A 144,179-nucleotide genomic window follows, 5' to 3' on the forward strand; every position below is an offset into this window, starting at 1 on the left:
GAAGATTGGCAACAGATGTTACCTCAGAGTGAATCTTCCTCACCAAAAAAAAAAAAAAAAAGGAAAAGTATGAACATATGTTTCCCATATCTGACATAAAAATCTAACCAATTTAGAGTTTTAATTTTTGGCATAAGGCACTGAAGACTCTATTAAAAATTAAGATAAGATCATTGGACAAGACAATATGAGACATTTCCTTTTAAAATGGGGTAGCTATCAGGGGGAACCAGGGAAGGTTTGGCTTGGAATATCTTTATGAAAAGTTCTTTTTTTGAATCACAGTTGTGATGCACAAATAAAATTTTCCAATATTTTGGTGGCCTATGGTCTCTGATTTAACCAGCGAAAGTGATCATAACTACTAAAACTGCAGGAATGGATTCTATAAGCTCTAATAGTAAGCCATGAAAAATATTTGTTGTATAAATGAATAGTTAAAAAGGTTACAGCCATACAAAAAACACATAAGTACAATAGGACTACATAGCTTTCAAGGAGACACACATGTCTAAGGATGTACTTAAACATTGGACAATGGGTGTTCTTGGGGTGAAGGGAAAAATAAATAGCAACAGAACCTTGCTAAGTTTAGTAATGATGAGAATGTGCCATGAACTGGGAAGTTTAACAGCTAAACCTTAGTACCATGCTTTTCTGAGAGAGAAGAGAGGAAACAAGAGGAGAGAGTGAGAGACTGTGTTTGGGGATGTTGTGTCATAAAATAGTTAAGAGCATGGGCTCAGAGTTGGAATAAGCATAGCATCAGCTCTCACTAGCTGCACAAATCAGGTAAACCATTTAACTCTTCAGTACCTTACTTCCCTCATCTGTTAATAGGGATTCATAAAGCCATTTATTTCTTCAACAAATAGTAATCGATTGCCTATTATGCACTAGGCCCTGTTTCAGGAACTGGGAGTACAGACAAAGACCCTGCTTTCCTGAAGCTTATTATTCAGGGAGAAGGCAAGTAATGAACAAATAAAGAAATGTATAATATATCAGGTGACCAAAAAAAAAAACACCAAAAACAAAACTAAAGCAGGTTAGTGCATAGAAAGGCATAGTGATGGTGGTAGGTGTGTGTGAGTGTTATATGTCACGTGGGTGGTAAGGGAAGACTTTTCCATGAAGATTACTTTAGGTGCCTAGATCTGGAGGGAGGGAAGAGACACACTGAGCAGCTATGTGAGGAAGAATATTTCAGGGCTGTCATGAATACACAGTGTTCTGCAGCTTGCTTTTTTGCTTATTAATATACCATGGACATCTTTCTATGTTGATAGATATAGATCAATACCATTCTTGGTAAGAAATGAGAGATTTTTAGTGTTTTCCATTGCATAAATAGTACATTGAGCGACTCATTGATGGCATTTGGTTATTTTCAGTGTTTGGCTGGTACAACTAATGCAATGGACATATTCTACATATAAACTTGTTATGATTTGTGTGCTGCTTTGGCATTAATTTCTGGAAGTAGGCTTGCTAGTTGAATGGGTTTGTGCACTTTAAATTTTGATATACATTACTAAATTACCCCTTGAGCCATTGGCTTCTTGATAATAGACCTTCAGTTTTCCTGTCTTTCTCCAAAATACTGAATTGCTTTCCTGATGTTTCAGGAATATCTGATTTCAATTTTTACTTGAATCACAGCCTTTCCAATTTAATTTCTTATTAATTCTCTTACTCATTTTTTCCTTTATTAAAGAATTCATTTTCTTTCTCCCTGCTGTCAGAGATTACATAGTTAGAACTTAGATTAGTTTTAAAGGAGAAGGGAATATCGATTAAACATCATTAACAGGGAACTAACTTCTGGGGTAGATTAAATTGTTCTGGATACTGATCATTAGACATAAAGTAGAATTTTCCACCAGAACATTACAGTTTCAAATTTAGTATGAATTTGGTTGTAGCCTTTATGGAATGAACTGGCCTTATCAGAATTTATAAAAGAGCATGGTTTTAATCATTGAAAAGTAGAAAACTATGTAAAAAAATAACAGTAGATTTTGACTCTTTCTGTTGTAACTCTCTAAGATCAAGCTTAACGTTACATGGTTAGACTAAATCTAGAAATATATTTTTTTTAAAAAACTTGTAAAGAATTTTTGGTATAACAGATCTTTTTTCTTAGTCACTGTGCATGTAAACATGACTCCAAACACAATGACAAGCCTCTCATTGCCAGTACCCACATAGTGTACAGATAGGCATTAAATTCATGTTAGTTTTTGTTTTTCTCCATTTATGCCTCTTAAAGTATGATATCATTTGGGGAATAATTGTGGACCAGGCTTCCATTTTCAATATCTCTTCTTATCCTTTGTACTTGAAAGGTAGATTTGGGTAGTCATAAAGAAATGCCAGAACTTATGGTTTTACTTGTTTTTTAACTTCTTTTCTTGTTCTATTATTCTGATAACTTTTTCTTTTTAGCATAACTCAGGAATTTATTGGTCAGATCATTGGATGAACCCTTAAATTTGCCAGTTGAATTTTTTTTTAACTAGAAGTATTTAGTCACAATTTCTATGGGTCAGGAATCCCTGTGTGGCTTAGTTGGATGCCTCTGACTGAAAGTTTGTCACAAGGCTGAAATCAAGGTGTCCATTGAGGCTGTAGTCATCTCAAGGCTCGAATGGATGAATGTCCATTTCTAAGTTCGTTTATGTAACTGTTTGCAGGCCTTAGGTCCTTGATTGCTGTTGAGTGGAGACATCACTTCCTTGAAACATAGGCCTCTCCACAGGGATATTCACAATATGGCAGCTTGTGTCCCCAGAGCGAGAGCTCTAGGGATAGGGGTCAGCAAGATGGAAGTCAGTGTTTTTGTAACCTAATCTTGGAAGTGGCACCCAGTATTTTTTTGTTTTTACATAGCCTTTTTATTTTGGAATAACTTTAGATTTTAGAAAAGTTATGAGGAAAATTCTGAGTTCTCCCATACCTCTCTTCTATTTTCTCCTAATGTTAGCATTTTATATTACCATGGTATGTTCTTCAAAACTAAGAAAACAATATTGGTACAATTATTAATTAAACTCGAGGCTTTATTCAAATTTTGCCAGTTTTTCCACTAATCTCCTTTTCCTTTTCCAGGATCCCATCCAGGACGTTATATTACATTTAGTTCTCAAGTCTCCCCAACCTCTTCTGGTCTGTGACAGTTTCTCAGTCTGTCTTTTTCACAACCTTGAGAGTTTCATGGAGTACTTGTCAGTACTCCTTCATTTGGGTTTGTCTGGTATTTTTCTCATGATTGGACTGGGATTATGGGTTGTAGGGAAGAATACTACAGAACTCACCTGCCCTCTGTGTCCTATTATAGCAGAGGTATAGGATATCACCTGACGGGTCACTGGTGATGTTAGTCTTGATAACTTTTCAAACAGAGGAAATTAAAAAAAATTCACCTACTTTTCTGCTTTTCAAGTATAAGATTTTTACACTATTTCACCAAGGCTTTCTTACGTTAGGATTTTCTACAAAAGGAATGAGAAGAATATTACTAAGAAAATATTCAGTTTCTGACATATTAAATAGGATATTGGAAAAAAGTTTTTCTAAACTTATATACCCCAAATTAAAACATTAATTATTGAGTTTAGATAACTCTTATCATACAAGACTCCAATACTTACAAGAAATTATTCTTGTATACTTTAAGGCTTGGCTGGAGTCAGAGGAAGGTATTATTCAGGGGAAGTCAACAAAACTATGGTCTTTTCTATTCCTGGAGAATGGCAGGGAAAAAAACAAAAGAAGGAGAAAGGAAAATTAAAGATCTATCTCCCAATATCCTCTTCTTGCCTTCAGCCCAGAATGGCGTGTGAGTATGTGTGTGTGTGTGTACATGTGTGTGCTTGTGCGTATGCATGCGAGATGAGCTGAGATGAATGATGACAGCAGGGACCTCTTATTTGGGACTCCAGCCGGAGGCCACCTTGAAGGTGTAGTTACAGCCGTATCAAGGTAAACTAAGTTATGCAGTATGGTCAGACAGAAAGAGACCTGGAGGTTGAATTTTCACATGCTGCCCTCAGTTTCCGCATAGCATGAATGGTGAATGAAGCCCTAGCAGATATGTCATGGTGGCAGCAGGTCTGTCATGGAGGCAGCAGAGGACAGGGTGGGCTGTTAGGCCAGAGGGCTGAATGAAGGATATTGCAGACTACAGAGGGGCTCCCGCCAGGAGGAGGGAAGGTCAGGATGGATTAGCCAGAGAACACTATCAGGCTATGACTGAGCCAGAGAGTTATCCCCCCACCTGCCAATTTAAACCAAAATTGCTAGCAAAGCTGGTCACCGTGGACACAAGGGCTTGCCAACCAGCATGTGGCACAAGACCAGCACAAGGTCAGGAAAATTCTCACCCCAAACTTCAGAAGGACATTTGGACCAATGACCCCATACTTCCCCTATACATCTGGGAATCATTTGAGGAGTTAATCAGAGGTAAGAGGTGGCCATGAGAGACAGAGCATTTCATGTGGGGATACTGTTTAAGGTATCCGTGTGGCCTTTAATTATATTATACAAACAGTTTTAAACAAAATAAAGAATGTACAATTTCTCTGCTCATCTGAACTGAAGTTTGGGCTCAGTGTTGGGATTCTGATGCAGCTTTATCATAAGCCTCTGGCAATTGATTAGGCCACCACCAATTCGCTTTGGTTTGAAAAGCCATTTGGCTTCCTCTTCTCAGTTTAACTCTTTCTGACTGTTAGTTTTGCTCTTCTCACTTCTTGAGGATTCTGAACTATTATCCTTCCTAATTCCACTTTGTCCTCTGAAACACAATTCCCTAGATATTGTCCTGGCTTAATTTTTTGGGTTGGGAAGGAGTAGGAAAGAGGGCAGGGTAGCTTCATGGTCAAGATCCCCACATTCCTTTAGAAAATATAACTCTCATTTTTCCAGAATTGAGACCATGATTTTACAGGGATGTAGGAAAGTGTGGTAGGCCAAATAATGGTCCTCCAAGGATGTTTATATTCTAATCTCTGGAACCTGTGGATGTGTTACCTTTGGGACTTTGCAGGTGTGATTAAGGATCTTGAGATGGGAGGATTATCCTGGACTATCTAGATGGGCCCAATGTAATCACAAGAGTTCTTCTAAGGGGGATGCAGGAGGATCAGAATTAGACAAAATATGAGGATGGAAACAGCAGAGGTCAGAGAGGATAGAAGATGCTGCCTGGATGGCTTTGAAGATGGAGGAAAGAGTCATGAGCCAAGGAATGCAGGCAGCCTCTACAAACGGGAAAAGGCAGGGAAATAGATCTTTCCCTAGAGCCTCCAGAACGAAGGAGCCCTGCTGACACCTTGACTTAACCCAGTGAAACTGATTTGGGGCTTTTGATCTCCAGAACTGTAAGATAATGAATCTCTGTTGCTTGAAGCCACTGTTTGTGGTTTGTTACAGCAGCAATAGGAAACTAATACAGAAAGTATGAAGGATATGTTTCTTTTTTAAGGAGATACAGCATCTATAAGGAATGATAAATGTTAGACTCCTACTGTTCAACTCCTACACCTTTCAGAGCCAACTGTAATACAAGTGAGAAGAAACTAAGCTCTCCACTTATGGCTTTGGGCTTTCGGGATCAAGAAGGGAATCTTTTCCAGGCCTTTCTGGGACGTGTTCCTATGAATCTTGGCTGTGGGAAGGTAGATTCAACTTATTCACTCAAGAGCTAAGAATTCTGCTTTCTTTCCAAGGTCATAAATATTTTTTTAATCTAGAAACCTTGATAATTACCTTGGAGTTATTGGGACATATTTGAAAGTAATTGCAAACAAATGAGCCAATATCTGGCTATATTTTATGAATTTCTTAGTTATCACCATTAAAGGTAAATAAAGACCAGAAATAAAGGTTGGAAATTAAATGCTAGCCATGTTTCTGCTAATAAAAATGACAATATTTGCTAATAAAAATTATTCAACTTAGGCAAAGAAGATGAACTTAGACCTTTAGAATCGAAATTTTTGTGTGAGGTAATCAAGTCACCTCTTCTCTTTAATCTTCCTTAGCCTCATCTTATCTTCTACAAGGAGTGGAATAAAATAACCTCTGAGGTTCTTGAGAGCTCTGAAAATTGTTGATTTATGCTGATAGTCATTGCTCAATCTGTTAAAGGAAAATGCTATCAAGAAAGTAAGAAAAATTGGAATGAAAAAGCCCTTCCGCTCTAATGAAGTCAGGTGGCACTATTAAGACATTGATAGAAGCTTAGAAGAGATATTTAATGACTCAAAATATCCTATCCACCCTTGTATAGTTCAATTTCAATTATTTGCATATTCATGCAGTGACAGTTCCTCCTAACCATCCACAGGGCTCCGTGCCAAGGTAGTCAACAGTCTGGTTGACTGTTTTTGTCTTTTTAAAATTGATCCAACAAATTTATTCTGAGTCATTTTCACCATCTGCTGTATAATTGTGGGTTGAGGGAAGGACAGTAGACAGCTCACAGTTTTAGCATAGAAATTGCACTTAGAGGTGTGACTATGGTCATATTGGCAAAAGCCATGGAAACAAACGATGCAGTTGTCAGAGCGCTAAGGTACGCACAATTAAAACGATAGCATTCTAGAATATTGGTCACTCATTCACCTTTTCTCTCAGTTCTTCATACTTAGTAAAATTTTTAAACCTAGCTGTAATGACAATAATGTAGCAGATTTGCATAGTCCTTTTACAGTTCTCTAAATACTACTATATATAATATCAAATTTGATCCAATAAAAACTGCTGTGCAATAAATTAAGACAGAAACACATATAACTCCAGAAACTACTACTTTATTCCACACTGAGGAACCTAAGTGGTTTTAGTGAAAACCAAAGGAAGTGATATTGTAGCAATCAGTAGCCATAAAAATCATATGTTAATGTTAATGGATACCTGGGGACCTACATGGGTTAGCAAGGCAAAGTGGTCAGAAGTCTAAAGATTAATGTCTGTTTAAAATATTTTACAGCTTCTGTAAAACTGACAGCCACATCGAAAGGGTTCTCTGAGCAGAGCTTTTTACTGAGGAAAGAAAAATACTCTTAGGCAGGGTGATTAAGGTGCAGAGAACAATTCACAATTAGTGTAAAGCATTGGAGATTTACTTGGATATAGATGTCTATGAGGGAAACAACCCATGAAGACTTGCTCAGACCAAAGTTAAGGATGGGGGCTTATAAAGGCAACAGCTACCAATTTTCACAAGGAAAAGTGATGGGCTTGTCAGTTCAGAATTAGTTTGCTGAAGTAGAGTGCAGCATGGCCCACTGTTGAGTCTCAAGTCTGTATAATGAGTCTAGATAGTCAGCCACAAGTTCACGATCAGGCTGTTTTTTGATGCTGATTCCAACCAATTTTAAAAGAAGCCGTCACTCCGGTTCCCTAAAAGAAGCCGTCACTCCGGTTCCCTGACTGCTTCTTCTCCTCCCCCCTCCAGGCTTGATGTTGTGTGGGGGGCAAATTTGTGTGCATAGGATCAGGCTTAGAGAAAATTTCCCTCGTTGTTCCATCAATGACCGTGATAAAAACGTGTGTGCATTTCCTATCCATTCAATACCTTCTTTATGAGCTCATTAGCTCCATATTGGATATTTTCTACTTAGCTGTTGTTCTCTAAAAGGTTGGAGAGTGGGCAGGTAGTCACTGATCAACAATGTCTGGAGATAACCCTTTCTATGATATGCTTGGTGGTGTTTCTAAGGGAGTCTCACTGTAAAGATAGAAGATCTGTTTTCAGTTTGAACTCCAAGACCAAGACCTTTGTTCCTGCAAGAGTTCTTTCAAACCTGCCAGATAACAATCAGAAATAAATCCAGCCAACAGAGCAGGAGACTTTCTATTCCTGAGGAAATCACGTAGACCAAGCACAGAACCAGCGTGGTACCCAATATGCACGGTAAAAGCACAGAGTATTCAAAAACTGCACTTTTGAGTGACTACTAAGCAAACTGAGACCTAATGGTAGTCCTAGAGCAGGAGTGGACATTCCTGTATAGCATCAGATGGGTTGGGAACAAGAGCAATGCAGGACGCGTGGAAGAGATTTCAAGCGGAGCAGCACAGGCCTATCCTAGCCGTGTGGACTAAGCATTACTACTAGTTCCTAAAGCGAGGAGGAAATGCGGAGTGATATCAGAGCTTGTGGTGTATCTTTTATTAAGCATGTAAGCAACCTACTTTTGTGTGAGTTTATTGCTGTGTAAATACATATAATCAAAATAGAATTATCATTGCAGAATATGGGTTTAGTTATTCCCTGCAAATCTTTTTGACATTTTCAAAAAAAAGAAAAATCCAGAGTTAATGACTTCCTTCCACTCACAGTTTGAGGTTTGAGAGACATACGTACTTGGTTTTGGAGGTTTCTCAATGATTACCAAAATCAAAATTCTGAGTCTCAGTTTTGACAAAACCAGGTTGTACTTTTAGGGATTTTTTTCAATAAAGTATATTTTTCTCTAGATGTGCTTCAGTTTTCAGTCCATCACCTTCCATCTTCTGTAGCTTGAAATTATCTTTACTATATAAACTGACTCATCACTCGCCCCTGCCCCTTCCAGCCACTACACTGTTTTAGTCAATGTACCATTTTCTCAATCAGCCATTAAAGTCTTTTTAGTGTCTATTTAAAATTCCTTGTTTTTGGTTCCTTCTTCTTTATCTGACATCTCTTCCTAAATAAATAGGACACTCAGGCTTAGTTTAGGCTGGTTTTCAGAAATTGTGGATAGGCATTTAATGTGGAGGTGGAGGTGGGCTAACCTGCAGAGGCTAGTTTAATGCAAACTGGGACTTATGTCTGTATCCCAAGCAGCAGCAGCCTGGCCTACAAGTGAAAGTATCAAATTTCAAGTTCATAGAAGGGTTGTTGTGTGATGAAGCCAGACAAGGGTGTGCCATTTCACAAAACCTCTGACTTCATCTTGATTGTTCTCTGTTGCTGACTCTTTGCTTTGAAAACTCCTTCCACGAACTTGACATTTGATGAAGTGTCATCTTTCATCTATATTAGTCTAATTTTAATATGAGATGTATCCATTATTACTTATGAAATTAAAAATAAGTATAAAGGGGCCGGCCCCGTGGCTTAGCGGTTAAGTGCGCGCGCTCCGCTGCTGGCGGCCCAGGTTCGGATCCTGGGCGCCCGTCGACCCACTGCTGTTCCAGCCATGCTGGGGCCGCGTCCCACGTACAGCAACTGGAAGGCTGTGCAACTATGACATACAACTATCTGCTGGGGCTTTGGGGGAAAAAAATAAATAAAAAAAATTAAAAAAAGTATAAAGGAATAAATATAAAATAAAAAAAGATGAAGAAATAGGAAATGGACTGTCGTGGAACAAGTCTGGAGAAAACTTTAATCTTATTGTGAGATAACACTGCCCTAAACTTGGGTCATGAAAATGGAAAGGTAAAGATAGGAACATATATAGGGAGAATTATGAGGCAGTACTTGGTGGAATGTGGTAACTGTGAGGGAGAGAGAGGTGGCAAGGATGACGCAAAAGCTTCTTAGCTTGGGCTGGTCAGGACCACAAGAGGAGAGGCAAGTCTTGGGAAGAAAGATGATGACTTTGTTTTTTGAATATATTGAATTAGAGATGTCTGGGGGTCCTCCAAGTGAAGACGACTAACAGGAATTTGGATATATAGGTATGGTATTCACAAGAGTCTTGAGCAATGACATAATCCACTAACAACAGCAATAATTATATCATTCACTGATTTGCTTACTGTATTCCAAGCTCTATACCATGTACTTTTTGTTCTGTTCTTCTGCCTCTCTCTCTATACTTATGCCTGTTTCTGATGTGTTAGTCTGTGCTTTCTCCAACTGTTTCCTTAATTCTTTTCATTAGTGAAATTTCTGGTCTGCAGTGGCAACCTTTTTCGTTTTTCATTGCCGTTCTACTTTTCTCCCCTATCAGTTTTCAGTAATTTTAGTGGAATCTTAGGTGGGAGGAGAGAGAGATGTGTGTCATTAGATTGCCATCTTGGCCTTGAAGACAGAAACTCTGAATTGAGGTATTATTCTGCTTGACAGAAAGTTTAATCATATTTTTGGAATGTGTTAAACTTTTTCAGGCAAGGCATCATCATTTCATTCTACCAAGTTATACTCTGTTGTAGCCTCAAAGAGATAAAGCATGACTTTAATGAAATGTTGATTTCTTAGTTTTAGTGGAAAAAAGGGCTCCAAACAAAATTTAAGGTCAATCTTTCTGCTTATCTTTTCTTCTTCCTTTTCTTGCCATCAAGAGACCTGGCAATAAAGGATTCTTTTAAAAATTTTTTAAATATATAAAAACAACAAACATTTATAGGAAATTTAGAAAATGTGGAAAAGTACAAAGAAGAAAATTAAAAACCACCCATAATTCTACCACTCAAATACAATCACTGTACACACCTGGACATATTTAATTCTAGTCTTTTTTTCCTACACAAACATATGCATGTATGTATATGTGTACATGTATATACATATATATTTATAAAGGCACATATGATATTAATCCCTCTTTTTCTACTTAGTACTATAACATAAGAATTTCTCCCATGTATTTATCTTTAAGAATGTTTTTGTGGTGGCATGTATTCCATTATATTTATGTTTCATAACTTAATTAAGCTACTATTGTTGGACAAAAAGGTTGTTTTTAGTTTTTTATGTTCATAAATAAATCTACAGCAAACATGCTTATAAGTAAAATCTCCACACACATTTCAGTAAATGAAACACACCACACCTTCCCTGATGGGTGTGAGGCCAAGCTGGTTGTGATATGTAACGCCCATTGATTCCCAGGGTATTTCAGTTTCTCTAACTGGCTAAATGTAAGTGCCACCTGAAGCTACCTGCTTCATATGACGTTTGGAGATAAAGAGAGATTGTTCTTTGGCTATGGCCTTATGCATAGCTTATGAGGTTGGTAACTAGTCTCCAAACTAGCTTCCTAATGGACTCCACCTCCAGATATTCATAGTCTAGTGTAGTCCCCCCTCCACCCTGAATTTGAGCTGTCTCTGTGCAACTAATAGAAAGTAGCAGAAGAGAAGCTGCATAACTTCCAAAGTCAGGCAAGCTTCTCCTTGGACTCTTGGAATGTGTACTCTTGGGGAAAGTCAGTCAAAATATTTAAAAAATCCAACTATATTGATGCTGTCATATCGTAAGGAAGCCCAGTAGCCACAGGGAGCATGAGAAAGATGCTATTGGTGTTGCTTTGTTTTCTTCTATATTTGGAACCACATATAAACTGGACTAAAATTTTTTCATTTTGGCTTTTGGCGGAAGAAACACATAAAAATTCTGTCAATGGTGGACAGACTGTTGGGATTATATTTAGCCCCAGCATGAAACAGATGAACAAAATCTTCTTAAAAAAATTATAAACCACGATATTTATCAGGCTCATCATAGTAACTGGCATTCCTTTACTAACATTTATTTAAATGATTGGACAAAGCCATACTTCAGGTGTTAGGCACTAATATTAAGGGGTAATTTCTTAATCAAGTAGGGTCTGAACCTAGCTGTCTTTTCTATAGTGACAGTGGAATCTTGGTATTTGATAAAGATAAACATCATTATCAATTCTGCTGCAATTATGAGCTGGGTACTATCTCTGCTTCTAGAACTGGGGGAACATTTTGTAAAGACAAAATGCAATTAGTGTCCATGAACAAAACAGTGCAGGTAAGACAAAATACCAAATAAGATCTTTAACAACACTGAAATTCTTTCAAGTCCGAAGCAATGGCCAAATAAAACATACATGGTCAGGCCTTGAATAGCATAATGAGCAGCAGAAGGGCAATTTAAAGAGACTCTGAAGCCCAAAACTTTGAAAGGCAAGAGGCAGGAAAACGAGACATCAAATAAAGAAAATAAGTTTTCTGGGAGCAGTGAATGTGATAGGGAGATCCAGGAAGATGACCATGAAGGAGCATTTAGATTTGACAAGAGGAAGTTAATGGAGTTCTTAGAAAGATTCTGTAGGTATACTGAGGTTGAAAAAAGAATAAAGATACTGTTGTCCAAAAAGCGTGTGAGAATACATTTCATAGTATACCTTAGGAAACACATAATCATTTTTCCTTCTTTTTGCCCACGAGGGGAACATGCTGTGTTTTCCTTTAGCTTCTATAATTGCTGTGGTTCTGGCGTATTCCCATCATTTACTGGCCCTTCTACTCCTGCTCACAGACCTTTTTTCGTGGAGCTGCCCTACCCTGCAGCTGAAAATAATAGTTTCTTCATGGAATTATTATGACAGAAACATACTTTTCAATAACATATTTTTGCTGCCTTCTTAAAGAAACCAGTTTCAAAGAAGCAGACTAATGGGGTATGCAAATCAAAATTAGTCATAATAAGTTAAAGAATAGATTTTGTAATTCTAATAATTTTATTAGTTGCAGATGCTGAGCACAGCCTCTCAGAAGCAGCAAAGAAAAGGAGGAGGGGACAAGAACCCCATGAAAAGTGGCACTGTGACTGAGAAACACCTGCCACCAGAATTCGGTTGGATCACTTAATGAATATTTCTCGTATATCCCTGTTTTTAGTTACCTTTCTTGATTTTTCATAGGTTCTAACACATGATGATTATTCTCACCTATAAATCTGCCATATTTTCAACTTGGACTTATGACATGCACTTAGAGACATGAGCTTTATTCTGCCTCCTCCATGACTGAACCTTTTGGATTACTGACTCCGTCCCTTTCTGCTCACTGATTCTCAGTACAGATTTTACGCGTATAGAAAACACAAGCCCTTGGACCTGGTTTTACGAAACCCTGACTTATGCTGGCATATGTTTGATGTGGCGTATAAGCTGCTCTGCATAATGTAGGTCAAGGCTGATGAATATACGGCACAAGAGCTGCCTCTTTCCCCTCCTTCCTTGCACTGCCAACATTTTTAACAACTACAAGCATTTTTCTCAGTGATTTAAGATACAGTTTCAGAATCCTTCTCAACACAACATCTCATGGAGCCATTGCCAATTAAAAGAAACTGATAAATACATTAAAACTTAACTTTCATTCATGGCTCTAAGGGACAGGAAAATTGGGCAATTTTTTTCTAATCCATCAAAGTCACTTCAGGTAATTTACGTTTTTCCTTCCTTAAATAGTAGAGTTTTGACCTAAACTGTCCCTTTGCTTTTCTTGTGTCCTTATGTAGGGGCTGGTCAGCCATAAGTAAATGTTTAGATATAACCTTCCGAGTTCAGACAAAACTTAAATCAAGACTAAAGAAAAAAAAATCAATAAATTTAATTAACACTATTATTGAGTGGTTAGTAATTGTTTTTAACTCTCCTTTTTTCAAAATAATAAAAGCAGCTTAAAATTCCTTATTCTGAAAGCTTTAAGACAAACTTGATTTATACCTAGATGGTAACACCTGTCATTTTTCAGATGTGCTATTATCTACAGATAGAACTTAACACACGCGTGGCTTTAGATGTCTATCAAGGATATTTTTAAATTTCTATCACAACACAGAAAGTCAGAGATCATGAAGAATAGCATTAAGGAAATTCAACAAAGATGGTTTTGCTTTTAGTCTTTGCTTGCATGTCATCTTCTAAATGAGGCCTCTCTTGACATTCTTTTTAAAATTGCCATACCCCCTCAGCACACCTGATTTCCTCGTGTGCTCCACTGCCAACCTCGGTGGCATAGTCTCTCCTACACTCCCTGTTTTTATTCTAGTGTACCCCATATATTTCACTCACTTATTATGTTTATTTTCTGATGAGTCCCTGGCACTTAGATCTATACCTGGCTCATAGTAGGCGCTCAATAAATATTTGGTGAATAAATTGATGTATCATCTTTAAAAAGGCAATTAGATAATTCTGAAGAAGACGGAAGCGGTAGGCATCCAGATATTTGTAAATTGCACATTCATAACTGCAAGGGCGCCTGCATATCTATACAAGGTGCATTTATTCATTCATTCATTCCGCAAACATTTATTGAGTTCCTCTTGGGTATCTGCCCCCAGAGCAATATGGTTCTTGATCTCAAGGACTTTGAAGATTAGTAGAAGAAGCTGTAATACAGTTTGATGTATACTACGATAGAAACAAACTTAAGGTGGTAGAATATACCTAGATATCTTCAGGAAGAGCTTTTAGTAGAGGTTCTATGACAGACCTTGGTTTAATTTTCAATTTTTGTTTGCCATGTGGCACTTTACATGAAGTAAATATATCTGTGTATGTATTTATATACATATTATTTATATATGTGGAACTTTACATGAACTAGGTGTGTACTTATACATATACATAATACACATATGCATATGTATATTTAAGTAAATTTGTTCAAAGAGGATGGAAAGACAATTACTACAAGAGTTATTAAAAGACAACTTAGAGAGTGAGTTATCTACTTTGATAAACTGTTTGGAATTATGTTTTAACAGAACATTATTTTAAAATTATTTCTTCAGTTAAATAATTTTATTTCCATTCCTTCTTGTTCATGTGAGTGTACATGATACTTGAAAGTACAAAAATCAGAAGATAGTTACAGGTGATGCGTAAAGAAGTTAAGACATTTGTCATAAAATTAGAGCTAAAAGTTGCCTTAATAATTGTATTTGTGATTGGAAGTAACTTTTCATTGTTTTCTCTTTTTTATATTTTTTATTGTTCTTTTTTTGTTTGCTGGGAAAGATTTGCTCTGAGCTAACATCTGTTGCCAATCTTCCTCTTTTATTCCCCTCCCCAAAGCCCCGGTACATAGTCGTATATTCTAGTTGTAAGTCTCTCTAGTTCTTCTATGTGAGCTGCCGCTACAGCATGGCTACTGACAGATAAGTGGTGTGATTCAATGCCCAGGAACCGAACCTGGGCTGCTGAAGCAGAGTGCACCGAGCTTTAATCAGTAGGCCATCAGGGCTGGCCCACTTTTCACTATTTTTAGTACAGCTTCTGAACTGAAAAGCCTATCTAATTTAAAAGTATGGAATTCAGGGGTCAGCCTGGTGGTGTAGTGGTTAAGTTTGTGCTCTCTGCTTTGGTGGCCCGTGGTTTGCTGGCTTGGATCCTGGGCACAAACGTACGCACCACTCATTAAGCCATGCTGAGGCAGCATCCCACATACAAAATAGAGGAGGATGGGCACAAGTGTTAGCTCAGAGCTAATCTTCCTCAGCAAAAAGAGGAGATTGGTGATGGAATTCAGAGCTGGGAGAAACTTTAGAAAGTATCTGAGGTTTTATTTTACAGATAAGAGAATTGAGGTCCAGAGAGCGTAATTAACTTGATGAAAGTCTTACGATGTCAACACTAAGGGAAAAACAAAAACACCAAAACCCAGCATTCTGATTGGCAGTCTGGGGCTTTCTAGTAGACCCTCCTATAATTGATTTACTACTTCCTTTACTGTGTCTGAGGCTCTGTAAGGGATTTCCATATTAGGTGTCTTGTTTTTATGGGATATATGCAAACAGAGAATAGCAGTTGTTGAACATGACATTGAGCATACAATTATCTCAGGTAGCTTTTCCTACAAAATATTTTTCTAATGGGATTAAATTCTTTTTACATTTTATTCTAAATCCATTAAGAAATTTTAAGTCAGCAAACTACATATTCTTGGGTGAATTTGTTTTTAGAAAGAGCTGAAATGCATGAAAATACTGATTTCATCCCAAATTCATTTGAGATCCTTTTCTCAGAAAAATCAATTGAATCATTAGTTAGATTTTGCAGGGTTTTGAGATGTTCCTTTTATACAGATTATAAAAAGGAAGCAGTGGAATACCTATTGGATTCATAAACAAATAGGATGGAAAGGCTGAAGCCAGGGGGTGGGGACTGTTGACCACTTTTGTTACAGGATAATTAACGTAACACACAGCATTGAAGTAAGTCCAAAGATGCTTCATTCATTTTATCTGGTGATTATAATAGTGATGAATAAGATTCTTATTATCTTTTGGAAAGGTAGTCGATCACGCTCCAAAATGTGAAAAGGGAAGAGAAATGTTCCTATTACCTGGTGTTTAGAATTGCTTTAAAATGTAGCAGAGACCCAACCTGACCTTCAAGTTAGTTTGAAACGTGCCTGCTGCTGCGTTTGCTTCCCGTGTGTCAAGTGCCGTTGAGTATAAAGAGATGTGGTGCAATTACTCATTTGTTGTCACTGGCTTATTTTTAGCACTTTAAGCTTGGAGGGATCCCTGCCTTCAGACACTCTTCCTGTTTGTCTCTTTTCCATATTGTAAAGAGTCTGACAATTGCTCGCCGGTGCATTATTAGACTGTGTTTTTCTTCTGGAAGATAATAAAGGTCAAATATCTCTCTAGACTAGCGAAGTATTTTGAAATCAATAAAGTTGAATTCAAATAGCTCAGAAGGTAGGATTTGTTAGAAAAATGTTCAGTGTTTCCTCTGCCAAAAGCTTGTGAACACCAGAAGGTTTTTTTTCATTAAACACCATTGGCTCACAAAAGGCAATTTATTTACCTTTTGAAGTTCTCTAATAAAATAAGAGAAGAAATAATATAGTAACTGATATCTTTGAGGCACAAAGCTTGGATCATATTGAAAGTCCAGGGGTCAATTGGAAAGAAAGCTCTGATTCAGTTTATTGTATTTTATTTTAGTTATGGAAAATGTGAACCTTAAAGGTAAGCACTCATTAGGTGAGAGTTTATGAAATGAGTTTACTGATGGTTGGCAATCATCCATAAATAATTAGAATATGGAAAATTTTATATTGTTTGTCAGCTAAAAAATCAAGTTTTACTTAAGGTATGAAGTATAGCATTTTTAGGTTTTTGTTTTTCTTTTTGGTAAATTGTTGGCTGTAAAAAAGACCAGTATTTCTTTTATAAGTCCCTTAGCCATTTTTAGTGGCATTTATTGTAAAAAGAAGAGTGACAACTATTGGATTCTATTTCTGTAACTGTGGGCCCTCCAGGACCCATTCAACTGACCCCATCTCTTATCAACAGAGTGATTAGGAATTGCCTTTCAGAAAATGTGCAAATTCATGTAGCCAAATGGAGAGCAGAAGAAGAAATCTTGACCTGAAATGACCCTGGAACCAAAGATCCTCCTCCCCATGGAACCAAAGGATGGAGACATGAGTGGAATTTGAAAATTGGACTCTTACCAGAAGCAAGGGGTCTCTCATTCAGGAAGATCCAGTGTTAAAATTCCTTCCCCACCTCATCATAAATATTTAGAACCCTATCACAAATGTTTAGAACCTCATCATAAATGTTTAGAATCCTGTCATAAATGTTTAAAAGCTTACCAGAAATGCTTGAAGCCCACCAATCAAAACCTGTCTTGCCAGCGTTTCTGCATGCCAGCCAGTTCTCCCTAACCTCTTAAATTTTGCCCCAAATCCTGAACCGGGGAGACAGATCTGAGGGTACACATCCCCTGTCTCCCTACAGATGATCTTGCAGAATAAAACTGATGCCATAATTAATTGGCTGTTTATGTGCATTGGGCAAGAGAACCCCAATTTTGTGAAGTAACGTTCCTTTTTTTTTTTTTTGGAAGATCAGCCCTGAGCTAACATCTGCCAATCCTCCTCTTTTTCTTTGCTGAAGAACACTGGCCCTGGGCTAACATCCATGCCCATCTTCCTCCACTTTATATGGGACACCACCACAGTGTGGCTTGACAAGCAGTGTGTCGGTGCGTGCCCGGGATCTGAACTGGCGAACCCCGGTCCGCAGCAGCGGAGTGCCCGCACTTAACCGCTTGCGCCACCAGGCCGGCCCCTACTTATTTTTTTTATAATAGCCAATAATGAAATTATATCTCATTGAGGTTTTGATATGCCTTTCTCTAATGATTAGTGATGTTGAGCATCACATGTGCTTACTGGCATTTATATGTCTTCTTTTGAGAAACGTCTGTTCAAGCCCTTTGCCTATCTTTTAATTGGATTGTTTGTTTTTTTGTTGTTGAGTTGTTAGGTGTTCTTTACAAATTTGGATATTAATCTCTTATCAGATATACAATTTGCAAATATTTTCTCCCATTTGGTGGGCTTCCTTTTCACTTTGATTGTGTCCTGTGCATACAAGTTTTAAATTTTAATGAAGTCCAATTTATCTTTTTTTGTTGTCTTATCCAAGAAATCATTGCCAAATCCAATATCATAAAGATTTCTTCCTATTTTTTTCTTAGATTTTTATAGTTTTAGCTCTTTTGTATAGGTCTTTGATCCATTTCAGTTAATTTTTATATACAGTGTAAGGTAAGCTATTGGCATCTTATTGACAAAAAAGTTAAGACTCTGAGACTTAAAATAATGTGCCCCAAATTGGTAAAATTTCTTATCAGATAAGTGATGGAACTATGACATCTGAGTAAGGTTTCTTTCTCTTTCTCTCTCACTCTTTCTTTCTCTCTCTGTCTCTGTCTTTCTCCCTCCCTCCCTTTCTTCTTTTCTTCCCAGTGCTCTCCCCATAAGACCAAAGTTTGAGTTAAGATTTAAGGACTTGGAATATATAAACTCTTACTTTCTTTCCACCTGTAGTATTCTGAGCTTTATTTTCCTTATATAATAACTCTCCTCGAGCCCCATTATAATAATTCTCTTTTGGAATTTTCTATAAGAAAACTTTTTACTATAAAAATGTAAATCTACTATTTCCCATCTGCTAATGCTCTTGGATAGTTTTCTTCCTTATGTTGCTGATAATCTGCATTGCAACAATTCCTTTCTAGTTACAAGTTTATCTGAAAAGTCTTGCCAAATATTAGTAAATAACCTGTAGAAAGACTGTAGGGAAACTTCCAGTATAAAGTTGTTTAAGTAGGAGATAAAGAAAATTACCTTAAGAAGAAAGGCAGGGATGCAGCTCTTTGCAAGGAAGGAAAACTTAAGAAGATAAGGGAAAAGGCCCTATGTATGAAAGGATCTTTTCATTAAACCGCTGGTTCTCAGAAAGGTAGATTTCTAAGTGGTAACTCGTGGTAGTTCTGAGTCAGAGATAATGAGGAATCAGGTCACAGGATTTTGGCTTTTACCCTGAGGGAACTGGGAAACCACTACAGGGTTTTGAGCTGAAGTGTGACATATCAGACTTCAGTTTAAGTTGCTGCTGTGTTGACAAGAGCAGAGAGAAGAGCTGGAAGTACTGAAACTTGTTAGAGGTTTAGAGCAGTAATCTGGATAAGATGATGGTGGCTTAGCTATCTAGGAGGTAGAAGTGATTGACAATTTCAAATGTTGTTGAGAGGGAAAATACGATGTGGACTAAGAGCTGATCATTGGGTTTAACAATGAGGAGGTAATTGATGACCTTGGTAAGAGAAGCTTCTCTTTAGTGGTGGATGTTAAATCCAGAATGCAGGGAGAAGAGGAATTGAAAACAACAAGTATAGACAACTCTTTTAAAGTATTTTGTTGCAAAGAAGAACAAAGAAAAAAAGAAAAAAATGGATAGGAGTCTAGATTGGGAAACGGAGCCAAGAGAATACTTTAAAGATTAAAAAAATAACAGCATATTTGCATGTTGATGGGAAAGATTCAATAAGGAAGGGGAAATTGATGCAGGAAATAGAGGGCCAATCACTTGAGAGATGTCTTTAAGTAGACAAGAAGGTCTTTGAGAAGTCAAGAGATTGGTTTTATACATGAACAGAGAATTCACCTACATTAACAAGAAGGAAGGAAGGTCAGGGTATGGAGGTGCAGTTGCTGGTGAAGGGGAGGAAGATCTGGGTCTTTTCTGGCTGGGCTACAAATTAAATTGACATGAGACAATAGCAGGAGAAAATCAAACAAAGTTTAATAACATGTATACATGGGAGAAACCAGGGAAACTGAGTTTTTCTACAAATGGTGGAGGTTTTCACCTTAAATAGCATATTCAGGTAGACAAAGGAGGATGTTGGGGGTGGGGAGGGAGACAGCTGTGGAGATTACCAGAAATCACATAAACAAGAGTATGCAGATTTAAGAGTTTCTAGAGATAAGGTCATCCCCCCTTCTTCCTGGTACAGAGAGGGAGATACCTTCACAAATGTAAGTGTTTGGTAAACAGAACTTTGATAAGAATGGGCTTAGGAAGGACCCTCCCAGTCTATCGCTTTTAGGTATAAGTTTGGGGGAAGGTCAAAGTTTCTTTCAGAGAAAATAATCAAGGTAAAGAGACATATTTTGAGGTGGCCAATTTTGATTTCCTACACTGGTATGTGGGTAGCTGTGAAAGTGGAGCTCTATTTTTTTTGGTGAGGAAGATTGGTCCTCAGCTAGCATCTGTTGCCAGTCTTCCTCTTTTTTTCGCTGAGGAAGAGTAGCCCTGAGCTAACATCTGTGCCAATCTTCCTCTATATTTTGTATGTGGGATGCTGCCACAGTGTGACTTGATGAGTGGTGTGTGGGTCCACGCCTGGGATCCAACCTGCGAAACCCGGGCCGCTGAAGTGGAGTGTGCAAACTTAACGGCTACGCCACTGGGCCGGCGCCCTGAAAGTGGAGCTCTATGGCAGTTCTCTGTGGATTATTGAATTTTCTCAAAGAATTAGGAAGCAGGGACATAAGCTTACAGTCAGAGCAGAAGGGGAGGGGTTGGATGCCTGAGAAGAAAGTAGAAGGTGTATGATAATCATTTAGGAGAGTAAATGAACTAGCGAAATATAGCATAATGGCAAGATGCTTCAGGGGTCTCCAAGACCACCCCTAGATTCCATGATTCGCTAGGAACACTGACAGGACTCAGCATATAGTTGTACTCACCATATGATTTACTTCAGCAAAAAGGTACAAAGCAAAATTAGTGAAGGGAAAAGGCACATGAGGCAAAGTCCGCTGGAAACCAGGTACAATCTTCCAAGAGTACATTCCCAGTGGGGTCACACAGGATGCACTCAATTTCTTCAGCAACCATTTGTGACAATGCATGTGAAATGCTGTTTACCAAGGAAGCTCCTTAGAGACTCATTGCCTAGGGTTTTATTGGGGGCTGGTCATATAGGCATCCTCTGCTTAGCACATATTAAAATTTTAGACTTCCAGAAGGAAAGCAGGTGTTCAGCATAAACCATATTGTTTGCACAAACACTTGAGGCTCAGAGAGCCATTCTTACCAGGGAATGTTTGGAACTCTCCTGAAATTCAAGTTCTCAGGTGCTAGCCAAGGGCCAACTTTGCAAGCAGGCCTGTCTAAGCATAGCAGTCTCAGGCCTGCTATATTAACTCTTTTCTGTACATCAGGATATATTAAGGGCCCACTCGAGGGTATTTTTAAAGTGAGATGATAGCTCAAAGATCAGCATAGTGGTGGTTTTCTGCAGCTACTGTCAGGCATAGAAAATGGAGTGTTGGATTTAACCTCAGTAGCAGTGTTGCAAGTGAGTACAACGAATCAACAGAAATGTTAGGAAGTGGAGAGTGTATGAAAGGGAGCGGTCATAGATCTGCTATGATATTTAAGCTCAGCAGGGAGGAGAAAGAGGACATTGGCAAGTTGAACAGTGGGGGATAGAAAAATTGAGAATGGGGTCAAAGGATTGTTAGAAAACTGGAGCAGTGAGAAGGAAGAATGTGTGGTGTTCAGAAAGTCGGGGCATGACACTGAGACCGTGGAGGAGGTGTAGCTATGGATTAAGACAAGGTCTAGGGTCTACCCATGGGAGTAGTGACTGAAGTAAGGTGAAGGGCAGGATCACTGGAGGAGAGGAGTTCAGGGTACTGCAAAGCTCTTTTGTGTGGATATTAAATCACCAAAAATTAAGACAGGAGTAGTGTTGGAAAGAATGACAATGAGCTGGAAGCTGACATTGGAAAGTGAGGCAGAATGAGGTGGAAATTGGTTGATGACAGAATAATAAAATATAGGGAGTGATGTGTCTGATAACATGAAGTTTGTCTCATGATGTGATATGTCTGATGAGCTAGAGATTTAGGGAGGCGAGAGGGAGAATGAACCAATGGGAAGAGAAGTAAGAAGGACACATGCCCCACCTCTAAGCCCAGCCCATGGGAGAAAGACAGCCACCATTTTAGAGGGGCGGATGGGAAGCAGAGTCCTCAGGGAAAGCTAGGCTTCTGCCGTATGTAGCCAGAAAGTGAACTGAATGCTAAGAGAAAGATATTGAGTATAAATTTTGCTAATAGTGGACTTTAATTCCAGAAGGCACAATGGAAAAGTTTTGGAGATAGGTATGTGTGTATGGGGGCTGTAGGAGCAGGTGAGAAAGACGGATCATGTTAGAGCCTTATGAGAATTAAAGTATGGGAAATGAGGAGTAATCTAAGAGCCTGAGGGCTCTTGTATTGACTGATGTCGACAGGGATAAATGGCATAATGAGATTGGTCCTGGTGGATTCAAGGAAGTTAGTGGCTGTGAGGCTGTGAGTGTTAGAGGTTAGTGAAGGGTTGCTAGCTGGGCTTTTCTTGATGCCTTTCAATAGAGCTGAGGAAATCTGGGAGAGCTGGGTCTTATTCTTGAACTGATGACCTGGTTGATGATGGAGGCAGAAGACCCGGAGTAGGAGTGATTATTGTCTTGGGAGAGGAGTTCGGTCAGTTCACTCTTGACCTGTGTTGGGTAAAGGCGACCTTATATGAGTAAGCTGATCTTTGATGAATGTCTCAGTCCTGAGGCTAAGGGGTAACTTGGATCTTTATCTATCCTTTGTTCCTTAAATTTTTTTTTTAAATGATAATACTTGATTTATTCAATTGTGACACTGCAGGTCTGGGTCTAAATAATTTCATGGCTGACTTTGAAAGCCTGAAATACAGAAAGAGAACAGCATCCATTTTTCTGTTTTCAGTTCCTTGATTTGCTTGGAGAGACAACGTCATCAAAGAGATGAAAAAGCTTGAAAGGAAAAGGCAAAAAACCTGCTTTCTTTACAGTAACTTGGTAGTGAGATTTTATGTTCAAGTGTAAATTGTTCGTATATAATTGAAAGACAATATAATAAAATGTTATAACCAGACCAGGTAAAATAATTTTATAAGAGTTATATACAATTAAAGCAATATAAATGGGAGTTTGAATTTTTCTTTGTGCAGTCTTCTATATTTTCCCTCAGAGAAAATGGAAGTTTACGTGTTTTAGAGATTGAGATTTTTTTATGTTTTAAATTAATCTCAGCCATAAATACATAATATCCTTCTAATGAAAAGGATGGTTTACACATCATATCTACGTATAGTGTTTGTCATAAAGTTTAGTGTAACTGTAGCATCCCTCATCCCATTTTCCATCCCATGAGGGAGCAAAATTTGGATCTAAAAACAACTTCTAGATTGGACGGAGCAAAGCTTTTATTTATTTCACATAATTCAAATTATGCATATTACTCCTCTATCTTAATAGTTTTACATTATACCCAATCACAGAAGTACTACAAAAATACTTTCTCAGAACCAAAAAATATTATTGACTTTGCTCATTTGGTCTGTCTCTAAATATTCTATTTTCTTCCCACTAGAAACTTATCCCTGAGTAACTTTTAGTATTTTCTAGTGAGCGTTGCATTGCTTTGCAGTTTGTCAGCACTATCTGAGGGTGTAGACTGGCTTCCTAATCAAAATGCAAGACAGCTGGTGGTGTGGTGTTTAGGGCTGTGGTTTCCTCTCACCATCAATTATCTCATGGTTACTTTTGAGAATTTCCCAGCCTGGGACTTCAGAAGAAAATATTGCACTAGGGTCTGAGGTTCACAGGTGTGGATGGAGAACTAAATTTTTCCTAACAAAATATAGGTTGTTTGTGGGAAGGGGAATGCTGGGCTGAGAGGGTGAACATTGGGGTTGGATATGACATTAGATGGATTTGGATTTAAATTCTGGATCTGCCACTTACTGGCTGTGTGACCTTGGACATATTATTTAACTATTCTGAGCCTCAGTTTATCTGATAAATATGCATGCTGTAGATACTTTTTGTAAACTTCTAGCTGTATGGTAAGTACCCAGTATTCTATTGCAAAGATCTATATTAGTATATGACAACGTACTGAGTTTCTTCTCAAGTTGAAATTTTCCTGCTCCATTTTCCTTTTGTTCCTTAAGGAAAAAAAGTCATTTCTGTTTCCTCTCTTTTCTGTTTATACTGTGAGCATACACAGTTATATCCTCTAGAGTGTACCTCGTTCATGGCTTGTCTGCCTTTGGATTAAAGCAGCTGGTTTTGATGCCTCTGAGCTTCTTTTCTGTGTGTTGAGTATGAGCCACAGGGTTAGTCAATGTGGCTGCCCTAATGTGATGTAACAACCTATCTTCTTTAAGCCAACAACGTCATTCAATGTCAGTGCCACATTTACGAGCATTCCCGTTTGCTTCTCTGGTGAAGACACGGGACAGCTGATTCCATGTTTATTCATCTTCGAGAATCATTTTTAATTTGTGACAAAGTGACCTTTATGCTCTATCTCAAGTGAAAACCGGACACTGTTGGTTTTGAGATTTGTTCTGTTTGAAGTTTCATAGGTAAAAAATCAGCAATGTAGTGTTTTTTTTAAACCATAAAAGTACAGTAATTTTATTGTCCTTTTGTGAGAAATGAAGAGAATGGTTGCCAGGAGACTAAAATGAATCTTAGAGTACCAGATAAAAAAAAAAAAAAAAACTCCCGCTAGCTACAAAAGCAAAACCTGCAAATAGAAAATATTCACAGCGGCATTCCCCAATGGCTGCGGCTTTTCATTTGGCTGGACACACCAATAAAACCTGTCAAGAAGAGCAAGCCAGGTATTTTATGCCTACATGTATTTTGCGGAAAAAAGACAGTGAAGCTCCCTCTTTCAAATTCATTTTAAACCCACGAAAGGAAAACCTTCAAATTATTTCAGCCCCTACCTTGACTATATTGGTCATTCAGCATCGGGAGGTTTTTATTTTGCCCCTGCCTATCATTATTTTTTATTGTTTCTATTTTCTTCATTTTCTGTGCGACCACTGATGCTTTTTGATGACAGTTTCTGGGGCTGTCTTACACGATCCTGTCCATCGCCTGCAGCCTTCATTCTGCTGCGACATATGATTTCCTATTATTCTTAGTTTCCCTTGGTCTATAGGTGAGCTATAGTATGGTAGCTGCCACTGCATCCATCCTGTCTTTTTCTTTTTTTTTTTCACTGCACAGATCTTATCAAGTTCTGAGGAATGCTTCAGGGCTTTCTCTGTATATGAAACAAATTAATCCTTTGCAAAATATATACTGGCTTTCAAAGAACTTTTACCTCAGCGTTCACTGGCGGAAACTAATATGTATTGACTATTTCTAAGGGATCAAACTTAAATGACTTCATGGCTCAGACAGGTAACAAATATGTGAAATGGGAAGGCAGGAACATGGAGGGAAAAAAAGGAAGAGTGGAATCTGGGATAATAGAATAGTATATGATATAAACATATGCAAGTTAATTTTTTTTTTTTTTTAACACTGTGCCTAATCAAACTAACCACTGCTTTCTCCATCTGGTCAAATTGGTGATAACATATATTGTATCAATTTAATTCTTACAGTATTTGACTGGAGAAAGATTTTATTATTCTCTTCTTACAGACTAGAAATTTGAGACTCAGAGAATTTAGATAACCTGTCAAAGACCATAGTGACATTTAGGAGGCAGAGATTTAAAATCATATCCTCTGGCTCCAAATCTTGTGTTGATTCCCTCTGTATGGTGCTGCTTCAACAGCCTTGAATACACCCAGAAGTTGATAAAACAACTCATTCATCCAAAAGTTACTTACTATTTGCTAGGTGATATTCTAAGCACTGGAGAGGAAGTGGAGAATCAACCAAAAAAAATTCTCCCTTCATAGAGCCTATATTCCAGCAAGGGGAAAGTCAACAAACAGAATGTCAGCATGCGATGTAATTTTTTATTATTAAATGATAGAAAATGAAAGTTAGAAAAATAAAACCAGGAAAGAGAATAGAGAGTGTTGGAGGAATCAGCTTTAGAAAGGCTGGATGGGGAGGGTGACATTTGAGTCAAGGCCTGAAGCAAGTGAGGCAATGAGTCCTGTGAATATCTGCGGTTGGTGTGTGCCAGGCTGAGGGAACAAGTGCCAAAGGCTTGAGGTGACAATATGCCAGCCACATGCTTGAATCCTGGAAATGAAGAGAAATAGGAGGATAATAAATACCCTGTTGAGTACGAGGAACATCAAAGAGACCAATGGGGCTGGAGTGGAGTAGTGAGGAGGAGAGCTGTAAGATATGGGGGCAGAACGGTAATGGGCAGATGCGCCAGGGCCAGGTTAGTCACTGTGAAGACTTTGGTTTTCACTCTGAATGAGATGGGAAGCCACTGGAGGATTTTGAGCAGAGAAGGGGCATAATCTGACTTATGTTTTATAAGGATCTCTCTGGTTGCCGTGTTAAGAGTATACTCATGAAAATAAGAGTTTAGAGACAATGGTGGCTTGGATCCCGGTGACAATAATGAAATAAGTGAGAAGTGACAGGAATCTGTCCGTGTTTTGAAGGTAGAACTGGAATGATTTGTTGGTGTATTAAATAAGGGCTGTGAGAGCCAGAGGTGAGTCAACCGCAACTCTAAGATTTTTGGCTTGAGCACCTGGAAGAATAGCCTTGCCATTGACAGTGGTATGGAAAGTTGGTGGGAAGCAGGTTTGGAAGGACCATCAGAAGTTCAGTTTCAGGCATGTTAGGTGTGAGAGTTCTATGAGATATTACACAGAGATGGGAACTGAATATATATATGTGAAGCTCAGGAGAGATCTGGGCTGGAAATGTAAATTTGGGAGATGTCAGCATATATAAATGGTATTTAAAGCCATGAGACCGGATGAGATCACCAAGAAAGTGGGTGTAGATAGTGAAGAACAGAGGTCTAAGGACTGAGTCTTGGGCACTTCCAGGTAAATCGGTCAGCTTTTGCTTTAATATATAGTGTAAGGCAATAATGGCAGCTGTTCAGTCTGGACTTCTAGAACTTCTTAGTGAAGCATTTCTTTTATAATTTTGTTGTGAAATTCTTTATCCCCAGTAATGTTTTTTTGCCTTAAAGTCTGTTTTAGCCGATATTGACTCTGCTACTTGAGCTTACTTTTAGTTAGTATTTGATGATGTAACTTTTAAAAATATGGTTTTGAGAAAGTATGTTTTAGGTTTTCCTCTTAAAATGGAATATAGCTAGATTTAAAAAATACAATTAGTTTATTAATTGATGTTTGTTTTCTTGGAATCAATTTACTTTTGGGTTGAGATCCCAATCTGGCTGCTCTGGTGAGAAATCGAACTTCTGTCAGTCTTGGAGATTTTCCCTCCTTTCCAAGTCTCGTTTTGTTTGTATTCTGGGTTTTGCAGTGTTTGTGGGCGGGGGTGATCCTGTGGCTATCAGTCATTAGTCCACCTGGATTCTGGGGGAGGTCTGCATGGTCTGTGTCTGCAGACCTTTTAGGTCTGCTGGGAGGCTGGGCAGCCTGGTGCTATGATCACAAAGCCTTCCTTTCTAGGTTCTTGGTAACCCCTGTGGGCTACTGCCAGGGAATTGGGATCTCAGAACTGTTTTTCTGTCTCATCCTTCGGGGTGAGAAGTGGACCTCTTTCTTTAGTTTGGGGGAAAGCTCTTTTTTTTCCTTCTTTCACATCATTTTTTCTCTCTCTGAGACTGGGGCTTTTGGAACACAAATATGTAGAATTCTTGCAGACTACCTGTGCTGCTTTCCTTGCCATATGTGTGCCTCCACTAAGAAGCAATGAGGGACAGAGTCTGCTACGTGGTTGAGTACAGAAAATTAAAGGAAAGTAGGAGAATAAATACTTTCAAAAATAATATTCCTAAATATTATCTAGGCACAAATGGAGTAGACATTTGAAACAATTTCTAGACTCCAAATCTTGAATTTGGATTTCAGGTCCATGTTGTCTTTAAAAAGCAAGCAAGCAAGCAGAAAGGAAACAAAAGAAAGGGAGAAAGAAAGAAAAGGATAGAGTTACAATGCCAGAGGTTTTCAACCTCGATTCTGGCATTCATTATAAGTGAGGACTCCCTGAAATGATAGAGAAAAATAAGTTGGTTATGTGTGTTTGAATGGTTGTAGGGAACTAGAATGTCGGTATTTACAGCATCAATAAGATTTTTAAAAGCAGCTATAGTCTCGAAATTCAAAGAAAACAAAGTTAAAGATTACTGGTTTGGGGCCTGCCCCGTGGCTTAGCGGTTAAGTGCGCGCGCTCCGCTGCTGGCGGCCCGGGTTCGGATCCTGGGCACGCACCGATGCACTGCTTCTCTGGCCATGCTGAGGCCGCGTCCCACATACAGCAACTAGAAGGATGTGCAGCTGTGACATACAACTATCTACTGGGGCTTTGGGGGAAAAAAAGAGGAGGATTGGCAATAGATGTTAGCTCAGAGCCGGTCTTCCTCAGCAAAAACAGGAGGATTGGTACGGATGTTATCTCAGGGCTGATCTTCCTCACAAAAAAAAAAAGTAAATAAGATTACTAGTTTAAACTGTTTTTTTCCCTTTCCCTAATAGCACAAGAAGAGGCTACTGACAAAGTCCGTATAAAATACAGATTATGAATTACAAATGGAGGAAAATTGACATTTAAAAAATTTTGAAAACGTGCTTTTATAAATTTTTGAAATCAACATCTCAATCATTATAATACAAATTTAAGTTAAAACATAGTTAAATGAAAACTTCTCTTTAAATTTTTATGGTTACAATTTCCAATAACATATGATGTCTATTTTAAAAGACTATATTAAGATGATATTTTCTTGATTATTTTTATCCTTTATGTATTTCTATTACTACAGAAATTTGTAAAAATATATCTACCCGTTCCCCATGTTTTTTTTGTAAAATATATTTTGAAAGGAAAGTGATAACCATGAATTTACTTTTTTGCTATTTAATATATACGTTTTAATTTTTTCATCAGATGATTTTAACAGATATTTACTGGTATTTTAACTTGGAACATTACTCTTCAGGTCTAAATTAAATGGGCAAATACCACACAAATGAAGTTATTAAATATTTCTGGGACAATATTTACCTTATTGAAAAAATAAAAGTCAAAGATTTTCCCCTTGATATACAAATACTTGTTACGGCGAACAACTGCTGATTTTAAAATGTATCGGAAGGAAGAAACACTCCTTCCTGTAAAACATACGGCATTTTGCTTGTCGTGTTTCTCATTGCAGCTGTTGGAAGCTGTCCAACCCCTCTGGTTGGGTATTACAATTCAAAGTTAATGAATAGATCCAAATATATCTGTATTCAGAACTACTCATAGGCCTTCTAATATTCTGAGCACAGCTCATGAGCAGTGCTGAGTTTTTCCTTCTTCAGAGCAAAGGTAATATTTGTCACAATGTGAATATCTTTAAACTGCCTCAAAATAAATAAATGCCTGTGATATGGAATTTACTTTCTGTGATCCTTAAAATGCTGCTAGATTCATGGCATTTGCTTATGTTTTAAATGTCTAGGATTTTAACTTTCTTCCTGCCTCTTTTAAAACTTTGCTGTGATTATCAAAATTATCCTTAGCTTTCTATCTAGCTTCTGTCTCTCCCTCTACCTGGAAGCAGCCTGTTTGGCGTGTCATCCATCTTCTTCAGTTGAGGTTCCCCCATGTGAATTCTTAAAAATTAACAACCAAGGAAAGAGCAGGCCACTAATACATGCCTCACCACCCAGTTTACGTATTAGATTTTAGTCCTCTCTTTTTAGTTACATAATTAATTCTGTTTATTTACTTCTCTTTGTGCTCCAAACATAGATTTGAGTCAGTCTTTTTACTTATCGGCATCACTATTAATTCATGCCCTGATCAGAGGAAAAACCAGCATGTTTTAAATAACCTAATTACCCCATGGGAGCCCCTCTTAATGTATTTCCTCCTTTGCCTTGGCTGTTGGGAAGCTCAAACATAATTTTTTTGTTTATTTGCCATAGTTAAAGATTAGACTTATTGGTTTTTTTCCTCCCAGTCCCTATTACCTGACACGTGTTTTTCATTTAGCACATATGATTGATTTTTTTTTTTTAAATTGTTTTAAAAATTGTAAGGACCTCAGTTCCTTTTAGGATATAGGTTGTAACAATAATTACTCTTGACTTGGCACCATTTCTGGAATTGACCACAGAAGACACAATCCTGGAGCTCAGGCCTTAGAAATGTCCCCCCACATAGAGATTCACCTGTGGCTTAGACAAGGACAGATATGGAGTGCCAAGAGTTCAGTCCTAGAGCATCTGACTTCCCTCCTTCTCACTCTTTCTGGCACTTAAAGGGAGCTATGTCTGAAATTAGCAAGGGCCCAGATGGAAGGGTAGATGGAACACATCCCAACCTGGCCTTGCTTAAAAGGCACTGAAGAGTCAATGGCATTTTTGGAAGAATCTCTGTGTGTAGCCCTCCTGTTTCTTCTTTCCCTCCTAATATAGAATTTAGGCAGCTCTTGGTGGCCTAATCTTTAACTATAGCTTTTGTGACTCTGTGGGAGTTTTCCCCATCTCTCTCCCTATTTCTTCCTCCATCCCTCAACCACAGACGAACTTTATCCTCCATGCTTAGCACCTGAGACTATAGCCCTTAACTGATGTCGTTGGTTATCTGGGCCTGAAAAGAGACACTTCCTGTTGGCTGCTTCAAGCTAGGGTTGGAGCAGCATCCTGTCCTTCTCTTGCTCTACCTATTATCTTTGGCCTTACTGCTCTCAGAATTCCTGGGCTGTTGACTTAGTTGCTGAGTTCTGTGCTTCAGTTCACTTTGATACTACTCCTCTCTCTGAACTGTGGCTTGCGCCCTGGCCGCTACTTACCTTTTGTCCATTTTCTTCCCGAAGTGAGGTGAGGTGAAACTTCAATCAGCTGGTTTTGCTAATTATCAGGCTCTCCAGGGAAAGGTTAGATTATAAGAAGATTGAATGTGTTGTAAAAAATAAGATTTGGCATTTATACGTGGATTTCCAGTTCTGTGCATTCTGTGTTCTTCATTATTGAGGTTAATTGCAAAGCTGGCAATAACAAGACTAATAAGGTATACGAAAATATGACACGCAGGAGAGTGAAACTAAGCCATGTCTCCTTGGCAAGTGATGTACTTTTGGTGTTTCATTTAAGCCTAATGAACCCAAATAATATTTTTTCAAGGAAAGTATAAAAACCTTACTACAGTAAAAGATATTGGGGGGAAAAAAAGCAGAGGCTAGAAAACTTTGGGGAAAGCAATGATGAATGAAAAGCCTTTTCTTTTTTCTGTCAGTAAATGAAGTGTATGAATGAATTTTAAAATCATGGACAAATTGTTGCCTCTTATTTTAGAGGGCTCAACAAATTGTTCATCACTGAGGAGAAATAAAAGCATAACTCAGTCTATTTCTGGGCAGCTCTGACTGGCTTTATGTGGCAGGAGCAAAGACTGTTTAAAATCAGTCTTAAGTCTGTGCAAAAGGAAGTATTTCTTCCAGTACTTTAAGATAGATTGTTTGTAGATTGTTTGAGCAGAAAATGTTTTCATAGAGTTTATTATTTCTCACTGGGTCAGGTGGCAAAATATGACTTATTAAAGCTATTTTATTCCTCAGATTTATGTGAAATTAAGAAAATGTTCATTTGAAAGGGCAGTTTTAAAGGCTTGGTGTATTAGTGATCAACTGTCAAGCCTAAACTGCTGGTTTAACCTTTCATTACTAGTTTCCCAAGTGGTATCTATTCCTAAGTGGCTGTGACTTTTATCTAGATGAGGCTTTGAAACAAATGAAGCAAACTTTTCAGGAGTCATCAATTACATGACCTGTGCTTTTCTTTGAAGTTCAGACTTCTTCTCTTGCTGCTAGTAGCTAAGTAGTGGAGAAAACATGTCTGTCTGGGAAGTTTGGAAGAATGCAAAATTCAGCATGTCAAAGCACACTCCGGCATGCTGATGTGTTTATGTATCTAAAGAGAAACCTTAATGTATTGAAATAACAAATTTTTACTAAATCAGCCAAAGACTAATTTAAATTCATTCCTTCCTATCATGGGATGCATATGTATGATCCAGTCATAGGTGTTCTTAATCAGTTTTTCTTTTTTTGAAGGAAGATAATAGCTTTCTTAAATTTATTTTTTATTTTTTTTGAAGAGATCTCACACTCTCCTTCTGAACGACAGTGTTGCTTATCTCTTTGACAAATGTAGTCCTATGACTTTCGAATAGATATTCAGCCTGATGGAAGAGAAGAAAATGGGAAAAGTGAAAAATGATTTAATAGTAGTGTTCCCAGAAGCACAGATATTTCTAAAAGCTGGGCTCTGATCAAGTCTCTGGAGACATGAAAATGCATGAGGTGAGCTAGACCTGGCAGCTTGATCTTGTCCTCTGCTATGGGCATGTCCTTGATTTGATCAGTCTTTCTCTGCTAGATTTCCCCAGGAACGAAGTCCAGGCTTTCATGTGTTTCCTTTCAAGTGAGAGCCGAGGGTGGGACATGTTTTGAAAGCTGTATTAGTAAACAGAATTCTACTTAGAGGATGAGAGAAGACAAAACTAAACTTTGAGGTGATTTTTCTGTCAAACTGCAGTAGTTAGTCACATCAGCAGCACAAAGAACCATCTTTAAAATCGTTTTATACAGGCTCAGATGGAGAAATTCCTTTCTAGTGAAGGGGAAATCAATTATGACGATACTGATGAAAATATCACCAGAACAAAAGGCTCATGTAGGCTGGGGTTTATCTGTCCTGTTGTGCCCAAGGCCAGGCCTCAAGTAGAGAATTCTATACATTTTGTTGAATGAATAAATGAAATGAGATCAATGATATATCAATTGTATTTTTATAATATATTTAAAAAATCTTGCTGTTTTGCTTTCTCTGTCTTCTTAACTCATACTTGGTGATATTTCATATGAATTAGAAGTAAATGAGTAGATCTTTTAAAATACAAAAAATGTTATAAATTGTGGATAAGAACTCTTGTTTTATGTTAGATTTATAGATGTTATCTTTAGAACAGCTAGAACTCAGGGCTATCCTACACTCATCCATATGAAGGATGTGTGACTATCTTTAGGACAATAGCATAATACAGTAGTTGTGTAGACACTCAACAATGTGAATGAGGCAGAGGGGAAAACCCGCATAATTCCTTAGGTAATTTAAGTGCTTGAAAGTTTTACATAAAACTGCCATATAACTCCATTAAAAGCAATGTGCTGACTTGGTCTAGCCATGTAGTTGCTCCATTTCCCCTTTTCTTATTGTGCTGTTAGTCTTAAATAATAGTTTTTGATTATCATGAAGACTATTATAAAACATCAATAGGACAGTGAGGTCATTATGTGTGCCCAAGTTTTGCTTTCTACTTAGCAAATGTCCTCTAAGTCCGATTTATCTGTTTAGAGGAATTCAAGGGATTGAGAAATTTTGTTGATATTGCATGCCCTTTAAATGTTTCTTGTAGTGTTTAGTTAACTATTCAATCCTTGTCACCTGCAGAGCTCTGTAAATGGCTGTGGTGAGTCACATCAATTGATTCTTGCTCATGTAAACATGGGGTAGTGGTGAAGACCATTGATTTTGGTTTCTGATCCATGGACCTGATTCTGCCATTTGCTACCTGCACAACCTGGGGTGGATTACTTAATTTTAAGCTTTATTTTTATCACATGAAAAGCTATCCCTGCTATAAACTTGAGAATACGTACTCAATAAGGTAAATTTGTTAATTAAATAAGGGAATACACATGACTGCCTTAGCCTGGGGCTGGAACATAAGTCTTCTTTTTTCCCTTTCTTGCCTTCTTATTTTTTGGGAGTATTAATATACATATTTCTATTATAAATTAATTTTTAAACTAATGAGCATGGACATGTATTTTAGGGTATAGTTGTAATTCCTTTGATTAAAATGCCTTTGTGCAATTTTTCTATCACCTATAAATAAGGATTATTCCATGCTATCTTCCCTCTCAAATAATATCTGAACAAATGTCCCAGGAAACCACATGATGTGTTAGAAAGGGCACTAAATTTGGAGGTGCATACTTCGCCTCATGACCTACATGCTGAGTGACAGAGGGCAAATCATTACACGTCACCTAGGCCCAGTTTTCTTATATGTGAAATAAGGATAAATACCTGCTTTACGCCATGTGGGAGTAGTTTTGAGAATTAAGAGATGTATGTGGAATTGTATGTTAATCTCAAAGCCGTAGAACAAATATAATGAAATTAGATAAACTCTTCTTTACAACTAAAGAAGAAATATTTTACATTGTTCTCAGAAGTGGAATTTCTTAACCAGAGGATCTTTTACCAATTAACAAATATTACTGATAAGAAAAAAATTACAAAGCTGATAAACAATAAGAAAATAAAAATCCCTGACGATACCATCACTTCGATATAAACACTAATAAAGCACACATATACATATATGAGAGTTCTCTCGCCTCAAATGTATCATTCTTCTTCACTGTACTATCAGATGATAATTTTGCTGTATTCTTAAATGAAGGGGAAAAAAAACTCATCAGATGTAAAATCTCTCATTTTAGCACTAATAAACCGCATTCCCACCCATTTCTCTTATACCTTCTTATTACAGTGGAAATGTGTCTTTTCTTTCTTTGAAAGGTTAATCTCTCCAAGTTCTATTTTCCCAACAATCCTTGCTCCTTTGCTTATATCTGCTTGCTCCTGATTCATCAATTATTCCCACTTTACTAGATCATGTTGTTGTATCTCCAACTGTATATATAAAAATAACTGTCTTTTCACATATCCCCCTTCCCCCACCTTTGCCCATGTTTCTGCTCTCTTTATAGCCATTTCACAAAAGCATGGCTGATATTCTCTGCTCATGTTCTAACTTCCTATTCACACTTTTGCTCGCTACAATCTAGGTTCTGCTCCCACCACCACCCACTGTTCCACTTTTGCCAAGGTCATAAATGTTCTCTTGGCCTCTGTGTTCTATATTTCACATGGATAGCTTACTATCTTCAGTGTATTTAACTCTTCAACAACATTTGACACAACTGACATCCTGTATGTCTTGAAATGTTTTTCTCATTTTGCTCATAAATATTGCAGTTTTCTGGTTTTCTTTTTCATCACTAGCAACTCCTTCTAAATACATTTTTTGAGTCGTTTTTCTGTGCGTGATCTCTAAATTTTGGAGTACCTCATGAGTACCAACATCTACTCCTTCAAGCCAGATACTTAGAAACCATCTTCAAGGCTGTCTTTTCCTTGCCTACCATATCTAAGTCCTGTCATCTCAAATCTGTCTACAGACATGTGTTGCCTAACAAAGGAGACATGTTCTGAGAAATGTGTTTTTAGGCAATTTTGGTGTTGTGCAAACATCATAGAGTATACTTACAGAAACCTAGATGGTATAGTCTGCTACACACCTAGGCTACATGGTACTAATCTTATGGGACCACTGTCATATATGTGGTCTGTCATTGACTGAAACATCCTTATATGATACATGACTGTACTTCTCTGCACATCCACTGCTACCAACTTAGCAGCCATAATCTTTCACCTGGACTGGTACAACAGTATTCTAACTAGTCTCCTTCGTTGCACTTTTGCCCTCTTCTACTCCATTCTCTCAACTAGTGTAACCTCCTTAAAACTTAAATCAGATAATATCCCTCTCTGATGAAAGTTAAGTCAATGCTTCTCTTTACTCATCAATGATATTCAACCTTTTTCCTGTGGCATACTAGGTCTGGTATGATTTGGTCTCTGGCTAGCTTTTAAGCCAGCTAACTCTCCCTCTTGCTAGCTGGGCTCCAGCCATACTTTTTTCAGCTCTACAACTATACCCAGAATGCCTAGATTTGAGCCATAGCTCCAGTAATGGCTAGCTGTGTGACCTTGGGCATCACCTGTCTACGTCTTGGATTCCTTATTAATAAAGTGGAAATAACAATGGTACATGGGAATTGCTCAGTACACTGGTGCACATAAATGTTCAGGAAATAACTATTCTCCTGTTATGTTTGTTATTGTTATTATTTTCTCTCTCAGGGACTCTATCAGTTAGCATTTAACCAGAGAAACAGAAAGCAGAAGGAGATATATATTAAAAGATTTATTGCAAGGAATTGGCTTATGTGACTGTAAGGCTATCTAGGCAAGCCCTAAATCTATGAAAGAGGCAGTCGTGAAGGGCAGGCTGGAACTCTCAGGCAGCTGAAGCTGTAGTCCATGGGTAGAATTTCTTCTTCTTCCAGAAATCTTTAGTTCTGCTCATTTCAAATGATTGAATCAGGCCCACTGAGATGATATAGGATAATATCCTTAAAGTCAAATGATTATGAATATTAATCACATCAACAAAATACCTTCACAGCAACACCTGTGTTAGTGTTTGATTGAATAACTGGGCACTATCACCTAGCCCAGTTGACACACCACACTCACCATCGCAGGTGGCGCTTTGACTGCTAGTCTCTCTGTCTGTGAACGCTCCATATATCAGTCTTTCTGAGATTAGTTTCTTCCCATCCTTGAATCCCAGCTTAAATGCTGCTCTTTTAGGAGGATTATCAAACTACAAAAAGTAGTGCTTCCACAGGTAGTTCTGTATCTCAGCCCTTTGATATTTTCTTTATGACATATGCTATAATGCATTTTTAATTTGTTCTTCTGTTTTGATGTTGTTTTGCTTTGTCATCCACTAGAAAGTGCTATCAAGGCCAAGCTATATCATTCTTATTTATTTCAAGTGCCCAACGTAGAACCTAAAAACAAGGTAGTTATTGAATGCATGTTTACCGAATGAATGTAAGAAGTCAAATGAAGTAAAAAAATTAAGAGATGTGCAAGAATACTACATATAAAAAGATGATTTTTTTTGTGTATAGTAAGGGTATCAGTAATTTTATTTACTTTTATTTTTGCTTATTTGCATTTTCATATTTTTCAACAATAGACATGGGTTATTTATTTTTACTTGTTTGTTTTTAAAAACAGTACTTGTAAAAATAACTGTAGTAAGGAAAAGAGACAATAGAACATTAACTATATTCAGCAGAGACTATTTCTTTCTTCTCATACCATAAACATTAAATGACTCTGAAAGAGAGATTGGTTGTGAGCTTCGCTAGCTAAGTCTTTTTGGATGAAGAAACTAAGGAAGAATATGACAAATGGAGGCTTATGAAATTTCAAAGCTGTTTATTTGTAACATTTGATAGAGATGAATGATGGAATGATGGCCTAGGCAACAGTGTTAGTTTTTATTTTTTCACGGTAAAACTCGCAATAGAGAAATGCCTATCAAGAGTCCATTTATAAAAATAATAGAGTGAAAACTTGGCAAGGAAGGGTGATATGTGTTTGAATGTCAGCCAGTCTTGAATTGAGTTCTTCTTGCTTTTGTTTAGAGTAGGAACTGAATGTGTTCACTTGAGTCTCAGTAGTCGTAATAGTAATTGTAGAAAAAGAAGAGAAAGGAAGAGGGGAAAGCAGCATGGGCACATGTTGAGGATAGTGCTCGAATGCAAGGTCTTTCCTGTAGAATAAGGGTCCCCAATTCTTCAGTCCCTCAGTAGCACTCTAGCCTGAAATTTTAGTTACTGTGCTTACAGGAGACCCTTCTTAAAGCATGTATATATTAATTGCCTGGGTAGGATAAGAGAAAAATGATGTTGTGCAAACATGTTTGTTAAATAATTAGAAACTCAGCTGGGCCATTCAGAGAAGAAAATCCTTTACTGAAATATTTTTATAGGGAATACATGATTTTAAAAGACCTTGCTGGAGTCTGGGCTACTGAGGTAGGTTTGTATGGGTCCTCAGGGAATATAAAAGAACCTGTGAGAGGAAGAGAGATGTTAGGGGGCTCCAAAAGGAGAACCGATGGTACCTTGGTCAAACTTTGGTGGACTAAATTTTTTAACAGCTTTATTGAGAAATAGTTTTGTTACCCTAAAGTTAACCCATTTAAAGTGTACAGTTCAATGGTTTTTAGTATATTTATAGCCTATTCTTTTAAAAGGAGGCTTCCATAACTAAATGCATTTAATTCCATTTTCGTTAAGTTTTTAAGTAGTTGAGGTATTCTCCTGTAGGACTTGGTATGAAAATAAGGCTATGACTCCATACTTTGTCTTGTGAGATGTTTGAAATTAGGTAAAACAATTCCAATGATAGTTGGCTCTGTTAGTAAGTTTACATGATGACAAATGATAACAAACCAACACACATATAACACTCCAAGAAATATGACAGTAGAATTTAATGTGAAGTATATACGATAAATAACCCACAAATAATCATATCAGTGAGAGACCTACAGAAACCTGATGATCTATAAGATAGAGCCATGAGGCAAGGAAACATTTATTATCCCCTTGCCTCTGTTCATTTAATAAGGTCATCTAGAGTCATAGCACTTGACCTTAAAAGTGTTCAAGTAGCAAGCTCCATATTTTATTTATTCCTTTATTTTTCTGTACAAATCCACTCCCATATGTGTCTGCACTCTCTGTGCTCCCCAGAGGAATGTTAAATCATTATAGGTCAATGGCAGTACTTGTACTTCAAAGAAGCCCACAAATGGCAGAGTCCTAGTCTAATTCCCCAGCACTACCAATGCTGCAAGTAAAGACCAAATAAGGGTTTCTGCTTACACTCTTTCTGATTTAATATTTGTTGGGTCTCCGGGCACTGTGCTAACAACTTCCCATGGTCTCTTTAAGGAAACCAGCATTGTAGATTATTCTTGTTTTGCATGTTAGTATGCATAGAGCTGGCAGTCACAAGAAGGCAAAGCTTAGTGAATATTCCTTCTTTATTTAATTCCTTCTGCAGGTGTAATTTCTGTGTTTTAGCCATCTGGCGTTCTGCAGAATAGAATCTCTCTAGCAATGACTTACTCAGATATTTAAGCTGAATAAAGATTTCCTAAAAATAAGAGTATTAAAATGGCCAGCATAACAAATACAATATTTTGTTTATTTTGCTTGTTGATAGAGATCTGGAGCAGAAGTGGTATTACTTTTGAGTAGACATTGACTGCAAAAGGTACATATGAAATAATGCTTATCTTAGGTTATCTTCTCTATTCTGTAACTGCTATGAAAAATTGTCCATTCCAAGGGAGTATCAGAATTGAGAATCAAAGATATTGCTATTCCTTCTGCACTCTGAAAAAGGATTGGCAGGTGGGAAAAAGAGAAGAAAAAAGCCATTTTCAACTTTTTGTTATAGTACGAGGATATTAGTCAAAGTAAATGAACAGTTTTTTCCCTTTATTTTGAATTAAAAAAAAATTTTCTGTGAAATAGGTCTATATGGAAGCATGGTAAAGGGAGCAACACAGCTTTTACCAATTTTCATTTTACACATGAAAATATAATCTAATTTACATAGATGGGAGCACCTGGGCTAGAATACAGGCTTCCAGCCCGTCGTCCTTTCCTGTACTTCACTGAGCTGGAGATTAGGTTAGAAAAAATAATTTATAGATAAAAAAGGATGACCTTGTTATCACAGGGGGTTCAATATGGTAGAGATAAGATATGCAGTTAGAGATACCTTAAACTCTCGTGCCTCAATTTCCTCATCTGTAAAATGGTCGACCTTCTGATAGAGAATTGAATGAGATAGTACATGTGAAGTGCTGATCTCAATCCCTGGAACATAGTTAATGTACAATAAATGTTCATTATTTTTATTCTTCAATTAAACTCAGAATTCTGTATGAAGCTCTGAGAGAAAGCAAGTCTTGTAGAGATGTTTTTGGCATCTGTGAAAAATGGCAGCTCTACTCTGTAACCCAGCTCTATGCCTTGCTTCTTAAAATCCCTATACATCTCTTTTATCAAATCTAGGCTGTTTTAGTCATACAGTTCCCAAAAACCTAAAGGTAAATTGTAGCTAAGCCCAGTTTTATAATCTTCTATTAGGGAAATTGAGATACAAAGAGGTGCCTCGTATAGCTGTTTTACCAAATTATAAAAATACATGTAATGCCAGAGGGTATAGTATCCTCACCAAAAAGAACACAAATTGTAGTAATAAGCTAAGGAATCTTCTGCCAATAGCATTTCTTCCCTAGCATTTTTTCCTATTTCAAAGAAAGACTAAAATAGAATTTTGTGTGATTGATACCATTACAAATTATATTTTCTCATAGAAGATTAGTGGGTTTGTGGGGCTATAAGACATACATGAGGGAAACAGCTGTAGAGTCAAAATCCCTTCCATTCCAATGTACAGTATGCAGTAGATAATTAGAAAATGATAATTCAATACGCTCTTACTCTTGGAGGTTGTATTATGAATTCATTGGGTTTGAAAGTACTTTGGGGAGTAAAGGATTCTAGGGACCAAATCCCTAATCAAATACATTAGTTATTTGGGCACTTTCACTGATAATTTGCAAAAAAATAAATAAAAAAATAAACCAAAACCCCCCGCAATAATTCCCCTCCTTGTATCACACCATTGGATAGTCTCTTTCCACACTGATTCTGGGTTTGACCATGACTTGCTTTGGCCAATGGAACATTAGTGAATATAAGACCAGCAGAGCCTTGAAATGCACCTATATATTGGGATTTGATCTCTTGCTCCTCTTGGGAACACTGTGAATAGACCCAGGCTACCCGACCTAAATAAAGGGAGACACTTGGCCAAGTCATCCTAGCTGCCCCAGGGTGACACTGAGATAACTGCCAGGCATGTGAGTGAGGCTGTTTACTACACTGTCCAGCCCAGGCCAAGCGAATCCAAAAGAATCACCCAGATGATCACAATATGTGAGAATTAATCTGTTTTCTGTTTTAATCCAGTTTGTTTTGAAGTAGTTTGTTTTGTAGCAGAAACTGATACTAGGAAAGTTACTTATTGATAAACCTCTATTTCCTTAGCTCTAATGATCTTATATATACACTATCGTGAATTGGATAGAGTCCCCTCCGAAAATTCTTATCTGTCTGGAACCTCAGAATGTGACCTTATTTGGAAATGGAGTCTTTCTAGATATAATTAAGGTAAGGATTGAGATGAAATTGTACGGGGTTAGGGTGGGCCCTATATCCAATGAGAGTTTCTCCTACTAGACAGAAAAGGACTCATAGAAACATAGAGGAGAGTAGAAGGTGAAGATGGAGGCAGAGACTGGAGTGATGCACCTGTAAGCCAAGGATTGCTGGGCAGCCACCAGAAGCCAGGAGAGAGAGAGGCATGGACGTGATTCTTCCTTAGGGCCTCCAGAAGGAACCAAACCTGCCAATACCTGGATTTTAGACTTTGGCCTCCAGAATTATGAGAAGAATACATTTCTGTTGTTGTAAGCCACCAAGTTTGTGGTAATTTGTTGCAGTAGCCCTAGGAAACTAATACATACACCATTGAATTTATATGAGTATTAAGTAATATATGACTAGTATATAGGACAGTTCTCGGCATGTAAAAATCCTCAATTTTGTTATTATTATAATTAACATTCTATTATGACCTCCTTTAAAAACTCCTAATCCTCTTCACAATTCCAGTACCCAGCATGGTGACAGAAACAGATGTTTAATCATATTTTTTAAAATAAATAAATGACTTGGAAACATTTATTTTTGGGGTGTAATGGAAGTCTTCAAAGATTTCTGCAATAGGGAGATGTGGTGGTCTTCTAAGAATGCCATGGCGCTATAGGAGCTCTATCTAGATGCAGCTCATTTGGCATTGGGAGCCTCTCGCAAAAGTCGCTTCTGTTGAACTGTGGGTGTCTGGCTCTTCTACATCTCCACATCCCCCATCTCCCCAAGGAAAGTCAGGGAGGAGGCAGCAAGAAAGAGCAATGGAGAGCAGTGGAGAAGGGAGAAGCACATGTCAGGAACAACATCCAGGAAAGTTACCTTTCAAAACAGTTCATCGCCCGTTAGCCTTTGGCCTTGAGGACAAGAGTTATTCAGAATTGTGTACATAGACATTTCCAAGATGGATCGACTCCCTATCTTGCCAGGGGCTCCCTGATTTCTACCTCTTTGAGCATCTGCCCTCAAGCCAAAAATTCCACTTGCATCTTAGGTCAATGAACAGCTTGGATAAATTACTGAAAACGCTGGATAACAAGCCTGGTTCCCACATGCAGTAAGAGCCAGAGTGTCACATGCAGGACAGTAGGTTTCTGTTGGAAAGAGGCTGATGACTTCACAATTCAATCATCGTAGCTCATAGAAATTCATAGGAATTATTTTAGCCACTGGTCAAAAGTACCAGATAGTATATAGATAATGTATCAGAGGATTTTGTGTGTGCATTTTATCTCATTTTTTCTTTCACTTTGCAACCAATTGTGGACTAGTACATTGTGCCTGTCACCTCTTTGCTTTCTAAGCTATTACCTGCACAGTGAGAAAATGGGAAATATATTTGGATTAGCATTTATATAAGATTTTCTATTTATTAAGCACTTTAGTAAAGTTTATATTAGTTTTCTTTCCCTTCACTCGGTGTGTTAGCTTGTATTACCGTATTTGCATTTTGCAGCTGGGGACACTAAAATACAGGAAAGTTAAATAAGTTGCCTAAGGTCTTGTTGAAAATTAATGGCAGAGTTGAGATGAACTCTAATTGTATTTCAGGATTGGTTTACTGAGCACAGTATCTTCAAATCAACTAGACCAAGCCTGTCATCACTGAGAAAAAGGTGAGCTTATCAAATTCCTGGAAAATTCAGAAGCTTATTTTTAAACAAGCAGTCAGTGAGCCTAAGATGAAAAAAAGCATAAGCGCATTTCAGAAACACCAGGTCAAGGGCAGTTGGGGCAAGGGTTTAGAGTGTTAGGCCTTTCTTCTGAGCTTCAGACTCACATTCCAACTGCTTACCAGATATCACTAGCTGGGTATCTGATAGAGTTCCTGAAATCAGCCTATCCAAAACTGTAGCTTCCTCTTTAAACCTGACCTTTCTCCTTCATTCCCTGCATAACTGAACTACTACTGGAATATCCCTTCCTGAACTAGAAGCCTGGAGTTATCCTAACCTTCCTTTTCTCTCAATCCTAAAATATGCTTGGGGTTTAGGAACTGAGAGTTCTACCTCATTAATGTCTCCTATCTATCCTCTCCTCATTAACTCTACTGGTACTGGCTTCATTTGTTACCAGGCCATTGAAATACTCTTCTAACGAGTCTCTGCCTTCAAGAATCCACATATCCATTCTTCACATTGCCACAGAATAATCAGGCTAAAACACAAATCATATGGTGTTACTCCTTTGCTTAAAACACTTCAAAGACCACTCTAGAGAGGCCCATTTATTGAACAGGGTGTAAACAACCTTTCATGACCTGGTCCCTACTCACCTTTTGAAACCACTCCTAACCCATACACAAAATCTACCAAACTATTGCAATTCCCTAAGGCACCACGCTCTATAATTCTCTTATGTCCTTGAACTTGCCACTCCTTTCATTTTATCTACCAAGTCATATTTTTGAGATTTGACACAAACATCACTTCCTCTGAAGTATGACCTCACAGTAAGAAGTGATGTTTATCCCTTGTGTGACTAGACTGTTCCCTGCAAATAATGCTATCTTGGCACTGTAACATTTTTACACATTCATGCAGGCGTGCATGTATGCCATTCCTCTCCTTGTACTAGATTCTAAGCTCTGCAAGGGCAAAAGCTATGCATTATTAATTTTTCTATTTCTAGAATCCAGTACAGAAATTGGTTTCAGGTTTATTCAATAAATTGCTATCTGAATAAATAAAGGAATAAATATCCAACAAAGGAAACTTCCACAAATTTATAGTGGAAATTCTTCTAGAAATTAATCTTGAAGTGAATCTAAAGATATAACTAAGTCCATAAACAAAAATATATATGAAGGGGCCGGCCCGGTGGCGCAAGCAGTTAAGTGCGCATGTTCCGCTGCAGCGGCCTGGGGTCCGCCGGTTCGGATCCCTGGCGCACACCGATGCACTGCTTGGCAAAGCCATGCTGTGGCGGCATCCCATATAAAGTGGAGGAAAATGGGCACGGATGTTAGCCCAGAGCCAGTCTTCCTCAGCAAAAAGAGGAGGATTGGCAGATGTTAGGACAGGGCTGATCTCCTCACAAAAAATAAAAAAGTATATATGTATATATGAAGCCTAGAACCTTGGCTCTACTACTTAATAGCTATATAACCCAAGACAAGTTATACGACCTTTGTGAGCTTTAGTTTACTGTTCCTAATTTTGTAAATTTTGTAAATTAGGAACAGTAATTACCTGTAGGATTGTTGTAAGGCAGCATTTCAATAATGCTTATAAAATACTAGCACAAAATAGGCACTCAGAAATTAACATGTTTTGGATTTTCTTTTGCAGCAGAAGACATAGCTTACAAAACATATCAGCTCCTTCTGAAGCCAACCAGTCTCAAAGAGATCCATAGTGCTCAGTAGTGCCTTCACTACTGTGATAAACATTATCACACTAGAATGTGTAATAATAACATAATGAGGGCAAGACCTTTGGTCTGCCTTGTTTACTGTTGTGCCTTTAGTAACCGACAATAACAAAAAACACAGAGATATATGAGTTTATCACATTCAGAAATGACAGAGAGCTTGTGCTATTAAATGTTTATTCAGACTATTTTACTAAATAGATCACATGTGGTTTGCAGTGTTAATTTATTTTGCAAATATTTATCATATACACTGGGTAATCCTCATCTAATGTTATCACAAATCCAAAATTAGTGGGGTCCCAATGAAACAACTTTGTATTTTATTTAAAAAATATTTTAAAAGATGATATTGTTTATAGAAGTCCCTGGCCATGGTCACAAATAGATATTGGATATTAAACCCTAGATATAAAGTAAGGAAACATTAAAAAAAGTAAAAATCGGGGCAAGCCCTGTGGCATAGCAGTTAAGTTCGCACGCTCCACTTCGGTGACCTGGGGTTCACTGGTTCAGATCCTGGGCGTGGACATAACGCACTGCTCATCAAGCCATGCTGAGGTGGCGTCCCACATGGAGCAACTAGAAGGATATACAACTATCACATACAACTATCTACTGGGGCTTTGGGGAGAAAAGGAAAAAAAGGAGGAAGATTGGCAACAGATGTTAGCTCAGGGCCAATCTTCCTCAAAAAAAAAAATTAAAAATCTTAAGCCATTAATAAAGAATGAATGTAGCATTCCAATATAACAAGTTATGACACTTTAACTCTTAGAACTCCTAGGAATGTTCTCACTATGATACAAGAGAAGATTTTCATAACATCATCAAAATTATTTGCTTAATTTCTACTGTAAAAATAATATCGGAACTTTACTTCTAGTCTAACATTGTGACTTGGCTTAAAAAAAAGTTATATGTCAATTATACCTCAATAAAAAAAACAAAAAAAACCCCACATAACAAATTGGCACAATAAAATAAAAATAGTCTAGTAGGCAGAATTAGGGTCTCTGTTTTAGCTCAAAGGAATAGCTAATTTAATTGTATTGAAAGTAACTTTTTTGTATAAATTATTATTATAAAGACATTTATACCATTGCAAGTTCTTCATAAAAAAAGACCAAACTATAAAGAAAACTTAAGCTATTGATTGCTTTCTACTCACACATTCATACATCCAATATATCATTTCTCTATTTACTTAGCTTCTGTTCTAGATTTTTACTTTATAAATATATGTTAAGTAAAATGAATAATTGCGGTCATAAGAAGCCTAACTTTCATAAGCTAATGTAACTGAGGCATAGACAGACATCAGTAATAATTTCAAATGCTGAAGAATTTTTAGCCTCAATCTAATTTGTGTCCACCATCTAAATAAAAACCAACAGCAAACAAATTTTAAAAAGTGTGAAGTTCTGGATATTTATCATAAAATAGTGATAAAATGGTACAAAATAATTTTATAATATTTAGCCTTTCTGGGTATAGAAACTTTCATGTTAGAAAATCTGTTGATAGAAATTACATATTTGATTTTTGGCATGTTTTTGGGAACACAGAATGTACTGTATGGGGGACAGCCTGTTATTTACATAAGAGATTTTGCAGTTGTTATGAATTATTGCTGCTGCTTTTGGGGGATTTTCTTATGTTAAACAGATTGATGTAAATATACATAAAGAAGATACAGAATATTGAATCTTTACATAAACAGTAGATTTCTGTTATACACAAGTTAAAAACTCTAAGACCATCTTGAGTTTACTTTTTTGGGAGTCCTAGGCTTTTGTAGTCCAAGATACATGAGTAAATACAATCTCTTATTCTACATTGAAAATATTCCATAGAAGGGACAGAATTTCAGAAGAAAAATTAATGAAACAAAATATTACTAACCTACGAAGGGAAAAGAGGAGGGGATCTTGGCATAAGTTAGCCTTGAAGGTAATATTCATTGGTCTATTCACTGTACACATATACACATGAATATTTATTGAATATCTGAATGTTGGGAATCCTTTAAGGTACTTGAAATAAAGCAGTAAACAAGAGCAGATCAGAGAGCTAATAAAAGATAAAACCATTAAGATATAAAAGGTCACTGGTAAATCCCAATGTTAAATATTTATCAGAGACTGGGTGAAAAAGTATAGAAGTAATATATAAAAATCTACACATTTAAGATCATAGAACTCTGAAAAAAAGATCTTAGTAGTTCTTAGAGATTGTATTCATTTAAGTGAACTAGAGAAATGCCACTCAGTCAGACTGTCTTAAAATAAAAAAAGCATAATTTATTAAATGTAAGTAAATTCTCCCCAGAAACCATCTGTGGATTTATGGTCAGTTTGAGGTGGTACGAAAAGAGCCCTGGCATTGATGCTTGTGGGGAAAGCATGTCTTATGTAAAAGGTCTTGTGGGGAAACTAAGAAGTCTCCATCTTTAGCTCTGCGGAACTCTGTTCATATGAGGAAGACGTCCTAAAACCCAGCGCTATGCTTTTCCATGTTCCCGCTGGGAGATTCCGCTCATTTTGTTCACAGCAGACATCCTACACCATGACAGCTCTTCTGATATTTTTATACTTCAACTATGACCTGTGACTTGTAAATAACTAGTTTTAGAAGCTGGGTTCTGTGTCCTCCTCAAAAACTGTTGAAGTCTCATTTTCTCCCTCCTTTTTGTAAAATTTTATTTAATTTTCATAATGTGCCAGGAATCTATGATAGGTGTTTTCACAAACTTTTCATTTAATTTTCAGAGTAACACTGTGACTAGGTGTCATCGTATTTAATTTACAAATGAAAAGAGTGAGTGTTTAAGTAATTTGTAGAAGTTCATGAAGTTAGTAAGATCAGAACTGATAATTTATTTGGAGTCCCCATACTCTAATGTCCATGCTTGTTCCTGGATGCACTGGTACCACATTCTCTAACATTTATTAACAGTGTTATTAGCAACTCTAATATTGTTCAAGTGAATGATTTATATCATTATAAAATTTGCTTTACTTTTTGTGTATCTTGTGTTTTCCTGCTAGACTGGAAGCTCCTTAAAGATTATGTTATATACAAATGTGTTTAAGGCTCAATCTATGTCCATAGATGTCAATAGAATATGTTGCTTGATTGATCAAATACCACATTGTAAGCCAATTGATTTATAGATCATCACAAATCTTATGAACATATTTCTCTTCATAACAGGTCTGGGAAGAGAGGTCTTTATGAGTGTTTAACTTTCCAAATTCTTTTTTTGGCAGTAGGACAGTAGAAAACATCCATCTGCAACTGCTATCAGCTTACCAATTCACTTAATCTGAAAAAGAGAAACAAAATAAATGGCCAACATTCCACATATGTGTAGAGAATAGGTATACTGGGAAGATTCTTTGAGTTCATCCAGTAAGGCAAATCAAAGATAAAACATCATTAAATACTAGTATCTCTAAACTCAACTATCAGTCTCTAGATCACTCTTTTTTTTTTCCTGGTAGGACTGACTCAGCACTTTTATTTATATATTTTTATTTATTTTTTATCAATATATAATTGACATATAACATTGTGTAAGTTTAAGGTATACAATGTACTGATGTGATACATTTATATATTGCAATATTATTACCACCATAGCATTAACTAACACCTCCTTCATGTCACATAACCGTATTATCTGATAAGGGGTTAATGGCCAAAATATATAAAGAACTCATACAACAAACAATCCAATTAAAAAATGGGCAGAGAAACTGAATAGATATTTTTCCAAGGAAGATATATAAATGGCCAATAGGTATGTGAAAAGATGCTGGACCATTAATTGCCAGGGAAATGCAAATCAAAACCACAAGGAGATATCATCTCACACCTGTTAGAAGGGCTCTCATCAAAAAGACAAGCGCTAACAAGTGTTGGCAAGGATGTGGAGAAAAAGCAACCCTTGTGCACTGTTGGTGGGAATGTAAATTGTTTCAGCCACTATGGGAAACAATACGGAAGTTCCCCCCAAAATTAAAAATAGAACTAACATATGATGCAGCAATCCTACTTCCTATGGTTGTTTCCATATCCTAAGGAAATGCAAACAGGATATCGAAAAGATATCAGCACTCCTATGTTTATTGCATCATTATTCACAGTAGCCAAGATATGGAAATAACCTAAGTATCCATCAAAGGATGAATGGATAAAGAAGATGTGGTAAATGTATATATACTATGAATTATTGTGCAGCCATGAGAAAGAATGAAATCCTGCCATTGGCAACAACATGGATGGACCTTGAGGGCGTTATGGTCAGTGAGATAAGTCAGACAGAGAAAAAGAAATACTGCATGATATCACTTATATATGGAATCTAAAAAAGCCAAACTCATAGAAACAGAGAGAACAATGGTGGTTATCAGGGACCTGGGAAGTGGGGGAATTGGGGAGATGTTGGTCAAAGGTTACAAACTTGCAGATAGAAGATGAATAAGTTCTGGAGATCTAATGCACAGCATTATGATTATAGTCAACAATACTGTATTATGCACATCAAAGTTGCTGAAAGACTAGAAGTTAAATGTTTTCACCACAAAAAAGAAATGATAATTATATGATGAAAGTCAATATTCTTTATGAGCAGGGCTGCATATTGCATGCAGAGGTCAAAAGGCGCACATACTTGTCTTTCAGAGCTTTCTTGGGCCACTTTTAAATACTGGTTTTTGGTTACGATTTTAGGAAGAAAATTTTATTTTTAGAAATATATTAAGTATTATAGATAAAATACATAATAACCGTTAGTCATCCCCACAAACCTTTACTTAATGTAAACTCACTAGTCCTAGCCCTAGAGATTATATTCCAAACAGAAATATTTATTTGGAGATTACTGTTCTTTCCCTATGAACTAGAAGTATAAAAACTTTGTGTATACTTAGAGGTCAGACGTCAATTCCTTTGTTATACATTTTTAAACATACTCATACTTTCCTAAAGTTTCCCGCTAGTCTCTATCTCTCTGGATTTCATTTCACTACTCTAAAGTGGGTATAAAAAAGAACAAAAGGAACAAGTATTTCTTGACGAGAAAGAAATGGCAGCTGAATGAATCAAATGACAAATCAAATTTCTGGTTTTCGGGTGGGTTAGGGAAAAAAGAAGCCTGGGAGAGATAATATATGTAAAATTTATATTTCTGCCTTCTCTTGAAGGATCAGAAGATTTTGCTATCTTTGGCATAATTTCCTTCATGGAAACAATAAAATATCCCCTTAAGGTAGGGCCTGTGCACTACATTTTGACACATGTCCTTCAGCCATCGTCCTGACTAAGTGCTCAGTTCTTTCTCTTATGGTGGAGAAACTTTTTCTCTTGTACTAGAGTAAATATTTTCTTGTAATAGAGCAAAAGTTTCTTCAGATTTACATCTCTATCGAAGTTAGAGAAATAAACTAAGAAGGTAGTGTTCCAAGAAAAATGGAGAATAATATATTTATTCCCCTACATGCCTCAGTTTGATTACTTCCATCACTTACCAGGCACTGTTAGCTTTTGGTCAGCCAGGCTTGATCCTGACTTTGCCTTTAGTTCTTTCTTCTTGTTTAACCCCCAAGACCAATTAGTTTCCATGTTCTGCTAGTACTTTTTGCATGTTATTTGCATTTGTCTTTCTTTTCTAATCTCACTTTCACCACTTTTTTTTTTTTTATACCTAAACTGGTTGCCTAGTCTCTCTGCCTCTGATCTTTCCTCTCATAATTCATCCTGCATGGTTTAGTCAAATGAACCTTGAAAATTGCCACTTTGATCCAATAACTCCCTTGCACCTTATTTGAAACCCTTCACGCTTTGGCTCTAATCTGCCTTTCCAGCCTGATCATACCTATGAGGTGATCACAACTACTTTATTTCACTGTATGAGCCATTTTTTTGGCTTTCCCATCTCAGTGCCCAGCATATACCCATCACCTTATCTGAAGCCGCCTTCCTCTCTATTCCTACCCAATTGTGAGCTATTCTGTTAGACTCAAATAAAATACCACTTCTGTAAAACCATCCATTAAGTATTCTAGTAATTAGTGATCTTTTCAACTTTTTTATGTCTTAAATTAACTTTTCTCTAACAGTTATTTGCTGTGGATCATTTAATTCATAGTATTGTTAACCTCCCTGAGTCCTGTCTTCACAAAAGATATCATAGACATATTCAAGCCACAAATCATCTTATATTTCTTATTATTTTCCTCAGTGCTACCATAAGTGAATTGAACATATTGATGACTTGTAGGTATTCATTACTTGTGTGAGATAATTGATGGAGGTATGTATTATGAGAAAATTTTAGAAAATTTCCTTATGGGAATGTAAACCTTCTGTAATTTGTCACTGTAACAGTTTTTCATTCTTGAAGGAACTGAGGACATTAATAGCCATATGATCTGTTGTTAAGACAGCCAAAAGTTACTCCGCCCCTGTGTAATAGCTGCCTACTTGCACTGAGGGAGCTTTAATAACATGCAAATCTCATGCTCTTTTATGGACATCCTGCTGGCTTTTGGAATATCTCTCATCTATTACCGGAGCCATCTGTACTTTTAAGATCTAATAGAATTAACTTGGGTGAGGGACCTAGTTAAGGTCTAAGATCTAGGGTGACCATTTAATTTAGTGTCTAAACTGAGGCCCTTTTAGAATGAAAGTGGCACTGATTGGGATAACAGGTGTAAATCGGGCTTTTCTGGGTAAATATGGATATATGGCCACCGTAGGTAAAGCTTGACAAAATGAAGAGGATTTCGTGTTTAGCTGTAAGCCCTGTACTGTGTCCCATGAAAAATTAAGAAAGTCAAAGAACTGCCTTCTTCCTCTGTATAGATATAGCTGGCTGCTTCTACAATGACTCAATGGTTTCTGCCTCCTGGTGTTCAGGACCCTGTGCAATCCTCTTCCTCTTGTGTGAGGGCTGGACCTAGGGACTTGCTTCTAAGAAATGGATTATGGCAAAAGTGATTAGATGTCACTTCCAAGATTAGGTTACAAAAGACTGTAATACATTAAAAATATGATGCTGGCTATTGTTTTTGAAGATTATTTTATTATGTTAATGAACTTTCTTTCTTTCCTAATTTATTAGGGGAATTTTAAAAATAAAGAATAAATGTTGATTTTCATCTTCAAAAAATCTGTGACATTTGTCTGGTCTTTTCTTAGGCTCTCTCTCTGGCTCTCTAGCATCATCATTCTGATGAAGCCTGTGCCGCAAGGAACCAAGGGAAACCTCTAGCCAATGGTCAGCCAGCCCTGGGTTTTGAATTTATTACCTTGCTGAAATCTCTTATGAGTTCTAATAATTTGTCTGTAAATTCCCTTAAGTTTTCTTTCTAGACTTAATATTATTAATCATGTCTACAAACATGTAAATTTTTTTCTAATTCTCATACATTGCACTTTTTTGTTTTACATTTGATAGAACATCTATAATGTTGAAAGAAACAATAATACTTAATACTCTTGTCTTATCAATGACTTAAAAGAAAATGCTACCAATATTTCATATTTAAGGGTGGATTCCTGTAAGTTATTTTAGATGGTAATTTTTTTTCTTTTTTTGTGAGGAAGACTAGCCCTGAGCTAACATCTGATCCCAATCCTCCTTTTTGCTGAGGAAGATTGTCCCTGTGCTAACATTCATGCCCATCTTCCTCTACTTTATATGGGACGCCACCACAGCATGGCTTGACAAGCGGTGCGTCGGCGCGTGCCTTGGATCCTAACCTGCGAATCCTGGGCCGCTGAAGCAGTGCACGAACACTTAACTGCTATGCCACCGGGCCGGCCCCAGATGGAAATTTTTAATACGTTAATGAGGTAGATTTCTATCTCCTGTGTTCTATGAATCATTTTTATCATACTGAAGTTGATCAGAAGCCTCTTCTGAATCTAAGATGACTGTTTCTTTTAACAATAGATTTTCTTTTATCTATTTATTAAGTTTAAAAATGTAAAATATTTGTATATTTCTTATTTTAAATCATAGTAGATAATTCAGAGGATATATTAAACCATATGCACAGATTTATCAATGGTTATCCTCAGAGAGAAAGAAATACGTAACTTTCAATTCCTGTAGGTCAATGGATTATATATCTATCTATATATATATATATATATATATATATATATTATATATCTCCTCAAGGTGAGATGTGGGTCATCAGCATTTTGCCTCCCTAGCAATACACTAGGCTTTAAAAAAATCTCAAAACCAAGATAATCAGTATTATATTCACTAGGGATTTTATGGAAAAGCATTTGCTTCCCAGCCCTACAATGTGATGAAATGAGTAAATGTCTTTCTTTTTAATATTTTTTAAAACTTACTGCTCCTGTAGACAAAAGTTGACCTAGATCGAGTCATGTTTTCATTTGTTAAAACTGGCTTGGTTTAAATATGGGAGATTAATACAGCTAAAAGCATTAATGCAGTTAATCCACTATTCAAAGACGCTTCTTCAAGTTTATATACTAGCTTACTTTCAACTTAATTTCATTAGCAGAAAACAAAGCCGTTTTCTCCTACCATTAGCCTTTATTATTTATTCACCCAGCATTGTTCTAAGTGGATGGCTTAAGACCTTCCTGAGGGAAAGCACTCTGTCACTTATCATGCTGGGCCACCCAGTGTCTAGTTGCTCCTTAGATCTGGTGTCTTCCTAAACATTTTGCATAATCTTGATTTTTCTCCTGATAAGAGAGTGGTTATCTAGTGGTCATATCATAAAGGTTCATTCTCTCTGCTCATTACACAACCTGAAAAATCTCCCAGAGAACTTTTAGCAAACTAATCTAATAACATAGACAGAAAAGCAATTACAGAGTGAAATCATTTGTAAACTTTTAGTTTTACGTGCTCTTTACAGTGCTCAGAAGATCACAATGAACTTATGGATGTTTGACGACTGATTTTAATACAAGCATCAATTAAACAAAGCTCTAAGAAGGCTAGAAATGTTTGCTCTTCTTATTATCATGATTAGATCCCAAAGTTTCAAAGACTGAAAAGTGAGTCTGACTTTTTTTTTTTTGGTGAGGAAGAATAGCCCTGAGCTAACATCTGATGCCACTCCTCCTCTTTGTGCTGAGGAAGATTGGCCCTGGGCTAACATCTGTGCTTCCTCTGCTTTGTATGGGATGCCACCACAGCATGGCTTGACAAGCGGTGTATCGGTCTGCGCCTGGGATCCAAACCTGTGAACCCCAGGCTGCTGAAGTGGAGCCCGCGCACTTAACTGCTACGCCACCAGGCCGGCCCCAGAGTCTGACTTTTTATTAAGAAAGAAGTGTCACCCTTCTTCTTTTTGGCAATATAGTTAACTATCAATCATCCTTTATTTTCAAATGGATTCATAGAGGCACTAAAATGCGTGAACATATATTGTAACAATTTATCTTTGTGGACCATCATGTGCTAGTAATTCTGATACCACCCAAGAAATCACCTGAAAATGTAAGTGGTGAAGTCTCAGATAAGACATCCAATGGGTAACTAATTTGTAGAGAAAAAAAGAAGACATTGTGCTGGATCTAGTGTCTGTTTTCTAGTCTCATTCTCTGTGAGGCTCTGTAAGAAAAATGAGGGTGATAATATGGGGCCCTCTACCATCTTGCTGTTAAATTCAATAAATAATTTTTAAGTACCTACTAAGTGCTAAGCAGCCTACTCTTTCCCTTTTCCTTTCTATGTTCCTTTCTATGCTCACATAGGTGTTCTACACAATTCTTTACAAGAATTCATCAGAGTCCTATGAGGATGAAATTAAGGACAAAAGTGTGCACAAAAGTGAGCAATGCGAGTCCTAGGAACACAAAAGTGCAAACAATACATTTTTTTAAGGTGTACAATGTGGTTTGTATACATTTCTGGGGATATAATGCATAGCATGGTGGTTACAGTTGAGAATGCTCTTTTGTATACTTGAAATTTGCTAAGAGCGTAAATCTTATGTGTCCTCATCGCAAAAAAAGGTAATATTACATTATTTATGTAGGAGTATAAAAAGCCATGTAGTTTCATGTACACATATTGTGACTGTATTTTTCTATTTCAATCTAATCTCTATTTCAAGTTCTCATGCTATCTGATCACAAAATGTAATGTCCCTCATTTCTGGGCTCTCCAAATTAGATCCATTTTAAATTCAGTAAACAGGATTTTCCCTTCTTTTGCCTTCTCCCATGGACTGGCCTAGAAACCCAAGGGGCTAGGGGCAATCGTAGCACTGGGTTTAGTGAGGGAGCTGGTCCCTGGTCGAGGCCTCTCTGGTTGCTTCTGCTCAAGTTTCTGTATTGCCTGGGGCCACAATTCATGCCATGCTTTAGAGCAAGAGTCCTCATGACTATGGTACTCTTCTAATGCCTCTGCTTCTCAATGTTGTGCGGGATTCTCATGTGCATGATTCTTGGCAACATGAGAAGGTCTGGGGCTGCTTCTCAAGCTGAGTGTGGACCTGTGTGGGCTGACTGAGCATGACGCAGTCCCACCTGCTTATGCATCCGTCCAATCTTTGCTAGATTGCTTGCCCTGCCTGCAAGGCCACTAAAAGGCACACAAGTAGAGATTCTGTATAGTTTTGAATCCTCGTATTTATCTGGGGTTCATTTTTTTTTGCTTTTGACGGTCAAGAATCTATCAGTTTTATTCTCTGGTTCTGTGAACACTTGTCACAACGGTGATCTTATGTCAAGTGGCCAAAATAGGGTAGAATTACAGGATAAAGAGAACAGTATGGTAGAAAAAAACAAAAGAAAACATTGACTAACACTTTATGATATTATCTGGCTACAATGAGGCCATTGAGTGTAACGGTTAAGCATATGGGCTTAGAGACAAAATGTTGGCATGAGGCTTTACAGCTTAGTTGTCGTGCGACTTTGAGCAAGTAGCTTACCCTCACTAAACCTTTATCTCTATCTGCAAGGTGTAAATACTAATAATAGTACCTATGTCATAGAATTATAAATAAGAGATAGAGTACATTAAAGAACTCAGTACGTGCAGTGGTTGTTCATGGCTTGGCAGAGTGTGGGTCCACCAAATTAAGACATTGTAATTTAATGCGACCCTCATGATATCATATTTTTTTCCATTACTATTCATTTTTAATTTTTCTCATATTTATTTTCTTGCACCACTGAGATTAATATTATTTTAACAACTAGTTTCTCATCTTCATTGTTAATACACTATAGAAATCCACTTCATGATATATTGTATTTTAAATAGTGGGACAGGTTATATAGGTTGGCAGTGCAGTTGCTAGTGCCTAATAATAGCATTGTCTGATAGGCAGTGAATTGGGTGCCACAATTTAACCATGACTAAAACTATATAGTATTTTGCATTAATAGAATTTTGATATGCCAGGATGAGAAAAATGTCAAATCTTTGAAACCCTTGAAAGAGATAAACTAGTACAAGTCAAAAATAGCTACACCCCCACCCCACCACCTAGATTTTAAGGAGTTTCATCAAAAGCATATGGCTAGAAGATCAAAAGAAACTCATAGGTGTGAACAATGAAATCTTTACAAACCTCTACAGTCATATTAATGTTCAAATTATTTCAAAGTTGAAATTTAAATTAATCAATGTTTCTGTCATGCCCAGAGTTGAGGAAAATAGCTTTTTCTTTAGCAGAATGAAGCAAGGTGACACTAGCTGCTATAGCAAACAAACCCAAAAATGTGTAACGGGTCAAATGTGAGTGTTTATTTTTCATGCAAGTAAAGTACAAAAAGGTATTTCTGATGGGAGGGGGCTCTATTCTAGGCAGTGACTAGACCCTTCCATCTTACCACTCCATCTTACCCACTAGAAAATGTGGTGAGACACAAAGATGAAATTGGACAATTTGGATTTGAGTTACGGAACAGAAAGTGTGTTTTTGAAACATCTTAATTGCTATAAATAAACCCTGACAATATATTTTTAGAAAAGCAAGCGCCCAGCTCCCACCATCATGCTTGCATATACCATGTCTAATCACCACTCTACATGTGTGATATGGACATTATCTCTTCCTAGAGTGGGTGCTAATGCAAGGCACTCAGACCCTTCCATCTCACCGCTCCACGTCTTCAACACGTGGGTTCCAGGATGGCTGTCTCATCTGCTCCCTGAGGAAGGCTGGCATTGTCAATAGAGCTGTTTATGTCCCTGAAGGAGAAGTAAGACTCACTGCTACAATTTCAAAATAGACTTTAAAACTTTTTATATAATGATATATGATTTAATGTATTCTGGCCGTATATATATATGTTTTCTATTTATCTGCAGATCTTTTACTAATTATTCTGCTCTTCCCTAGCAAGATTCTTGGGTATTTTGTGTCTCCAACAAAATTTAGTCAAGTCCCCAAACATAGGGTTGTATTTCCTCAACTCATCATGACATCTGGCCTCAAGCTATGTTCTTATCAAATGACCCAGTAGAATAATGCATATGTGAATTGCTCATTTTACTAAAATTATTTGTAGGAGTATCTAAAATGACTAGTTGGTTGAAAGGTTTCCATTATTCTTTAAATTATGTAAAGATCCTATCTTGAAAAATATTTTCTCATCTGTTGCTACTAGATCTTGAAGAAATGTAAGATTACATTTAAAATTTATTAGGCTTAGACATCTTTAACTGGAAGGAAAACACCCAGAAGCTAAGAAGAATCATTTCATTCAAAATGAAACCAAGAGATTTGCTTAGAATGCTGTGGCTAAATAATTTGTCTTTGTCATGAATGTGGTTAAAATAAATCTTAGCAATAAGGTAATGTGTTGATAGTAATGGAGGAGTATCTGACAAATATGGATGAAATAAGGAATGTAGAAACAATTTTAAGGCACAGAACAGAAACTTTATATACTCTATTGTATGTGAGTAGTGAGATATATTTAAATTCAAAATGTTGACTGTGTATGATCATGTTACATATATATTAGAAGTAAATTTCCAATTAAAACTAATCTTCTCTTGTTTATATATCATATTACATTAATTACCTTGGGGCCATAGCAATATTTGTTTGATTAATCTTAGTTATTTTGGTGGGAGTCCTTTTTATTCCTCTCTTTCTTTTCTTTATCTTTGTCTATTCTCACAATGAGAATTGTTAAATTGATAGCTTTATTTATATCCCAAGAAGAAAATGTTTACTATGATAGAATTTGACTTCTGCAATTTGATTGCCCTTGGGATATTCAATTTGAATCCTGACAAATTAGGTAAGAAATATTCTCATGAATAGATATTAACACTGTAAAGTATCTGATATAAGAAACAATGAACTCTAGAATATGTGTTATGGAACTGCCCCTGTGACCTTTAAATAAGACATACATCCTGGTGCTATACACAATTTTATTTTTGGATAGTATTTTTTTTTTTTTTGGTGAGGAAGATTGGCCCTGAGCTAACACCTGTTGCCAATCCTCTTCTTTTTGGTGAGGAAGATTGGTCCTGGGCTAACATCCCTACCTATCTTCCTCTACTTTATATCAAGCACGGCTTTGATAAGCAGTGTGTAGATCTGCACCTGGGATTTGAACCTGTGAACCCCAGGCTGCCAAAGCAGAACATGCGAACTTAACCACTATGCCACCGGGCCGGCCCCTGGATAGTAATTCTTTTCAGAAAATTTCCATGTATTCTTCCATCCAATCCTTCAGAATAAAGGATTTCATTGCTACCATGTGACATCTCAAACAAATTCTGCTTTATTTTTTTTTCTGAAATAAGCATAGATTGTGATGGACAGCTAATGCTACAACATTTCCCAAGCTGTTAAATGGAGTAAGAATCACCAAGTCAGTCAACAATTATGTCCTAGGTACTTCTCTAGGTGCTGGGAATAGAGCAGTGGAAAGTTCCTTGGAGATAAGGCAGAGAGAGCTCTCTCCCAGCCTGAACACCAGAGAAGAAACTCACTTTATGTATGGTGAATTCAATAAGGCTAGACCTCTAGTTGCAAACCTTAAACCCCCAAACAACTTAACTTGTTGTAGGGCCTGGGCCTTGTTTGCTCGACAAGAGCCCACAAGCCCATTGCAACCTTCTGGCTCCCTTCTGGGCAGGTTACCCAACTACTGGGATTTGTAACAATCCATGGCCTGGTCAGCCCTGAACCTACCTTATCTCACTCAAAGAACATTTAAAGGAACACAGAGCCCCTCCACGGTGACCTACTGTTCCTGGGAATGCTGGTTGTACCAGGGACAGCCCCTCTTGGCAAACATATAGCCTTTGTGTCCCGTGCCTGTATAAGCAACCGCCTCCCCACCTGTGGTGGTGGATGTACATTTCCGTCCATCCAGCTGCCACTGGACATTTCCTGTAGGTGACTGCCAATAAACCTATACGTCTCGTTTGCCATCTCTGGGCCATCTCCGGGTCTTTTCTACAGTCTCTCCACAGCCTATCCGGCACTGCTCACCCAACTGGACGTGCAGCCAGACACTTGTATTGTTCAAAATAAACCTCTCATAACCCATCAAGGTTGCTCACATTTAACATTCAGTATTATCATTTACTTCCTTTCTCCCAATTATAATAGCATCAACATATCCTCAAACAGCAGTTGTCATATAGAGCACACTTAATTGAATTCTGGGCCTGAAAACCTATGCTTTACAAAATTGTTTTCTGTAATAATGGCCCCTAATCTTGGATATAAGGTTCTCTCTCTCTCTCGTTTTGTTTGTTTAATTTGGAGAAAACTCTTTCCTAAAGTGAAGTAATACATTGAAAAATGTCAAGGAATAAGAACTTTGTTTCTTAGCATAAAAAAAGAAAAACTCTTTGGGATACAGGGAAATTCTCTGACAGAATGCAAAGCTGTAGATGGGAAATATTTAAATTGTCAGCCAAAATAATAGTTCTTTGTCCTATGAACAGTAATGAGTTTCATAGCATGGTTGGGGAGGTCTGGAGGTCAGTGTCATTATGACAAGTTGTAGAAAATGAGAAACGGGAGGCACAGGAAATCTAAATAATATGCCCTAAAACTGTAGGTGTGTCACTGGGTCACAGTAGCCGTTAGTAATAATTTCTTAAGCTAACCTTTGAATGCTGTCTCTCTTAGCAAGACACAGAAGGAGAATTGAATAAGAAGGAACTAAGGAAATCAAGGGAATGACAATAGATATGTTAAGATAGTATTAAGGAAGTAAGAGTTAGAGATGAAGGGGAAATAAGAAACGAGATGTGATTGGCAGCAGGATATTTATAGATCTGAAAGTGAGGGTAAGAAACTCAAATAATGCACTCAAACCTTATTGATGGATACCATATTGTGCTTTTGTTTAAATTATCACTAGAAAATGGGTAATCATTTTTGTATGCAACCAGATACAATGCTAACCTCTGTAGTTAGCATTTTGTCTTCTGTTTTGAAGGGGTTTACTTTGACTTCTCTCTTCGTTTAGTTAAGAAGTCTTTGTATGTATAAAATTCAAGTAGAGTGGCTTTTTAAAAAAATATTTCCATGCTCCCACAGAGAAGAAAAAATAAACTATAAGTAAAGAATTAGGCGAGAAAAGGAAGAACTTCTTGAGGGAAGTGGTGATTAAACATTGAAACTGTCAGTCACCAAAGAAAGGTTGTGAAATTACTGTGTCTTTGGCAGTCTTTAAAATCAGGCCAGGTTATCAGTTTTTCTAGGTCCAGGCTAGAACTTGAGTAAGGGGGCCTCTCAAACTCTCTCCCAGATCTGTGATTAGTCATTAATATTTTGCATGTACTGCAGAAGAAGGAATTTTAGAAATTTTTTTATGGATTATAATTAAACTGATATTTTTGAGGGCAGAAATATTTCTTTTTTAATTTGACTTTTTCAGGGTTAGCACTTTTCAAAAATCATATGTATTAAATACATTTCAGCAAATTCTAAATGCAAGGTAATATAATATGCATATCCAAAACATAGGTCTCTGTTTTTAGATACAACATTAAATAATAAGGCGATACACTCAACATTTTCGGTAGAAAATAGCATTTTAAGTAATCAGGGCAAGTAGCACATGTATTTTTGTAATTATACATATATTTTTTGTTATTGGTTCCATGTGATTTTATACTCTTGCATATCTTATGTCCATAAGTTATACAATGGATGACGGTTATTAAAATTAAAAAATCATAAAAAATGCAGTTTTTGAAAAGTAAATAAAATTTAGATAGAGATTACAAGTGAGTTTACTAATTTTATATGTTGGAGATCTTTTTGTATAGCAGATACATATATATACCTTTCTTTTTACTGGTGGCATAGTAGTAGATATAGCGTAATTTAGTTAAAGATTTCTTTATTAGTGGATACACTGTGGTTTTCAACTTTTTCCTGTAAGATCAATGATTCAGTGATCATCATTTTATATGTATCCCCAAAATCTTCTTCTAGTACAGCCATAGGATGTAGTCAATGAGGTTGTGGATTAAAATATATGTATAAAGACAGAGTATAGACGAGACTTTTTTACAATGGAACTTTAGCTTATGATATGTACTGAATGGGAAATCAATAGAAAAAAAGAGCAACAATTCAGTAATTGCTTGGAAATTACAGTAATTTGTTGGAAAAATAGCAAACTTTATATATTTTAGTTTTTACTAAATTTCACTAAATGTTCTTCCTAGAAAGATAACACCAATTTACCCTTGTACAAATAATTGTATAAAAGTGCCTTTTTTTCCATATGCTGATCAATACTATTTATCATCAGTTTACTCATCTAATAATTGAAATATTTTTTGTCATATTTTCATGTTTTAAGCTATTTGTATTTCCTTCTATATAAATTACTTGTTGATAGGTTTTTCTTCATATTTCTATTGTTTTTCTTTTAATTTTTTTCTAAATTTTTTCTAAGAGGTGTTTATTTATTATGAGTATTAATACTTTTTGTTTTGTCACAAATATTTCTTTAAATTTGGTTTTTAAAATCTTTTTAGTGTGACACCTGAGAGCTCCCTTCAATATTTATAGCCTACATAATTAATCCCTAGCTTAACCATGTACTTCTATTGAATTTAGCACTTTTTAACACCAGACGTTTAAAATGAAAGATGGACATCAACGGATATATAGACAAAGTAGAAAAGTTATAAGTGATCTCAGTGACTCAATCTTTAATTCCTTGTCCTAGGCTCATTGTGAAAGATTTGTCTGCAAGTGTTTGCTCCCCCTCAGGGTGTATGTGTATTATTGGAGATGTAATCCTGATGCTTTTTCTAAGACTATGATCCCCATTCTCCACATACCAAGAGAATTAAAGAAGTAGGAGTCATCATTCTCATCAGCTCATCATTCTGGAGGGATGGATGTAAGCCCAGTTGCCCAAATCAAAGACTCTGACATAGTCTTTGTGCTTACTTTTCCATTCCCTGTGACTTACTTTTTCTGTCATATTATAACCATTGGCAGTCCTATCTTCCACACATTCTTGCATAACAGCGTGGGAGTCTTACCTTTGACTTTTACTTCCTAAGATTCAGTTGAAAGAGGGTTATTCTACTATTGACATGAATATTAGCTAATGTAGAGATAGTGAATTTATATTGGCTCAAAATACATTATGAATCACAAGAATTTTGTACAGGCTACCAGAACTCAACCAGAAGAATGTTCCTATGTATTAAACTTCTTTTTCTAAGTAAAGTAAGGTAATTTGGTCTCTAATAGACTCCTGCTACTTTATGAGAAGAATCTACCAGAATTACATTAGATTTAGTTGGTTGGTTCATTCATGGCACAGCTGAGGACAAAGAATAAAGCTTTTTCCTTTTACTTCCTTTGGTAACAACGTTGGTACCTAAGAAAGATAAGGAGTTTTGAAACTTCGTTGCTCTATCTTATCACTTTCTATCATTTTTTCTATTCTATAGTGTCTTCCATTGGTAGCAAGTCAATGATCTTGGTAAGCTGCAGACAAATAAGATTTAGGTTGCTATTACATTATTGTGTTATATTGTAGCACATTTAACAAAATTTTTCATCGAAATATTGAGCACTTATACTGCACATAGCATTACTCATTTAATCTGAAAAGTATTAAGTAAAAAACTATGTATCAGGGAAAGGCAGTGGATACCTTTGATATTTTCTCTACTTAACATAATTAGGTTAACTGTCGTTGTTGTTAATTAGATCTACTTTGCCATTCTAAAGCACATAATCTGTTTCAATCACAAAAAGTTGAGATATTTTTAGAATATTTTCATTCGGTATGCAAGGTATGCATGGGTATTTTCTGAAAATTATGATAAGAACAGTCTTTAGCATCAATACAAAAGGTAGTAAGGGAGCCAAAATTAATGTGGTGCAAACTATGAACAATATAAAGAGAAGAATTGTTGGGAAGCACTTACATACCATGAAAGTGTGAGTTAGCTGTAGATAAATAACAAGGTACCTAAATCAAAAGTTAAAATAATGTTACTATGGAAACTGATTGGCATTAATGTAGGAGAGCTAGTTCCAATTTTGTTGCTTACCATAGTATACTTGTTAGTATCTTTGCATTTGGAGTCAACCCCATGAACCTATGTATCTTCTTGGTGTTAATAATTTTACTTAATTTTGAGAATTAGATTTCTAACATTTTCAAATGATCAGGTACAATGACTTTTACTAATACTCATGTTGTAAATAAAGATGTTATTTGAGGAGGATATGTCTGATATATTTCAGGTACTGGTAAAAGAATACCTTTGGTGATTTAGAAAAAAAAGAAGCCTAAGTTTTATAGTTTACATTGTCATAATTTGTCTAGCAATGGTCATTTACTCAATATACCAATAAATACCTAAGCAAGACAATATTTAGAAAACTAAGAACATTTAGAGATTGATTACATTTTAGTCTTTCATAATTTTATTTCCAGGAAGACAAAAGGAAGAATAACCGTTGGTTAAATAAATAAATGAGTGAATGAAAGGCCTTGCATTAGCACCCACTCTAGGAAGAGATAATGTCCATATCACACATGTAGAGTGGTGATTAGACATGGTATATGCAAGCATGATGGTGGGGGCTGGGCGCTTGCTTTTCTAAAAATATGTTGTCAGGGTTTATTTATAGCAGTTAAGATGTTTCAGACCACATAGACAAGAGAAAATGTGGTGAGATACCAAGATGAATTTGGACAATTTGGATTTGAGTTACGGAACAAAAAGTGTGTCTTTCTTGTGACCTTATTTTGATCAGCCATATTGCAGTGCTCAAGATCCAGTTGTATCAATTAAGATTCCTTTCTATTGTTGCAATCTGCAGAAGAGTTTACTTAATTGAAAGATACTTCCCTTACTACTCCTGAGCTTGGAGAGTACTAATTAAGTATTTATTGTGTTGTGTTCGGGGCCTCAATACGCCAGTACTCCAGTGGCCATGTTCCCTCAAAGAGTTGAGATGCTGCTTAAACTTTCTTCTGTAGGACCAGAAATTAACATGACACCAGGCATAACAAAGGCTGATATGAATTAAGCTTCATTAGATAATTTTTCTTTGACTCTCAACTAATTATTATATTAATATGTTAATGTTATTTTGGAAGATTTTTTTCCATATCTATTTTTAAAAAATATAATTATTTGAGCATTAATTAGATATGAGATGATGTGTCAACTGCTTTATTTGTTATCTTATTTACCTTAACAACAGTTTTCTGAAGTAGGTAAATTATCATCCTCATTTTGCTGATGAAAAATCCTAGACTCAGAAGATTAGCTAATTTGCCTAAGGTTTCCTGCTGAGTAAATATTAGAGCTTTAGTTGAATCCAAGGTCTCCTTACACTGAAGTCTATGATCTTAACCACTATAATTTTTGGTCTCCTCATTATTCTACTTAGTATGCAGAAGTCAATTTTCTACAAAAAGGAATTATTTATTCATAAGCATTATGCTATTTTTTCTTTTTTTTGTTAGTGAAGCATTTTTGCTGTTAAAGGTGAATTGTCGGTTGTGACAGGAATCTCAGCTGATCAGTAATTTTTCCTAGAGGTAGAGAGATGGTATCTGCTACAATTTGTAGTGCAAGAGAACTTGTCAGCTGTTTCCTGGGATGGTGATAGTGGCATTGGTCAGATTTTGGGGGAACTGGGAGAAAGAGACTCAACAAATATGTCCTTTCCTCAATTTCTGTCTGTCCTCATCCACTCTCTTCCTTTGCAAGACTGATCCTTCTCTTCAGTTTTTATGTGTGTTTTAGTTTTTTCAGGACAGTAACACTAATTATACAAAATTTTGGTTGCGGAATATTTTGAAAAATTTTAATTGCAAAATACTGTCAGAGAGGAAAATCTGTTATATAGAGAGAAGAAAACTCATCAAAGAATTAGGTTATTAAATTGAGGAAAAACTGTGCAGGTCAAAAATCTCTGCAGGTCAGCCGGGACTTGAGAAGCTAGAACAAGACCTTTATGGAGAAAAAGATGGAGAGTGAAAGTGAGGAAGGTAGAGAGAGAGAGAGAGAGTGAGAATCAGGCGAGAGAAATCGGAGGGAAGAGCAGTATGATTTCCATTTTTTTGACCAAAGAGTGAAGACAATGGAGAACCCAGAAGTGACATGTACAAAAACAGTTCAAGTCTTTGCTCAACACTGCACTCCCCAGAGTTCACTCGTCACCTGGTTTGCCAAAAGGAACCCTACTTTTTAGTAATGGTATCACAATTGATAAAACCATCTTCAAATGAAGGAAAAAGTAGTAAAAGGTAGGCCACTAATCATCTCATTAAATTCCACTTTTGTGAGGATGTGGAGAGATCTGGGTGCAATTTGAAAAGTTTTATGTCACAAAAAAAAGAACAATCCTCAAAGCGGAGGAATATGAATAAAGTGGGAACTTAAACTTGCACACTTGAGAGTTTAAGGTTCACCTGGCCACTTGTTTCTCCTGCTGACTTGGTCAAGTCAGTGTCGTCAACCTGGTCATATTGGGTAAATATGCGTGTGAGATAAGTCATATAATTGCATCTCCATTGTCTTGTTGGACCTATTGGACAGCATCACTTCTTAGGAAGAAACCCAAAATTCCTTGGGCTGGGAAAGGCTCATTTTTCTTATATCTGTATGAAGATTGCAAACAGCGTAAGCAGGCTGTTGTTTACTGGCCATGGGAGATTGGCCTGCTGTTAAGAACTCTCTCCTTTGTGACTTCTGCCTTTCTGCTGAACACAGAGCATACCCTTTGCATGCTCTTTGTATAATTTATGTTATAAAAACATCATTTTGGATATTCTTCAATGGGAATAAAACTGTGACCAAATATGTGACAAAATGAGAAAGTAAATTAGATTCTCATTAAGAGACTTGAATTGTAAATGAGTGCTGACCTACTCAGGGACCCTGTGCGATTTGTCATCACTAATGAGCCTTTCTTGAAATGCTTGTCTTTCCCTCGCCCTCCTTCTCCACACAAGGTAAGGAGATGCATTTCAGTTTTTGAGTAGCAATTTCTGAGTGGCTGCTGGCTTCCTCCCTGTTCTTCTGGCTACAAGGCACACCGATTCTCAGGGCAAATTAATTCTCTCCCTTATTGTACAACAGGACTGTCTAAAAGCAAGGTCATTTTATTTACAAAATAAATTCCAGTATTTGTTGAGGCATGGGAGTAAAAAGCAACCTCTGGCAAGATTGTTTAATACTGTGGCTGATTAGAGTTTGTGAGTGCTTGACCTCAGTACTCTGGGAGATGACCATATGTCCACCAAAAGCTGAACAAATATATGCTTAATTTGATTCCGTCTCTAAGTAGAGAAATTGTGGTACTTGTTGATAGGAAGTTAGTCTCCTGTTGGTCTTTTAACTGGTAGAAAAAATAGAAAGTTCTTTATTCATCTTTGCTTCTGCAATAGTCTTGTCCCCTCTGCTGTCAGCAGGGCGATTTTTAGGTATGTAAGTGCTGTTGATAAAAGTGTAAAAACTCTGTCAGCAACAGCGGGGAAGAGAGAAAAAGAGATGAGGGCAGAGAGAGATTGAGATTGAGAGAGAAAGAATGTGTCAGGCAAATGAAAAAGAAGTGCCTAGTTGGGCAGAAAGTTGAAATGGAAGTAAATAAATAAAGGGGAAACGAGCAAAACACGACTTTTTCTACTGCCCTGTACACTTGTGGCAATTACAGTGGTCCACAGTAGAATGAAAGATAAAAGTGGAAGTTTAGGTCCTTTGGATTGAGGGTGAAAAATGGCCTTCGGGGAGTACATAAAGTTCTTCAAAGGCTGTTCTGTTCTGAATACCAAACAGGCATGCTGGTCGGATTCCCTTCAGAAGTGCTCAGAAAAGGTGATGTCGGCAGCTGCCAACATTGACGTCTGGGAAGACGGTGCTTACTAATGAATGATTCATCTCCACTAATGCTGCCCATAATATTTTTCTTCCTTGAGTTGGGGCTGAGAAAGATGAAGATACCAAAATTCAAATACATAAATTTCAAAAATTTAATTTTTGCCTTGCTATCACGCAGGCCTATGTTCAGAACTAAGGCTTATTCATTAATCCTTCCTGACCTGCACTTGGCATCGCTACCTTCCATATTTTAAAATGCTTCACTAACATCACAGAGTTTTATTATCGCCGTATATGGATTGAATTCTCCAGGGCATAAACTGCTTTAAATGAAGTCACTTGGGGTTGAAAAATAAATTATTTGTTATTAGAACTCATTTTCCCTTAGTGTTTTATTTTCTAAGGTTGTCACATTTTACTGTATGCTTATTTATTTCACTTGTAGCAATTACACAGTGTGCCTTTTGCCTGAGGACACGCTAATTCACCATTTAAACACATTTCTAGGTCAATCAATATTATTTGAAATCTCTAAGTCACAGAACACACATCCCAACTATTCAAGTTGTTTAAGGGATTCATGGCAAAACGTGACAATGAAGTTTTCACTGTTTTCTGCTTCTTCAGTTATTACAATTTTTAATTATTTGAAATACTAAGCAGTAGCACCTGCTATCTTTTGACAATAAATTTGTAACATTTTTTGGTGCTTTTGTGTTTGTTTTGTAAGTAAAAACAATTTTTTGATAAAAATGTCCTGAAAGAAAAACTTAATTAGATGAGAAGACATTGTATCATTATTTCTTTGTAAACTGTAAATTATTAAATGTGCTTTCATGCTAGATAAACAAATCTCTGTAGATGGGTGCCAGGTCATATGTGTTTATAGATAAAAATCTTCAACTGCTGGGGAACCAGATTCTTCTCTCCTTGCATATGCATTAATTTGGTGGAACCTCACATGTACTTAAGTCTGGAAAACGGATGGAGAGTCTGATTATGCAGTAATAATACTAGTTTATAAAAAGTAAACATGCTAAAATTGACATGCCCAGAATAATTTTATCTTAGGAGGGAAAATACCTCTTTCAGGGTTGCTGGTAGTGTTGACAAACTATACTGTATCTATCACTATTGCTATTATCATCGTCATCTACGTTAAATTCTGTTTAAAAAATTGTCCTGTGAGCCAGAACGTGTGCCACGCAAGCAAATTACTCTTACTGCATCCTAGGCATACCTTGATTTTGACCCCAGATTTTACCCTACTAATTCTTGAGGTTTGTTTCCAAATGATTTGGCTATTTTAAAATATTACATTTACTTTCAGAATGGAAAATTAAGAGGAATTTCTAATGTATTTTGATCATGGTCTCATGGATAGCATACCAAGTCACCATTAGGAAGGATCCAGCTCTGACCCAGGATATCAGGTTTTTAACTCTCATGACTAAGGATTCACAATTCAAATGTATTTTTCCAGCACTAAAGAGAGGTTAGTTTCCAGGGCTTTTCTTTTGATTATTAAAATACCAAATTCGAGTGAAGGTAATGTCTCTAAATTAAAAAAAAACACACACACAAACAACCTCTTATGAAAAAATGGAATAAAATACCTTTTTATTTACTATTTTATTTCCTTTGTATTTCCCCTTTGGAATCTCGTTAGAGAATGTCTGGGTGGTAATGGTGCTGAGGAGGGTATAGGATGGAGCTCCCAAGGCCCTAAGTATTTCAAGAAGACAGGAGAGTGTCTCACTCACATCTAATTCCTTGCACAAACAGGACAGAACTGTAAAATGTGTGTAAAGAAGTGTGAGTTCTGATTTCCTCAAGATAACAGTTTCAGCAAAATGTCAAATTATTTTGTCTTTCCTCATATTTTTGTTGCCCCTGGTTTGCTGTTATCTTGTTTTTTTTTTTCTCCTTGTCTGATCAGCCAGCTCTTTAGGAAAGGATTTTGGGCAAAAGTAACACGAACTTCAGGGTGAAGGCTCAAAATCCCTCACTATCCTGAAACAAAGTAAATACATGTGGACCTGGGAGAAAACTAATAATTTTTTTTAGAATTGAAAAAGGGCAGAGTGTCTTAATATGCTTATTTTTGAAGTATCTTTTGAGGTTTTTAAATAATACTGAATGGTCGACAATATAGAACTGAATCATCAAAAAACTTACTGCAAAATGGTATGTTTTTGTTCAAATACTGAAATACTCCTTGGGTAGTGGCTTCAGAGAAACTTGGATTTTCGTTTACTATTTTACAGTTAGAATATAAGATACCTAGAAGGTGTTCCAAACACTTAAAGTAACCTGAAAGTAATCGCAGCGTAACCAATACAAACATTTCTATAATTTTTATGTTAACTGTCAAAGAAAAGATTATCATTCCACAGAGTAAATTGTATGATGTTCATAAAATATCAAAAAGAATGGTGTTGGCTGATCTGCAACTCTATGCAAATATTAAAAATACAAACAAAAAGATCTGTAAAACAAGCAAACAGAAAGATACAATTGTTCATTTCCAAATTAACTCTGGAAAAAACATGACCATCAAAAGATTCAATTTCAGCATGACAAATAGCCAAAAGATTTTTGAGCATATGTTAGAATTATGTTTCTTAAAGTGTTCTGGACACTTAACTTTGGAAATATTGAGAAATCTTTTGTCAGTATGCTGGTTCCAGAAGAAAAGATAATTAAACATTTTAAACATGCATTTCAAATTTGAAATATAAGATTATGATTCTCACAGAAATTCTTGAACCTTTCAAACCATTTTTAAACAGTGACTCTGCATTAATCTTTTCATACGAGAAAGTATTATGTTAACAAGATTGTACTTGGCTAATGTAATTTTATATCATTTGTGTATCGATGTTTTTGTTTGGTGAATTTTCTTTCTATTTTTTGAAGACTGACCTTTAATCTTTCTTAGACTATCTCATTTTTAAAATGTGACTTTAACCTTCAGTGAAATCTCCTTCAAATCTTATGTATAATTTTCAAGAGAAGAGTTTATATTCTAGAATACACAGATTTTTTAAAAAGGCAGTATATGGGGAATTCTTCCACTTTATAGGCTTCAAGCTTTTATGTAATATGTACAACTTTACTTATCCTACATTTTTTCTTTCTTTTATTTTTTATTGTGATAAGAGCACTTAATATGAGATATACTCTCTTAAAATTTTAAGTACGCAATGCAGTATTGTTAACTATAGGTACAATGTTGTACAGCAGATTTCTAGAACTTATTCATCTTACGTAACTGAAATTTTATACCCTTAGAACAGCAACTCCCTTTTTCCCTCTCCCCTCCAGCCCATGGAAACTACCATCTACTCTCTGTTTCTATGAGTTTGACTAATTTTAGATACTTCATTTCATATAAGTGGAATCAGCAGTATTTGTCCTTCTGTGTCTGGCTTATTTCATTTAGCATGTCCTCAAAGTTCATCTGTGTTGTCACATATGGCAGGATTTCCTTCTTTTTAAGGCTGAATAATATTGCATTGTATATGTATATATCACATTTTCTTTACCCATTCATCAATGGACATCTAGATTGTTTCCATATTTTGGCTATTGTAAATAATGCTACAGTGAACACGGGAGAGCTTATATCTCTTTAAGATCATGATTTCAGTTCTTTTGGATATATACCCAGAAGTGGGATTGCTGGATCGTATTGCTGGTATTCTATTTTCAATTTTTTGAGGAATTGCCATACTGTGTTTCATAGCAGCTGCACCAATTTACATCCCCAACAACGCCGTATACAAAGGTTCCAATTTCTCCACACCCTCGCCAACACCTTTTTTTTTTTGTAAATAATAGCTATACTAAATGTGCGAGCTAATATCTCATTGTGGTTTTGATTTGCATTTCCTTGATAATTAGTGATGTTGAGCATCTTTTCATATATGTGCTGGCCAGTTGTATGTCTTCTTTGGAGAAATGTCTATTCAAGTCCTTTGCCCATTTTTTAGTGAAGCTATTTGATTTTTTTTTGCTGTTAAGTTGTAGGAATTCCTTATGTATTGTGGGTAGTAATCTCTTATAAGATGTACAGATGTATGGTTTAGAAATATTTTCTCCAATTACGTTGGTTGCCCTTTGACTCTTTCGATTGTTTCCTTTGCTGTGCAGAAGCTTTTTGTTTGACGCAGTCCCACTTGTCTATTTATTGCTTTTGTTGCCTGTGCTTTTGGTGTCATATCCAAAAAAATCATTGCCAATGTCATGAAGCTTTTCTTCTAGGTTTTCTTTTTTTTCTTTTTGTGAGGAAGATCAGCCCTGAGCTAACATCCATGCTAATCCTCCTCTTTTTGCTGAGAAAGACCGGCTCTGAGCTAACATCTATTGCCAATCCTCCTCCTTTTTTTCCCCAAAGCCCCAGTAGATAGTTGTATGTCATAGTTGCACGTCCTTCTAGTTGCTGTATGTGGGACGTGGCCTCAGCATGGCAGGAGAAGCGGTGCGTCGGTGCACGCCCGGGATCCAATCCCGGGCCTTCAGTAGCAGAGCGCGCGCACTTAACTGCTAAGCCACGGGGCCAGCCCATCTCTAGGTTTTCTTTAAAGATTTTTATAGTTTCAGATCTTACGTTTAAATATTTAATGCATTTAGAATTGATTTTTGTGTATGGTATAAGATAAGGGTCCAGTTTCATTCTTTTTCATGTGGATATCCGGTTTTCCCAGCACCATTTCTTAAAAAGATTGTCCTTTCCTCACTGTGCATTCTTGGCACTTGTCAAAGATTGGTTGACAGTATATGCATGGGTTGACTTCTGGGCTCTCTTTTCTGTTCCATTGGTCTATTTGCCTGTCTTTATACCAGTACCACTTAATTGCTGTAGCTTATTGTTTTGTCGTACTGTTGAACTAACACTGTAGCTGTGAGTCACAAAAATGTCAAAATTGCTCAGAAGGAATCATTGAACCACAAAAGAACTGTGACAACGGTGCTATAAATACTACAACTCAGAATAATATTTATCGTGAAAATAATGAATAGAATTCATTGCAAATACAGATGTGAATCTTTTTGTTAGGGAATTCAAAGGCACTGCGAAATTTTTGGTATGTTATTTTTGAAAAAACAACCAAAAAGGAAAACATCAAGTAGTTAATGAAATGATACATTCTTGGATATTAGCTTGCAATCTACTTGTCCCAAGTCCTGAGAACACTGTATAGAATATTGTTTAAAAAAATAGTCTTATAAGCCGTTAAAATTTTGCATCATAGAAAGCACAATGAATTTTCTGCTAAACCCATTAACTTGTCTTCTAGAACAAGTGCAAAATATTGCTTTCCTGTTTTAGACCTAAACTATCCTTCAGATTCACTCTTTGTATAAACACAATTACAAGTTATATTATTTTCAAGAAGATTGTAAATATCATCACCAATAAATAAAATGACAAATTTTGTTCAGAGAGAAAGCAGATTAAGCTTCTAGTTGACAAGACAGCATGTATTTATATAATTATTACGTCTCCTAGTTAGATATTTCACATCTAAGTTGCACATAATTGGTCATGGCATATAAAGAAAAAGAGCTTGTGACTCTGCTAAATGCTCTTTTCATGTTGAAAGAAAAGACCATAATAAGTTTCGTGTAGACTTAAAAAAATTGCTATTGGGATTAGTATTGATGGAGTCCGACTACATATTTAGTAGAAAAGTGTATTGCCAAACAATATCTTTTTTTCCTCTTCTTGATAGAATGCAGTCACCAGGCATGAGGTCTATAGCTTATTTTCACAAATGTATTTCTAGCTCACCAACCTAAAAAACAGACATGATCAGCCTTATTATTCCAAATGCCTGAATGCCCTTCTCTCACAAGCTTCCATTATTTCTCCACTGTTACAAAATAGACAAAATAATGTGACAAAAATAATACATTTCATGAACACTATTGGAAGGCCAATTTGGATTCACTCAAAGATAAAAGATACTGTGAGTCTTTTCTTCTCCCTTATCTTATACCTTAGCGTCTGCATCAAAGGTTGGGGTCAGGTAGTGGGCCAGAAAACAGTTTTTAAGGTGTACAGTGTTGGATGAAAAATGAGGTTACGTGGCTTTGAAAAGCCATACAGGACAGAATAGATGTCACTCAAAACATGCCTGTTGCCGATGATTCATTTTGGAAACAAATAGTGAAATTTGGGTGTATGATTAGACTGTAGTTCCCGAGAGGACGGCTGTCCAATAGGTTTGTGGAGGAATCGGGAGTGAGAACATAGCTACTTTCCCACCTAGAGGAACACGGCCAAGGGGCAAGGTGTTCACAGGAGTTGATGAATTGTCTGACTGAGATGGCTGATTTGTCTGACTCCAGTGCCATTAGCCTTAGCCACTATGCACTGGAGTGACAGCAATACAACACACACAAAAAGAAGCAATAGAATAATTAAGTCATTTTGCCAAGGACACTGGAATTTAATTTTGGAGGAAAATATAGGCTCACAATGTTTTAAAAATTTGACAAGTTGTAGAATAAGGTCTGCATCCAGCCTGCAGTTGTGATAAAAAATAAATACTAAACCAAAGAAGAGTCTGCTTTCAAATCCTGCTAGAAAAAGAAAAACTGATTATATCAAGACTTCCATTCCTATCCAACACTTTTATTCTTTTTAATAGAATTTGTATAAGAACGGAGATATTACATATTACCTTGACATTTTGTGAGCTACTTGTGAGTTTTTTCAACTAAATAGGAAAATAATTTAATATGCAGCCTTATGGTGATCTGATGGGATAGTAACATTTAAATTACAAAATTCTTTCAGGTAATGATGAAAATATTTTTGGTTTCTTTTCTTTTATTACTAAACTTTTTTTTTTTTTTTTTTTTTTTTGCAATACTTAGGAATTAGAATTTGCTTTCTTAGGTGTAAAATGAGGAAGCTGCATTCGATCAGAGACTCTTAATCAAAACTGCACATCTCAACCCTCCCTGAGTCCCATCTACCCTGGGAATCCTAATTTGGTAGATTTAGGGTAGGGCCCAGGCTGTTGTACATAGAAAAAATTTCACTAAGATCTGTTTTCAGTTTTGAACCACTAGATGAGAGGATTCCAAAATTTCATTATGGTCATGTGTCACTTAATGACAGGGATACGTTCTGAGAAATGTGTCGTTAGGTAATTTCATTGTTGTGTGAGTATCATAGAGTGTACTGAAGCGGAACAAAATTTGCCACCCCAAAATTGTGTCTCTTTAACATGAGGATGGTTTTAGGTTGATTATTTTTTAGAAACAGAGGACTCAAATTTTTTTGTGTTAACCTCCTCAACTGCCTAAAAGAATTCAGATTAAAAAAACACCTGTCTCAGGAAGTGAGCAATCATGTTAGCATAACATGAACTAGGAGGTAGATAGGGAGAAGCCTAGAAAAGCCTGTTTGTTGGGCTCCCCTCTGTCTTCTTCTGTTTCTGTGTGGCCGAACACTTGTTTTCCAAATGTTTGCTCCTTTTCACCTACCTGTGAATTGTCTTCCTTCGCTTTGAAGTCCACGACTCTCCCCACCCCCAACATCTTCTTTTGTCTTTAGCTGAAGATGGTATTTAAGGTGAGGGCTTTGGCCATTTTGGTGAGTTACTTAGTTTTCCTGTGTTTCTCCCATGTATACCTGTTATTAAGCTTTTGTCTGTTTTTGTCCTGTTAACCTGTCTCATGTCAATTTAATTCTTAGACCAACCAGAAGAACCTAGAAGGGTAGAGTAAAACTTCTTCCTCCCCTACAGTACTTACACAAAGCTAGATGGTATAGCCTACTACACACTTAGGCCATATGGTACTAATCTTAAGGGACCACCATCATACATGCGGTCTGTCGTTGACCGAAACATCATTATGCAGTGCATGGCTGTATTGTTGTGGTGCTGTGATACTCCAATTTCAGACCAGATACAACTGTATAACTTCTCATCTTTTTCTGTTGGTAGCATATCATCAAATCTATTTTACCTCTTGTATCTATTCTCCAAGTTTTTCATCCTTTTATCTATTCTTTCTACTTCTAATTAAGTTACATATTTATTTATAGGCATATGCATATATTAATAGAGCTTTTATAACAAGTATGTATATATACACATATACATGTCCATATATGCATAGTATACACATACTCACATGCATTCACTTATACAAGAAATCTTGCTTCTGTCATTCATATTACTATATTATTTATTCTTTTCTCTCTAGGACAAAAATGGCAAAGGGAAATGCTTATATGTTATGCTAAGGGATGCTGAGGAATATACCATTGTATTTCAAGGGACTAATTAGGGAAACACAACCTTTCAAGCATATGTTCAAAACTAAACCTCTTATCTCTGTCTAGGTTTAAGTAGTGTGTACCTGAATTGAAATATTATTAAAATACTTCTCAACTACTGGACATAATAATATAGTTATCTCTTATTTTAGGAATGTATTGTAAAATTCTTCTTTCATCACTACTTTTTAATATTTGCTTTATCTATTATTGATGTGCTCCTTGAGTAAGGCACCACACTTTCTCCAAATAATCTAGAATTTTAATAATATTCTATAAGCATACTACTTTACTTTCATAATTTACTGCTGGTAGCTTGGTTCTTTGCCCATAAATTTAAATGCATAAATTACTCATTTTAGTGCTGCAGTAAAACAGCTTAATAATGGCATAATCGGATATTTTCCACACAAATCAATCAGGATCCTGAAGATTAGTCTACACTTTTCACCTTTTTCTTTGTGTACCTTCATATGCCTCCAGCAATGTTAAGTCTTTTCAAACAACTCTCTCTTATACAATTTCCTTGTAATAATCTCTTAAATGCAGGTCTTGTAGGGTAGTAGGTTATAGTGTAATTTTAACAGACATCTTAATGATACCACAATCACTAATAACTTTGACTCTCATATTCCTCTTGGAATCCCAGAAGAAGGAGAGAACTTTGAAATCATCCAATCCATCCCATTTTCATATCATTAGACAACTCCAGTCTCCATGAAATCTTGGATGATAATGTGAGGAGGATAAAAAAAGACAATGATGTGCTATTTACAGGAAATAAAAAGAACTTGAATTTATATTACATCTTTATGATGAGATGCAGAGTTCCCATTTAAAGGCATATCTGGCAGTTTAAAAGGATGAATAAAATGTTACATTTTAAAATAATATTAAGCTTAATTCATTTTGCTGAAATAATCTAATGTAAATAATATTTTAGGCTGATAGCCTTTTTATTTGATTATGAATGGAACCAGTTTTTATTTCATCTTAGCCTCGTCTCCCTCAGAATTCTGTTCAAGGGCAGCCAAATATCAACAGCTTACTCATGTTCCCTACATTGTTTAAATGATCAATTTTAGAAATATTGTCCGTTTAAGATTGCTTCAAGCTTGCTGACTCATTTTTCAGTGATTGATGGTGCTAGAAATGTTGATATTTTAATTCACTGTTTCACCTCTTCATGCATCACTGAGGTCATTTGAATTATATAAATCTTCATCATTGGTAGTTGAAACACTTTGAAATCAGTGAAGTGTTTCTACTGTCTCTTTTCCATTCTCTTACCATTAGTAATAGCTTTGTTTTCTAATCGGCTCAAAATGGTGTGTGTTGGACCATGTCAAAGAAGTCTATTTCACTGTCACGTGTCTTTGCCTTAGCAAGTGGATGGGTGAAGTGATTCCAGTCTGCCTGCCTGGATCTGAATCCCGGCTCTCTCACTTCCTTACTACTGTGTGTTGTTGGACGAGCATTTCTACCGCATTGTTTCTAAATCTGGAGTAATGGGAACTGTAGTGATACTAATCTCAAAGGGGGATTGTGTGGGTTAAGTGAATTATTATGTGCAGAGGTCTTAGAATAGTGCCAGACATAGTTCTCAAAGGTGTGTGCCTTTAAAATAGTTTGCAAACAAACAAACAAACAAACAAACCCCAAACAGCTTTCTTTTTCCTTATTCAACATTTATGAAGCACCTAATATGAGTGCCTCGTCAACATTGACTAGTACTGGGAATACAACTGAAATGCAACACACGTGGCCTTTGTGGTACAATATTTGGAGTCTGTTGAGAGGGCACAAACAACACAGCAGACAATCACGAAACAGTGTGTAAGTCTTCTAATGGGGGAAATACAAGGCACTAATTGAAGGTAATTATCCCCAATTTGAGCATTAAGGGAGGGTTTCCTGGAGGAAACGGGGCAGATTGGAAACTCCTCAAATGATCCAGTGATAATATTTTTGAATAATTGTTAATATATGCAGGAAAACCCTCCATGACACTTTTTGGATGATGAATATCATCCAGATTTCTGGAAAACGCAGTTTTTATTCTTATGCCATCAGATCAAATCACCTCATACCCATTATTGTTGTACTTATGTACAAACACCTAGGGTACTCTCATTGAAGATTGATTCTTAACTCACTCTTTCTATATCTAACTTGATTTCTGTTATTTCTTATGGATTTTAATATTCCCCTATTCTATCCCGGCCTTTCAGTCCTCAGATGTCCTCTCCTTCAATGATCTTGTCCTTCACCATCCCCAGCCACTAACTTCCATGGTCATAATACAGGCCTTGCCATTACCAATGCAACCCCCAAACAAACATTAATGATATCACAGGCTCTGGTGGTCAGAAATCTGGGTTCCCGTTAGCTGGATGCCTCTGGCTAGAAATCTCTCACAAAGCTGCAAACAAGGTGTTGTCCCGGGCTCCATCTTCTAAGGCTTCAGCGGGGAAGGGTCTATTTCTGAGCTCACTCTCATGATTGTTAGCGGGCTTCAGGTCCTTGCTGGCTGTTGGTGGGAGACATCACTGCCTTCTCCTGGACCCCTCCAAGGGCAGCTCATAATGTGGCAGCTTGTTTCTCCCAGAGTGAAGACTGAGAGAGAGAAATGAAAATCAGTCTCTTTGTAACCTAATTTCTGAAGCGGCACCCCATCATTTTTGTCATATTCTGTTAGAAGTGAGTCACTAGGTCCAGCACACGTTTAAGGGGAAGGGGATTATACAAACACATGAATAACAGGAACCAGGGGTCTTGGCAGATACCTTAGAGACTATCTCCCACACCTTTCTTTCTCTCCTCAAATTTCTAGAACTTCATTTTTCCCATCTTCACTCTCATCTGATGACCTTCTTTCTATTTTATGAACAATTAGGGGCAACCATAAAGACCTCCACAGGTTACCACCACATTATCTACCTAATTTTATGTTGTGCCAATATTTTTTTCCTTCTTCCTGTTACCATGGATGAGTTGTCTTTCCACACCTAACCGAAGGCCAATGTCTCCACTTGTGCCCCAGAGCCTAAGCCATCTTGCATACTTAAGGATATTGTTCCAGAAATTCTCCCCTCTTTTTTCTGCATCATCAGATTTTATTTTTTGATTGGATTGTTCACGTCATCATGTAATTTCTGACATCTTCAAAGCTCTTCCTTGATTTCACATCCCCTTTATAGCCACTGTCCTATTTCTGTGCTTGCCTATTTTAACATTATTTGAAAAAATGTATTTCTATTCTTTATCCCAATTCTTCTCTTTCTTTACCTTCTACAATAATTGTATTGCTCTAGGAATTCTCCTTTGTTTTTGGTGGTATTCTTAATAGCAGAAATTATGTTGTCTTAATTCTTTATACAGGATAGAGAAGGCAGATGGATATGGGCAGATTAAAGAATTTCAAAATAAATAACCAAGAGACCGGAAGTGTATAATCTTTCTTCAGTATGTATGGCTTCTGTAGAATAGTACATTAAGTTCCTAAATTGGTACATTTTCAGTTTAGTAGTGACAGAATATTATTTTTTAAATTAATTAATTAATTTAAAAAATTGAACTATAATTGACATGTTATATTGGTTTTGGCGGTACAACAGTGATTTGATATTTTTATACACTATGAAAGATTACCATGATGTCTATTTACTGTCACCATACAAAATTATTAAAGTGTTATAGACTATATTCCCTTGCCGTACATTACATCCCCGTGACATTTATTTTATGACTGGAAATTTGTACCTCTTAATCCCCTCACCTATTTCACCCATCCCCCCTCCCCTGCCCCTCTGATAACCACATTTGTTCTCTGTATCTATGAGTATGTTTCTGTTTAGTTTTGTTTGTTTGCTTTTTTAGATTCCACATATAAGTGAAATCATACAGTATTTGTCTTCCTCTGTCTGACTTATTTCACTTAGCATAATACCCTGTAGGTCCATCTATGTGTTGCAAATAGTAAGTTTTCATTCTTTTCTATGGCTGAATAATATTACATACATTGTATATATATATACTACATTTTCTTTATCCATTCATCTATCAATGGGCACTTAGGTTGCTTCTATATGTTGGCTATTGTAAATAATGCTGCAGTGAACATAGTGGTGCATGTATCTTTTCGAATTAGTGCTTCATTTTCTTTGGATATATACCCAGAAGTGGAATTGCTGGATCATATGATAGTTTTATTTTTAATTTTTAACCTCCATACTGTTTTCCATAGTGGCTGCACCAATTTGCATTCCCACCAATGGTGCACAAGTGTTCCCTTTTCTCCACATTCTCTTCAACACTTGTTATTTCTTGTCTTTTGATAGTAGCCATTCTGACAGGTGATATCTCATTGTGGTTTTGATATGCATTTCCCTGATGATTAGTGACGTTGGGCATCTTTTCCTGTGCCTGTTGGCCATCTGCTTGTCTTCTTTGGAAAAATCTCTGTTCAGGTCTTCGGCCCACCTTTTACTTGGAATTTTTTTGTTTGTTTGTTTTGATATTGAGTTGTGTAAGTTCTTTATATATTTTGGGTATTACGCTCTTTCCAGATGTGATCTGCAAATATATTCTCCCATTCAGTAGACTGCCTTTTCATTTTGTCAATGGTTTGCTGTGCAGAGGCTTTTTAGTATGATATAGTCTCACTTATTTCTTTTTGCTTTTGTTGCCCTTGCCTGAGGAGACGTATCAAAAAAAATATTGCTAAGACTGATGTCAAAGAGTTGATTGCCTATATTTTCTTCTAGAAGTTTAATGGTCAGGACTTACATTTAAATCTTTAATCCGTTTTGAGTTTATTTTTATTTATGGTATAAGAAAGTGATTTAGTTTCATTCTTTGGCATGTAGCTGCCCAGTTTTCCTGACACCATTTATTGAAAAGACTGTCTTTTCCCCATTGTGTATTCTTGCCTCCTTTGTCATAGATTAATTGACCATATAAGTGTAGGTTTATTTGAGTCCTCAATTCTGTTCCATTGATCTATGTGTCTGTTTTTGTGCCAGTGCCTTACTGTTTTGATTGCTATAGCTTTGTAGTATAGTTTGAAATTAGGGAGTGTGATACCTCCAGCTTTGTTCTTTTATCTCAAGATTGCTTTGGCTATTCAGGGTCTTTTGTGGTTCCATGCAAATTTCATGACTATTTGTTCCAGTTCTGAGAAAAATGCCATTGGTATTTTAATAAGGATTGCATTGAATTTGTAGATTGCCTTGGATGGTATGAACATTTTAACAATATTGATTCTTCCAATCCATGAGCATGGTATATCTTTCCATTTGTTTGTGTTGTCTTCAATTTCTTTCATCAATGTCTTTAAGTTTCCACAGTACATGTCTTTCACCTTTTTGGTTAAATTTATTCCTAGATATTTTATTCTTCTTGATGCAATTGTAAATGTGATTGTTTTCTTACCGACAATTTTTCATTGTGTATATAAACACAACAGATTCCTGTATATTAATTTTGTATTCTGCAACTTTACTGAATTCATTTATTAGTTCCAATAGTTTTTTGGTGGAGTTTTTAGGGTTTTCTATAGATAGTACTATATCATCTGCAAATAGTGACAATTTTACTTTTTCCTCTTCAGTTTTGATGCCTTTTATTTCTTTTTTCTTGCCTAATTGCTGTGGCTAGGACTTTCAATACTATGTTGAATAAAAATGGTGAGAGTGGGCAACCTTATCTTGTTCCTGATCTTAGAGGAAAAACTTTCAGCTTTTTACTGTTGAGTATGATATTAACTGTGGGTTTGTCATATATGACCTTTATTATGTTGAGGTATAGTCCCTCCATACTCACTTTGTTGAGTTTTTATCATAAATGAATGTTGAATTTTGTCAAATTTTTTTCTATATCTATTGAGATGATCATATGCTTTTTATCCTTTGTTTTGTTAATGTGTTTATCATGTGAATTGATTTGCGGATATTGAACCATCCTTGCATCCTCAGAATAAATCTCACTTGATTATGGTGTATGATCCTTTTAATATATTGTTGAATTTGGTTTGTTGATACTTTGTTGAGAATTTTTGCATCTGTGTTCATCAAGGATATTGGCCTATAATTTTCTTTTTTTGTAGTGTCTTTGTCTGGTTTTGGTATCAAGATAATGCTGGCCTTGTAAAATGAGTTTGGAAGAATTCCTTCTAGTGCAATTTTTTGGAATAATTTGAGAAGAATAGGTATTAACTCTTCTTTAAATGTTTGGTAGAATTCACCTGTGAAGACCTCTGCTCCTGGACTTTTGTTTGTTGGGAGTTTTTTGATTACTGACTCAATTTCATTGATAGTAATTGGTCTATTCAGATTTTATATTTCTTAATAATTTAGTCTTGGGAGATTGTATGTTTCTAGGAATTTACCCATTTCTTCTAGGTTGTCCAATTTGTTGGCATATAATTGTTCATAGTAGTCTCTTTTCCTTTGTATTTCTGTGGTATCAGTGGTAACTTCTCTTTAATTTCTGATTTTATTTATTTGGGCCCTCTCTCTTTCTTTCTTCATGAGTCTGGCTAAAGGTTTATCAATTTTATCTTTTCAAAGAACCAGTTCTTAGTTTCATTGATCTTTTCTATTGTTTCTTTTTAGCCTTTATTTCATTTATTTACACTCTGATCTTTACTATATTCTTCCTCCTACTAACTGGATTTTGTTTGTTCTTCTTTTCCTAGTTCCTTTAGGTTCTAATCTAAATCTAATCTAAAGTTAGATTGTTTAGGGCCGGCTCCATGGCTTAGCGGTTAAGTGCGCGTGCTCTGATGCTGGCGGCCCGGGTTCGGATCCCGGGCACGCCCCAAGGCACCACTTCTCCGTCCAACCCGAGGCCGAGTCCCACGTACAGCAACTAGAAGGATGTGAACCTATGACATACAACTATCTACTGGGGCTTTGGGGGGAAAAAAATGAATAAATAAAATCTTAAAAAAAAAATAAAAGAAATAAAGTTAGATTGTTTATTTGAGATTTTTCTTGTTTCATGAGGTGCCTGTATCGTTATGAACTTCCCCCTTAGAATTGCTTTTGCTGTGTCCCATAGATTTTGGAACAATTTTGTGTGTTTCCAAAATACATTTTTCTCAAGTATTTTTTGATTTCCTCTTTGATTTCTTCATTGACCCATTGGTTGTTTAATAGCATATTGTTTAGTCGCCACGTGCTTGTGTATTTTCCAGTTTTATTTTTGTAATTGATTACTAGTTTCATATCATTGTGGTGAGAAAAGATACTTGATATGATTTCAATCTTCGTAAATTTATTGAAACCGTTTTGTAGCCTAACATGTGGTCTATCCTGGAGATGTTCCATGTGTGCTTGAAAAGAATGTTTATTCTGATGTTTTTGTATAGAATATTCTGAATATATCTATTAAGTCCATCTGGTCTAATGTGTCGTTTAAGGCCAATATTTCCTCATTGATTTTCTGTCTGGATAATCTATCCATTGTTGTAAGTGGGGTGTTAAATTCTCCTACTATTATTATATTGCTTTCAATATCTCCCTTTAGGTCTATTCAAGTTTGTTTTATACATTTGGGTGCTCCTATGTTGGGTGCATTTATATTTATAAATGTTATGTCTTCTCGCTGGATTGACCTCTTTATCATTGTGTAGTGCCCTTCTTTGTGCTTTATTACAGTCTTTGTTTTAAAGTCTATTTTGTTTGATATGAGTATAGCTACACCAGCTTTCTTTTCACTTACATTTGCATGGAATATCTTTTTCCATTCCCTCACATTCAGTCTGTGTGTGTTTTTATTTCTGAAGTGAGTCTGTTATAGGCAGCTTATAGTTGGGTCTTGTTTTTTTATCCATCCAGCCGGTCTGTGTCTTTTGATTGACAAATTTAATCCATTTACATTTAAAGTAAGTGTTGATAGGTACATACTTATTGCCATTTTGTTTATTGTTTTCTGGCTGTTTTTGTAGTTCCTCTCTGTTCCTTTCTTCTTCTTTTTCTCTCTTCCTGTGTGGTTTGATGGCTTTCTTTGATGTTATGGTTAGATTCCTTTCTCATTTTCTTTTGTGTATTTACTATAAGCATTTTCTTTGTGGGTACCCTGTTGTTCATGTATAACATCCTGTGTGTATGAGTCTCTTTTAAGTCGATAGTAACTTAAATTTGAACACATTCTAAAGCTTAATATTTTTACTCCTTCCCCCTACATTTTACATTTTTTTGTTCTGAGAACTTCTATTTATTTATTTTTTTAAATTTTTTGTTTATTGCAGTAACATTGATTTATAATATTGTATAAATTTCAGGTGTACATCATTATACTTCTATTTCTGCATAGATTACATCATGTTCACCACCCAAATACTAATTACAACCCATCACCACACACATGTGCCGAATTATCCCTTTTGCCCTCCTCCCTCCCCCCTTCCCCTCTGGTAACCACCAATCCAATCTCTCTCTATGTGTTTGTTTATTGTTGTTATTATCTACTACTTAATGAAGGAAATCATACGGTATTTGACCTTCTCCCTCTGACTTATTTCACTTTGCATAATACCCTCAATGTCCATCCATGTTGTCACAAATGGCTGGATTTCATCGTTTCTTATGGCTGAGTAGTATTCCATTGTGTATATATACCACATCTTCTTTATCCTTTCGTCCCTTGATGGGCACTTAGGTTCCTTCCAAGTCTTGGCTATTGTGAATAACCCTGCAGTGAACACAGGGATGCACGCATCTTTACACGTTGGTGTTTTCAAGTTCTTTGGATAACTACCCAGCAGTGGAATAGCTGGATCATATGGTAGTTCTATCCTTGATTTTTTGAGGAATCTCCATGCTGTTTTCCATAGTGGCTGCACCAGTTTGCACTCCCACCAGCAGTATATGAGAGTTCCCTTCTCTCCACATCCTGTCCAACATATGTTGTTTCCTGTCTTGTTAATTATAACCATTCTGACGGGCGTGAGGTGATATCTCATTGTAGTTTTCATTTGCGTTTCCCTGATAGTTAATGATTTTGAACATCTTTTCATGTGTCTGTTGGCCATCTGTATATCTTCTTTGGAGAAATGTCTGTTCAGGTCTTTTGCCCATTTTTTAATTGGCTTGTTAGTTTTTTTGTTGTTGACATGCATGAGTTCTTTATATATTTTGGAGATTAAGCCCTTATCAGATGTATGGTTTGCAAATATCTTCTCCCAATTGTTAGGTTGTCTTTTCGTTTTGTTGATGGTTTCCTTTGCTGTGCAGAGGATTTTTAGTTTGATGCAGTTCCATTTGTTTATTTTTTCTATTGTTTCTCTTGCCCAGTCAGACATGGTGCTTGAAAATATGTTGCTAAGACTGATGTCGAAGAGCGTGCTGCCTATGTTTTCTTCTAGAAGTTTCACAGTTTCAGGTCTTACATTCAAGTCTTTAATCCATTTGGAGTTAATTTTTGTGTATGGTGTAAGGTAAGGGTCTACTTCCATTTTTTTGCATGTGGCTATCCAGTTTTCCCAACACCATTTGTTGAAGAGACTTTCTTTTCCCCATTGTATGTTCTTGGCTCCTTTGTCAAAGATTAGCTGTCCATAGATATGTGGGTTTATTTCTGGGCTTTCAATTCTATTCCATTGATCTGTGTGTCTGTTTTTGTGCCAGTATCATGCTGTTTGGGTTACTATAGCTTTGTAGTATATTTTGAAATCAGGGAGTGTGATACCTCCAGCTTTGTTCTTTTTTCTCAGGATTCCTTTACCTATTCGGGGTCTTTTGTTGTTCCATATAAATTTTAGGATTCTTTGTTCTATTTCTGTGAAAAGTGTTGTTGGAACTTTGATAGGGATAGCATTGAATCTATAGATTGCTAAGGAAGTATGGACATCTTAACTATGTTAATTCTTCCAGTCCAAGAGCACGGAATATCTTTCCATTTCTTTGTGTCTTATTGAATTTCTTTCAGCAATATTTTATAGTTTTCCGTGTACAGCTCTTTCACCTCTTTGGTTAAGTTTATTCCTAGGTATTTTATTCTTTTTGTTGCAATTGTAAATGGGATGGTATTCTTAATTTCTCTTTCTGCTACTTGGTTGTTAGTGTATAGAAATGCAACTGATTTTTGTATGTTGATTTTGTATCCTGCAACTTTACCATATTCGTTTATTACTTCTAAAAGTTTTCTGGTGGATTCTTTAGGGTTTTCTATATATAAAATCATGCCATCTGCAAATAGTGACAGTTTCATTCTTCCTTTCCAATTTGGATCCCTTTTATTTCTTTCTCTTGCCTGATTGCTATGGCTAGGACTTCCAGTACTATGTTAAATAGGAGTGGTGACAGTGGGCATCCTTGTCTGGTTCCTGTTCTTAGAGGGATAGCTTTCAGTTTTTCACCATTGAAGATGATATTAGCTGTGGGTTCTCATATGTGGCCTTTATTATGTTGAGGTACTTTCCTTTTATACCCATTTTATTCAGAGTTTTTATCATAAATGGATGCTATATCTTGTCAAATGCTTTCTCTGCATCTATTGAGATGACCATGTGATTTTTATTCTTCATTTTATTAATGTGGTGTATTACGTTGATTGATTTGTGAGTGTTAAACCATCCCTGCATACCTGGAATAAATCCCACTTGATCATGGTGTATAATCTTTTTAACATATTGTTGTATGTGATTTGCTAGTTTTTGTTAAGGATTTTTGCATCCATGTTCATCAGTGATATTGGCCTGTAATTTTCTTTTTTTGTGTTGTCCTTGTCTGGTTTTGGTATCAGGGTAATGTCGGCTTCGTAGAATGAGTTAGGGAGCTTCCCCCCTCCTCAATTTTTTGGAAGAGTTTGAGAAGGATAGGTATTAAGTCTTCTTTGAATGGTTGGTAGAATTCACCAGGGAGGCCGTCTGGTCCTGGACTTTTATTTTTGGGGAGGTTTGTGATTACTGTTTTGATCTCCTTACTGGTGATTGGTCTATTCAAATTCTCTACTTCTTCTTGATCCAGTTTTGGAAGGTTGTATGATTCTAAGAATTTATCCATTTCTTCCAGATTGTCCAATTGGTTGGCATATAGCTTTTCATAGTATTCTCTTATATTCTTTTGTATTTCTGAGGTGTCTGTTGTAATTTCTCCTCTGTCATTTCTGATTTTACTTATTTGTGCCTTCTCTCTTTTTTTTTTTGGTGAGTCTAGCTAAAGGTTTGTCAATTTTGTTTATCTTTTCCAAGAACCAGCTCTTGGTTTTATTAATTTTTTCTATTTTTTTTTGGTCTCTATTTCATTTATTTCTGTTCTGATTTTTATTATTTCCCTTCTTCTACTGATTTGGGGCTTTGTTTGTTCTTCTTTTTCCAGTTCCTTTAGGTGCATTGTTAGATTGTTTATTTGAGATTTTTCTTGTTTGTTGAGATAGGACTGTATCGCTATAAACTTCCCTCTTAGAACTGCTTTTGCTGTATCCCATAAATTCTGGCATGTCGTATTTTCATTTTCATTTGTCTGCAGGTATTTTTTGATTTCTCCTTTGATTTCTTCATTGACCCAGTCGTTGTTCAGTAGCATTTTGTTTAATTTCCACGTATTTGTGGCTTTTCTGATTTTCTTCCTATAGTTGATTTCCAGTTTCATATTGTTGTGGTCAGAAAACATGTTTGGTATTATTCAATCTTCTTAAATTTATGGAGACTTGTTTTGTGGCCTAATATGTGATCAGTCCTGGAGAATGTTCCATGTGCATTTGAAAACAATGTGTATTCTTTGGTTTTTGGATGGAATGCTCTGTATATATCTACTAGGTCCATCTGTTCTAGTGTGTCATTTAAGGCCAATGTTTCCTTATTGATCTTCTGTTTGGATGATCTATCCATTGGTGTAAGTGGAGTGTTAAAGTCCCCTACTATTATTGTGTCACTGTCTATTTCTGTTTTTATGTCTGTTAATAATTGCTTTATATATTTAGGTGCACCTACATTGGGTGCGTAGATATTTACAAGGGTTATATCCTCTTGTTGCATTGTTTCCTTGATCATTATGTAATGCCCTTCTTTGTCTCGTTTTACAGTTTTTGTTTTAAAGTCTATTTTGTCTGATATGAGTACTGCTACCCCAGCTTTCTTTTCATTGCCATTTGCGTGGAGTATCTTTTTCCATCCCTTCACTTTTTGTTAAGTTTCTTTATGTCTGAAGTGTGTCTCTTGCATGCAGCATATATATGGGTCTTGTTTTTTTACCCAATCAGCCATCCTATGCATTTTAATTGGAGCATTTAGTCCATTGACATTTAAAGTAGCTATTGATAAGTATGTACTTACTGCCATTTTTTAACTTTTTTTTTTCACAGTGTTTTAGTAGTCCTTCTCTGTTCCTTTCTTCTTCTATACAGAATTGATGGTCTCTTTAGTTTGACCTCTGTCTGAAAGCTTTACTCTTTAACTCTCCTCCTCCCTCCTTTTATGTTTTTGATATCATATCTAACCTCTTTTTTGTGTATTTGTATCCATTACCCTCTTATCATGGAAATAGATAATTTTTCCTATTTGTGGTCTTCTCTTTTCCCCTTAAATCAGTTCCTTTAACATTTCTTGTACCACTGGTTTCTTGGTGACAAACTCCTTTAATTTTTGCTTGTCTGGGAAATATTTTTGATCTCTCCTTCCATTTTGAATGATAACCTTGCTGGGTGGAGTATTCTTGGACGTAAGTTTTTTCCTTTAAGCACTTTAAATATATCATGCCACTCTCTTCTAGCCTGTAAGGTTTCTGCTGAAAAGTCAGCTGATAGCCTTATGGGGTTTCCTTTGTATGTAACTTGACTTTCTCTTGAGGCTTTCAGGATTCTCTCTTTATCTTTAATTCTGGGCATTTTGATTATGATGTGTCTTGGTGTGGGCTTCTTTGGGTTTATCTTGTTTGGGGCTTTCTGTGCTTTCTGTACCTGGATGTCTGTGTCCTTCCTTAGGTTAGGGAAGTTTTCATCTATTATTTCTTGAAATAGATTCTCTGCCCCTTTGTCTCGCTCTTCTCCTTCCGGGACACCTGTAACACGGATGTTAGTGTGCTTGATGTTGTCTCAGAGGTCCCTTAGACTGTCCTCACTCTTTTTAATTCCTTTCTCTTTTACCTGTTCAGCTTGGGTAGTTTCTTCTAGTCTTTCTTCCAGCTCGCAGATCTGTTCTTCTGTATCCTCTACTCTGCTTTTGAGTCCTCTAGTGAATTTTTCATTTCCAGTATTGTATTCTTCATTTCTGATGGGTTCTTTTTCATTTCTGATGGGTTCTTTTTCATATCTTCAATTTCTTTGTTGACATTCTCTCTGAGTTCATCTATTCTTCTCCCCAGATCAGTGAGCTTCCTTAGCACTCTTAGTCTGAACTCTCTGTCCGGTAGGTTGCTCATTTCTGTTTCGCTTAGGTCCTTTTCTGGGGTTTTGTCCTGTTCCCTTACTTGGAATGTATTCCTTTGCCTCCTCATTTTGCCTCTTTCCCTGTGCTTGTGTCTAGGTATCAGGTAGGTCAGCTACATCTCCTGCTCTTGGATAGGTGACCTTATATAAGTGACACTTTAGGAGGCCTGCAGTGTGCTTCCCTCAGTTCTCAATGTTCCAGGGGTGACCCCTATGTGGGCTAAGTGTGTCCTTCTGTTGTGGCCTGTTTGATCTCCCTGTAGGCACCCAGGGAGGCCAAGTTATGCTCCTGGCCAGCTGTTGTAATGCTCAGCTGCTTGTAGTTGTTGTGGGCCCTTCAGTCTCTTTATTGGGTGTAGGGAGCCCCCGCACAGTTGGCTGCAAGATCTAATAGCATATTTGTGTTGCAGTATTACTTTTAAGTGAGTAGACCCCCATTGTGGCAAGTTACTAGGCTCAGGGCCTTACAATTGCTATAAGCCTCTAGCCTTTAGGTCTCTTGTCAGCTCTCTGAGGACTGCAGCTGTGTGGGGCTGGCCTCAGGCATGGGAGCACCCACTTGTTTCAGGCTTTGGAAGGTGGGGCAAACCCCCTATGTGGGTCTTTGAGAAGCACAAGTCTTCTGCAGCTGACAAGGCCTGCCGCCCACAGGTCCACACACACAGTCAACACAGTCCTGCCCTGTGTGCGTGCCCCGACCTCCCAATGCTGACCCAGTCTCTCCGCGGCGGGAGCCCCACACACTCCACCACCGCCCCACACTCTCCACCGGCTCCTTGTGCACGCCCTGCCCCACTGAAGCCACCTTAGTTGCCAGGCTGCAGAGAATCCAGTCACCAATCTATGCAGGCCCACCAGTTGCCTGAGGGCTTGTTGTTGGGTGGAGCCAGTCTCTAGGGTGGGCTGCCTGCCCTGGCTGAGCTGAATTAAATCGGTGCTCTAGTGGGTGGGGCATACCCTGGGCTAGCAGGCCTCAGGGAGAAGTCCAATGGCGTCTGTGTCAGCCTGCCAACACCAGGCCACAACAATGGCCCCAGCAAATGTCCCAGTCCCTGAAGAGGTCTCACCTCTCACTGACATGCACTCAGGGCCTATTAGGTGAGTCTCTTTTCACCAAAGCACTATGCACCTTTCTTTCTGGTGATTTTAGGTTGCTTTCTGAAACAGGTGAGTTTGGGCGTGGGCCCTTTAAGAGCTGGTTTTAATTTCTTTGTGAACTAGCTTTTCTGGGGGTACTCCCCAATGTTTTCGTAGCAGGCAAAGTCAGATATTATGCCACTTGTCTCGATTGTGCTGGGTCCACAAAATGCCCACAGCGGGGGCACTCCTGGCTCAGGGCCCCGCACCTCCAGGGAGGCTGCGGACCTGTGGGCTGCTCCCAGGCAGCTGTGAGGTGCTGCGGCTTGTGAAGGCAGCATTTTTCCTCTCCAGAAGGGAATTTCTGCCTCTTCTACCTCAATTAGGATTGTCCTCTGTTCCAGGAGTTCCTCTTATGAAGTTTTCAGTTCTGTCTCAGGGGTAATTTTTCCACGAGTAGTTATAAATTGGCTGTGTCCGCGGGAGGAGGTGAGTTCAGAGTCTGCTTAGGCTACCATCTTGACTTCTCTCCTACATTTTACATTTTTGATGACATATTTTTATTTTATGTATCTCTTATCTAATTATTGTAATTTTAATTTTACTACTTTTGTCTTTTGACCTTCATAATTGCTTTATAAGTGATTGATCTTCTACTTTTACTATAAATTTACCTTTTCCAGTGAGGTTATTACTTTTTTAGGTTTTCTTATTATTAACTAGTGTCTTTTCTTTTCATCTTAGAGAAGTCCCTTTAACATTTCTTGAAAGACTGGTTTAGTGTTGATGAACTCCTTTAGCTTTTGCTTATCTGGGAAACTCTTAATCTTGCCTTCAGTTCTGAATGATAATGTTGCTGGGGAGAGGATTCTTGGTTGGAAATTTTTTCCTTTCAGCACTTTGAATATATCATGCTACTCCCTTCTGGCCTGTAAAGTTTATGCTGAAAAATCTGCTGATAACCTTATGGGGTTTCCCATGTATGTAATAAATTGTTTTTCTTTAGCTGCTTTTAAGGTTCTTTCTTTATCCTTAACTTTTACCATTTTAGTTATAATGCCTTGGTGTGGTTCTCTTTGGGTTCATCTTAATTGGAACTCTCTTGGGTTCCTGGACCTGGACGTCTGTTTCCTTTCCCAAATTAGGGAAGTTTTCAGCCATTATTTCTTCAAATACTTTTTTTCTGTCCATTTCTCTCTCTCTCTCCTCCTTCTGGGACCCCTGTAATGTGGATGTTATTCTGCTTGATGTTGTCCCAGAGGTCCCTTAAGGTGTGCTTGCTTTTTTAAATTCTTTTTTTATTTTGCTGCTCTGTCTGAGTGAGACTCATTGCTTTGTCTTCCAGCTCACTGATTCATGCTTCTACTTCATCCATTCTACTGTTGAACTCCTCTAGTGTGTTTTTAATTTCAGCTATAACTTCTGATTGCTACTTTCTTATGTTTTCTATCTATTTTTTGAAGTTCTCACTGTGTTCGTCTGTTCTTCTCTCAAGGTTGGTGAGCATCTTTATGGCCATTGCTTTGAACTATTTATCGGGTAGGTTGCTTATCTCCATTAAGGTCTTTTTCTGGTGATTTGTCTTGTCTTCTGGTTTGGAACATATTCTTATGTCTCCTCAATTTGCCTGACTCTCTGTGTTTGTCTATATGTATTAGAGGAAACAGCTGCCTTTCCCAGTCTTGAAGGAGTGGTCTGTGTAGAAGATGATCCATTGGTCCACAAGTGCAATCTTTCCTGGCCTCCCGAGCCAAGTGTTCGAGGGGCATCTCTCACGTGGACGGTGTATCCCTGCTGGCTATGATGGGGCTGTGGCTGCTACAGAGTGAGGGCAGGGTGCAGTGCTCTCACCCAGTATGGTTCTGGCATGGCTGCAGCATGGGGTGGTTGGGGCTCAGGGCATTTGCCCAGTGTGGGTATGGCATTGCTGCTGCTGCTGCACAGGGTAGTCTGGGGCGTGCTGTGTGTGGGGAATTTGCCTGGCCCAGTTGTGGTGCAGCTACTGTGTGGAGTTTCTGGGGCTCAGGGTGCTCAACTGGTTTAGTTGTGGTGCTGCTGCTGTCCATGAGGTGCTGAGTTTGCCCACCTGTGCTAGCAGGCTGTAGGGAAGGCACCAGAAATGGCATCTGCCAGCCCTGTCACAGGCAAGTTAGAATGAGGTTGCAAAAATTGAACCTGCCAGCATTTCCATCCCTGGACAAAGTCACTGCAGGTTCCTGCCTCTCTGGCAGCTGCTTTAGGATTAGTAAGTGGGTCTCCCTCACTTGTGGTCTAGCCGCTTTTCAAACTGTTGCTTTTGTACTGTATCTCAGGGCAAGTGGGTCTGCACATAGCCATTTAAGAGCAGGTTTTCTATTCCTTACAGTTCCATGTTTCCCCTGGACTTAATTCCTGTCAATTTTCAAAATCAGACGTTTTGGGGCTCATCTTTCTGGTGCTGGACCCAAGAGTTGTGGTGCCTAATGTGGGGCCCAATCCCTTCACTCTTCAAGGTAAAGTTCCGTATTTTGGGGATCTCTTCTCAATTGTGGGACACCATGCCTGAGGTTGAGTCCTGGGTGAGACCAAGTCTCCGCCTCTCCTACCCTTCTCAGTGAGTCTCTTATATCTTTTGTTATAGAGGTGCTGTTTGTCCAGTTCTCAGGTTCTTTTCAGAGGAAATTATTGTATATGTAGCTGTAAATTTGTTTTGCCCATGGGAGGAGGTGAGTTCAGGGTTTTCCAATACCACCTTCTTGAACTCCTCTGTTCCAGTTCCGCAGGATATTCTTTTGGAAGCAATCAACCCTGCCCACGGGTAAATGTAGTCTTTGGGTTCCATGATGTAGTGACAATTTCCTTTTTGAAAATTTTCTTATTCTCTTACTTCTGAAAGAGATTTAAAATTTCCAGCTGAAATTAGTTGTGAAATAGTCAACACTTTTCCACCCTAGAGTGATGAATGTGTTCCTTCTTTTTGTGTGTGTGTGTGTGTGTGTGAGGAAGGTCAGCCCTGAGCTAACATCCATGCCAATCCTCCTCCTTTTTGCTGAGGAAGACAAGCTCTGAGCTAACATCTATTGCCAATCCTCCTCCTTTTTTTCCCTTTTTCTCCCCAAACCCCCAGTAGATAGTTGTATGTTACAGTTGCACATCCTTCTAGTTGCTGTATGTGGGATGCGGCCTCAGCATGGCTAGACAAGCGGTGGGTCGGTGCGCGCCCAGGATCCCAACCCGGGCCGCCAGCAGCAGAGTGCAGACACAACCGCTAAACCACGGGGCAGGCCCCTGTTCGTTCTTAAATAAACCTCTCTTATCCACCGTGCTGCTGAATAATACATACATAAAACACCCATGTCCTATTCTTTTTCATGTTGTGTTTACCAGGGATTGCCTAGAAGTTATTTGAGGCTGGGAATTGGTCTGCTAGGTTTTAAAGATGTTCAGGGGGTTTCAATCCTCATAAGACCAAAGCAGTCTTCCTGTGGGTCAAACAGATGCTATTTAGTCAATATGCATGCCCTCCTGGAATTTATATGCCCCAAATGACCTTATAAATAAGTAGGGTTCCAAGGCAATGATGCAATTCCCTTTACTGTCCTAGCTGTTAAATTTGGATATTAACAATTTAAGTTTAGATTTATTACCCACTGTAAAAATCAGAGGTCTTATGGTTTAACTTGCCCAAACATCCTTTATCTCTAAAAGGAGCAACCTACACCCAAGAGAGCGAAATGGACAATTGAAAAGCGATGTTACTAACACATCACTTACAATGATCCTCATTTTATAGCATTCCTCCATGTCAAATAATCCCTCCTACAGTTCCGATTCCTCACTGCAGTACTTTCGATCTTAACCCGCATGCTGTGGTTTGTGTTGCAGAACTGCTCAAGACTGCTGAGCTTTTGGTATTAAGACTTAAATCACTTTTAAAGGCCCAGGAGGATCTGCTCTCCACTGAAAGAAATATACACACTTGAAGGAAAAAGGAAAATGCACAAAAACATGGCAAATAAATGTAAAAAAAAATAAGCAGTAAAAGATATCTGGAATATACCCTTTACAATGTCCCTTCAACTAACCTCTGAGGACTGGTAACATTTTCTGCATGTTGAAGGAATATTCTTTATTTTCAGTGGAGTTCCCCAAAACATAAGGGGGATTTGTTTATTGTACGATGACTCCACGTAAGTGCACTTGTTTTGGAGCTTTTTGTGAATATCGATTTACTCAGACATGGCTTCTACATTCAGCTGCCCCATTATATCCATTACTTTATTACTTAACTACCAGTTATTTTCAGTATTTGCCAATGGAAACATTAATGCAATAGCAACAAAAAAGGGCTGAGATGGTGCTGAATTAAAATCTTGTGTAGTTAGTGCTTTGGTTAATATTCCAACTCAGCATTCAAGTAAATTGAAAATCTTAGCAGGGTTGATTTGAGTCTTTTTAAGGAAAGAGAGTTAATATATTTTTCCTTTTTGTGTTTGTGCTACATATTATTAAGGCAATAGTGCATTCCATAATTATAGTCAGAAATGAATTACCTGTGTTATCTCCATCAGACTAGTATATAGGATTAGTTTCTTGATAGAGTGAGGTTGGAAAATATTAACTTAATAAACATTTATTAAAAATTGTTTTTTTGTGAAACTCTGTGCAAAGCACCATGGGGCATATACAAATAATTTAATTATAATTATGGAATCTTTCTCAAAATGCTACAGACTTGAAAAGGGGACAAAAAATGTAAATTGATTTCTTTCTACTATAAAAGGCAGGAAGTGATGTGCCATAGAGAATAAAGGAAAGATTATTTCCTAAAGCGGTACTCAGTGCAATTTCTATGGAGAATGGTGGATAATTTTGAGCAGGGCCTTCACAGGTAGATTTGTTTTGAACACATGGCTAAGAGGATAGGGAGGTGTGGGAGGATATTCTAGACACAGAAAAATATCAGATAAAAGCACAGAAGATAGTAAGACATAAAGGAGGTATGTCACAAAATTGGTTGGATTGTAAGGTGGGAAAAATTGATTAGTACAAAATAATTTGGAAAAGATGAGCTCAAACCACATTTGGTCAGGCCCTGAATGCTAGACCTAAGAGCTTGGACTTCACTCTGTAAGCAATGGGACATTTGCTATTTCTTCAACTCCTGAACCCTTGCATTTCCCAGCTTCTTTCCCAGCCTCCCAAGGTAGTGTCAATTAGTGGGCCTCACCCTGATCCAGACTCCGCCATGCTCAGAGCAGGAGGAATATCAGTGCTCTTTGCACCATCCTTGGATAGGACTTGGAACCATACTGTGTTGCCGACCAGTCTGGTGTCTGACATGGTGTATGTGTTCTGGGGCTCGCGGGGACAAGCAGTTGTAGCAGTCCTTCTCTTTCCATGTTGTTCCTGTCAAGCTGAAAAGTTAGAGGTGGGACAAAGCTGTAAACCTCATATAAAGTCTTTTCAGTTATCTGGATAAATAGCTCACTTTTCTTTTCTGGATTGCAGTGTGCTTTTCTGATATCCTTAAACTCTGCTGAATGCTGGTAAGTCCTCACCTTTGGACTGGAGGGTTACTTCATCCTGAACCTCTGGTAACAGGCTGAAGACCTGCTATATAGGCAAAGAGTACTAGAAATCTGAATCTGCCGGTTCACATAATTCTGCTCCTTCAGTCAGATTACATCCCTCTCCACTCTAGCCTCGGACAGCATCTGCCTAAACCTCGCTTGAGATGGCCACCCTCTGGCATTCTGCCTGGACTTCCCAGGTACCTATCTATGGGCAGTTCTTGGAACTGCCTTTCCCAGATCCAGCCTTTGCTCGTTCCTAGGATTCTGTGGCCCCAGCATGCATCATGCTAAAGGGGGTGGGCACAGCTTATCTGTGTATCTGATTGTAACATGGTATCTAATGGACTTTTAAGTAAAATCTTTTAAAGATTATTATTGAGAAATTTTAAGTATACAAGCTGCAAAGATATACAAATAAACAAAGGAAACATGTTCACAAATCTGAGAAAGGGATGGTTCTGGGCAAGGCGTAATACCTGAAGACTGTCAACTACAGCAAGTCATACATAGTCTACTAGGATTTATCTATCCCATCAAGAAATAAGTTTTTATATTATATGCAAGTGTGAAAAATTATGCGTAAAATAGTTCAGCAGTTTTTATATCGAGCATAATTTACCTTGTGTGATAGGTTTCCTGACATATGTGAGTCTGCTGTTTGTATCTCTCTGAGTTTTAATTATTCAGAATTTTCTATAGTAAATTCACATGTACTATTGTTTTATTTTTTATCAAGTAGAAATGTTTCAATTCATGGCAATGATCATTCTTCATATGCTTGTTGAGCAATTTCTGTAGAAATGATTGATCAGTCTGAGTAAAAATTTCATATGGAAAAATTACCTTTAAATGAGACTCATAAGATGTTAAAATCCCCTACATATTCTTTACCTTTTATAAATCTCAGATATTTTATATACATCTTCAAATTATCAGATAATCTCTCTTTAGCGTTTTTCCAAATTTAAGTAACTGCTTCTCGTGAGCTCTCCTGAATAAATAAGGAGAATATATGTGATTTACATTGCTTTATCAGAAATCAGTTAGACTCTAGGTGAAAAATAGTCGAAGCTTTGTTATATGGCCTCTTTTTTTTGTCATATAGCCTTTATTACCACCCCCAGTAAAATAAGTTATTACAGCGGAGGAGACGAGTGTCAGCTCTATCCAATTCCAGGTCACGGAAATTCCTCATTATTAATCAGCTTGTAGTACAGCACTAAAAAAATAATACATGTTGTCTAGACAATTTTAGAGCACTTGTTTTGTGTGTCTATGTACATTACAGGGTATAGTAAACCACTGTCATTTAGGAGAATTGCTTTCTCACCACCACAACAGCTACCTACTGGAGTTAGAATTTATAATAGCTGTGTGAATACAGCCTTATGATAAGAATCTATCCAACAGTAGACCTGTAAAACTGGGGACACATGAGAATCATAGTAGCTCCCTTTGGTGAGTCATTAGTGAACAGCAATCTCCAAAAAAAAAGTATTAATAATGTAATAGATTTATAAACAGATACTACATAAAAGTTACTTTCCAGACATGTAACCGTGTTATATATCAGTGTCATGTTGTATAATTGTCCTAAAGCTGTTGTATAAATTAAAGATGATACTGTTTTGTTTGTATTATAGATTAAATTTGCATACCCCCCCAAAATTCATATGTTGAATCCTAATGCCCAAAGTGATGGTATTTGGAGGAGAGTCCTTTGGAAGGTAATTAGGTCATGATGGTGGAGCCCTCGTGAATGGGATTCGTGCCCTTATAGAGACTCCCCCAGCGAGTTCCCTTGCCCCTTCTGCCATGTGAGGACACAGCTAGAAGATGGCCATCTATGAGCAAAGAAACAGACCCTCACCAGACACTGAATCTGCTGGCACCTTGATCTTGGATTTACGAGCCTCCAGAACTGTGAGAAGTAAATGTCTGTTGTTTGTCAGCCACCCAGATTATCGTAGTTTTTTATAGCAGCCTGAACAAACTAAGACAGTTTGTGATGTAGTCTGTCGTTGTGTTTTTTTTTAAGCCTGAATTTGAGATAGCAATTTGCTAATTATGCTTTTAATGTGATTGCTATAGTCATCCAGCCAATATAATTTAGAACCAGTAGAGGATTTGTTGGCATAATTTATTTGTTCTGGCCATCCTCATAGGACAAATTCAATATTTGTTTTGATCCCTAATCTAATGCAATATTGTCATCAGAGCATTTCAGCTTTTTGAACAAAATGAACAGTATTTGCCTCAGTGCTTAACATTTTTTAATATTTCTATGAAAATAATAAAGCATATAGATTCATTTTTCTTTGTACTGCTTAAAAATTTTACTCTCTAGTTCTTAAGACATCCATTCTGCTCCCTAGAAGTAATTTTGTGTATCCTTCCAGAATTTTTTCAGGCATATACACAAACATATGGATACATCTTGTTTTATACCAGTGGGATAATACATACAAACTGTTCTGTCATTTGCTATATATCTAGGAGAGTTTTCCAGATTTTCATAACAAATCCACTTTATTCTTTTTAACAGATGTATATAGTTGGCCTTTCTATGGATGTTCGTATTTTATTTAACCAATTGCCTACTAAGAAACATTAAAGTTGTTTGCAGTTCTTCCCCTTCCCCTTTATACAAACAATGCTGTAAAAAAAAATCTTGCGTACATATATCTGAGTTATACACAAATATGGTTGTAGGGTAAATACCTCAAAGTAGAATTACTGAGTCAAAGGGTTTGCACGTTTTACATTTGTGTAAATTCCTATTCAAAGAGATTGTACCAGAGAATACTCTTACCAATAACATATGGAGCTATATTTGTCTTTATACCCTTGATAATACTGCATACTCACAGTCTCCTTTATTTATTCAACAAATATTTATTACTCCCATTCTTTTTCTGCTTAATATTCTTTCATAGCACTTATTACCATCTGACATGATATGTCCGCTTATTGTTAGCTATCTATTTCTACTCATTGGGAAGCTACATGGGACAGAAGATTGTGTCTAATTTGTTCACTGCTACATCCCTTATGTTTAGAAACGTACCTGGAACAAACTGTGTGCTCCATCCATACTTATTCAATGAATGAGCTGTCTCTAGGACTTAAACCCCATATAAGATGAAATGTTGCTGAAATAAATGTATCAGAGCTTTCTTTTGTGACTGAGATTTGTGCGTTCCTCGAAGGTAACTCTTGACTCCAGAATTACTTTTCACAACTACATTTTTTTCTTCTAGTACTTTCACAATAACACTTTTATTTTATCTCTTGAAATTTTTTAAAATCAGAAATGAGGTAGAGATCCAGCTTTATTTTTAGAGATCCAGCCTAAGAGATCTCTATAGCAATTTTTTTAAAATCTATTTTTTTCTGATTTAATTGCCATCTTTATCATATACTAAATTTCTATATGTCCTGACTCTATTAGGGCTTACTATTTTGGCCCATTGATCTATCAGTTCTGGTGCCATGCCATATTAGTCTATTTAACTCAATGTTATATTTTATTACTAATTAAATCTGTTTCCTACTAAATGGTATACTTTCTTCAGACCTTTGTTGACTAATTTGATAATTTCTTTCAGACTGAGTATCAAATTCCTCATCATGCTTTAAAAAAAATGATATTTTGACAAGGTTTATATTTTGTGAGATAATTTTTGGGAAATTCAAATATGATATACAATATTGGGTCTTTCTATTTAAGAAAACTTTCCATTTATTGAAGAATTTTTAAAATTTTATTTTAAGTTTTTCATACATTTCTTAATTTAATTAGTAGGTAATGTTGCTTTTATATATGGAATTTGTTGTCACCATATTATCTAAGCTGCTTTTGTGTATAGTCCCCCTACTGAACTCCCGCAGTTTCTCAGTTGATTCTTTTAGATTTGCTGTGTATAGAACCACTTTATCTGAAAACAATGATAATTTTACCTCCTCTGCAGTTATCTTATTTTATTCCTTTTTAAAAATATTTCATTGTAGTGTGTAGAAATATTTTAAAAAACTGAACCAGAAATTATATGAAAATCGAATTATCAGTTTTGTCTAGGCTCTAAAGCAGATAGTATTTATAAAAATCAGGCTTGATATCATATCCTTTCAAACTAAACTATTCAAATATTTTCTGAGCCAGAGGTAAAATTTCTGAATTTTCAGTATTCAAGAAAACACGAGATAATGATTAAAACTCTTTGAAAGAATATATTTGTAGTGCTTGTAAAACAATAATCAGAAATCATCTCTGATAAATATAGGATTTCTAGTAGAAACATATCTTAATATTTTAATAGCCAGGTGACTGAAGTTTAAAAAAAACCTAAAAGCAAAGAACAACCACAAAAGAGGCTTAATACACAATTACAGTCATGCCTCATGCAGTGACGTCTTGGTCAATGATGGACCACATATATGACGGTGGTCCCATAAGATTAGTACCATATAGCCTAGGTGTGTAGTAGGCTATACCATCTAGGTTTGTGTAAGCACACTCTATGATGTTCACACAATGACAAAATCACCTAGCAATGCATTTCTCAGAAAGGATTGCCATCGTTAAGTTATGCATGACTGTATCTAAAAACCAAGTGCTAGTTACTATGTTTGCCTTACACTTGTATTTCCCACAAAAAGTTTCTTTGGTATGAAGGTCAAATCAATGGTGACTACAAACTGGATACAAATTCTATAAGTGGAATTGGGAAAAATAACTCCAAATTTTTTTTTTTTTTTTGCTAAGGGAAATTCACCTTGAGCTAACATCTGTGCCAATCTTCCTCCACTTTGTATGTGGGTTGCCACCACAGCATGGCTGATGATCTGTCCTTGGGATCTGAACCCATGAACCTGGGCTGCTGGAGTGGAGTGTGCCAAACCACTACACCATGGGGCTTGCCCCCTAAATTTTAATAATTCATTCTGTAATCATAATTTATTTTTATAAAAAATTGTCATGACAAAAATAAGAAGGTAAAAAACATTTCTGCAAGTAATTTACTTGTAGCAGCCTTTCCCGAATATTAAGATCATTTATAGTAGTTTCACACAGGTTGTTTAATTGTTTTGTATCTGACTTTTATCATTTTCAAAGCTAGAATATTAAGTTCAAGTAATGCTTTGATAAAACATTCAAAAGATGTGATACATATAAAAATATAAACTGTACAAACTAATGTTATTCAAATTAAAGTTTTTATATTCCATCAATATAAATTCAAAGGGATAATTGCAGGCCCATGAGGAGTTAAAATTCCTGGATTTTAGGCCGTTTTACCAACTTAGAGTGAGAATACTGCAATGCACATTTTATATTTTTATTTTAGTGATAAATGTAAAAGAAGACATGACATTGCAAACAGATGGACGTATACAGTAGATATAATAAGGAAAAGCTTCCATTTATTGATCCAATAGCAGGTACTCAGGAAATTGTCTACTTAAATATAACATGTAACTTACCTCACTTAACTGGCTGGAAACCTCACTTCCAATCCCTGTACTCAGGAAGAAGAAAATTTCATTTAAAATTATTTAGATTTATTTGCAGTATTGTAGATATACTGTTATGTGTGTGTGTGTAGCAATTTTCTGAAGAGATAACAAATCTTAATGGTTAATGTCTTTAAATTTGGAGTCAGAAGTGGTTTTACACATCTAAAAATCTGTGTGGTTTTAAATAAATTACTTAGCTTCTTGGAGTCTCCATTTTATCATAACTACATTAGATAAAAAAAGCCAGACTACCCTTCCAGGGTTGTTATCAGGGTTAAGAGGGATAATACTTGCAAAATTTTGATCACTGTGTCTCAGATCCAGTATATTTTTCCTAGTAATAGTAGTAGTAATTATGATGTTCATTTTGCACACACAGATGTCTTGTAAGTTACAACACAGAAGGAAATGGGTATATTTGCATGTGAAATCCAGCTCTCCATTGTATGAAATGGCAATTCCCATGGGCACTCATTTGTTCTCTCTCACACTGACACACACAGAGACACAACACACCCACTTTAAATCTAGAACAGGGTGGTTAGCAGTAGAAGGGGATTTACTTAATAGTGGAAATGACTTTCTATTGTAAACGGTAATTGTAATTCTCCTTCACGTCAATGCAGTAAGAAGGAAAGCCATTATTAATCTCAGTTTTCTGATATGGCTAAGTAACTTCTCCATTTTGTCTACAGAGTTGCAGCCTAGACCGCACATTAGGTCTCTTAGGTTCTCCGATCCCTCTAACACTTGCCTCAAAGCCATGTTCAGATTCGTATGTAGGGAGCTGAAAAGAATAAGGCTCGTTAGCTAATGGGGGTCCAACAAGGAAATGGACAGAGCCTGAAATTGAATTGGGGGAATCGCTGTAAAATATTAACGCTCATAGATAAAAGAAAAAAAGGGATGGGTGTTTAAAAGTGAAAGGAGTTTGGGTCGGCCCCTGGCTTAGCGGTTAATCGTGCGCGCTCCGCTACTGGCAGCCTGGGTTTGGATCCCGGGCGCACAGGCACGCACCACTTCTCCATGCTGAGGCCGCATCCCACATACAGCAACTAGAAGGATGTACAGCTATGACATACAACTATCTACTGGCGCTTTGGGGGAAAAAAAGGAGGAGGATTGGCAATAGATGTTAGCTCAGAGCCCGTCTTCCTCAGCAAAAAGAGGAGGGTTAGCATGGATGTTAGCTCAGGGCTGATCTTCCTCACACACACAAAAAAAGTGAAAGGAGTTTAAGAGCAGAAACAAAAAGATAGAAATTAGATAAGATGCAAAGGGAAAGAATGATAGTGACTTAAAAAAGTTTCAAGAAAAGAAAAAACCAAGGGCAAAAGTAAAAGACAGTAACCAAAAGTGAGCCCAGGGAGCAGACATAGAACAAAGCAAAGGAATGGATTCCTGGCAGAAGGACATTAACAGTTATGGGCCCTCACTTCACTGGTCACATTATAGGTTTGAGCTTTTTTACTATCGTCAAACTATAAATGGTACTTTGATTTCATTTCTTTAAATCTCAGCTGGGGCCAGATGCAGCCAGCAATGACCACAGAGACGGTGCAGCATAATCTAAGCGTTGTTAAATGGACTCTGGGAACTGTAGATGTTTAGGGTTAGAGTATATTGAAAAGGAAAGTTATTTTGTGGTAATTAAATGCCTTTAGTTTAGAGCATTTCTTCTCTTCTTACGTAAACTAAGACTACTCTGTTTAGGATGTAAAATTCCAAGTGGACTTTAGTCAGCTAAAATCAATGTGTAGGGCAAACATAGAATTTACTCAAATGATGATTCATGCTAGAAATCAGAAGGCTTGACATTCAACTAGTTAACCTCAGCAAACGGAATTACAAGAACTTAAATGTTCAGTGCCAGGGGACACTGCATTATGTTTACTTCGTCCCCTAAGCATTGACTTTGGATATAAATTGAGTATGTTTGATAGCCTGAGGTCACTTAATTTTTCTGTTAGGAAACAGTCCTTAGACAATGTTTTATTTAATATCTGTTCTATAAACAGGTATCACTAAAGAGTTGACAACATGATGGGTTTTTGAACCAAAATCCTACCTTCTCACTTCCTGAAAATCTTAGCTTTTAGATTCAAACTGAAAGCTTAGAATAGTTTCTTGCTTTTGCCTTGTTGATGCTTAATAATTCTATTGGCTGTAATAGCTTCATAATAATAGCTCATGCCTCAACTCATCAGAAGTATCTATTAATAAAATTATATAGAGAATAAGTAATGCTTCAATAATTAAAATTTTCCCAAGTTTAAAAATATATAACATAGTCAATAATATAAAATTATTTTGTTCTTTTTGTCTATTCACGTAGCATAAACTTGTTTTTGGTCATTTCCTAGGCCCTGTAGAAGTATTTGTTCTTTTCTAGTGAGCTTGTAATAAATACATGGCATTTCAGATTTGCCCAGCGAAGTGTTCTTAAATGTAAATGCTAACTTACAGTAGAAAGATATTTCCAATTCTTTATCCTCTATATTTGATGTTTCTTCTGTATAATGATTTAAAAAGCTTAAATTTTCCTGGTGGCTTATTATATAGCAGAAAAACAATCATATTTTTCTTCATGGATCTTCATGGAAATTTAAATAAATGAAGGATGGAAAAAATTAGAAATAAGTCGTAATAATTTGATGTGTCTTATTTAATCAAATTTGCTCAATGCAATTTTTAATCAGAACATTTACTTCAAATAATTATGTTCCTCTGTGAGACTTAACCAGACAAAAGATTTTAAGATAAACAGTTAATAGTTAGAAATGAAATGATCTGTCAGGACTAGTGTTTGTCACTGTTTCTGTGCATGTTTGTCTGGTGTGTGGAGCAAGTGCTATTCTGGTGACAGGTGGTATGTCAAGTGTCTGCAGTGCCATCTTTCAAATATTGTGTGTCTACAGGGACAGGTGAGTCTTTAACTGGGTAATTAGAACAAAACTTAATTGTCCAACCTTCTAAAAAGTTTTTGAGGTATTAACATGCTTTGTATGCAGTTCTCACAAAAACTACAGTGAGATTTTCAAGACAGATGATTATGCAAAGCTTGAGTTCCTCAGAGAGATGAATTTCCAAAAAAGCCGCCAGAAGTTATCGTTGAAGATGAGGATGGGAAGACGCAGGGAAGACTGAAAACTCTTCGCTTCTTTCCTGGCTCCAATTTCACCTGTATACTGTAGAACATTCTTATAGGGTGGTTTGACTCAAAGCACTCTTGGAAATTTAACCTAATTCCAACCATTCATATTCTCAAAAATTACTGATAAAATATCTTCAAATTTATTAATACCATATGCCAGGCAATGAACTGTTCTATATACATTTTCTCATTTAATTTTCATAAAAGTCCAATGCTATTGACCCCATTTTGTACATTAGAAAACTAGCATAGACAGGTGCCTATTTTGGGCAGGATCATCCAACTAATAAATGATGGAACAAACATTTTAACCTAGGTGTCTTCAACTCCACTCATATATAGTTGTCTTAAATTTACTATGCAATTGATAGTCACATTAAATCTAACCTTCCAAAAAGATTTTTCTTTTATTCTATCCCACAGCTATGAGTGGTATTGTTGCTCACCTGATGGCTCCGTATGCTTTCTAAAAGTTTAATTGTTGATAACCATGGAAAACATAGCTTCCAAATATCTAATTCAAACTGCTTATTTAGTATCCCACATAATGCTTTTTTTATTTTTCTTAAATCATTCAAAATAGAATGTGCCACATACTGGAACCCAAATTCTTTACCCAACAATGTAAAAAGACACAGTCAGCTACCTTTTTTTTTCCCCATGTGACTATAGCTTCTTCCCCTGAACTTTACCCTCCTAGTAATTGTATTATTTTATGCTGTCAGAAGCCTCCATGCTTCCTTTCCTAATGTGCCAAGGTCACTTTCTCAATTATTTTCCTTTCTCAGCGGGTCATGATTCAGCAAGCACTACTCATATCATATGCAAGTAAAGAAATAGAAGGCTCCAATCCCCATATGATCTAATTATAAAAAAAATTTGACTAGCTATTATGCTAAATGTGCCCTTTGACCTGAAGAAAATATTTCCAAGATGTTTTGTTCACCGAGAAGGATAAACGAGATGCATCAAAAGTTCCTTAACTAATTGAGAAATGCTTGAGTGATCTTGTCTATTTGACTGCTACCTACTGGGACACATTTTACTGACGGTTTGAAAGAAACTTTGGAATCTATTCAGTAAGATGGAGCATTTTTAAGTAAAGGATTTTGAGGTTAAAGAATAGTGTCATTGAAATGAACTTCAAAAAGGAAGAACACAAAAACATGATCAAAGATTTAAGCAAAAAGATATTTTTTAAGCAGAGAGATAAAATTCACTTAATTAGACCATATTATTGAGGGAGATAAAATCTCTAGTCTGAAGCTAAAGGAAGATAGGCTATTATATTACTTTATCTTTGTTTAAGCATTAAAGCGTACATGCTATAGATAATGGATATACTTCTGCCTGGTGGTTGGGAGATGGAGGGCTTTGATTTCATGAGGTATATGGGGTACAAGTTTGTAAGCTAGTTCATTTCTGCCACTTCAACCAAAACCACTCCAGCAAGAATTCACGTGATCACTTCCTTCTGGGGCTCAGTGAGATGCAGAAGATCTAGGTTCTATAGGATGGATAGTTAAATGGTTGCACTATATTCTAAATGATGGCAAGGCCCATTTAGCTTTGAATAGAGAACCTGGTCCATGGAAAAAACATGCCTTTGACCTTGGCTAGCCATCTTACAGTGTCTGGTCAGGATTACAACTGGGCCATTGAATAAAACAATTCTGAAAGCAGAGCCTGCTAGCAGTTCTCATTAACATGATTAAATGTGGTAGAACTATATGTTGATTTATTTTTGTATGCAAAGTGGAGCAAAAGATTTGAGGGAGAGAGATTTGAGGCAGAGAGGAGAGAAAATACCCCAAACTTGTTGGACTTGTTGATAATATAATAGTTAAATAAAGAATGTTTGTATACATAGAATAAAGATGCAACAGATAACTAAAATTAACAAATAAGCTTCAAATCTTCTTTCAGTGAATCCTTGTAAAGAAGGAAAAAACTATGGGAGAGAGGATTTTCCATCCCACCAAACCAAGTGAGAGGAAAGCGCTAAGAGAAACGTTCTTAGAGACACAAGATGCCTAGCAGAATCTTGTTCTTCTGTTAGATTGCTGAGCTGCACATCTATGGACTCTCTTGGCGCCATCCCTGAAGTGTAGCAAAGTGAGAAATCCCTTTGGAGAACCTGAATTGTGTACCTGTGATTTTGGAGGCATGACTGAGCATGAAAATTCTAAATGCAGAGGACTGATGGAACACCTGAGATGGCGGGGAGAAAGGGGAGGTTTTGCACCACTCTGCCAAGCTAAGTCAGGGGAACTTAAGAAAATCACCCATAGAAATTAGGAGTGCATTCAGGAAGGGGAGATTGGCATCCCATTTCCAGGTTAGATATCGGTTTATGGAGCAGATTACTAATATACTCTGTACTGATTTGAGCAGGGAGAAAGGTGATATCAGGGCGGAGAGAGAACGACTATTGCAGGTTCAATCTTTTCAAAGAGGAATCTAAGATGCGGATTAGCATGCAGGCCACTTATTAGGGAGCATTCTTGGGAGTAATACTTATGGAAGAGAGAGGAAGGAAGCAGAGTTGGGCAGAGGGAGAAGATGGGCTGCACTTCAAACCTAATGTAAGTCTCATCTCTGGAGCTGAGACAGATCATCAGAGTTGTCCTGAGTTGAGTTGAAGGGAATGAGCCTTAATACCTCTGCACTGATTAGTCATTGGGCAGGCTGCTCCTGGAAGGAGGTGAGACCTTGGACAAGATAGTTTTTTCTTAGATGAGGTAATCCTTAAAAACAGATGACAACTGACGCTATCTTCTTGCACCACTCGCAGCAGCTGGGAGAATAAATTGTTGATTTCAGACCTGAGATCTTGGTAGTGCACAATAGCTCGGTCCTCAAAGCTATGGAGGGGTGTATTAGTAAGGGTCTACCAGAGAGACAGAACAAACAGGATGGGTATATATGTGTATATATGTATACATATATACACACACACAACATAGGATGTATATAATATATATAATTATGTATTCATCAATACCATTAATATGTCAATATATTATACATTATAATATATGTCATATATTATATGTAATATATGTATATATTAGTTATAGATGTATATATTATATGTCTAAAATTATATATTGTATACTATTTATGTATTATACATGTGTATATTATGTATATCTGTAGGTATATATTATATATGTGTATATATTATATGTATATATTATATATGCAACATATCATTATATGTGTATATATTATTGTATATTTTATATATTCCATATATGATATATGTGTGGTGTATATATAATGAAAGAGAGAGAAGGATTTATTTTAAAAAATTGACTTATGTGACTGTTTAGGATCCACAAGCCCAACATCTGATGTGAGTATTCCAGCAGGCTGGAGACTCAGGAAGGTTTCAGTTCAAGTCCAAAAGCAGCCCGCTGGCAAAATTCCTGTTGCTCGAGGTAGGTCAGTCTTCATTCTAGAAAGGTTTTAAATTGATTAGATGAGGCCCACTCACCTCATAAAAGATAATCTGCTTTACTTGAAATCCACAGATTTAAATGTTAATCTCACCCGAAAAACATCTTTGCAGAAATATACAGAATAATGTTTGATCAAATATCTGGTCTCCATTGCCTAGCTTGCCACATCAAATTTAAGTTGCCACATAAATTTAACCATCATGAGGGGTGTCTAAGTGAATCATGGTATATTTAGTATAATAACTTGCAAACTTTGACCTTAATAATGTGGAATGTAGGGGAGGAAGGCAATTCCTCTCCCTCTAGGTCCTTCTGGCTGGTCTAAGAAAAAATTGACATGTGACAGAATAACAGGAGAAAATGAAACAAAGCTTTATAACATGTATACATGGGAGACACCCAGGAAAACTGACTAACTTGCCAGAATGGCCAAAGCTGCCACCTTAAATACCATTTTCAGCTGAAGACAAAGGAGGATGTTGGGGGTAGTGGTTGGGGCTTCGAAGGGGAGGAAGGCAATTTACATGGAGATGAAAATGCAAATGTTTGTTAAACAAGTGTTTGCTGGACCTCTGTAAGAAAAATGGGACCGAAAAGAGATCTTTTGGTAAAAGTGGGCTTAGCAAGGACCCTCACAGTCTACCAATACTCAGAGTTATCTATGGTGATGGCCTGTCCTGGGGACGGACAGGCTTTCTATCTTAAATTCTTTTAGGTATTTAGGGGGAAGGTCAAAGTTTCTTTCAGAGTCTTTTGTTAAAAATAATCAAGCAGAAGAGACACATTTGGGGTGGCCAATTCTGATTGCCCACAGGAACCAGGGGTGAAGTTTTAAAATTAGTTATGTTTAATATAAAATTGTTCAACATAACAAAAGTAGCCCATATAAGCCATATATTTGTGTAAAACAAACCTTCGTATTAATATATACACCACACCTACACACATTTCTTTAAAACATGGAAAGAAATTTTCCTTTTGCTGCTGCTACAGCCGTGAATACACTCAGGCTTCAGAACAGGCTTGCCTGTGGTGTCTTGTGCTCTGGCAAAAAGGTCTGGTTGAGTCCAGTAAGACCAGTGAAATCACCGATGATAACTCCCATCAGCAGATCCGGATGCTGATCAAAGAAGGGCTATCAGCCCATGACTGTCCATTCCTGCACTCGACGCAGGAAAAACACCTCGGCCCTCTGGAAGGGCCGGCATTTATGGTCATAGGTAAATGAATGCTTGTGCCAATGCTGGAGTGCCTGAGAAAGTAACTTGGATAAGGAGGATGAGGATTGTGCTGCTCAGAAGATCCTGTGAATCTAAGAAGACTGACTGCCACCTGTAACACAGTCTGTACTTGAAGATGAGGGGAAATGTGTTCAGAAACAAGCAGATTGAACACATCCACAGGCTGAAGGCAGACAAGGCCCACAAAAAGCTCCTGGCTGACCAGGCTGAGGCCCACAGGTCTCAGGCCAAGGAAGCATGCAAGAGCCGGAAAAGCAACTCCAGGCCAACAAGGAGGAAATCATCAAGACTCTGTCTAAGGTGGAAGAGACCAAGAAATAGATCTCCCCCCTCTGTATGTACAGGCCTCAGAAATTACATAGATGAATAAAACAAGCGTTTATCTGCCTGTCCCCACGCCCCCTAAAAAAGGAAAGACTATGGAAAGAAGGCTGTAATGCTTTAACCTCTAGGGGATGTCTGTGATGGTCTGTTAGTTGCCTTCTGGGTACTGATGCTTTCTCTCCCTGACAGTTGCTTAAGCCATCACTGTGGATTGACCCTAGTGCCAGGGCTCTCAAAAGAGCAAGGCCTAGGGTTTCTAGCCAGCGACTCAGGTATTATTAGCGCACATGCTGTCTCTGCTATCCACACCCTCACACTCTTTTGGCTAAGGTCTCATGTGTATGCAAATTGCATGCCTCCAATATGTTAACACTGATTTAATGTAGTGGCCCTCATCAGGAACTCAGTAGCTCTCATGTGTAGGTGCTGATAAGGTATTTTTGCCAGAAGTGGGATTTAGAGTCCTAATTTACACACACACGCACAGACACAGATTAATGTATGAGTTTTCTGTGTAAGAAGAGCACACGGTAGAGGGAACCAACTTTGAGCCATCTCAAGCCTTACTCAAGAAAGCTGTCTGCTAGCAAGGGGATTCTCACAGCAAAAGGCAGAAGCTGTGAAGGGGGTAAGAAAAGACCATTCGCAAGTTCTCTCTCACACGAGGATACATTTTATAAGAAAGCACTTTATTTCCTAAATACCATTGAAAATATTAAGATGTACGGTAGGGAATAGACTCATAATAGCAAGATCCAGGTTGAAACCAAAATTAGAGGGATTAATGAATGACATTTCCAGGAAGAAAGAAGATTCTAGATAACGGATGATATGATCAAGAGGGTACATAATCTTAGCATTCTGATGAAGTCATTAGCCAATAAAAAGAAAGAAAATAAAAAAAAACCCAAGTCTTTACAAGAAAGTCATAATCAAAACATAAAACAAAACTATAGCATTGTATTGCATAATTAATTAAATAAAAAATATCTAAAAGGTAATTCATTTGACATTTTCTTTTGAAGTAACTTCTTTTGACTCGCTTCCATTTCTCTCTTTTTGCTTTCAATTACGCTAAATAGTTATGTGGAGAAAAATAGTTATCTAACTATAACTAAAATCACTTTTGATAAGATTTTAAATTCTATAAGAAAAACTAAAGAAAAAGCACAGAAGGTTTAATGAGTATTATGGAAAAATGTAAATTATATATTTTTCAATGACAGAGATGTTATAGGTGACAAAATTTTATGATGGATATAGAGGAGGAAAATTGGAGGGAAATCCAGGGGAGTTTATTTCTTAAACTGAATTCGTAGAAGGTCAAGATATACTAATGATGAAACAAGTAATAGATTTAAGTATTATATTGAATCATTATCCTGGAAAGATACAATAGAGATGGCAAGAAGATAGAATCCTAGTGTTTTGAGTGGCTGTGACACAATACTGTCTAAGCAGCCGTCTAGCATGAGACATGCTCTTCTTCTGCTGGTGATTCCATACCATTCTCTATCTTTTTTTTTTTTTTAATTATTTTATTGAGGTCATACTGGTTTATAACTTTGTGTAATTTCAGGTGTACATTATTTTATCAGTTTCTGTATAGACTGCATTGTGTTCACCACCGATAGTCTAGTTTTTATCTGTCACCATACATAGGTGCCCCTTTACCCCTTTCACCCACCCGCAGCCCCTTCCCCTCTGGTAATCACTAATCCATTCCGATTATCCATGTGTTTATCTTCCACATATGAGTGAAATCATATAGTGTTTGTCTTGATCTATCTGGCTTATTTTGCTTAACATAATACCCTCAAAGTCCATCCATGTTGTTGCAAATGGGATGACTTTGTCTTTTTTTATGGCTAAGTAGTATTCCATTGAATCTGGCTGAGTAGTATTCCATTCCACCACATCTTTATCCATTCATCAGTTGAGGGGCACTTGGGTTGCTTCCATGTCTTGGCTATTGTGAATAATGCTGTAATGAACACAGGGCTGCATAAATCTCTTTGAATTCTTTATTTCAAGTTCTTTGGATAATACCCAGTATTGGGATAGCTTGATCATATGGTATTTCTATTTTTAATTTTTGTGATATCTCCACACTCTTTTCCATAGTGGCTGCATCTGTTTGCCTTCCCAACAGCAGTGTATGAGGGTTAACTTTCCTCAACATCCTTTCCAACATTTGTTATTTTTTTGTCTTGTTAATTATAGCCATTCTGATGCCTATAAGGTGATATCTCATTGTACTTTTGATTTTCATTTCCCTAATAAGTAGTGATATTGAACATCTTTTCATGTGCCTGTTGACCATCTCTATATCTTCTTTGGAAAAATATCTGTTCATATCCTCTGCCCATTTTTAGATTGGGTAGTTTGTTTTTTTGTTGTTGAGTTATATGAGTTCTCTATATATTTTGGAGATTAATCCTTTATTGGATATATGATTTGCAAATATTTTCTACCAGTTGGTGAGTTCTCTTTTTGTTTTGTTCCTGGTTTCCTTTGCCTTGCAGAAGCTTTTTGTGTGATGTAGTCCCATTTGTTTATTTTTTCTTTTGTTCCCTGTGCCTGAGTAGACATGGTATTCGAAAAGATGCTGCTAAGACTGATGTGAAAGAGTTTACTGCTTATATTATCTTCCAGGAGTCTCATGGTTTCAGATCTTACATTCAAGTCTTTAATCCATTTTGAGTTAATTTTTGTGTATGATGTAAGATAATGGCCTACTTTCATTCTCTTGCATGTGGTTGTCCAGTTTTCCCAACACTGTTTATTAAAGAGACTTTTCTTTCTCCATTGTATGTTCTTGGCTCCTTTGTCAAAGATTAGCTGTCTATGGATGTGTGGTTTTATTTCTGGACTTTCAATTCTTTTCCATTGATCTGTGTGTCTGTTTTTGTGCCAGTACCGTGCTGTTTTGATTACTATAGCTTGGTAGTATATTTTGCAGTCAAGGGATTTTGATGTCTCCAGCTTTGTTCTTTTTTCTCAGGATTGCTTTAGCTATTCGGGGTCTTTTGTCATTCCATATAAATTTTAGGATTCTTTGTTCTATTTCTGTGAAGAATGTTACTGGGATTCTGACTGGGATTGCATTGAATCTGTAGATTGCTTTAGGTAGTATGGACATTTTAATTGTGTTTATTCTTCCAATCCATGTGCATGGAATATCTTTCCATTTCTTTATGTCTTCTTTGATTTCTTTCAATAACGTCTTACAGTTTTCAGTGTATATGTATTTCACCTCCTTGGTTAATTTTATTCCTAGATATTTTATTCTTTTTGTTGCGATTGTAAATGGGATTGTATTCTTGAGTTCTCTTTTTGCTGGTTCGTTATTAGTGTATAGAAATGCAACTGATTTTTGTATGTTGATTTTGTACCCTCCAACCTTGCTGTAGTTGTTGATTATTTCTAATAGTTTTCTCGTGGATTCTTTAGGGTTTTCTATGTATAGAATCATGTCGTCCACAAACAGTTAGAGTTTCACTTCTTCCTTTCCACTTTGGATAGCTTTTATTTTCTTTCCTTGCCTAATTGCTCTGGCAAAAACCTCCAGTACTATGTTGAATAGGAGTGGCAAGAGTGGGCACCCTTGTCCTGTTCCTGTTCTCAAAGGGATGGATTTCAGTTTTTCCTCACTAAGTAAGATGTTGGCTGTGGGTTTGTCATATATGGCCTTTATCATGTTGAGGTACGTTCCTTCCATATTCATTTTATTGAGTTTTTATCATAAATGGATGTTGGATTTGACATCAATGGATGTCAAATGCTTTCTCTTTTTCTATTGAGATGATCATGTGATTTTTTTACTCATTTTGTTAATGTGATGCATCATATTGATTAATTTGTGGATGTTGAACCATCCCTACATCACTGATATAAATCCCACTTGATCATGGTGTATGATTCTTTTAATGTATTGCTGTATTCGATTTGCCAATATTTTGTTGAGAATTTTGCATGTGTGTTCATCAGTGATATTGGCCTGTAATTTTCCTTCTTTGTGTTTTCCTTGTCTGGTTTTGGTATCAGGCTAATATTCGCCTCATAAAGTGAGTTAGAAAGCGTCCCGTCTTCTTCAATTTTTTGGAATAGTTTGAGAAGGATAGGTATTAACTCTTCTTTGAATGTTTAGTAGAATTCTCCAGAGAAGCCATCTGGTCCTGGACTTTTGTTTTTGGGGAGGTTTTTAATTCCTGTTTCTATCTCTTTACTTGTGATTGGTCTATTCAGATTCTCTATTTCTTCTTGATCCAATTTGGGAGGTTGTATGAGTCTAAGAATTTATCCATTTCTTCTAGGTTATCTAATTTGTTGGCATATAGTTTTTCATGGTATTCTCTTATAATCCTTTGTAGTTCTGTGGTATCATTGCAATTTCTCCTCTTTCATTTTTTATCGTATTTATCTTTTTTTCTTAGTGAGTCTGGCTAAGGGTGTGTCAATTTTGTTTGTCTTCACAGAGGACCAGCTCTTAGTTTCAATGATCCTTTCTATTGTTTTTTAAGTCTGTATTTCATTTATTTCTGCTCTAATTTTTATTATTTCCCTCCTTCTGCTGACTTTGGGCTTTGTTCTTCTTTTTCTATTCTGCATTCTAGGCCTGTATTGCTATAAATTTCCCTCTTAGTACCACTTTTACTGCATCCCATAAGAGTTGATGTTATGTTTTCGTTTTCATTTGTCTCCAGGTATTTTTTGATTTCTCCTTTGATTTCTTCATTGATCCAATGGTTTTTCAGTAGCATGTTGTTTAATCTACACATATTTGTGCCTTTCCCAGCTTTTTTCTTGTAGTTGATTTCCAGTTTCATAGCATTGTGGTCAGAAAAGATGCTTGATATAATTTCAGTCTTCTTAAATTTATAGAGGCCTGTGTTGTTTCCCAACATGTGGTCTATCTTTCAGAATGTTCCATGTGCACTTGATAAGAATGAGTATTCTGCTGTTTTTGTATGGAATGTTCTCTATATATCTATTAAGTCCATCTGGTCTAGCGTTTCATTTAATGTCACTGTTTCTTTCTGGACTTTCTGTCTGGATGATCTACCCATTGATGTAAGTGGGGTGTTGAGGTCCCCTACAATTATTGTGTTGCTGTCAATTTCTCCCTTTAGGTATGTTAGTACTCTGATGCTCCTGTGTTAGGTGCATATATGTTCATAAATGTTATGTCCTCTTGGTGGAATGTCCCTTTTATCATTATATAGTGCTCCTCTTTGTCTCTCTTTGTCTTTTTTATCTTGAAGTCCACTTTGTATCATATAAGTATGGCAACATTTGCTTTCTTTTGCTTGTCATTTGCTTGGAGTATTGTCTTCCATCCCTTCTCTCTGAGCCTATGTCTGTCTTTAGAGCTGAGATGTGTTTCCTGAAGGCAGCATATTGTTGGGTCTAGTTTTTTTAATCCATCCAGCCACTCTATGTCTTTTGATTGGAGAATTCATTCCATTTATATTTAGAGTGATTATTGATATATGAAGGCTTTATACTGCCATTTTATCTCTTGTTTTCCAGTTGTTCTATATTTCCATTATTTCTTTTTCCTTGTATTTCTGACTGCCATTTTCAGATTGGTGATTTTCTGTGATTGTTTTCTCTTTATTTATGATTTATGGCTCTGCTTTCATTTTTTGTTCCATGTTTACCATGAGGTTAGTATAAAACGTCTCATAGATGAAATAGTCCATTTTCTGATAGCCTCTTATCTCCATTAGCCTAAGCAGATTCCATCCGTCTCTTCTTCTCCTTCTGAGTTATTGTTTTCACAAATTATTATTTTTTGTGTTGTGAATTTGTGACTAAATGGAAGTGTTTATAGTTATTTTTGTTGTTTTCCTTCCCTTTATCTTTTATGTTATAATTAAGTTTTTGCTAACCTGTTCTGATAGAGAGCTGCACTTTTCTGATTTTGTCTATTTATGTCCTTGCTGAAAGCTTTGTAAACCTTTGCCTTTTTATTTCAAGTATGAGGGCTTTCTGCATCCTTTCTTGCAAGGCAGGTCTAGTGGCAATGAACTCACTCAGCTGTTGTTTATCTGAGAAAGCTTTTATTTCTCTATCATATCTCAAGGTTAGTTTCACTGGATAGAGTGTTTTTGGCTCAAAGTTTTTGTGTTTCAGTATTTCGAATATATCATTCCGTTCTCTCCCAGCCTGTAAGGTTTCTGCTGAGAATCTCACTGACAACCTGACAGGGGTTCCTTTGTAGGTTATTTTCTTCTGCCTTGCTGTCCTTAATATTTTTTCTTTGTCATTGACTTTTGCCAGTTTTAATATTATATGCCTTGGAGAAGGTCTTTCTGCCTTGATATAGTTAGTTCTATTGGCTTCATGTACTTGTGAGTCCAGTTTCTTCCGCAGGTTTGGGAAGTTCTCAACTATTATTTCTTTGAACAAGCTCACTACTCCTTTCTCCCTCCCTTCTCCCTCTGGAATACCTGTGATCCTTATGTTGCTTTTCCTAATTGAATAGGATATTTCTTGAATAATTTCTTAATTTTTGTTAAATCTTAGTTCTCTTTCCTCCTCCACCTGAAGCATCTCTATATTTCTGTCCTCCAATTCATTAATTCTGTCCTCCATTATGTCACCTCTACTTTTTATGGTTTCTGGGTTATTTTTTGTCTCATTAGTTGTGTTCTTCATATCCAGAATTTCATTTTTTTTTTTTAGAGCTTTAATCTCTTTGGTGAAGTATTCCTTCTACTCATTAATTTTATTCCTCAGCTCGTTGAACTGTCCTTCTGAGTTTTCTTGTAACTTGTTGAGTTTCTTTGTGACAACTATTTTGAATTCTCTGTTATTTAGATTGTAATCTTCTGTGACTTCAGGATTGGCTTTTGCAGACTTGTCATTTTCCTTCTCCCCTGAAATGTTACTGTAGGTCTTCATGGTGTTTGATGAACTGATCCTTTGCTGGTGCATTTGTGGTAGTATCAGGTTGCAGATTCCACCTACCACCACTGCGTGGGGGTGTGTGTGGCAGGAGCTTGTTTTCTGATCCCATCCCATCTGCTGTAGTTGTGCTGTTAGGGTCACTCTGTGTTTGTGCAGGCTGGCCACAGCTGCTCATCAGTTTGACTCACTTGGGCAAGGCCTCTGAGCTTGGTGGATGGGTTGTACATCACAGGCAGGGCCTCTGTGCTCAGTGTGTGGGTTTCTCTCATGCAGCTGGGACCGCTGAGCTCAGCATGGGATCAGCTGAGCTGCTGTGCTAGGTGGGAGGAGCACTTTCTTTCATGTAGGCTGGCATTGCACTCTCACTTGTGGGCAGTTTGGCTGACCTGCAGCACTAGGTGGGAGGTGTGCCTCTGGTGGGGCTGAGCTACTGCCACTCAGTGGGGAGTGTTCCCATGGGTGGGGCCACTGTGGCATGGTGGGTGCTCCTGCGGCCCGGGCTACCACTCCGAAAGTGTTCACTTGTGGCCAGGCTGCCCCCGCCTCCACTTACAGTTGCTGCAGGCCTCTGTGTGAGGGTCTGAAACCTGGATTACTGCCACTAGGGAGGGGCAGAGGGAGGGCTGAGCTCACCTAGCTCCACTGCTTCCTGGAGATCCAGTCCACCCACCTTCAGATGTGTGGCCACGTGGATCTCTCAGACTTCTTGTTGTGCTGTGTCAGGAATCCTCTGTTGGTTAATGAATGTCCATTTAGTTGTAAATTAGAGGGGACAGACAAAGGGAACAGCTCACTCTGCCATGATACTGATACTCTCTCCGTACCATTCTTTACCTGTTTTTTTTTCCCATTCTGATGGTATAGAGTTTAGCATTCTTATTTTTTGGTTGACCTTCTAGCCATTTGTCTGCATCACTTAACCTGAGAGCCTGTGACCTAGATATTTATGAGTAGAGATATTAAACTAATCTTAAATATCATATTTCTTCCTCTTAGTTCTAATATTTATTATTTGTTTTGGTCAGGAAAGTAATTTTTCAAAGTTACTGAGGACAACTCTTTATTTCTTGCTTATCTTGAAAGAGTGAATGAAAAGTATTTAAGATCTTATATCCTTTATTATTTTCTTACTCATGGAAGCCTAGAGGAATATCCATAGTGTTTCCTTATTTTTGGTGAAATAATTGAAACTTGTAACATATTGAATCTTCAACCCTCAAATATTCATATAATAGAATGTACTTTTTAAAGGTATCCATTTAGGTGTATGATTCCTTCTTGATCTAGATGACAAAGGCCAGAGGCCTCAATTGTCGGTCACTTGCTAAGAGACTCTAGAGTATTATCCAGGTCCCAGTCTTTGAAGAGAAAGGTAGCTGGCAGTAAGTTTCTTGGGTCATGGAATTTTAGGTGAGGAATTTACGTTTTAATAGTGGAAGATATTAGAATAACGTAAGTAAATAGAGTTCAAGGATTCATCTTTTGGAACATTCTTTTGAAAAACTGAAACAGCACAGTGGCTGCAAACATTTCCGACGTCATCAAGCATTAGCATAAGGATTTTTGTTTACTTTGGGTAATGCTAATCATGTTTTCTTTGTGGTTGACTAGTAGCCAGTGAAGTTGATTCTTTTCCACATTACAAACTGCGTAAACCTTGCCACCCTCTTCACAGTAAAACAAAGGAATGAAGTTACAAGGTCTTTATTTTTCAATCAAATAATGTATGATTGATAGCTTGAATCAACATTGGAATCAAAGTATAAAGAATCCTAGACCTGTCAAAGAGCATTTAAAGCAAGGAAATTTATGGGTAACATTCTAAATCACTACCAGGGCAGATTGCCAGTCTCCATTATGGAAGTAAATTAACAGGGATGTTTTGGCTGAAACAGTCAAGAGAGATGTTGTATTCTGTTGTATAGTGCAACAATATCCCATTTAGTTCCAGTTGGATGTATTTGGCAACTTCTCCCATGTGTGCTGGTTTAATACACTATACTTCACGTAGCCATCTGGTCTCTACCATGAGGAAGGAGAAAATTACCCACAATTTAAATAGGTTCATTCTTTGTTGTCAGGCAGAGATCCTTCTGGACTCTCATGTCTTGAAATATCTTTGCCTTTCTTTTTACCCTGAACCTCGCATGTCCTTTTATAATGCAAGCTGAGTAAATGTATATGTGTTTTGCATGTATGTAGGGAAGTGTGTGTAGGTGTTGGTGTGCACTTTTGTGTTTCTGTAAAGGAAACTTGGGTTCCTCTTTTTTAAGAAATGGAAATTTTATTTTGTGAGTTTTAAGATTTTTCCAATGTAGTATTGTCACAAAATATATGTGCAGAATATTTAAGTGAATTTTGCTTTTAATTGAGTGAATTTGAGACATTTTTCAATTTCCTCTTTTTTTTTTTTGTGAGGAAGATCGGCCCTGAGCTAACATCCATGCTAATCCTCCTCTTTTTGCTGAGGAAGACCAGCTCTGAGCTAACAGCTATTGCCAATCCTCCTCCTTTTTTCTCCCCAAAGCCCCAGTAGATCATTGTATGTCATAGTTGCACATCCTTCTAGTTGCTGTGTGTGGGACGTGGCCTCAGCATGGCCAGAGAAGCAGTGCGTCGGTGCGCGCCCGGGATCCGAACCCAGGCCGCCAGTAGCAGAGCGCCCGCACTTAATCGCTAAGCCATGGGGCCGGCCCTCAATTTCCTCTTAAGATCCATCTTGATTTGAAAAGAGAAACATTCCTGTAATGCTTTTAAACTTTAAACTTTACCAACAGGCTTCCCATAATATATGTCTAACACGTCATGACAAATGAATGGTTAAATATGAAAAATCCATAGAAAAAATTTTTTTTGCATGGGGTAATGTAGGTTTATATATTTTTAGTTTTACATATTCAAAGTGAGTTCTTTAATTTAAAGGAAATTAAAAATAAGAAGAAAAGTCTTTTGTATTTACCCACATATTTACCTTTTCTGGTGCTCTTCATTCATTTGTGTAGATCCAAGTTTCCATCTTGTGTTGTTTTCCAGAGCTTCCGTTAACTTCTTCTAGAGTGCAGGTCTGCTGATATCAAATATTTATCTGAATACATCTTTATTTAACCTATAGTTTTTAATGACATGGAAATATGTTTATTATTTAATAAAAAGTTCATACATAGTGTATGTTTCCATTTTTGTTATTAAACCTATAAAGGCACAGAAAAAAAGATTTTATATCAAAATATGACTGTAGTTATCTTTATATAAGGGAATTGTAACTGTTTTTTTGACTTCTTTTTGTTCATCTAAATTGTTTCATTTTGTCGTATTCCTCCTTTTATTATTGTGGTAAAATATACATAACATAATATTTACCATTTTTACTATTTGTAAGTGTACAATTCAGTGGCATTAACTACATTCACAATGTTGTAACTATCACCACTATTTATGACCAAACCATTTTCATCATCCCCAACAAAAACTCTGTACTTATTAAACAATGTCTCTCCCTTCCCACTTTCCTTCAGACCCTGGTAACGTCTATTCTACTTTCTATCTCTATGAATTTGCCTGTTCTAGGTGCTCCACATAAGTGGAATCATATGATACTTGTCCTCTGTGTTGGGCTTAGTTTACTAAGAATAATGTTCTCAAAGTCCATCCATGTTGTGGTGTTTATCAAATTTTCATTCCTTTTTATGGCTGAGAAAAATATTTTCAAATTTTAATTTTTGAAACTTAGATGTTCATGGACCTTTCAGTAATGACTAAAGGGTAAGATAACTGAAAATATTTTATTAGTAAAGACTTTGCCTCTGAACCCTCTCAGTCATCATTCTATTTAAGGTAAATACGTAGATGTATTCTTATAATTTAGGAGACAGTGTTCTATTTATATGGCCGTGTACAAAGCAAACTCTGTCCTTGTATTCTCCTCTACCTCTAATGTATGCAATCCGAGACAGCCATGCGTTGGGAAATAACTTCTTAAAATGCTGCAGTTTACTTACTAAAGTCAGTAAACGTGGGATTATTATTTTTTTCCAACAAAAAGTTATTCTGTAGCTACTATATGCTAGGCACTGACAGGTAAAAAGTAGTATAAGCCACAAGCCCTGCTCTCCAAATGCTCACTGTTTAGTCGAGGAGAGAGATAAATAAGCAACTCTAATACAATGGAAAATCAGTACTACAGTGGAGTCAGATAGCGCTGTGGAAGTAGTGAGTAGGGTGTAACCAATTGACTAGGGAAGATGAAATACTTCCCAAAAAGGTAACGCATAAGCTGCATCAAGAAGGAGAAATAACATTTCTTTGGTTGAAGGAAACAGAAGGGCCATTTTAGGCAGAGAATCACACATGCAAAGCTACTAGCATAGCATGAAGAAAGACTTGTCAGAAATTTAGCATAGCAGGAGATAGAAGTATGTAGAGAAGAGGAATAATAGAGATGAGACATCAATTTTCAAATTAAAATGTTGAAGTTAACTATAAACAACAAAATTTCTTTTCCCCAAAAAAGGCAAACAAAATTAAGTGAATTTAAACAGCAATGCTTTATTTTAAGCATGCTTTACTCCAATGAAAGTAGATATCTCTAGTTTTTTTTTTTGTCCTCTTTGAAGGCAATGTGGTCTAGTTGAAAGACCTTAAGCTTAGAGTTTTAACCTTTAATTCTATCACTAACTAGCTTGATATCTTGGGTAAGTAACTGCAAACTTAGCAAGATGAAAATAAACGTGTCTCTGAAGATTACCCACAGTCACAAAGACTTCTACATTTTCTTCTAAGAGTCCTATAGTTTTAACTCCTACATTTAGGTTTATGAACCATTTTGAGTTACTGTTTATATGTGGTACGAAGTGGGGTCTAGTTTCATTCTTTCATATGTGAATATCCCCTTGTCCCAACACTGTTTGTTGAAGACTATTCTTTCCTCTATTTAAGTGACTTGGCAACCTTGTTGAGAATCAATTGACCATAAATGTAAGGGTTCTGGACTCTCAATTTTATCCCATTGGCCTGCTTATCTATCCATATGCCAGTACTGCACTGTCTTGATTACTGTAGCTTTGTAGTAAGATATGACCCTAGATAGGGTGGTTAACTTTTGGTTTTATTGATTATCTCCATTGGTTTTCCTGTTTTTTATTTCATTTATTTTTGCTCTAATCCTAATTATTTCCTTTTTTATGCTTAGTTTGTGTTCGGTTTTCTCTTCTTTTTTGTTTCCTAACATGGAAGGTTAGATCAATGATTTGAGATTTTTTTTTTTTAGTGTAGGCATTTACAGATATAAATGTAAGCATTGATTTAGGCACATCCAATAGGTTTTGGTGTGTTGTATTTTCATTTTAATTCATCTCAAAGTATTTCTAATTTCTCTTGTGATTATTTTTTCACCCATCGGTGATTTAGGAAGGCATCGTTTAATTTCCATACATTCATGGAATTTCCTAAATTCTTTCTATTATTGACTTTATTTTAATTACATTGTGGTTTGGAGAATATACTGTTATGATTTAAATCTTGCCAGTTTAGATTTGTTTTATGACCTATCCTAGAGGAATTCCATGTGCACTGAAGAAGAATGTGTATTCTGTTTCTTTAGGTGGAGTGTGCTGTAGATGTCTGTTAGGTCTAATTGGTTCTTGATTTTGTTCAAGTGTTCTATTTCCACGCCCATCTTCTGCCTAGTTCTTTTGTTATTGAAACTGGGATTTTGAAGCCGCTAACTATTATTATTTAATTTTCTATTTCTCCCTTCACGTGTGTAAGTTTATGCTTTATGTATTTTGAAATTCTTTACTGAAAGGATGCTATATTTTGCAAAATACGAAAAATTTTTTATAACTGTCATGCTTCTAATAGGTTGTACTTTCTATCATTATACAATCTTCCTTTCATTGCCAGGAAAACTTTTTGTCTTCAAGTCTGCATTGCATATTAGTATCCAGCTCTCTTTTGGTTATTGTTTGCAGGGAATATCGTTTTTAATTCTTTACTTTCAACCTATTTGTGTCTTTGAACAGGCGCTAATATTATTGAGAGTTCTTTCTATGTGTGGAGTTACATTTCTCTTACGGATTCAAGATTCCCTTTTCGTCTTTGTCTTTTAGTAGTTAACTATCATGTGTCTGGGTTTGGATCTCTCTAAGTTTATCATAATTGGAGTTCTATGACCTTCTTGAATATGGAGGTTAATTTGAATCAAATTTGGGAAGTTTTGGCCATTAGTTCTTCAATAATTCTTTTCATCCCTTTCCCCCCTCCTCTCATTCTGGAATTCCCATTATGCATATGTTGGTGTGCTTAATGTTGATGATATACCACTGGTTTCTTAGGCTCTGATAAATTTTCCTCATTCTTTTCCCTTTTTGTTCCTTAGACTTAATAATCTCAATTGACCACTTTTTTTTTTTTCCGGAGGAAGATTTGCCCAGAGCTAACATCTGTTGGCAATCTTCCTCATTTTTTTTTGTTTTTCCCTTGAGGAAAATTAGCCCTGAGCTAACATCTGTGCCAATCTTCCTCTATTTTGTATGTGGGCTGCTGCCATAGCTTGGCTGATGAGTGGTGTAGGTCCCTGCCAGGGATCCAAATCTGCAAACATGGGCCACTGAAGCACAGCATGCCAAACTTAACCACTATGCCAGGGGGCCAGCCCCAATAATTGACCTATTTTTAAGTTCATTGTTTCTTTTTCTGCAGCTCAAGCTTCTCTAGTGATTTTTTAAATTATATTTATTGTACTTTTTACCTACAGAATTTCTATTTCTTTTTATATAATTTCTACCTCTTTTTTGATACTCTTTACTTCATAAGATATTTTTCTCATTCCTTCCTTTAATTCTTTATACATTTTTCCTTTAGTTTTCAAATATATGAAATATATTTATATTCCTTTAGTTTTGAATATATTTGGAATATATTTACTTTTGAATCTATTTACAATAGCTGATTTAAAGTCTTTGTCTATCAAGTTCACCTCTGGGCTTCCTCAGGGACAGCTTCTATTGACTGCTTTCTTTCCTATGGGTCACATTTTCCTGTTTCTTTGCATGTCTCATAATTTTGTTGTTGAAAACAACATTTAAAATAGCAGAACTCCAGAGTTTTCTCATTGCTGCTATTTGTTATTGTTGCTCTTTGGTTAGTAAATTTCCTGGACTAATTTCCTAAAATTTGAGTTCTTTGTCATGTGTGGACACCACAGTCTCTGCTAAGTTAACTTTGTATTTCCTAATGATTGGAGAGAGGTTTTCTTAAATGGATTGTACCAATAAGTCTCTCACCATTTGCTGAAAGACTCTGTGTATGATGTTGCATGCTTTAATGCCACTGAGAGCTACTCATGGTGGGCCTTCTCAGCTGAGACAATGGGTGAGTAGGTCACCAGGGAAAGCAGATACAGGAGTAGGGTACCAGATTGATCTGGAACTCTGTGAGGCCCACACTGAGGGCACCATCAAAATGCAGAGAGGCAGTGATGGAGTACACAATCTCTCCAATGAACTAGTTGAGGTTGGTGTCGGTAGGCTACTCAATGTCCAAGTTGCAGCTGCAGATATCATAGACGACCTCACGGTGTACCATGAAAGCACAGTCAAGTGCTCCAGGGTGGTATGATTGGATAAAATGGAGTTGTAGGGTTCTACAATTTCTGTGGATTCTTGGGGGGCTGAGGAGATAGCAAATGTCAACTTGCATTTCTTGCTATAGTCAACAGAAAGCTACTCCATCAGCTGGGAAGTGAACCTGAGCCAATACCATCCATCAAACCTACGGAAGACCGGGAAACTCTGAAGCCAAGTGCACTGGTCAAATCTGCCTTAGCTTGCAATTTCTGCTTGCACAGAGCCTCAATGTCAGCCAGTGGTCAGAGATTACAGCCTTTTCAGATCTTTCTTGGGTATGTGCCTTGCCCTGTAAATGGATGTGTCCTTCTATATTCCCACAAAAATGTTGGAACTTTTCAAATGTTGCACATCTCATTTCCCAGATATTCTTTTTAAGTTTTTTTTTTTTTTTTGCTAGCCTCTTATTTGTCCCAACTGATATTGCTGCCTCAGGCAGCTGTGATGTGAAACAAATGCCGCTAATTGTTTTCCGCAAATGCTCTGAGGCTTGGACTTTCCTCACTGAGTGAGCCCTGAGTTAGGACAAAGAAAGTCAAGCCCTGTGAATGGGGCTTTTCCAAAGAGTTTCCAGATAGGTCAAATAATGACAATTTTCTGTGGATGAGATTTTTTGAGGAGGAGACTTTAGCCCTTTCTGCCACCTCCACTTGCTGCTAGAATGCTTTTTTTCATACCTACTGTGATTCCAAGGCTGCTGCTTTTTGGGGTTTTGTGGAACTGGGGAGAGAGGGATGGGGACAGTGTAATTTAAAACTCTATAGAGTGTGTTTTTACTGAGATTCAGGTGTTTTTCTAGAGTAAGCACTCCTGGGATTATTGTAAGCCTTTGGTTAATTTCTGTAGTTCTGAAAAAATTAATTTTGACAATTTTTTTTTTGCCAATTTTCTCATTGCTTTTATAGAGGGGCTGATTTTTAGAGGTCTTTATTCCATCATTCTGGAAGTGCTTCTTCTAACATAGATTTTTGAATATCTACTGTGTACCAAGTTCTGTGCTATGCATTGGAGACGTAGTGGTAAACAAAACAAAATCCATATCATTACCTTCAAACTGAATCAGATTACTTTGTGCTATGGAAAATGATATTGAACTCATTTATTCATCTTGATCCTATAGGAGAATAAGACACAGTCTGAAGAAAATAAATACAATGCCAGTTTGATTGCATCTTACTTTTTCTAGATTTATTCCCTTCCAAAGACAGATGGCTTTTTTTGTCCATGAGCAAGTAAAGCTGTGAAGTATTAATTTAATGTTTATTTCATGTTAGGGGTATATATATGCTTTGTTTCTGACCTATCTCTGATGTCTAGCACAGGAAATAAGTTCATTGAATGATGCAAAAAATATGTTCAATAGAAAAAGAAGGGGAAGAGGTGAGTTGTGGAACTGATAATCTGATTCCTGTTAAAGCAGTACAAAAATGTTGAGACAGCAATGTGCTTAATTATGTCTTATAGCCACATAATAAATCTTGAAGTCCATGCTATCCTGTTAGCAAAGGCCAACCTTTTTCCTTTGAGATCCCTTGAGTGGTAGCAGGTGTGGGACAACTGAAAGGATACCATGACGTCTGTTCCTGGTTGTAGCTTGACTGAGAAGTTAATTTCAGGCTACAAATTAATTAGAAATTTATTCTCTGCCATGAGTGAAGAAACCACTGAATGTCATAAAAAATAGTTCTGTTTCCTTTTATGTCACACAGATTAGAATGCATTTCATCATGTCATTTTCCTAAATATGTTAAATGAGTCATCTAACTCTTGTCTAACTTCATTTAGTTCAATGAGAAGTCTCACATCTCTTTTCGTTTACATGTGATTTTCAGAGGAATGGGAAGTACATTTTTAAAATGCCAGGTTTAATAACATTCCATACCACTATGCATATAATTTTCAATTTTGTAGCTGTTCCTCCATTGGTTGGGACTGAGTGAGTGAAGCGCACAGGCTAATACCTTATTATACTATCATTATCAAGTTATTTTCTTCCACCTCTGAGAGATCATAAAGATATCAATTCTTTTTTTCCGCCTTTGTATTTTGTCTTTTAAAGGCAGCATATCTTTATGACTGCTATCCTGAAAGAGCCATTTGCCTCCTGGGACTTTTATATCTATAGTCCATAAAGACACTGCTAAGTGATGAATACACTCATGACATTCAAAGAGGAGGCATATATTTAGGTCATACATTTCCATGGGAGATGAATCCAAGTGCATTCTTGACTTAAATGCCACTTCCCTTTGATTTTCTTTGAATAATCAGCTAAGATTAAGATGTTTTGCCAGCTAAAATTAGTCATACTTGAGGCATAACTCCAAATATGTGGAAATATTTGATTTTCACTCTGCTATGTGTAAAGCATGATCCTGTATACTGGGTCAAAGAGAAGTGCAGGAAAAGATGTAGAAGACACGGTTATACCCTCAGGTGATTACAGCAGAGGCAACATGATAATTGGAAAGAACTACAATTGGGAATTGGGAAATTCTAGTGTTAGATTATACAACTAAATTGGTGTGATTTATAAACCATACCTGCTCATCTAATTGCTTTGGGTTTCAATGACTTATTCATAAAATGTAAGGATTTGGGGCCGGCCTGGTGGTGTGGAGGTGAAGTGCGTGTGCTCTGCTGCAGCGGCCCGGGGTTCGCAGGTTCGGATCCTGGGCGTGCACCAACGCACCGCTTGTCAAGCTATGCTGTGGCGGCGTCCCATATAAAATGAAGGAAGATGGGCACAGATGTTAGCCCAGGGCCAGTCTTCCTCAGCAAAAAGAGAAGGATTGGTGACAGATATTAGCTCAGGACTAATCTTCCTCACATACACACACAAAAAAGTCAGGATTTGACTGAGGTATCGCTAAAGATCATTTTGTTCTGTTGTCTGTAAGTCTGTTTTATATTTATTTGGAGCTTTGGTTTAGAGATTTTAGATTGATATATAAACGGTATAATAAGTGGTTGAATTCTTACTTTATTGGTATTCTGGAGACCATAATACAAAGGGCTTGTAATTGTATATTTTATTTGTGAATGAATTGCAGTTATCTGCATGAGTATTGATAAAATTCAAAATGATAATGATGAGCAAAAATCACGAGGTTGAAGAAAAAAACAAAACAAAACAACCAAGTTATAGAAGTGTGATTTCATGTGTGTAAACCTGAAAAGTATATGAAAACATAAAAAACAACATCATATTTATATATATGCTAACAACATCATATTTATATATATGCTTATCTCTTGTATGAAAAGGAAAGGAATGATGAATAAAAAACTCACAATAGTGGTTACAACTGCAAGAAAGAGGAGTGAGGAAGAAGGGTGACTTCAGAAAGGGACACGAGCTTTCACGGTATTAGGATGTTCTATTTCTTAAACCAGGTTGAGAATACATGGTGTTAATTTATTATTATTGTAATTGACATCTTACATCTGTATTAAACCTATTTTGTATGTTAGAAATATTTCATAATAAAGATCTAAGAATGGAACATCTTCTGGTTGCAAAAAAAAATTGCTACAAATATTTTGTAGAGAAATTTGGCAATATTTAGTAAAGTTGAAGATATGTATAGTTTATGAAACAGTAATTAGACTTAAATGTGTATACTTTAGAGCAGTGGTTTTCATCCACAGTTGATTTTTTCTCCCAGGGAAAATTGGCAATTTCTGGAGACATTTTCGTTCATCATAAAATGGGGGCTACTATTGGCTTCTAGTGAGTAGAGACCAGGAATGTTCCTAAACATCCTACAATATGCAGTACAGTTCCTTCACCCCAAACACTCGCAACAAAGAATTATCCATCCCAAGATATCAGTAGTGCCAAGGTTGAGAAACCTTGCCCTGGAGCATTTCACATCCACGTACACAAGAAGCGTAAATAAGAAAGTTCATTACAATATTGTTTGTAATAACGAATAAATTTTAAAATCTAAATGACTACCAATTTGAGCATGCATATATTTTGTTACATTTAATCAATGGAACTGGACAATAATAAAAATGATTAAACTAGGGCAAATGTATCAATTTGGACAGTACTTTGTTGAATAAAAATGTATAGAAGAATGTATATGATATATTTTCTATAAAGTTTAAAAACATGCAACACAAATGTAGCTATAAAATATGCATGGGAATAGTAAATACTGAATTATAATAACGGTTAATTCTTGTGGTGGTGGGGGAGAGAGAAAAAGAGGGGGAAGCAGATTAGGGAGTATTATGTAGTACACTTCAATTCGACTGTAATGTTATGATTCTAAAAATTTGATTCAAATATTGCAAAATATTATAAAGTTGGGAGCTTAATTTCTAGTGGAAGTTTGTTGTATTATCTTCAGAAAGTATCATAATAGTCTGTTATGTGTGTTACTAAAAAGTTTCTGATGAAGGAAACTTCCACGTTTTTAAGAATACCAACTTTTAATATTTTCTTTCAACTCGCTTCAAGATATCTGAAATCTGCTTCTTGAAAATCATACTCAATTTCTTCAGGCAAACAACTAAAAACTGTCTTAAGAAATTGAGATTTATGGCTGTTTACTATCTAAATTATTTTGATTCTTCTATTTGCCAGATGGAAAAGGATCATCTCCCTTTAGTAAATCCACTTCTATTATCTCTTCCCTATCTGTCCAAATTCACTTCCTTCTGGGCTGTTTTAAGCCATTCTCTTGCTATTTTAGGCTTTGGTTGAAGAAATAATTTTTTAGAAAGAGAAGGTACAGGGGCCGGCTCGGTGGCACAAGCGGTTAAGTGTGCACGCTCTGTTGCAGCGGCCCAGGTTTCACCAGTTGGGATCCTGGGCGTGCACCGACGCACTGCTTGGCAAGCCATGCTGTGGCGGCATCCCATGTGGGTTGGAGGAAGATGGGCATGGAGGTTAGCCCAGGGCCAGTCTTCCTCAGCAAAAAAAGAGGAGGATTGGCACATGTTGGCACAGGGCTGATCTTCCTCACAAAAAAAATAAAAAAAGAGAGAAGGTACAGTAACCAAGTCATGCCAATTCGTATCTTTTAGTTTTCAAGTTCCTGGAAGAGAAGTCTCAAGATTGTAAATCTCTTCATTCTCCCAGTTACTTTAATACAATTCCAAACAAAATCTCAAATGATTGTTTTTGGAACTTTATAAGTTGCGTCTATTTGTGTGATGACACCATACAAATGTCTTTAAATTTTGGTGTGGAATATAGCACTGGCTTATATAATTTATGTTAAAATTATCGACAAGACTTTTTCTTCAAAACCATTTTGTGTGGTTTCCAAATATATTCTGGTCATGTTTCATGCTAATATCAGGTATGTTATAAGAACAGCAAAATCTTCTGTGATCCTTTTTCAGATGATCCTGGCCTGAGAAAACCATGTTTTTGCCAAAGTCCCTGCCTCATGTGGGATCTGAGCAGAAGGGCTTTCCTGGGCTTCCCTGTGGGGAGGCAGAGCCCTGAAATATTGACTGGTGGAAAAAGAGAAGGTGCTCAGCAACACTCTGCCTTTCTCCAGCCTTTAGTGGACTTTTCCCAGCCAGATCCACTCCTTAACCACTATTGCTTTACCCTTAGGACTAGAACACCCTGAATTTCAACTTTTGACTTGTTTTCAACAACTTTTTTCTGTCCTGGTAACCTTTTATTATTTCAGCACTTGTGAAATGTGGATCTAAGAACAGATGTGTCTGGCCAGTACAGAATTTATTAGTAGTTTTTACATCTCCTTTTCTAGTGTATATGATGGTGGTATACCACCTCATTTAACAAGGAATTAATACTTTGGACTAATGTTGAGTTTGAGGTCAAAGAAATTCTTACGGTCGGAAACAGAGGTGAATTACTTTGAAACCAAGTATTTCTCGTTAGTTTTGGTGCAATTTGACATGTTGACCAATATCTATATGCAGCACCACAAGATTTTAAATATGAGTGTAGCCTATATTTAAAATACTCTCATCTTATTTAAAGAGCTATCAAGATTTCTGATTAAACATTATGGAATTAACAATAAGGGGATAAATAAGCAAAAAACTTATGAGGTTATGAGTAACTTATAGGAAAAGTTTTTCCTTTTTTGATGTTTATAAATGTGGAAAAAGGATGCCTATTAGCAATTCTAGACTAGCGAAATCATGTCCATTAAGAGTCTGTTGAGCAGTGGTTAAGAACATGGATCCCAGAGCCAACTGACTTGGATTTTAATCCTGAGTTTGCATTTACTAGCTTCATGACCTTGGGCAACCTACTTAACCTTTTCTTGGCATCAGTTTTCTCATCTTCAAAATGGAGGCAATAAGAATGCCCATCCCATAGGATTGTTTGAGGTACAATGTAATTTAGAAAGTACTTGAAACAATGCTTGGCTCATGCTATTCATTTTTTAAAAGATAAAATAGAGAAGATTAACCTAGAGGAGTGATGTCAATACATTTTGGACTCTAGAAAGAAGATAAAAAATGGCAACCAAATTAACAAAATTAAGATAACCAAAGATAGTTTATATTTCAGAGTACACAATATGCTCAGAAATTAGGGGCATCAGATACTAATGAAAGCAAGAGTGTACAGTGTCTTGAAGACAGAACAACTGGCAGAAAGTCTGTATAAGGAGAGTCACCAATTTTCTCCACAACCACCTGTAGTCAGGTAACTCTTCTTCCCCAACTCAAAAAAAGAAAGGAAGATTACTCTCTGGAGAGACTGAACCAGAGGGACTCTGACTCCTGGACAACAAGCACATGGAGGTCAGGGGTGCCATATTGAATATAGGAATTAACTCCACATAAAGCAGAGGGAAGCACATTTGCCTTCTTCTACTGTTCCCAATGCTATAGCAGCCAGTTTAATAGCTCCTGGGCAAGAGAGTGCAAATTTTATCTCTGAGGAAATGGACTGTTTAAAGAAAAAAGGTGACTGAGAGCTAGTGATGCCCAATGGAACAGGATGCTCCTTGCCTAATCACCCTACGCTGAAGCCCATCCCTCAAGTCATACCTAAGTCACAGAGGGCTCACACTTAACCTCATCTTTAATTATTAATGGATAGCCAAGGATCACCAAATAATTAGGGAAAGCTTAATAATAAAAGATACACACACAAATAGAAAAATATCCTGGGAGAATAGGTAATGTAGATATAGAAGAAAACTGAAAAAATATTAACCTTATAATTAATGTCCCCTTATAGGAATCCTGAAAAGTACAAAATTAGCACATAAAATCAGAATAAAGTTTGGAATATAAAGTTAAATCTTTCAGAAAATAGAACAAAAAGACAGAGAGATAGAAAATATTAAAAAAAAAAATGGAGAGCATCCAATCCATTTTTAAGATGGAGAACAGAGTGATGAATAAATGCAAAGCAATACGATATATTGGAGTATATGAGGAAGACTTTTGGTTTAAAACTAATTCAGCTTGACCTTTTTTTCCCAAAAAGGCCTGACATGGCCTGTTGGGCATGCATTGTACATCTGCTTTAAACATTTACAATGTCCCAAAGGCAAGAATGATGCCCTTAAAGATAGGGATGTAGCTTCCCCTTATATTGGCATTTCTTTAAGGATAAGCATCTCTTCCTGGAAACTAAGGATTAATTACTGACCTGCTGCATTCACCTTGTGACCACTGACCTGCTGTGCAAGGAAAGGAATCTTGTGACGACTGTAAAAGGGACATTCCTGTCATATGTGACATATACTCTTTGTTCCAAGATGGTATATAACCACTCTCTACACCCCACTTCCTTGTTGTGCTTCCTTCCTTGGGGAAGGAAGCCCCTGGGCTATAGTCCTCAGACCTGGTTCATATAATAAACTCACCTCAATTTTGATTTATAGCTTGATTATGGATTATTTGTATCAACAAGAGGACTTAAGAACAGTTATCCCCAAGAGAAAATATGGCTCGCTTGATGACTTTGCATGAATTCATATGAGATTCACACTCCTGCCAGAAATCTTCGTTAAGAATTAGTCCTAAGAATATAGAAGATTAAGCAAATGGCAAGAAAGATGCAAACAAATACATTTCCTACTGCCACAGAATATTCATGGAATGCCCTAATTTTGATAATCTCTTTAAACCCAAACACCTTTAGTACATTTGTTTTAATCTGCTATAACACTTACCTCTGAGACTCTAAAAACCACAACAAACATAGAAATTTTCAATCTTTATGGTTTCTCTGAGAATACTTCTCAAATGCATGGTAAGAGGGAAAACTTAATTTCCATTTGTTTTGGGTCTATCATCTTTCTTTCTTCTCAGATAAATGTGCTCATTGAGTTGAACCAAGGTCCGTTATCCTTAATTTTCCATCCTACCTTAATAGTACAACACATTGTTTTAACTCCATTGGTTTTATATTTTTGCAGCTTTTATCCATTCAGAAAGTTCTTTAGGAGGCATAGCAGTCTTTATGGAATCTCCTAATCAGTCTTTCTTGCTGGCTTTTCTTTTGGTATAGCCTCTAAATATTTAATTCCTCAGTATTCCATCCTAGATCCTCTTCTTTCCATGTTCATGGTATTGTTTGCCATCTGCATACCAACGATCTCAGTTTATATTTCTAGCCCAAATTCATCTCCTAAGCTTCAGATTTATATATTCAAATATATCTATCTCCCCTTGGATGTCTTAAAAAAACTTAAATATCAATACTATCAAAATTGAGCTCACTATCTTATAAAACTGTATTCCCTTGTGATGTTTTTTAATTCAGCAAATTGTACCGCATCTATCTGGTTGTACAAAACAAAAATCTGCATTTTTTTCTCTAAAACTTCCATCTTTTTCATTCATTCTTCACTAAATTCTGTCCACATTACTTATTGAATATTTCTTAAGTCTGTCCATGTCTTTCCAGGTTGCCATTGTCTTCAAAGTTGAAACTACAATCCCTTCTTCTGGATTAATACAATAACTTTTAAATTAATCTTCCCACTTTGATTCTTGTTCAATTTCCATTCATTCTCCATGCTGGAGCCAGGATGGTGTTAATGTAAATAGGTACTCATGCCGTTTCCTGTTTAAAACTTTTTAAACAGTTTTGCAGTGCCTTTAGGATGAAAAACAAAATCTCTAGCCTGGTATAATAGTTCCTCCATGCTTTGCTTTCTGCCTATATTTTCAACCTTATCTTTCACGATTCTTCTTCTAGTCCACTTTTCTCCAGTCATTGTCATCTTCTTTCACTGCCTCAAATAAATACACCACACTTTTCCCATTTGGGTCCTCTTCCCATGGTGATCTCCTTCTAATTTTTAACCCACAGTGTTGCTGCCAACCTTCTTTCAGAACTTACGTAACATTTCCTCAGGGAGTTCTTCCCTGATGTCCCAGACTGCGGTACGATCTTTTACGATATGCTCTCAAAGCACCTTATAATTTTCCTTCATGGCACTAAATATAGATTATAATTAAATTTTTATTTATGAGATGTTTTTGTTATTAATACTTATTGGCTTATCTAAATAGTAAAGTTCCAAGGAGCTCACTCTCTTATCCACATAACCTAGCAAAGTGTTTGACTCACAGAAGAGTAAATGTTCAATACATGGAAATAATCAGTCAAATCAGACCGTTCCAAGACATTTCCTTTACCAAAACAATTTACATTTCATATATGCACCAAATTTTAATACTAGAGTCTAACAACTCTAAAACAGTTATATTCTACTGCCAAATATAGGCAATACTAAATTACAAATATAGGGAAACTTTTTTATTAGCAATGAAGGCCAGAAAGTCATACGATACAATAGCCTTTGTTTTTGTAACATGTATCTCCAATTCAGTAATTGCTCTGTATTTTCCCTTAAACAGAAGGACTAAAACCGAGCATTAAAACACCATTACTTCAGCTGGCATCTTTTAACGTATCATGAGTGGGATTTTATTGATCCACGTGACTCTGCATTCCACTGTCATAACAAACTGAAATGAGTTTTCTATGAAAGGCTTGATTACTTATAAGAAATGAATGTCTTATGCAATGAGACTTAGGACAACTTTTACCTCACTGGTATTTTAGGAGAAACCCAGAGAAAGGGATAGAATTGTGTAATATGGCAGCAATTAAAACACTTCTGTTGTTGTTATTGTTAAAAGACGCATGCACAGGAAAGTTTGAAAGAGAAAACTGCTTTCCATTAAAACCTCCTCCTCCATCTCACCCACTCACCCTATTACTGCTTCAGGGACACATCCTGTATACCCAGGCCAGTTTAAATTAAACACATCAATCATCCTCAGGCTCAAGAATTACCTAATGCTGTGATAAACGACTCCTGTGACTTTTCCTCTTACGGCTTGCTCTTTTAAGATTTGCTACCCATGTGCATTTATTTTCCAGACTGGGGCAGTCAGTCTGATGCAAATTTGGAACAGGCAGTTGCCTATGTTTGCTCAGAATATCTCCAGAGTGGCCTGCCATAGTGTGTGGCATTCCCACAATCAGGATAACGTTTTTGAATGAAGACACTATCAACAGAAGGTCATTGTTCTGATTTAATTACATTTTCTCTGAGGGTTGATAAGATCAATAGCCAATCATAATAAATAAATCAATCTGAATACTAAGGTGCCTTGCAGAGAGCAAAGTTCTGAAGAATTAAAGCCAAGGGAAGGTGAGTTTTGATGGTGGGGTGGATAGAACTATCTGAAGCATGAGGTCATGGGTCATATTCTGATCTATTAACATCCTGAAAGAAAAGGGAAAACTGGAGGTCACTTAAGAACCTAAGGGTGGGTATGTACAGAAAATTGAAGGTTAGATTTAAGTGGAGATGAAGGGATTGCAGGCAAAAACCTTCTTCAGGCTGGTCTTATTTTTTTTTTATTTTTATTTTTTTGGCGAGGAAGATCAGCCCTGAGCTAACATCCATGCCAATCCTCCTCTTTTTGCTGAGGAAGACTGGCCCTGGGCTAACATCTGTGCCCATCTTCCTCCACTTTACATGGGATGCTGCCACAGCATGGCCTGACAAGCAGTGCGTCAGTGCACGCCCAGGATCCAGACCCCGGCCTCCAGCAGCGGAGCATGAGCACTTAACTGCTATGCCACGAGGCTGGCCCCTAGGTTGGTCTTGTTTTAATACTCTAAATTGCTGCAAAAGTATTAAGCAACCGTATTTTTTTTCCAATCAAGGTGCAGGTAATATATTTTTTTAAAGTGAGAGGACCTGAGAATAAACAAAAACAGCATGTTGCTTTTAGAAATAATTTTGCTTGCAAAAAGGATTTAAAGAGATTTTTAAAATTAGGATAGACATGGTAATTATACATCTTCTGCAATCTGACTGGTTCAGCTTGCATACATAGCTAAACAAAGGATGAAGTGAGCTCATTTAAATGAATGGTTTGGAATTCATACCCCAATCTCAGTGAAGCATGGAGCATCTGAACATGTCTCTTTTATTTGTTTTTGGTGAGAGGAAATTAATATATAATTTTCTTTATCACTGTCAGTCATGCTTTGTCTGGAATAAAAAACAAAAGTGTGCTAAAATGCTACCTAGGAAAATGGTGGGCTGCTTTAACGCAGCTAAAAAGAGAGAAAGCCTATGAGAGAAGCTTGGGATGTGCCTGAAAGTGTTGAATACAGTTATTTTGTAAACATTTGGAATCTCTCCCAGTTTGGTTAATGAGGTAGCCATTTGCTTGACTGGATGATCTTTGAAAAACCTTCTGTTTAGTGAAAGAAATTTCCTGTTGCTGCCAGGTAGCTCCTATCACAAGTGTGTTTGGAGACAACAGATCCAGTCTGGATGGCCGCAAGGAGAGAGTTTCTTTAATCATCTAAATTGACTTTCTTTTCTTTTCTCATCAATCTGTATAAAAGGTGGACACAAAAGAGGATCAAAGACCAGTTTCACGTTTCCACTTTTTATTCTACTCTAAACATTTTCCAATCTGCTTTTTAGCAACATGTAGACTTTTATCAATCATGCTCTTAACCAAGCATGTCAGGTGCCAAGCCTCAAAGCCAGCATCTTCCACCTGGCCTGGTTTAATGTCTTTTCACTGGCAATCTTCAGCCCTGCCTGACTCCAGTAATTTCTCAAAACTGCTGTTAAATCAATTTGACCTCTGCTTTAACCTTGCCACCTGCCTCCTTTGCCCTATATAGTGACTTTCCAAATGTCCTACAAATTCAGACCAAGATTCTACTTTAATTCTCTTTATCCAAGTGTCCATGGTTCTTTCAATCTCCTTGTTGTTTGCTTTCAATTATCTCGGTCAAATTTCTAGCTTTCCTCCTGGACCACTGCTTCTCAAGCTTGCCAAACTCTCTGCCTTCTATCATTTAAACAGCTAATCTCAGCCTCAAGAATGTTTTCTCCAACCAATTAAAAGTATAATAATCATTTCCTGAGATACAACTTCCAAGATTTTTAAATTATCAGTTGTTGTACCTGTGCACACACAATAAGCATTATTCTATTTATGTTTATGAATTAACTTGGCCGAGTATTGTCATGTTATTTTTCTGGAGCTTAATTTAATCACTATTTTGTCTTTCCATACTATCACTTCCCTCCAAATTCCTGGTCCTACACCCTGGAATCTAGGTGCCACCCTAAGAAAGAAGGGTAGAGGAAAAACTTTCTACTGACTGATTTTAAATGCAAAAGTTAGATTATAGAGAGAAAAGGTGAATTATGTTAAACTGAGAATTGTAAAATGGTGTAGCCATTGTAGAAAATATTTTGGCAGTTCCTCAAAATGTCACACATAGAGTTACCTTATGATCCAGCAACTCCACTCCTAAGTATATCCTCAAGAGAAATAACAACTTATATCCACACAAAAACTTGTCCATGAGTGTTCATAGCACCATTACTCATAGTAGTCAAATAACTGGAAAAGACCTAAATGTCCATCAACAGATGAATGGATAAACAAAATGTGGCATTCATACAATGAATATTCTTCAGTTATAAAAGGAAGGCAGTATTGATACATGCTAACTTTGGATGAACCTTGAAAGCATTATGCTAAGGGAAAGAAGCTAGGCACAAAAGGCCACATATTGTGTGATTCTATTTGTATAAAATGTCCAGAATGGGCAAATTCATAGACACAGAAAGTAGATTAGTGGTTACCTAGGACTGGGGAATGGGTGGATAAGGGAGAAAATGGGGAGTGACTGCTAATGGGTTGGGAAAATGTTCTAAAATTAGATTGTGATGACAGTTGCACAACTCTGTGAATATACTAAACACCATTGTATTATATATTTTAAATGGGTGAATTTTAGTGGTATGTAAATTGTATTGTAATAAAATTACTAAATAGGAGAAGAGGTTGAAGATACAGAGAGTTAAGAAATAATTCTTGAGAAAGTGAGGGGGATAGAGTCAAAACATGCGGGGGTGCTAACAATTTTTTGATTGAAGTGAAATTCACATAAAATTAGCCATTTTATAGTGAACACTTCGGAGGCATTTACTCCATTCACAATGTTGTGCAACCACTACCTCTAGATAGTTACAAAACATTTTCATCACCCCAAAAGGAAACCCTGTACACATCATGCAGTTACTCCCCACTCCCCTCTCTCCTCAGGTCCTGACAATCATTGATCGGCTTTCTGACTCTGTGGATTTATTTATTCTGAATATTTTATATATATATATGAAAAGACATTAAGTGCCCCATCTTAAGATGGAAATTGTGTTTCATTGGTCCTTGGTTCAAACCAATGGAGTTATTTGCAAAACTATATTCCAATTCAGTTGGCCATTTTCATTAGAGGTTTTTGGGAACTTCTGGATCAACTTACACTTAAAATCTGTATTAGACTATAGCTTTGACATGTATTAAAAAAATGAGCCCTTTCCCAAGGCAAGTCAGCTCTTCTCCACTGCTCCTGGATCTCCATTAGTTTTATGAATATGAATTCCTAATCTCATTGTAGTATGATAATTCTGAGATATTGTGTGGAAAAAAGATTAAAAAAATCAGGTTGCAAACATTGTACAAAGTGCCACTTTTTCCATTTTTACAAAGGCAGAGAATCAATAGTTTATGACTGTATTTCTGTTTCTCCTTGAGGAATTTACGAGAGAAAGGCAACTTTTTTTTTTCGTTTTAGTACAAGAATTTTAGATCAATGAAGGTTAAAAGTTCAACAGGATAAGGAGTTCAGTGAATCCCCGAAGCACCACACTGACATTCCAAGACAGAGCTGGTAAAGGTCTCCCCTTCTTGATGTCACTTTCAAAAGAATGTATTATTAAAATGTCACCTATTTGGAATATGCATCTCTACTCTATATCCATCTATGGTTCTCATAGGGCTTCATGAAGATTTATAACTAGATTTCAAGATTTCCAGTGGCTGTTTTCCTCAGAGGAGTTCAGCCAGATGCGTAACAAACTGTCAGGGGCTGACTTTAATAACAGGCACCTTCTGTCCACATTCCTTTCAGTGGTATTTCCCATAGCGCACACGTGCGCGAGCACACACACACGCCCCCCAAACACACACACAATAAATCCAAGTTGATTTTCTGAGTTAAGCTGATCTTGATCAAGTAGGTGGTGTAGAGGCTTTGGATTTGTTTACTTACTGCCTGCCTTGGGTCAAATAAATATTGCTGCATTTTTTTTTTTTTTACTTCTTAAACATGAAGATTATAAAAATCTCAAAATCCCAGATTTTCAATGAATTCCACCAAACATCCAGTTTGATAATTTTGTCTTCCAGCTGATTCTTGAGTATTTCAGTAAAGAAAGTCACTGTGTCCTGGGGGAAATAAATTTTTTAGCCACTCCAAATGCATTTATATATACACATACTCTGAAACCTCTTAACTATTTTCTGAAGTGAGTAATACTATTACTATTGTTACTCTTATTCCCTTATTTCAGACAAAGGCACTGAGACTTAGATTAAGAAATTTTCACAAGAAGATGAATTCACTCCTAGGTAGTCTAGTTTTAGAATCCACTCTCTTAACTACTATGATGAGCTGTTTCTCAATGATATGATAAGCTCTTTGCAAACCCACATGTACATAATTTAGCCATTGTCTGATTTTTTTTTTTTGAGAACCACATAAATTGCTAACTCCTTAAAAAAAAAAAAAGCCCCATCCTTATGGAGATCAATGAGATGGAAACTCTTCCTTTCAAACAAACAATTTTTCTTTATGAGAGACTTAGGTAGAGTTTTCTCTTCATAAATGAAATGACCTTCCAGAATCATTCTACAGATGATGGTATTGTGGGGGAATGACTTGCATACTAATTCTTAAAAGAGGATCACTATTCAAACAACATCCCAGAGGAATAACTTCCATATGAAGTATTACCTTAGATACTGAAAGCTAATTTCAAAATTGTGCAAGACGACTTCAATTGTTATTACACAACTTATTGAAAGATAGGTGTACTCTTACTGTCTCTCACTAACCTCTCATTTACTTCAGTACTCTGAATTTTCTAGCTCTGAAACAGGAGATAAAGAGACAAGGATTGCAGTTACGGAAGAGGGTTACTTTTTTCTGCTCAATGCTATCTGCTTATCCTTGTTTGGATTGCTATCACTCCCTATCTCTTCTGAGACCCTCTGTCATTATTTCTCCCCACATCTCTGTCTCTTTATCTCCTTTCCTCCTGTGTACTTTCCTCCATCATACAAATATGTTTAGTTTTATCCCATCTTAAAGGAAATACCTCCCTTAACCCAGTAATTTCTTCAGTTCTTGCCTTACAATGTTCTTTCTTTTTACATCCATTTAGCAAGAGTGTGGTCTAACTTTGCTATTTCATTTTCCTTTCTACCCTTTCTTTTTCAACTCACTACAAATAGGCTTATGCCACCACTACTTCACTGAGAGTCCTCACATATTGTTTACTAATGGCTTTTTTATTACCAAATACCATTGATCCTTTTCATTCCTAATTTACGTAACTTATCCTCACCACGCACAATTTCAAAACCTTTCTTTACTTAGTTTCTTCAAAAATTCGTTCCTGGGGCTGGCCTCGTGGCTTAGCGGTTAAGTGCGCGCGCTCCGCTACTGGCGGCCCAGGTTCCATCCTGGGCGCATACCGACGCACTGCTTGTCCGGCCATGCTGAGGCCGCATCTCACATACAGCAACTAGAAGGATGTGCAACTATGACACACAACTATCTACTGGGGCTTTGCGGGGGAAAAAAAGAAGGAGGATTGGCAATAGATGTTAGCTCAGAGCCGGTCTTCCTCAGCAAAAAGAGGAGGATTAGCATGGATGTTAGCTCAGGGCTGATCTTCCTCACCAAAAAAAAAAAAAAAAAAAAAAATTAATTCCCCTAGTTCTTCTACATTTCAGACCCACTCCTTAGTTTTCCTTAAAGGTGTCTTTTCTCCATCTGTTATATAAATGTCAGTGTACTACAGAATTTTGTCCTAACTAGTTCTGCAAACTCTCAATTATTGAACCATCTAGATTAATGAAATGATCTCTTAGCCAAAGACTCTTAAGCCTATAATCCCACGGCTTTCTTAAGTACTATATCTGTATGTTATCTAAGATTTCCTGAAGTTTTCCAGTTTTCTTTCATCCTATTTAATATTCATTTAACCATAGGCTGCACCTCCATTCCGTCTGACTTCAGGAAGCCCATACCTCCCCAAGTTATTCTAAATATCCTCAGAGAAAGCTTAAATTAGTGCTCATTATTTATTGTTTTCAACTTCTGCTTTATTACCTTTGGCCACCAAATCACTGCTTCTCTGTATTTCGTAGCTGTGTCCAGGCCCCTTCACTCCATGCTTGACATTTGTCCTGCTTTTCTCTGACAACACCCTATAGGCTGTTCATCTACTCAGGCCTGGTCAGCCACCATGTTGCTGGGACCTACTTATCCTTTTTAAGTTCTTGTTTTATTGATCCTTAGAAAAAGCTAAAAATCTCCTAGTATAAAAATATCTGTTTAGGGCAAAATGTCTTCAGTATATGAGAAAGTTTTTTGCTTTATTATTCAAAGCATTTTATCTCTCTTTTCCTCAACCTCTACCTTCCAGACTAGGTCCTGAGCCTGAGACTTACCTTTGCATAAATAAAATACCATCCAAGTACTCACATTCAAAAGAACATTCTCTGCCAAAGACGTATTCTGCTTCTACATCTTAAAGTGTGGAAAGAACTACATGTTTTAAAATTGTACCATCTATTGCCCCACCTCACTCGGATGATATTTAGGGTGTATGTACCCTGAGCCCTACTGCCACACCCCTTCCCCACAATATCTTGCCCAAATCTTCCTGAAACTGAGTAATTAAAGACCTGACACCTGACACAACAGGGTGGCTCCAGGACTCTGCACTAGCACGTCCTCCCCAGCTGGCCTCAGTTGATGCTCCTGTTTGAACTGACTGTTAAATATTTTGAAAATCATCACCAAATATATACATTACTGACTACTGGACATCACTAAACTTACCATTTTTCCTTTTCTCTCTCTCTCAGAACAAACCAAAATAACAAGCAAAAGTAAGAACAACAACAAAAATAATCCACCTTGGTCTTCCTTCTGTAATTCTTCAGTAAATTGAAATCAACCTCATAAGCCAAAAAGTTCTCCTAATTCACCTTGAGGTCTCAAATCCAAACTGTCTCTAAGTTCTGTTTTACCTCCTCTGACTTCTTCAGATCTACTCCATTCTCTCTGTCCTGTCAATCTTCTTTAGATTAGTCACTGCTTGACTGATACTTAAACTGTTGCAATAAATCATAACTTATGTCCTTATCTCCAATCTTGTCCCTTTCAAATTTATCTTCCACAGAGCCACCAAAGTGTTCTATCAAAAACCCAAATATATTCCTTGCTTGTTTAAATCCTAAAATCATGTCCCGTCTCCTACAAACCTCTTTGAGTTGATATTCAAAGCCCTTCCTGATCTGGCCAACCATATCAGAATCCTCTGTTGCTATTTCCTCATGCTTGCACCATGTTCTACCTTTGCTAAGCTACTTGTGATGAAAAATTGCTGACCTGGAAATTGCTTCTTCTTTGTCTCTCCTCTCTACCCTCTGCTGTTCATCCCTCAAGGATCAGCTTAAGCATGACCTTCATTGTGTAGTCTTCTCTTAATTTTCTTTTCTCTCTATTCCTTTGAACTTTTGTTGGAATTTTTTTACACCACACTTGTCAAATGTAACATGCAGTTTTGTACCTCTTTATTCATTTGTCTATCTCTTCCACTTGGCTTAGAATTCTTTGAAGGCAATGATTTTGTCTTAGTCTTTATTTCAGTCGTACCTAACATATTACCCGGCACTTAGTAAGTTATTGACTGAATGAATAAACAAAAATAAATAATAGCTTCTTGCATCTTGGGATTTGTACGTGAAGGACAGTATTTGTGAATTAGGTTTCTAGAGACTGAAAGTAAAATGACTTCTTTTTTCCCCCAAGTACTGTGAATAATCACCTCAACCTTGTTTCCTTTGCATAGATGAAAATATAGATGGTAGTATTGGGAAGGTGAAGTTGCCAAATGGTGAAATGGGCAATCATAGATAAGTGCATAAATGATTCTCTCTTGTGTTCTGAATTTTCTAATCTAATTTTCTAGTTAATTTTTTTCTGCATGGGCATAGTCTCATACACTAGTGAAATGAAAAATTGGATTTGTCTTTTTTTTTTTAGGGGAAGACAGAGATATGTATTGTAGCCATAGCATGATTGACTCTCCTTTCGTAAAGCAGAAAATTCAAAAGACAAAGAAAGTGTGCATAGAAAATAAAATTGTAAGTCAAATATATTTGCTGAAAGAAAAAAAAAAATGCTTAGAAAAATAGTAGGAAAAAAAGATGGACAAAAAAATCAGAAAAAGAATTGTAATAATTCCTTTAATGAATAATAAAAAGGGAAGAGGTCAAAGGAGAAATCAAAAGTGGACAGAAGTTTATGAGTTGAACATAGAGTTTCCAAGAAACTTAGTAAATTATATTGCATAGTACAAAAATTTTGATGACTAAAATAACCAAGTATTTTCAAATTAATATCTTTCTGTTACAATGCTTTTGGTTGCAAGTAACTGAATATCTTGAAGTGGCTTAAATGTTAAGGAAACAATTATTGTCCCTCATACCAGGAGGTCCAGGGGCTCAGTGGATCGCAGAATAGGACCTCCCTGGACCTCTGAACTCTCTGCCATGTCAATAACTATTCTTTTGGTGGCTGAACTTTGTCTTCTAAGACTTAGGTTCTCTCTATTTCTCCACTCTGTCCTCCTTATTCTTAGCTTTGTTTCCAGGCTGGTGTATTGCTGGTTACAGCTAATCTCAAAAAATAGAGAAGAAAATAGAGACTGTCCCTTCCTGTAGTGTAAGATGTAAGGAAATTTCTCCCAAAAGACCCCAACAGTTCTTCTCAACTCACCTCTCCTGGTGTGGAACCACCACCTTTTGAGTTGGGACAAGGGCAGACAGGGCCTCAGTATTCTCAGCAGTGCCATACCCAAGGTAGAGCCTCCAGTCCATGAGTGGGAGGTGGGCTGAAGAAGAAGCACCCCTCTCTCCCTGACCACCCCCCCAACTCTCAGCTGCAGTCATCCAGAACTTTGCCTTCTCATCAAGAAGCTGGGTTCAGGATGAGAAATGCTAATGTTGGACTCACTTTTGATTTCCTCTCTGTCATTGGCTTCTATCTATTCTTCCTTCAAAACATCTCTCAGATTAACTTCTTTTCGTCAGTTTACATTTCTATTCAAATCTGTATCCCTGTCTTCACACATACATAATAACAACTAGCATTATAGTGTGTGTACTCTATGCTAGACGCCTGAGCACTTCCTGTAATTGCTATTTAATATTCATACAACATTTCAAGATACTCAGTGTTCTTATCTCCATTTTATAGATGAGGAAACAACACAGAGAGGTGAGGTAGCACACCCAAAGTCACAAAGCTAATGAATCTAAGATTAATTAAGGTCTAAAATCAATCTACTATAACTACCGTCTTGAAAAATAGTTCTATGATATTCCAAAGTTGGATTTAGTTCATTAAATTATAATAGACAAAAGCACAAATGTAAAAGAGAAACATGTTGGAAAACAAGAATTCAAATAATGATTCTGTTGAACCAATTTGTTTTTTAATTTTCAATATTTTTTTTATAATGAAGCTTCTTTTGCATATCTTATGATTGGCTTTTGCCATAGCAGAATACATAGGCTATCATTTTTTTTTTTGAAACTCTATCCACCAACGTGGAACTAGATTTATTTATTGTTATGTCTGATGACAAATGGGAGACAAGGTGGTGAAAATTTTGTCTTAACAACTGGAAGAGTTTTGTTTCTTTATTTTTTAATTTTTTCTTTTTACCTTTGACCCCCTTCACCCTGTTCTCCCACCTTCCACCTCTGGCAACTCCAGTCTGTTCTCTGTGTCCATGAGCTTGTTTTTTGTTTGTTTGTCTTTTTAGATACCACATATAAGAGAGATCATATGGTATTTTTCTTTCTGTGTCTGACTTATTTCACTTAGCATAATGCCCTTGAGGTCCATCCATGTTGTTATAAATGGGAAGATTTCATTCTTTTTTATGGCTGAATAATATTCCATTGTGTATATATACCACAATTCCTTTATCCATTTATCCATCAATGGACACTTAGGTTGCTTCTATGCTTTGGGTACTGTAAACAATGCTTCAACGAATATAGGGGTGCATATATCTTTCCGAGTTAGTGTTTTCATTTTCTTCAGATAAATACTCAGAAGTGGAATAGCTGGATTATATGGTGGTTTCATTTTTAATTTTTTGAGGAACCTCCGTACTCTTTTCCATAGTGGCTGCACCAATTTACATTCCTGCCAACAATGCACAAGGGTCCCCTTTTCTCCACATCCTCACCAAAACTTGTTAC

The 144,179-nt window shown here is 36.8% G+C and overlaps 1 pseudogene; it reads left to right on the forward strand.

Moving 5' to 3' along the window:
• Positions 1–108,147: 108,147 nt before the first annotated feature.
• On the forward strand, positions 108,148–108,750 carry LOC131404766 (large ribosomal subunit protein eL19-like; annotated as a pseudogene).
• The last annotated feature ends 35,429 nt before the right edge of the window (positions 108,751–144,179 follow it).

This window comes from Diceros bicornis, chromosome 1 (assembly GCF_020826845.1).
Source record: "Diceros bicornis minor isolate mBicDic1 chromosome 1, mDicBic1.mat.cur, whole genome shotgun sequence".
In the NCBI taxonomy this organism is placed as follows: Eukaryota; Metazoa; Chordata; class Mammalia; order Perissodactyla; family Rhinocerotidae; genus Diceros; species Diceros bicornis.